At 40.9% G+C, this 144,179-nt stretch overlaps 2 protein-coding genes, 1 long non-coding RNA gene and 2 pseudogenes across 10 annotated transcripts in view; 2 read left to right on the top strand and 3 right to left on the bottom strand.

Moving 5' to 3' along the window:
* The window catches only part of LOC111538963, a 699-nt pseudogene extending 106 nt beyond the window's left edge, over positions 1-593 (bottom strand).
* The window catches only part of BST1 (bone marrow stromal cell antigen 1), a 62,608-nt gene extending 61,484 nt beyond the window's left edge, over positions 1-1,124 (top strand). For all 5 annotated transcript variants that reach the window (XM_023206943.2, XM_023206941.1, XM_023206940.1 and 2 more), the window contains one exon: positions 692-1,124. In XM_023206943.2, the coding sequence (XP_023062711.1) occupies positions 692-797 (106 nt within the window). In that variant the 3' untranslated portion in view covers positions 798-1,124. The remainder of the gene's footprint in view (positions 1-691) is intronic.
* A 23,319-nt stretch (positions 1,125-24,443) lies between these two features.
* Positions 24,444-106,752, top strand: CD38 (CD38 molecule). 4 transcript variants are annotated; one of them, XM_023206946.1, is made up of 8 exons: positions 24,444-24,608; positions 83,317-83,446; positions 91,378-91,513; positions 97,617-97,702; positions 100,243-100,316; positions 102,190-102,282; positions 102,606-102,692; positions 105,684-106,752. In XM_023206946.1, exons 3-8 carry the CDS (start codon positions 91,438-91,440, stop codon positions 105,745-105,747), a joined length of 480 nt encoding a protein of 159 aa, XP_023062714.1. In that variant the 5' UTR covers positions 24,444-24,608; positions 83,317-83,446; positions 91,378-91,437; the 3' UTR covers positions 105,748-106,752. The 4 variants fall into 4 exon arrangements, with proteins under 4 accessions (XP_023062714.1, XP_023062712.1, XP_023062715.1 ...); XM_023206944.3 differs by lacking the exon at positions 24,444-24,608 and adding an exon at positions 43,223-44,649; XM_023206947.1 differs by lacking the exon at positions 24,444-24,608 and adding an exon at positions 51,241-51,347.
* LOC111539168 lies at positions 29,628-36,617 on the bottom strand. The gene is made up of 3 exons (XR_002730597.1): positions 36,455-36,617; positions 35,515-35,659; positions 29,628-30,049 (listed from the first exon to the last, which is right to left on the bottom strand). It is a non-coding gene; the product is annotated as an uncharacterized LOC111539168 (long non-coding RNA).
* On the bottom strand, positions 70,372-71,066 carry LOC111539167 (annotated as a pseudogene).
* Positions 106,753-144,179: the final 37,427 nt, after the last annotated feature.

The raw sequence follows: 144,179 nt of genomic DNA, 5'->3' as shown, positions 1-144,179 counted from the left end.
ATGTTACACACAAGCTCATTGTCTGTCCTTTTCACGTGGCCAACAGCCACAGCCAGACATAACACCTTCTTCATTTGGAACTTGATTGTGGACTTCATCTCATACACTTTGGCCACCATGTTTTTGTTGTGTGTGAGCAGGGAGGGGAAATTTCCTGCCTTATTTAGGCCTGGGCCGAGAATTCGTGGGATGTGCTTGATCAGAGACTCTGAGGCCAAAAATGCATCATACTCTTGGCCAGCTTCTTGACCAGTTTTCTATTCTTGTTGAGTTTTCTCAGTACCTTGTTTTCCATGTGGGGGATATCCACAGCCTTCGCCTTGTCACAGTGCTGCTGGTTTCTCAGGACGATTATAGGTGTGAACCACCTATAATCGTTCGCCCACACGGAGAACTTGGGGCGGGGAGTGGACTTAATCCTGACGGTGCCCGAGAATCGCTTGTCCTTCTGGGGAGTCATAGTTCTTCAAGCTGATCTGCAACTCCACCGTCTCCAGAAACTTCCGTTCCTTGCTCTGGTTCCGGTTCAGGACTTCCCGCACCGCCTCCTACAGGGTGTCACGGGAGACTGCTGCTCCTGGCTTCTCGCTCCACGTTAACCAGAAAAGAGACTAATACTGCAGATATATTTTTGAGTGTAGATTCCATACACCAATATTGACACTTTCTCTATTTCCTTGTTAATTTGCAGGGCAGCAGCCACTACTCAAAGAAAAGCCCCATGTCTTTATGCAGAACAAAGTGCAGTTCTTATCATTCCCCTCCTTCTGGTGCTGGCTTCCGGGACTCAACTGTAACTGGGAACTGTGTTGCTCTAACCCTCCTCCAGCCCTGCAGCCTCCCCTTGCAATCATCATTCCTGTTCTGTGTATACCAAATGATTCTGTTGTCTAAAGAAGCTCTTTGCTGGGAAAACGATGTCCTGAAATGGTATTTCAATGAGACATATGCGCAGGATTTCAGAAACAAGAAATTAGTTCTATTTAGCAGGTTACAAAATGCTGCATTAGAATTAAAGCACGTTATTTTCTTATTTTTATAATGACACAAAGCACTGGGAGTCAGACTGCTTGTATATTATCAAACATTTTTAGAGAATTCTAATAAAGCTGTATTTTACATCATCTGTATTTTCCTGTATCTCCAGCAGCACGCACACTGCATGCTTGTTGATCACTTAAGACAAACGTATACTATATAAATGTATGCATATATATTTTGTCTGTAAAGATTTCATTTATTTGGTATAAAGATGTTCAGTTACTCTTTCCTTTTTGTTTTGAGAGACAGAGTTTCGCTCCTTTGCCCAGGCTAGAGTGAAGTGGTGAGATCTCAGCTCACTGCAACCTCCGCTTCCAGGATTCAAGCGATTTTCCTGCCTCAGCCTCCCGAGTAGCTGGGATTGCAGGTGACTGCCACCATGCCCAGCTAATTTTTGTATTTTTAGTAGAGACGGGGTTTCACCATGTTGGCCAGGCCAGTCTCAAACTCCTGATCTCAGGTGATCCACCCACCTCAGCCTCCCAAAGTGCTAGGATTACAGGCGTGAGCCACCACACCCAGCCATAATAGTTACTTATAATGAGGGAAAAACCCAAAATGTCCAGTAATATTTACATATTTACTGAAACTGTTTGGAACTTGTATTAGTTTGTTCTTGCACTGCTATAAAGAACTACCTGAGACTGGGTAATTTACAAAAAAAATAAAAAAGAGTTTTAATTGACTCACAGTTCTGTGTCCGGAATTGGTTCCTCCTGGTGGGTTCTTGGTCTCGCTGACTTCAAGAATGAAGCCGTGGACCTTCGTGGTAGTGTTACAGCTCTTAAAGATGGTGTGTCTGGAGTTTGTTCCTTCAGACATGCCTGGAGTTTCTTCCTTCTGATGGGTTCATGGTCTCGCTGACTTTAAGAATGAAGCTGTGGACCTTTGCATTGAGTGTTACAGCTCTTAAATGTGGTGTGGACCCAAAGAGTGAGCAGCAGCAGGATTTATTGTAAAGAGCAAAAGAACACAACTTCCACACTGTGGAAGGGGACCCAAGTGGGTTGCCACTGCTGGCTCTGTGGCCAGCTTTTATGCCCTTATTTGGCCCCACCCACGTCCTGCTGATTGGTCCATTTTACAGAGCGCTGATTGGTCCATTTTACAGAGTGCTGATTGGTCCATTTTACAGAGTGATGATTGGTGTATTTACAATCCTTTAGCTAGACACAGAGCGCTGATTGGTATGTTTTTACAGAGTGCTGATTGGTGCATTTACAATCCTTTAGCTAGGCAGAAAAGTTCTCCAAGTCCCCACTCGACCCAGGAAGTCCAGCTGTCTTCACCTCTCAGTTCCACAGGCTTATAGGAAGCATGGCTGGGGAGGCCTCAGGAAACTTTTGATCATTGTGGAAGGCAAAAGGGAAGCAGGCATGTCTTACATGGCCAGAGTAGGAGGAAGGGAGTGAAGTGGGAGGTGCTACATGCTTTCAAACAACCAGATCTTGTGAGAACTCTGTCATGAGACAGCACTAGGGGGATGGTGCTAAACCATCAGAAACTACCAACATGATCCAATCACCTTCCACCAGGCCTCACCTTCAACAATTCAATATGAAATTTAGGTGGGGATACAGAGCCAAACCATATCAGAACCATTTACATGGGTTTTAATATATTTGTAGAATGGAGTATCATTCAACAAGTAAAAGCCAAGTTTACCAATTCAAATGTCCTTCAAATGGTGAATGAATAAGCTAACTGGTAAATCTATACCATGGAATACTACTCAGCAATAAAAGTAACTACCTTGATATACGCAGCAATATGGATGAAACTAAAATGTGAGAGCTGCCGCACCAAAAGGCTACCAACTGTATGATTCTATTTATATGAGATCCTCGAAAAGGCAGAACTGTAGGAGCGGAGGGCAGACCAGTGATTGTGGGGGTTGAGGATGGTTAGGACTAGAGGGAGGTGCTGACTGCAAAGTGACACCGTGAGAAAAATTTGGGGAGCGATGGAACTGCTCTGTGTCTTGATTGTGGTGGTGACTGCATGAATCCATGTGTTTGTCAACACTCATGGACCTGTATATGAAAAAGAGTAAATTTTATTTTATGTAAGCTAAAAAAATGTTTTCAAAGAACATTTAATCACATAGGAAAATGTGTAAGAGATAAAATATAAAACTTTATTGTATGATGCAAATGTCTAAAGTATGATACAAATTCAATATATTATGAATGTGTGTGCAGATGATATACATATATTATAAATGAACGACACAAAAGAAAATAAACCAAAAGGCAAAGCAGTTTTCTCCAGAGACGGTGGTCTTATTTTATTTCTGACTTTTGATATTTCTGTGTTTTCCAAATTTTCTCCAATGAGTGTGTGTTGCTTTTATTATCAGAAAAAGAGAAACGCAAACACACACACACACAGACAAACACATCATATGTGTAGTAATTTGTCCTGACATACAACATTTCCAGAAGGGAAAAACAAAACCAAAAGCTCATCACAGACACTTCTGTGATCTCTTTACTGCTTGTTTGACCTAACGCAAGTGTGGGTCGTGAGGCATGAAAGCTGATGATTCTAATTCTGATGCCCCAGGACCAGCAAGAGGCAGGGGAGCTCCTTACCTTCCTGTAGGGTGCTACAGATCTCTGTAGAGAAAATGACCATGCAGCCCCTGGTGACCCCAAGCAGCAGCAGGACATCTCTCCAGCCCCACAGCTCTGAATGCCAAGCTCTCTCTTCCTTACCCTGCCACCCCCATCTCTGGTGAGATCCTCCTGGCAGTGTCATTACTCAACTTCTGTGGACACTTGACCAAATATTCACTATAAAACTAGGAAAACACACAGCTTTATGGTTATTGCATGTATATAGATATATATTAGGTTGGTGCAAAAATAATTGTGGTTTTTGCCATTAAAAGTAGGGGCAAAAACTTGAGGTCAGGAGTTTGAGACCAGCCTGGACAATATAGCGAAACCCTGTCTCTACCAAAAATACAAAAATTAGCTGGGTGTGTTGGTGTGCGCCTGCCCAGCTACTTGGGAGGCTAAGGCAGGAAAATTGCTTGAACCTGGGAGACGGAGGTTGCAGTGAGCCGAGATCGTGCCAGAGCACTCCAGCTTGGATGACAGAGTGAGAATCTCTCTCTCAAAAAAATAAAACAAAACAAAACAAAACAAAACAAAAAAAACCCCTGCTATTTGAAAAACAAAAAAGCCTGATATTACTTTTAATGGCAAAAACTGCAATTATTTGCACCAACCTACTAGAGAAAACACAGTGTATTTAAAACTCAACCTTGTGAATATCTAGAGATCCTCTCAGGCATTGCTTTGGGCCAACTTCAGTCTCTTTCGTTTGAAATCACACAATGGCTTTTTAACTTGTTTCCTGTGCCTTCTGCCTCTTTCTCTTCCAACTTTTCATCTCCCATCATTACCCCCACTTTGTGGGGTCTACACACAGGTCTGCCCTGCCCCATGGTGCTCAATCCAGGGGTTGTCCCTGCATTGCAGGAGGGGCCAGGCTACTTGACCGTCACCATCGGTTACCTTCGTCATGACCACAGCAAGCATTCACTGACTTATACTTGTCATGCCTTCCAGTTTCCATGACTAGCATACTCCAAAGCACCTGGCAGAACAGTGGATTCCTTCCTCCGTGGGATGCTATAGGGCCAGGTTTTGGTAGCATTACCGAAACACCAGGGTTTTCTCTAGGTCTTGCTGCTCACTGCACCGAAAGCAAGTCACTGAGATGAGCATTGCCCGAGAAGAAGGCTTTTTCGGGTGCTGCAGCCAAGAAGAAGGGAAGATCAGTCTCAAAATTGTCTCCTCGACCAGTCGACTAAACTTAGGGGTTTATATAGCAGGAAGGAAATGTAAATATATATGAGAAAATAGGAATGAGGGAGGGGTAAGGAAGAGAAGCTGCTAAATAGGAATCATGATTGATGAAGGGTCTGGCATCTAATTGTGTGGATGTGGTGGTCTGGTGAGTTTTGGTTCCTTGATACTAACTGGGTGGCCTAAGGGTCAGTTTCCTGAGGAAGGAATTCAGATAAGGCAAATGTTAAGTTTCAACCTTTAAGATGAGAGGGTCAATTTTCATGTTTATCCAAGAAACAGTAGACATCGCTTCTCTGGGACAGCTGGGCTGGTTTCAGTCAGACACTGCCACAGGGAGCAGGCAGGAGCGGGAACCAGGCCACACTCAGAAGGGTTAAGGAAAGAGACTATGGGAAGGGAGACTGCAGAGAAATGAAATCCATGAAAATCTGGCATGTGGTAGAATGTTCATTTGGTGTAGCCACTGGTGTGTATTGTAAAAGTGGTATCAGCTTCTTACAGAAGGTGTGCTCAGCTGGGCTCCTCTAACCAAGTTGCTTGGTGCTCTACCCAGACGTGCTCTCTACTCTCTCCCTCCTCAGGGTCTTTGAATATGCTGGTCTCTCTGTGTTGATTTTCCTTCCTGCCCTGTCTCCCATCTGGCAGACACTAAGACATACCTTAAACATCACCTCCTCCCTGGATCCTTCTGTTGACCTCTCTCTTTGCAAAAGAGCAAATAATTCCCTAACAGGGCCCATCTCCATGGTGTCAGCATTATTTGGGTCCTTGCCTGACTTCACCCTGGGACTGTGGCTTCTTTGTAGACTCACCCATCTTTGCAGCCCTAGCCTAGCCCTGCCTGGATGAAGTAGACCTTCCACGTGTGAATAAACTAAGTTTAATAGAGGAAAACACAGGGTGGGGGATTATTTAGCTTTCTTTTGTTGGAGGAGGCCAGGGAGGGTACAAGGGAAGATTAATAGCATGGTGTGCCATGCTTTCCTGTATTTATGTCATACTTCCATAAAATACTTGAAGTGTGTGATATTGCTAGGGTGCGTGAGGGGAGCAGTGAGGGAAGATGACAAGCAGCATAAGACTTTTGGGTACTAAGAGAAAGAGAAAAAGACCCAACCAACCAACTTCCAATTCATAATTCATGGTTTGTCTCAGGACTGTCTGGCTCCTCAGGCCAATCCCATGGGAGCCCCAGCCAAGGGGTGTCTCTTAGGCCAAGCTTGGAGAACACAGTGTCTGCTGCCTTCATGTTGCCTGGGTTACCAGAGGACTTAGCCACTCACAGCACAGTGAACTGCGACTCAATTAGAGAAATGCCATTTTGCGTTCCATAGGAAAAAATAAGGCTTTATTTTTAAAAACTAAACATAACTTCACTTTTTTCCTGAATATAAGAGTAATAATGGTTGCTTACTTGAAAAAATCTACACAATACCGAAAAATTAGGAAGAAGGCAATAAATTTCATCTGTCATACCACATGCAGAGTATCAGACATTTTTCTATGCTCATATTTATATTTTTAGACCTAAGAGGCTATGTGGGACATTAGGAGTGCAGCCCAGAGCAGAACCATTCAACTGCCAGTTCTAGCCTTTGTACAAGGTAAATCACAAGTTTCAAATATATCATTGCCTCCTGACTGGTCTCTCTGCTTCTGCTTGGTTTCTCCTTCAGCCTAACTTCCACAATGCTGCCAGAGCAATGTCCTACGTTAAGGTCCTGAGTGCGTTGCCCTCTTGCTCAAAATCGGCAATGGTTTCCTACCCTTGGCAAGATAAATTTCAAATTTTAAAATCTGCTATTCAAGAAGCCAGGCACAGTGGCTCATGCCTATAATTCCAGCACTTTGGGAGGCCAAGGTGGGTGGGTCACTTGAGGTCAGGAGCCCTGGACAACATGGTGAAACCCTGTCTTTACTAAAAATACAAAAATTAGCCGGGCGTGGTGGCACGTGCATGTAATCCCAGGTACTCCAAAGGTTGAGGCAGAAGAATCGCTTGAACCCGGGAAGCGGAGGTTGCAGTGAGCCGAGATTGCTCGACTGCACTCCAGCCTGGATGATAGAGTGAGACTCTGTCTCCAAAAAATAAATAAAATAAAATAAATCTGCTATTCAAGATCTTTCCATTTGCCCCTAGACTGCTTTACTAGGTCTGTGTCCCAGGAGACCCCACTGCACTCTCCATGAACTCTCAGAATACTCTCAGTTCCCTATTCGCAACATAAGCCTTTGGATCTGGTACCTTTGCTCACCTCCTCCTTGAAGCCTTACTTAGTTCTAGATCCATTTGTTTTCATATCTTTCTTGAGGACAGCAACTTTACCTCTTTGTCTTTGTGTCCGTCATAACGCTTTACCCTGACGAGCCATGACCTCATCGGCATTTGATCAGATTGAGTGAGATCCTTGGGATTGGGGAATCAAGACAAGGGAAATGTGGAGGCAGCCTAACATTGTGGCCAAGAGCATGGACTCGGGCACCTAACAGGCTGGCCCACATCCTGCCTTCAGCACTTGCTCGCTGTGTGGCCTTGGGCAAGTCACTTACCTGATCTGAGCTGCATCACTTTGTGTGTAAGTAGCGATTATAAGTACTCATAATTCAATGAGTGAATGTGCATAAAGAACCCAGAACAGTGCCAGGTGTATAGTAGATCAACCCAGTGTAAGTGTTATTTGCTAGTGTTATTGTTATTACTACTAGAGTTGTTCGATAGCTGTCTAAACACCATCTGCAATACAGCACTCTCTGCAGATCAGAAGTTACTGTGCACTGGGCATTCTGTGAAGTATTTTCATACATGGCCCCTTTAAATCCTCACTGGAGCCCATGGAATCAGTTCTCTTATTATCCTATTTTACAGATGAGAAAACGTAGACATAGAAAGCTTTTCTTACGTGGCCAAGGTCACCTCTCTTGGCCTCGGTTCCTCCCTGGTCTGGGCAGCAAGGGTGGGTGGCAGGGAGCCTTGGCAAAAACAGCTAAGAAAACCAGCCTCGTGTGTCTTCAACAAACGGGTCCCAGCACCAGCTCCATGCCTGGCACACTTAATGGGTACTTAATGTTTTTCTATCAAGTGAATGAACAATGCTAAGCATTTGACCAAAAGTGAAATGCACATGGAAGACCCCTGAGCACAAGGACTATGTGGGCACATGAAGAACTGAGGTCTACTCTTTCCTCTCCTGCCCTAGGTACCAGGTACTTTACACTTGGCTGTATTCCCTCTAGCATGATAGACTTGGTAACAAGGGACTTTCTGAACCTGAAGAGGAAACTGTGGGAACCATGATGGGAAAGATACTGACTGCCAGAGAGTCCAAAGATGTAAATGCCTTCCACTCCCACAGTGAAGAAGCCAAAATCTCCAGAGGCTCTGGCAAGAGTTCAGTCAATTGCATGCCTGCCTAGTCCAGCTCGGTCCATATCAATGCTCTCCATAAGCTTCAGAGGCAACAGGATAAAATGGATGCCCGAATGTTTAGGGTGGTGAAAATACTCTGCATGATACTAGAATGGTGGAGACAGGTCATTACACATGTGTCCAAACCTACAGAAGGTACAACACCAAGGGTGAACCCTAATGTAAACTATGGAGGCTGGGTGACCACGGTGTTTCAATGTCGGTTCATCAGTTGTGATAAATGCACCAGCCTGGTGGGGAAGCCTCCAGTGGGGGAGGCTATGCATGTATGGGGACAGAGCATATGTGGAAATCTCTGTACTTTCTGCTCAAATTTGCTGTAAACCTAAAACTGCTCTAAACAGTAAAGCCTATTTAAAAAAAATGAAGGCCCAATTTGAAAAGGAATTTCAGACACTAGGGAAAAAGAATAATGATGACTATAAGTCATTCCTTGATAAGAGATTTGATCTGTCTGGTGCGTCTAGTAAGCTAGCAGAGGGATATTCACAAAGACAGGAGAATACAAAGGTGTTAAACAGGGTGAGGAGTCTATGACGTTGGTCAATATAAAAGGAGAAAAAGATCCTAAAAGCATTCCTAAATATTGGTTGTTTTAAAAATATATGTTGGAAGGCACAAGAGTTTGATAAAAATAAAATTAACTAAAAAATCCTTGATGACCTTGATGGGAAGTAGGAATGGCCACACCTTGGCCAGCTGGTGGCTTACCTGTTTGAAGTTCACCTCCAACACAATTGTTACAGACTGAACTGTGTTCCCTCAAATTCATAGTTCGTTATGGCACCCTAGTAAGCTAACATGACAATGAACATTTCCAAAGTAAAGGCTAGAAGCAGGCATGTGCCAAGTGAACACTAGCTTTTTAACATTTCTTCAGCTGTGAAAATTAAGGTTTGCCAAAAGGTGCCAAATGAACATGGCTGATTGAGAAGTAATCCCGGTTCCACTAACCTGAGAGACAGCCCAGGCAAGCTGACCTGGCTCCTAATGCTCATTTCCATTTAGTCAGTCTTTCTGAAGTTTCCCAGGGTGAGAAAGTGGAACTCAGGACAATGAATCGTCATTGGAGACTCTGCAGTTGCTGGAACTTAATTCACAGGCATTTGAAACCCAGAACTCAGCCTTACTCTTCTCAGGAGACTTTTGGCACCAAAGAGAAGGGCAAATTGAAAGCCCATGCTGGAGAACAGGGCACAGCTGTTGCTGAGACTGGGTGCTTGTTTTTAAAGACCTAGTGAGGGTTTCAAACACCCACATGCATAACCAATGAAGCAGGTTGGAAAATCTGAGCTATGCTTATTTCACCATAATTACTCATTACTTGAAGTGTTACGTATTCGTGTTTTCTTGGTAGTCTCTTTAAAACATATTTCAATATGAGACGCATATGTGTTAAATCACTCCACTTAGCATTTGAGGAATATAGTTTTGTTTTTCCCCTAAAAGATGTATAACGCAGCAAGTTCTCTAAAGCACACGTATTCATTGTTATGTGATTTGAGCCTTTGAAAGTTCTTTTATCATGTAGCTATTAAAGGGTAGCTGTCAGAATTACCCAAACTCTTCACTGAAGTGACATACTTATTTGAGAAAAATGCATGTTAAAAAGCCAAACCGTGTGTGTGTGTGTGTGTGTGTGTGTGTGTGTGTGTTTCTCCCTTGCACAAAAGTAGAAGGGTTTTCATTTGGCTTGTGCCAGCTGTACCTTCATGACTTTGCTCTAGGACATGTGACATAGTTACTCTAAGACGGTGCTTGTACAATTTTTAAATAGTTAACATACAGTGACAAGCTCTCAGGGGAACACATTAAACTTGATTGAATTTTGTAGGGTACAATGATCTGTACAGAATTATAATCAGAGTGAAGTCATTGTTCACCATTGCTGCTATTAATAAAATTTGGTGGTAGGAGGGGGAAGGAGAAAGGGAGGGAGGGAAGTGGGTGAGAGAGAGAAAGGAGAGGGAGAGAGAGACAGAGACAGAGAAAGAGAGGGAGGAAGGGAGAGAGATAGAGAGACAGAGAGAGAGGGAGAGAGTGTCTCTCCTGACCCTCACTGGCTGATAACTAAATTAGTTGGGGGAGGGGGGTTCTGAGTCTCGTTCTGTCACACAGGCTGGAGTGCAGCGGCACCATCTCGTCTCACTGCAACCTCCGCCTCCCAGGTTCAAGTGATTCTCATGCCTCGGCCTCCCTAGTAGCTGGGACTACAAGGGAGGCGCCACTATGCCTGGCAAATTTTTTGTATTCTTTTTACTAGAAACGGGGTTTTGCCATGTTGGCCAGGCTGGTCTCAAACTCCTAACCACAGTGATCTGCACACCTTGGCTTCCCAAAGTGCTAGGATTATAGGCATAAACCACCATGTCGGGCCTAAATTAGTAGTTATTATCTACTTTCATTTGTGTGATGAAGATGAAACAGAGTCCTTTGGGATTGTGCACTAGGGGAAACCTTACATAGTCTAGCATCAGGAGAGTAGGCTTTCCAGAAAAAGTGTTCCTTTAGTTGAGCCTGGAAAGATGAGGGCTATTAGCCAGATGAGAGGTGAGGATGTGAGGCAGTGGACTGGAAGTATTTTCAGGTAGGCAGACTCATCTACACAAAGGTTTATGTTCCCAACTACTGAGTTTGTCTTCAGCATTTGCACTTTATTTATTTAACAGATTTATTAATTTGTTAAATTATAACAAATATTTGGCAGCAGAGCTGAGGATATTAAAATAAAATGTAATTTTATTTCTTATATCATATGTTGGTGAAGAAGGAGCAGCAACAGAGCCTGGAGCATTATTTACAAACCAGATTATTTGTCTGGAGATTCCCAGGGCAGCAAATGGGACAGGGGCTCCTGAATCCCTCAGACTTTAGGCCATAAGCCAATGAACATTTTCTGTAAAAGGTGAAATAATACTTTCAGCTTTGCTGGCCATGCAACCTCTGTCACAACTACTCATCTCCACGGTTCATGAGGGGTCCACAGGGTTCATGATCCCTTATGAATGGCAGAGTTGAGTAGCTGCAACAGAGGTTGCATATATTTACTCTGCCAGTATTTACTGATGATATTGATTAGGAGTCTTGGGAAGAGCAGTGACAGTGTTTGGCATTATATCCAGGGACAAAAGATTGGATTTGGCCCTGTTACTTACTTCTCCTCCAACAAAGTTGTCAAACGGGGTTGCTACAGAGAATTCGAATCAGATTGGAGATCAGCTCTCGTTGTGCAACAGCTGGATTGTCAGGCTTCCCTCTAGGGGCCATCCCTGTCTACAGCTGGGGCGGACAGGCCAGGGAGGACACCATACTTGGAGTAGAGTAACCTTGTCCAGGAGTAAAACATGGCCCAAGAATTCTGTGCTCCTAGCAATCTATTATTATAGCAGTGCTTCCTGATGAGGGAGGAAAGGTAGGAAGAGGAAAGCTGAGGCAGATAGATGGGGAAAGTACTGAAACATTCTGTTCACGTCCTCAATAATCTTCATGAAAAATCAGTCATAGGTGCTCCAAACCTCCAAGGGGCTTCCAACATTGTGCGCAGGGAAAGCTGTAATTCACAGCCTTATTGAGAGCACGTGTCAATGGCCAGTAGCAGGGGCGCATTCTGGCTTTTGTACAACCCCAAAGACACACATGGGTTTTCCATTTTTAAATGGTTGAAAAAAATCAAAAGAAGAACATTATTTCATGGCATCTGAAAACTACATGAAGCTCAAATTTTAGTGTATAAAGTTTTACTGGAACTCAGCCATGCTCATTCGTTTAGGCTTATCTACTCTGCTTTCGAGCTACTGCAGAGTTGAGTATTATCTCACCTTTTAGAGCAAATGTTCATTGGCTTACGGCCTAAAGTCTGAAGGATTCAGGAGCCCCTGTCCCGGTTGCTGCCCTGGAAATCTCTAGATGCATAATATGGTTGGTGCATAATGCCCGGGTCTCTGTTGCTGCTGCCTCCTTCACCGACACACAGTATAAACAAATAAAACTCCATTTTATTTTAACATGCTCAGCTCTGCTGCCAAAGCTGTGACAAGCTCAGAAGCAGTTTTCCAGGGTTTGGGATGGAGAAGAAGGTGGTCTCTTCTCTTGACCATCAAGGGATTCTCTTTATTATTTAAGCCAGATTAAGTTTGATATGGTTTGAATGTTTGTCCCTCCAAACCTCATGCTGAGATTTGATCTTCAATGTGGCCATGTTCAGAGGTGGGGTCTAGTGGGAGGTGTTTGGGTCATGGGGGTCGATCCTCATGAATTCATTGCTGCTCTCCCTTGGGGGTGGGTGAGTGAGTTCTCACTCTCTCAGTTCCTATGAGAGCTGACTGTTAAAAAGAGCCTGGCACCTGTCTCCCTCCCTCCTTGGCTTCCCCTCCCACCATGTGATCTCTTTGCACACTCTGGCTCCCCTTCCACTTCCACCATGAGTCAAAGCAGCCTGAGGCCTTCACCAGATGCAGATGCCCAATCTTGAACTTTCCAGCCACCAGAATTTTGAGCCAAATAAACCTCCTTTCTTTATAAACTGCTCAGGCTCAGGTATTCTGTTATAGCAACACTAAACAGGCTAAGACAACGTTGTTGACTGACTTCGAATTTCTTTAGAAAGCAGACCCTGTGACAGAGAATAAGTCCAGGGAGCTTATTTGGGAGGTGATAAACTATCTGAAGATACAGGAAACACTGACGAAGAAGTGGGAATTGAGTTAGGGATGGCAGAAAGCCAATACAGTATTCTCAGGCTGTTACCACTGAAGGAAACTGGGGTTGAAGCCTGCTGGGGAACTAAGGTGTACAGTGCAGAATGTACCTCAGACTGATTGTACCTGAGACAGGAGGAGGTTGAGATATTTATCCATTTGTCAGTCACGGGTTCAGGACTGCTCCCAAGAGGACGTGGGCCTGCCCTTAGATGGCAACTGGCACCAGCTGCAGCAGAGATGGGATGGACAGAAAACAAATTAATATGAAGTTTCAGATGAACCACTTATTTACAAGGAGGACAGTTTTGAAATTAATTTTTCCTTATAATTTAAGGTACATAAAGGATGCATAAACAGACCTTTTGAAGTATGTGCAAATCATGAACCCACTTTCAGTTTGTTGCACCAACTTCCACAAGTTACAATGTCAGAGGAAACATCAAAATTCCCTTGCATAATTTTACATTTAAAATAAAATTCAGATACCAAGATGGTGACCCCCATGGATCTTCACAGAGCTTCAAGCCAAAGTTTTTGACACTGAACAGAAGATGAAGCTTACAGACATATTGACTAAACAGCTAAACAGAACAAAAAAGCATGCACATCTTACAGATGCAGAGATCACGACTTCACTGGATGAGACTAACCTGTATGAAGGCATAGGATATATGTATGAAGACGAAGAATGTTTATTCTTCAATCCAAGGAGGCAGTTCACAATAAGCTGTTAGAAAGTCAGAAAATAGAAGAAGAAGAAGAAAAGAAAATTAAAGAACCAAAACAGAAAAAATCCTACCTAGAGCAGAATGTTAAGGAAACTGAGGGCAACATCTGGGAGATGCTGATGGCACAAAAGGCCCAGTTGGGAGCCTCTGGGGGAAGCTCTTCCTCTTGCCCCTCCTATCCCTGGCAAGGGCAGAGAGGTCTGTGCAGGGAAACAGTCTCTCTTCTGCCCTGATGGATGTTTTACCTAGATGGCCTAGCAATATCACATGTTCTACATAATCCTGAGCCCCTCTTGTATCCCAATCCTGAGATTTTTACCCTGGCTTTGCCTCCCCTGCTCAGAACACTCTTTTCTGTTGGTGTGAGTCATGAGCTCCCAGGAAAGGGAAGATGGGAGCCAGGACTGATAGGAGGCTCTGTCTGAGGCTTCCATTAGGGACGCTGGTCAGATCAATAAACGGCATCTGTCCCACTCTGCTACATCTGCTTTTCTTGAGCTGAGGGACGGGAATGGAGGGTGAGAGATGCAGTGGCTATCTCCATCACAGCTCCTGCTCCCTCTGCTTTAGAGTCTTTCTTTCCTTGGGGTATGGGATCTTGTCCTCTTATCTTTTTCCTTTTCTGGACCTTGGACTGACCCCTTCACCTTCTGGGCCTCTGTGTAGTATACAGATGAGGAAGAAGGAAGACTTATACCCACAGCTGAATTTAAGTGAAAAGAATAGTGGTTCCTTTATGGCAATCTGCCTACAGATTCCTTTCCCTGCTTTCTTCCATACCTTCTGTATTAGTCAATTCTCACACTGCTATACAGAGCCGCTCAAGACTGGGTAATTTCTAAAGGAAAGAGGTTTAATTGACTCAGAGACCTGCAAGGTTGGGGAGGCCTCAGGAAACTTACAAATCATGGTGAAAGGCCAAGGGGAAGCAAGACACCTTCTTCACAAGGTGGCAGGAAAGGGAATGACACAGGAGGAACTACCAAACACTTATAAAACCATTAGATCTTGTGAGAACTCACTCACCATCAGGAGAACAGCATGGGGGAAACTGCCCCCAGGATCCAATCACTTCCACCTGGAGTCTCTCCCTTGACACACGGGATTCTGGGGATTACAATTTAAGATGAGATTTTGGATGGGAACACAGACAAATCATATCACATTCCAAAAGAAAGTTCAACAATAAGCAGCACTTCCAAGATGCTCTCCCTCTGGCCAATATCATAAGATGGACACTGTAATCATGAGGCTTAGGGGCAGAGGAATGCTGGAGCTGGCTTATACCCACTCACGAGGGCTGGTTGTTCAATTTTCATGAATTTTGTTGCAAGCCACTTGTTAAACACAGCCATTACAAAAATTGTGTAAATTTGAAAATCGTGTTAAAAACAAGTATAATGAACATTCAAAGCTCAAAACAAAACTCAGACTTACATAGAACTGATTTGTATGAAGAGTTAAACTTTTTGGAAAAAATTTTCTGTAAGTCATTGCTTCTAGATGTACTAAAATTTATACAACGAATATTTTTTCAGATTTATTCCAACGCTATAAAACATGTTTAGCATTTCAGTAACAGTTGTATTAGCAGAAAATTCTTCCAAAATTTAAAATTATTAAAATTATCTGCAACTTTGCAGGTTATAAAAGTGTTTGATATAACTTTCAATTATACTGATCAATAATGAAGTTGCAAAAAGCATAATTATTGATATCTAATAAATTTACAGAAGAATGAATTAGAGAAATCTCATAATAAATCAAGGTGTCACATTAAGAAAGTATTATTGTTTACTATATCATATAAGATTATATATTATACATTGAATTATATGCAAATATAAAATTATGACACCAATATTTTCTTGCAATTTGTAGGTTTATGTTATTATTCATGACCACTATTACTCTCAATACATTTTGTCAGTAATATAATATTTTTAAAGGAAAATGTATTGTTTTAGCATATTTAGCTTAGCTGTACTTTTTTTCTGCTTTTTGAACAAAGTGTTTCACATTTTCATTTTGCATTGCCCCCAAAATTATGTTGTTGGCCCTGCCTTTAAAATCATGGCTTCTTCTAAGTAATATGGCTGAAATGTCAAGATCCAGGTTCTGGGCTGTCTACAGAGCCCTCTCTTGTTCTTGAGGTCGTTCAAAATCAAGAGCCTTCTGAATTACACGGTTAACAGATCAGAACCATATTCCCAAATGTGGCTTGTGCTGTCTTCAAAATCCAGAGAAACCTTCCATGGGCTGTACTTCTTTCATAGTGGTAGGAAGATGAAATAACATATCTTTTATTTTGTAGGGGATACTCTGGAATGTCCCCAGACCACTGGCTCACTATAATCTCAGTCCCAAATCTTTGTAGGGTTTATCTCCCACCCTTTGGCCTGCATGTGTTTTAACAGGGCATCTTGAAGACTTGCCACCTTATGATTACTAATTTTACTTAACATGGTATTATCAATATAAGTGGCTGACGTTACATAGAATGTTTAGACAAAGATTAAGGTTCTTTTAGACTACACAGGGATGGAGGAGAGTAGAGGTAACATAGCCCTTGGGCAAGATGGTGAGTTACCTGCATAGTCAAGGTGAATGAACTGCATCTTATTCTTCTTCCCAAAGGAGACTGAAAATCAGGTATTTGCAGTATACCAAGAGTCAAAGGCTGTGATAATTTGCTGTCATAAAATACCACCATCTGGTACTGCAACTGCAAGCTGGGGCTACCACTTGGCTAAATTATCTGACATAGTCCATTTAGTGTTTGGTTTTTTTCCCAGGGGTTAGACTGATGAATTAAAGGAGGATATGAGGAAATCACCACACTGTTCTTTCTTTTTGGGTCTCTAAGGGTGGTTCCAAGCCCTTGCATTACTCTTGTGTCTTAGTTTATTTCCTACTGCTATAACAGAACACCGTAGACTGGGTAATTTGTAAAGACAAGAAACATTTCTCACAGTTCTGGAGACTGGGAAGTTTAAGAACGTGGCACTAGCAACTGGTGGGGCCATTCCATGGCAGAAGGCATAGCAAAGTGAAGAAACATGTGCATGAGGCAGGGAGAGAAGTGTGCCAAACTCATAATTTTTACCAGGATTCCTGCAATAACCAGCCCACTCCTGTGATAACACCATTAATCCCTTCATGAGGGCTCTGCCTCTTAAAGGCCCCACCCCTTAATACGGTTACTGTGACAATTGAATCTCATCATAAGTTTGGAGGGAACATTCAAGCCATAGAAACCTAGGATGTGATATTGCTCTGGAACGGTGGTCACCTTCAGGGTGTTTACTACATCTTTCCTGCTATAATGGCTCTTACTCCACAGGTCAAAGAACAAATGTGAGAGGGGGCCAGGGAAATTATCACAGGATGGGTCCTGTCAAACTTAGTCCTGGAGTCCATTTGTCATCTAGCCCCAGTAAGTCCTTATTTAACTGAGAGGGCCCATGACTGTGTTTTGGGTCTTGTAGCAGTGACAGCTCGGACTCTGTGATCAAGTCATTAGAAGATCTGAGTATTTCCGTTCCTCCAAATATGCAGGAACTCCAATAAATGGGTATGGGTCCCTTTGGGGAAGGGTTGGGAGAATCACTATGTTATATGCTTGCTGTGGCTTACAGGACTCTTCCTCTGTAAGTGATTAAATCTGGGCCTGAGGAAGTCTGGGAACTGGGTATCAGACTGTGATCGTCCATTGTGGTAGCTGACATCATCAACATTTGGCTCTCTTGCTCTTGATCACTTTTGATTGTAAAGGTCAAGCAATATCCTTATGAACTGCACATCTGAGAGCTCTTGGGAACCATGGGATATATTAACCACAGTTTCAGATTCCTGTCTGTCAGGCCCCTGTTTGCCATGTTGCTTTTGTGCCATTGTAGTAGTCATGGCTGCCTTGCTACCACCAAGCCTCCACTATTCTGGAATCCTATTTTGCTTTTGATACTAGGAATCCCAGTCCCATAATGATATCGCTATCATCAATCCTGCCCTTCAGAATATAAACCACTTTGGAGCTTTTCCGTGAAGCCAGTACCCGCATCACTATCACATTCTTTTTTTTTTTTTTTTTTTTTTTTTGAGATGGAGTCTCGCGGTGTCGCCCAGGCTGGAGTGCAGTGGCGCGATCTCAGCTCACTGCAAGCTCCGCCTCCTGGGTTCACGCCATTCTCCTGCCTCAGCTTCCCGAGTAGCTGGGACTACAGGTGCCCGCCATCGCGCCCGGCTATTTTTTTGTATTTTTAGTAGAGACGGGGTTTCACCGTATTCTTGATCTCCTGACCTCGTGATCCACCCGCCTTGGCCTCCCAAAGTGCTGGGATTGCAGGCGTGGGCCACCGCGCCAGGCCACTGTCACATTCTTTATTGTTTTAATGAAGAGCATCTTCTTGGACTCTCCTGGAAACATTGTCAGCTGACTATGTCATTCTATATCATTCTGACTATGTCATTCTATGTCATTCTTTGGAGTAAGCTTATCTCCCTGAGCCAAAGCACAGTAGTAAATAAGTCTTATCTAGTTTTAAAAAACATTTAGTTATTTATTCATTAGAGACAAGTTCTCACCATCTCCCAGTCTGGAGCACAGTGGTCCCATCATGGCTCACTGCAGCCTCCAATTCCTAGGCTCATGTGATCTTCCTTCCTCAGTCTCCTGAGTAGCTAGGACTACAGGCACAAGTCACCATGCCCAGCTAATATTTTAAATTCTTATTTTTTGTAGAGATGGGGTCTTGTCATGTTGCCAAGGCTGGTTTCAAATTCCTGGCCTCAAGCAATCCTTCTTCCTTGGCCTCCCAAAGTGTTGGGATTACAGGCATGAGCCACCATGTCCGGCCAATCTTTTCTCATTTATTTCAGGCTTTCTTTTCTCCAGATTTCAATGCGCCATTCCTACAGTTTTGTTAGGGCCAGCTCTAAGTGCCTTGCCAGGTCACTAAATTTTGAGTCATGAGAGAGTACCCTTTTATCAATTCATTCTTTCTTATCCAGCCTTGTATACTCCGTACCACCATTACCAGTCCAACACTATACTCATGCATGTTTTTCCAATTCCTGACATGTATTTAGGCAAATCCTACAATTCTTTTGGTTAACAATCCCTTTTCTCCAAAATAAGGGACAGTATTTCCCAGGAGCATGATGCCAATACTAGAGCTTAGTTATTGGTCTAGAAGCAGTGAAGGGAGACCGGTTCTGAAGAGGGCAAGCGTCCTTTTGCAATGCAAGGCTGTGCACAGTTTCCAGGCAAAGGGAGCTGCTATCCTTCAGTAAGACGGGGAGAAAGCGACTCCTGCCAACTTATTGGGGGGTCATGGGAATCTGGGGGTTCAAGGTTAGCCATTACATAGGCAAAGATGTCGCCATCCCATCTCAGAGTCTTACTGCTTCCCCACCAAGGCCTTAACTTTAACGAAGGACATCTGCCAGGGCTGGGAATAGGGACCAAGGTTTCTTGATTATTCTGCCGTGATCACAGTGAACATGCTGTGCTTGTAGGATTTTCAGTCTACCCTCTGGCTGCAGGCGGTGAGGGGCTCCTTCAGTGCTGAGGGCCATTGGGGTCTTCTGACTTCACACTACACCCGAGTTGATAGTTGGTAGTCGATCTGATCCTGTTGTTTTCTTCCCTCAGCACATGATGGTAGTGGAAAGCAACAGCTAATTCCACATTCCTTATCATTACCATTTTATGACATCTCTCAGTTGCTATAAATAGCATGTGAGTCAGTGCATCTCTTCCTCTTTCTTCCGTCATAGTTCACTTCATGCAAGAGTCACAGTAATTGAAATGCCACAGCACACCAGAGGAAGGGAGGATTGAGACAAGGGAGGGAAGCAGCCCATAAAGGATACATTACCAAGCAAGTTGTCACTGAGGGCAACTGGAGCTTAATCCTGTGGGGACCTTTGGCTGGCAGTGTAGCACATTTCTCAGAGTTAATTAATCAAAGGCATGGGGAAGCTGAGGCCTCTATCCTGCATTCCTGCCAGTCATTGGTTGAGGGCGCTCCCAGGGAGGATATTAATTCCTGACACTTCCAGGCTGCCCTGTGTGGGGGCAGAACAGATGTTGGAAGTCAGAGAAGGCTCTCAGGCAGTCACAGGTGCTTCCCATTGGAAGTTGGGAGGATGTGTCCAGAAATGGTCATTGCCAAGATGGGTAAGCACGAGACACCAGCACTTTCTGCTACGAGTGGGTTTTCTGTCACTTGATCCAAATGCTTCCCAGTTGAGAGTCTGGATTTTATTGTTGTTGTTGTTGTTGTTATTTTACTTTATTCAGGGGATCTTTTCTGGGATCCTTTCAATTTTGCCTCTACCTCACAATTCATTATTGCTACAGATCTGCCTTCATTAATGAAAGAGTTACTACTCTATCACTCTCCTGGTCATTTTTTTATTTTTTCAAAGCAAAGAATACCTCTGGAAATAACTTCTTCAATTAGGACTAAAGAGCTTCCCTGTTTAGCAGCCTAACAAACCTGAAAGGTAGCAGATGTGGCATTCATGAGCAAATGATAGTAAAGAGTATTTTTCATTATTTGAAATTTCTTTTTTGTGGGTACATAGTAGCATATATTTATGAGGTACACGAGATGTTTTGAAACAGGCATGCAATGTGAAATAAGCACATCATGAAGAATGGGGTATTCACCCCCCCCCCAAGCATTTATCCTTTGAGCTACAAACAATCCAATTACACTTTGTAAGCTATTTTAAAATATACAATTAAGTTATTATTGACTATAGTCACCCTATTGTGTTATCAAATAGTAAGTCTTATTCATTCTTTTTTTTGTATCCATTAACCATCCCCACCTACCTCTCATCCCCTCACTACCCTTCCCAATCTCTGGTAACTATCCTTCTACTTTCTATGTCCATGAGTTCAAGTGGTTTGATTTTTATTTTATTTTATTTTTGGAGACAGAGTTTTGCTCTTGCTGCTCCAACCTCCGCCTCTCAGGTTCAAGCGATTCTCCTGCCTCAGCCTCCTGAGTGGCTGGGATTACAGGTGCCCACCACTATGCCCGGCTAATTTTTGTATTTTTAGTAGAGACGGAGTTTCACTCTGTTGTCCAGACTGGTCTCAAACTCCTGGCCTCAGGTGATCCACCAGCCTCAGTCTCCCAAAGTGCTGGGATTACAGGAGTGAGCCACTGTGCCCACCCTGGTTTGAATTTTAGATCTCACAAATAAGTGTGAACATATGATGTTTGTTTTTCTGTGCCTGGCTTATTTCACTCAACATAAGCAAAGAGTATTTGACAATCCATTCCCATCCTTTCAGGTAGAAGACTCTTAATATGTCTCTGCTTAGAACTAGAGAGATGTTTATTAATTATCTGTGAAAGAGAGCTGGGTGAATAAGACAGATGTTGCTCTCAAGGAACTACTATCCAGAGTTATGCTGTCCAGTATGGTAGCCACGAAACACTTGCAGCTACTGAGCATTTGAGATATGGCTAGTGCCAGCTAAGATGGGCTGTAAGTGTACAATGAACACCGTATTTCAAAGACTTAGTACAAAGATAAAAGAATATAAAATATCACATTAATAATTGTTATATTGATTACGTGTAGAAATGATCATGCTTCTTTTGGATATGTTAGGTTAATTAAAATATATTTTAACATTAATTGTAACTGGGTATTTTTGTTCCTTAATAATATAGTTACTTATAAAAATGTAAAATTTTATACATGGCTCACATTATATTTCTATTGGTCAGTGCTGATCAAGAAAAAATTATCAGGTGGTCCACCATGAATTATAATATCAGTCAAAACTCATTATAGTAGGTTCTGGAAATACAAAGGTGAATCCACATGATTTTCTATCCTCTAGTAGCTCTCAGCCTAGTGTTTGGAGAATACAAACAGTAACATTTAATTGAGAAGACAGGCCTACCAGAGGTGTGAATCAGGTGTAACAGAGTTCATGTTCTAAAGAGACTTACACTAGGGTGGGGGTGGTACATGGAGTGGATAGGCAGGTGGGTGAGCAGGTTAGAGAAGATTTTAAAGAGGAGGGGATATATGAATTAATTTGTCGCAAGAGTGGGGTTTTACAAGATAGAAAAGTGTGTAGTGTGTGCGGTGTTAAGCCTGTGAGTTGAAATAACTTCCCCTTATAATCCCCTTTAATTGAAAAAAATCTCAGGGAACATTCTGATTGGCAGGGCTGGAGTCACATGACCACCATGGGCCAATGACTATAGCTAGCTGGGTTGACTATTATAATTGACTAGCTGTGACCAGGAAGGTGGTACCATGAAAGAAGACAGGTTTTTTATTCAGAAGAGAAAAAGACGAAATTCCTCAAAAGAAAGGTAGCACTGGTCCATAAAAGGAGGCTGCTGGGAAGATTCAATACTCTTGCTACATAGTGGAGATCTAGATATATACATTATAGTCACTACTATGTATACAGTATATATACACACTATATCCATGTATATAAATCTATGTGCATACACTATATATATCTATAGATCTATATTTAATTACTATATGTTTATCTTATAGATATACATAGATATAATGTATACATCCACATATAGTATGTATACATCTATGTATAGATGTACTGTGTATAGTGCATATAAATATACACTGTAGTCACTATTTTCTTCATCTTAATATGCTTATGTCTTAGTCTCTTTTCTCATCACAGCACACAAAATCCAGCACTTCTTCTCCTTTTTGTATTATGACAATTTATTTCTTGCAACGACTCATGACAGTGGGGAATGTGGCTTGCCTAAGACTAGAAAATGAATTACTGCCATTTTATAAACATGTTAAGGAGATTTAGTTTTGTCCTGAAAGCAATGGAAAACCATAAAAGATTTAAACACTTTGACAAGAGAGATGTATGATCAGATTTGTGCTTTGATCATTAATTCATTAAACAGATATCATTGTTTATGAGTTCCAGGTGTTCTTCTAAGTGCTAAGATCTACTCAGTAAATGGGCAATTGTGCATATGTTCTTGTAGCGCACATACTAGTGGGTGGAGATAATAAATAGCTTGTATAAGGAATAAATTGTATTTTCAAAGGTGATGCATGCTCCAGGAAATAATACAACATGGAAACTAGGCTGGGGACTATGGTTTTAAATGAGAAGTCTGGATAGGCCTCATCAAGAAGATAATGTTTAAACAAAGATTTGAAGGAGTGAAGGAATCAAGCCATTTTTTTTTTTTTTTTTTTTTGAGGCAGAGTTTCACTCTTGTTGCCCATAATAGACTGCAATGGCACAATCTCGGCTCACTGCAACCCCCGCCTCCCGGGTTCAAGTGATTCTCCTGTCTCAGCCTCCTGAGTAGCTGGGATTATGGGCGTGCACCATCATGCCCAGCTAATTTTGTATTTTTAGTAGAGACAGGGTTTCTCCATGTTGGTCAGGCTGGTCTCGAACTCCTGACCTCAGGTCATCCACCCAACTCGGCCTCCCAAGCCATTCTTATATCTGTAGAATGAACATTTCAAGCAGAGGGAGCAGAAGCAAAGGCCCCGTGGTAGCCATGTGTCTGAACTATTTGAGGAATGGCAAGGAGGTCAGGATGGCAGGATCAAGGTGAGGGAAGAAAATAGGCCAGATCAGGTCAGGCCTTGCAGGCTATTTCACTGGCTTTTGTTGGAATGAGATGGAAAGCCAGTAAAGGCCCATTGGAGACAGGCTTCTGGCCACTGCACATTGATGCTGGTTGACAATGTAAATAGTAAATATAAATCACTAAGAAGATATAAATCACTAAGGGATATTTAAATATAAATCACTAAGAAGATAAAGTGGCTGTCCTCTTAGCATTTCATCTGGCAATATATCACCCTCCATCTTCATCTCTCTGATATAAATGTCATATCCAAAATACACCACACTGCATTCTTCTTCTAAAATTTCAGATTAGATTGTTCCGGCCTTTGTCTAAGCTGTCTCTATCTCTGGGGCTCAGATACCTCAGGGCTGATAGCATGGGGCTTTCAGAAGTCCATTTGTGGGAGGGATTATTTTCAGATAAAGGCGGTCTGGAAAAGGGAGAAGAATTAGAAGGTATCCATCGTATCTGTAGCAGATATTTGTTATGTTTGTGTGTGCTCCTGTGTATATATGTAGAAACCAAACATCCTGAATGGCTCATGATCGCGCCAGTGGGTGTCCTCTGTCCTTGCATAATTGTTAGTAGCATCCCTTTCCATTAGGTGAGGAGGAGATGGAGTAGGGTCTTTAAGAATGTTACGAGACACAGAGCCACAAACAGCATTGGGATAGGACCCGGCTCTCAAAGTGTGGCCCAGCCATGGCACAGCTGGAGGTTCACAGAGATGGTGCCCACCAAAGGCAATGATGGGACATACATAAACTGTCTTGCAGGCAGGGAGAATCCAGTTCGGTCAGGCCCTATCCAGACACACGAAAGGCACACTCAAATCAGGAAAATTGGAGGAGGTTTAATAGGGACTATCTGCAAAGCACTGATGTGTGCAGAGATGCACCAATGCCTCATGGAGTGAGGCATCAGGCAGGTCGTGGGAATCTGGAAGGAGAGAGTCCCACTGAGAGGTTACCTCGAGAAGAGCAGTGGCCTCTGTCAAGGAACCCAGTGGCCTGAGGCAACCCTGCAGGGAGGAAGCCAGCCGAGGGAGTGGATAACCGGACCTCAGCCACCTTCCTTCCTCTGGGAGAGCCTGCTGGGGCTGGATCCAGGGCAGAGAGCCAAAGGGAGAGGCTGGAGGATCTGGAAGGCCAAGCGGGGGGTGTGAGGTCACAGCTTCTTCGTGTGTATCACCAGTGGGGATTGAGAGGAGAGGAAAACCACGATGGAGGCCATGGGACTGTGGGCAGCTTTTTGGAGCACAGGTGAGATAATCCCCACGATGACCCCCGGAAATATGGACAGGGAGGCTCTTTGAAAGGGGATGGTATTCTGCAGAACAATAGAGGCGTCATGAGCCACTAAAATAGAGGTTGTTGGGATTAGTGTGACCCCATTGTGAACCCTGGCCTAAAGGGACCCAAGGAAACAGGGGTATGTTTAGTTTAGGAACATTGCTGAATTTCCAGATGTTCTTCTCTGAAGCATGCACATATCTATGATTGTCTCCTCTCTAAGGGTTGTGTGCACTTTCTTACCTTCTGTGAACTGGCTGTGAACTCAGTGCCCCTGGGTGGTGGCAGAAGCATGAATGCTAAGAGGAAGGATGTTGCTGTCAGCACTGTGTGGTTTTGAATGAGATAAAGAATCAGCGACGGATGTAGCTGCACACATACTTTATTTTGTTGATTTTCCAATTGATGAAGTATTTGATAAGCATGCCTGATAAGATGGATAAAACGGGCTCTTTCCCAATGGTCCATTTTTGTAATTTAAGTACATAGATTTGTTTCAGATTACGTTTAGTGATTTTTATGTTGTTTCTGAAAAAGGTAATATAGACACATGGCTTAAAAATAAAACACTATGAAAAAATCTCATTCCCACTCCTGTCCCCTGTTCTGTTCCCACACGTCTTATTCTGATGACCATTTGTTTAAAGATTCATGTAGATCCGTCTAGGGTTTCTTTGCAAAAATGCAGGCACATAAACACATGTTATTACTCCCTACCTTTTCTTACACAGAAGGAAGCATTCAATACAAAATACTTTGTACCCCTTAATAGTACATCCTGGAGATTATTCTGTATCAATACATACAGAGATTCCTCACTTTATTTTTTATAGCTGCATAATATTCCATGGGAGAGATGTTTTGTAATTTATTTAACCCACCCCGTTAGGAACATCATTCAGGTTGTTTGCAATCAGTTTCTCTCTTTTTAAAAAAAATTTTTTGAGATGGAGTCTTGCTCTGTTGCCCAGGCTGGAGTGCAGTGGTGCAATCTTGGCTCACTGCAACCTCCGCCTCTCAGTTACAAGCAATTCTCCTGCTTCGCCTCTTGAGTAGCTGGGATTACAGGTGTGTGCCACCATGCCTGGCTAATTTTTGTATTTTTAATAAAGATGGGATTTCACCATGTTGGTCAGGCTGGTCTCGAACTCCCAACCTCTCGATCCGCCCGCCTCGGCCTCCCAAAGTTCTGGGATTACAGGCGTGAGTCACCGTGCCCAGTGCCAGTTTCTCTTATAAACAATGCTGCAATGACTAATCTGGTGTATTTATTATCTTTCATGTGGGCAGAGATATTTGTAGGTTGAATTTCTAGAAATGGGGTCAGTGAGTCAAAGAGTAAATGCATTTGCAATATTAATGTATTCAGTTTTCACTGAATCTCTGTAGTTTAGCAATGAATTGAACAACTGCATATTATTTATGGGTGAAAATCCCCAAAGAAAAAAGAAATGCTGTGTCCAGATGTAACCTTCAGTCAATGTAGAGTGATAGTAACCACCAGTGATGAATGTCTCAGAGTGTTTATGCATCTGTGAGTGTGTGAGTGTGTGCTCATTTGTGTACTCTGAAACCGTATTTGAAAAAAAACAAACAAACAAACTTAACCATCGGGTTATTAGACAGATAATCACTTCACTCCACTTTTAAATCAATGAGTTTCTTATTCCAGCTTATATTCCAATAGTCCAAAGTTTCCAGGGAATAAAGGTAAAACAATCTGAGAGCTCTGAAGTTCTCCGCAGGGCAAGTACCATGTAAACTGATAGATGATGTTAAGGTTCTCAAGGTGGAGACTAAACAGTTCTTCCATTCTCTGCAACATAAACATAAACTTAACAATTACATGGTACGCTAGATCTTCATTTTGAAAATAATCATGGAATTTGAAAAAATAAAACTAAAACAAAACACACCACCATGAACAAAAAAAACCACAACAAAACAAGGGGAAAAAACCGACTTTCTGTTGTTTTTGCTAAAAGACAGCAGGGTGGATTGGGGGAAGCTCTTCTCATAAAAGAAAAGTACTAGACAATCTGGCCTTTTAAAGGGTCTTGAAAACAGATTATGCAGTAAAACTGAGCTGTCAAAGACCCTCAGAGATGGTCTCACCTGACTAGTTCTATGAAGCGCCCAGCAAGAGGGAAGTTTTTCTTTCTCATTTTCACTAATGTAGTTTGTGGTTAAAGAGGTGCTTGCCAACGGCAGGTCTGAGATGTGAGATGTGTTTGAAAAATTGTTGAATTTACATTTCGCAATACCAGCCAGACTCAGGAAATGACACGCAACTGCATTTTCTTGACCTGAGTGGAGATTAGTTGAGAATATGTTTGATAGGTTAACAAATGTCGAGAAACATTTTGACATAGGACGCATTACATGTAACTAGTCTTGTGAAGAAGATGCCCTTAATGGGTGTATTTTCTCTGAATGACTCAGGCCTTCATCGTGGGCTTGGGTTATTGTAACATCCAGCAGGTATGTTGGGCTGTGGAGAGCTGTTTTTCCCGCTAGTGGCCTTGGAGGGTGAGGTTTGGAGTGCTATTCATTTTTCCGTGCACAGCACAGCTGTGCAGTGGCCAGCCATATCTTTCGAAGACACTCATTTGTTGGGGTTCAGGATGCACCACCTCAAAACATACTGTGGGAGATAAGATGTGCCACCCCAAAATACACTTCTTGGCATATTTCAAGCTGGTTATTCAGATAAACTGCAGACGCAGGAGTATCTCTGAAAAGCTGCCCTTTGTAAAAGAAATTTATGCCTATTGTAAATGGAAAGTTATGTTTCTTGTAAAAGAAATCTACATTAGTAAAACTAGCTTTATCAGGAAGAGGGCTGTTTCTAGACAAGTTTTATTACCTGAGATACTTCATTTGCATAACAAGACAAACTTTTACTCACCTTATATTTCCTCCCTCCCCTTCTCATAGCTTGTCTCTACCACCCCTGGAAGCCCCAATCTCCTCCTATTCCTTTCTGTAGCTCAGGCTGCTATATAAGCTTCAATCATCTGGTCTTTCTTCAACTCTCATATTTTCATGGGACCCCTGTGCCAATGTATGTAGTTAGACATAGTTTTTTTCTTGCTAATCTGTTATATGCCGATTTAATTCATAGTCCTGTCGAAGAACCAAGGAGAGTGGAGGAAGACCATTTGGTTCTCCCTGCACGAACTGCAGTGTATTTTTGTGGGCCCAAGGTCAAATACCAGCTCCACTGTCCTAGAACTGTGACCTTGGCTGAACAGAATAATAATCCTTCTGTCTATAAAGAGGACAAAAGCACATGCCTCCTAGACTGTTCTGAATAGTGGTCCCCTGTTAAAGAAAACTTCTTCTCAACCTCACTCCCTCTTCACCACTTCTTTCCGCTAATATTACAGAGAATCCTTTACAGGGAATTTCTTTTTTAAAAAAATTATTTATTTATTTTGAGACAGAGTTTCACTCTTGTTGCCCAGGCTGGAGTGCAATGGTGCGATCTCGGCTCTCTGCAACCTCCATCTCCCCGGTTTGAGCGATTTTCCTGCCTCAACCTCCCAAGTAGCTTGGACTACAGGCATGGGCCACCACTCCCGGTTAATTTTTGTATTTTTAGTAGAGACAGGGTTTCTCCATGTTGGCCAGGCTGGTCTCGAACTCCTGGCCTCAGGTGATCCGCCCTCCTCGACCTCCCAAAGTGCTGGGATCACAGGCATGAGCCACCACACCCGGTGGGAATTTCTTAAACATTAAATGTTTAATGTTTTAAAAACCCAATAACATCAGCATTTTTAATAACAATTTTTATTGTAAATTGATAATTTATAATTGTGTATATTTCTGGGGCACAAAGTGATGTTATAATTTATAAATACAATGTAGGAAAATTAAATTAAGCTGGTTAACATATCCATCATCTCAAATATTTAGCATTTTTTTTTCAACTTTTATTTTAGTTTCGGGGGTACATGGGCAGGTTTGTTACACAGGCAAATTGTGTGTCACTGGGGTTTGGTATGCTACTGATCTTATCACCCAGGTAGTGAGCATAGTACCTGATAGCTGGTTTTTCAACCCTCCCTCCCCTTCCACCCTCTCTCCTCTAGTAGTCCCCAGAGTCTATTTTTTTCCATCTTTATGTCCATGTGTACGCAATGTTTAGCTTTCACTTAAACGTGAGAACACGGGGCATTTGATTTTCTGTTCCTGCATCAATACACTTAGGACAATGGCCTCTATTATCCTAAGCTGCATCTTTTGCAGCTGTATCCATGTTGCTGCAAAAGATGTGGAATACTATGCAGCCATAAAAAAGAATGAAATCATATCCTTAGCCTTTTTTGTCATGAGAACATTTGACATTTACTCTTAGCAATTTTGAAATGTACAATACTGTTTATTAACTATATTTACCACACTATGCAATAGATCTCAAAAAAACTTTCATATTCCTCCTGAGATTTTCATACCTTATTCATCATCTCCCTAATACCCTTAACCTCCAGCCTCTGTAACCACCCATCTATTCTCTGTTTCTATGAGTTTGTTTTAGATTCTTCATTTAAGTGAGAATATGCAGTCTTATTTAAGATCAATTAGTTAAGTTTCAGTGTGTATAAAGTATTTGGTGTCAATGCCTATAGATTTCTACAGAATGAAATAGGACAAAACGTTTCCCACCTGGGCCACAATCTGAATGCTGGTGTTGTCTTCACTGCGGGTGGGCCATGGAGCTACAGCCTACACACCTCACTGCCTTTTGTAGGGAATCATGGCTAAGAGTCAATGCTTGGAATCAGGTGGACAGGGATCAAGTCCTATTTCCACCACATATATGTGTGGGTCCTCAGTTAAGTTACCTGACCTCTGTCTGCTGCAGGCAAAATTCCTAGTTACGTATATCAAAACCATCTCCTGGTGCATATTACAGAGTATTAGGAAGCTCAAGCATCTCAGGGATGGGGAAGGACTAAGGAAATAGCCAAGAATAACATCCAGATTACACTACTGGTCCGCTATGGAGCCCACTACCCAGATTTCTGGGTGAAAGAACATGATGTGCCGCTCAAGGTCTGACTGGTAGAACTCCCAGCAGCGGTACCTCTGAAAATGCTATGTGCACCACACTCAAGTTTTCAAATCTGTAAAACAGGTATAGTAATATTTACCTCATGGGGTTATTTTGAAGATTGAATAACACTGTGTACAGAGAGACCCCAGTATGGTGTTTGGCACTTAGTCAATGCTCAGTTAATGTTTCCTCTTCATTTCCTCCTTCATTTTCTTCTACCTAAACTTCTCCTCCATTTTCTTTTTTCTTCTTTTCTTTTTCTTTCTCTACCTTCTTCCTCCTCCTCCTGTTTTTCTCATTTCTTCACTTCTCTTCCATGCCCTTTCTTCTTCCTCATTCCTTCTTTCTCTTCCTAAGAGTTGGTAAGAGGCAGCGTATGACTATTCTGCCAATGGAAACAATTTTCCCTGTTTCTGTGGCAGGGGATGTCATGGGGTACAGCGCCAAAGAGCTACTATTTAGTTGGATAGTACCATAAATTAATAAATGCTCAATACACTGCTTTCTCCTTTTCTTTCCCCCCTCCACTCCCAGTATTTACCCAGTGGCATCAAATCTGGAATGGGCTATCTTCATATCAGAACCAGGAAAAATGGTAGGGAGTTGCACCAGAAACTATAAACCCTATGCGAGGAGGGATTTTGTTTAACATCTTTTTTTTGAGATTGAATTTACAAACATAAAATTTGCCCTGAAAGTATATGATTCAGTAGTTTTTAGTATATTCAGTTTTGTGACTATCACACACGTTTACAACATTCCTCTCAACCCCAAGAAAATCCCATTCCTGTTGGGCTGTCACTCCTCTTCTACCGCCATCCAGTCCTAGGGAGCTTCTAATCTACTTTCTGTCCCTATGGATTTGCCTATTCTGGATATCTCATGTAAATGGGATTATACAATATGTTACTTCTTGTGACTAGCTTCTTACACTTAGCATGTTTTCGAGGTACGTCCATGTTGTGGTATGTGTTAGCACTTCATTTTTTTTTTTTTTTGGCTCAATAATATTTCACTGTGTGGGCAAATCACATTTTGCTTATCCATTCATCAGTTAAGGGCAAAAGGGTTGTTTCTGTTTTTCAATTATTATAATGCCTTTATGAACCTTCATGTACATTTGTGTGAACATATGTTTTCATATCTCTTGGGTAGATATCCAGGGGTGGAATTTCCAGGTCATGTTCACTCTGCTTAACATTTTGAGGAATTGCCAGATTATTTTCCAAAGCAGCTGAGGACAGGGATTTTTCTCTGATTTGTTCACGGCTGATCAAGTGCTGACATATGGTAAACTTGAAACTATTTATTAAATAAATTGAATAAATGAATTAATAGTTGTCTGCTAAAGATATTATTTTTCTTTATATATGTAAGCATGCATAAACAAATATATACATATATAAATATAAATGTAATAAATATAAATACATATAAATATATATGTATATATTTATTTATTTATTTTTCCACATAAGATCTCCCTCTTTTACCCTGGCTGAAGTGCAGTGGTGTGACCTTGGCTCACTGCAGTCTCTGCCTCCTGGGCTCAGGTGATCCTCCTCCTTCAGCCTCCTGAGTAGCTGGGACTACAGGTGTGCATCACCACGCCTACCTTTTTTTTTTTTGGTATTTTTAGTAGAGATGGGGTCTCACCATGTTGCCCAGGCTGGTTTCAAATTCCTAAGTAAACTGCCTGCTGCAGCCTTTCAAAGTGCTGGGATTACAGATGTGAGCCCCTGCACCCAGCCAACATATTTTTGTTTAAACATTACATATGGCATATCGTTTTTTTGTTTTGTTTTCTTTTTGAGACGGAGTTTCACTCTTGTTGTCCAGGCTGGGGTGCTGTGGCGTGACCTCGGCTCACGTCAACCTCCGCCTCCTGGGTTCAAGCGATTCTTGTGCCTCAGCCTCCTGAGTAGCTGGGATTACAGGCATGTGCCACCAGGCCTGGCTAATTTTCTGTATTTTTAGTAGAGACGGGGTTTCTCCATGGGCATATAGGTTTTTAAAGTGGAAATTGCTGTTTGTTAAAAATGGAGTTTTAAAATTCTACTGTAGCTGTGGAGTTCTAGGAAAGAGGTTTTTTTTGGCATGTTGTCCTGTGTGCCACCTTCTCACTTGGAATGGAAAAGAAATTAACTGAGCATGAAACTTAAGTGAGATAAAATTGTATGTGGCAATACATGTATACAATAAAACAGGGAACGTATTGAAGTGCTAAAAAACAAGAAAGTAGTTTCTTTATTGTTATCTTCCAGTATATTGCTAGCTTGGTAGCTAGAAAACCAAGCTTTAGGACATAAAATATGAGAAAATAATTTATGAATGAGAATCTGGATGAAGTTGTAATTTTAGTGAATTCACCATTCTCTCACGTTTGCCACCACATTTCTGTGCTTGGGCTTGCATGATGGTGTGCACAGTGATAAATTATTTTTATGTGATAGAAATTCCTTCTCCTGGATGGAATATAGACATGCACAGAACAGATACCTTGTCTTGAAGGTCTTTATATTCCTGGAACCCAGCCCACAGCCAGGTAAATAGCAGAGGCTCAACACAGGTTTTGAGTGTATAAATGAATGAATGAGTGAGCTTTTGTTACATGATTTTCATGTTTATGTGCTATTTTCTTTTTTTGTAGATGGTTTTAAGAACTTAATTTGGCCGGGTGCGGTGGCTCACGCCTGTAATCCCGGCACTTTAGGAGGCTGAGACAGGCCGAGGCAGGCAGATCAGGAGCCTGGCCAATATGGTGAACCTCTGTCTCTACTAAAAATACAAAAATTATCCAGGCATGGTGGCATGTGCCTGTAGTCTTACCTACTGGGGAGGCTGAGGCAGAAGAATCGCTTGAACCCAGGAGGCAGAGGTTGCAGTGAGCTGAGATTGCGCCACTGCTCTCCAGCCTGGGCAACAGAGTAAGACTCCATCTCAAAAAAAAAAAAAAAAAGAACTTAATTCAAAACTGTGCATACATATGTGTGTGTATGTATGTCTACGACTTTCCTTTTATACACACACACCCATATATACATATACACACACACACACATAAGTAGAAGGATAAGCAAAAACATAATTTTCTCTAGGTACTATGATTATGGGTGGTTTTTATAATCTTATTTGTAACTGCTTATATTTTATTATATTATTATATTTAAAGTTTATTTCATTTAAAAATATTTAATTAAAAATAAAGATTGAATATACTCAAAGCATACAAGCTTACAACAATCAAATGAACACATCCATCACCACCTATGTTGTATATTAGATTCTCTGAACTTAGAACTGAAAGTTTCTACTTTTTGACCATTTCTCCATTTCTGCCAACCCCAACCTCCTGACAACCAACATTCTACTCTCTGCTATGAGTTTGGTTTTCTTAGAGTCCACATCTCAGTGCAATCATACAGTATTTATCTTTCTGTGTCAGGCTTATTTCACTTAGCATAATGTACTCCAGGTTCATCCAAATTATCACAAATGGCAGGATTTACTTCTTTTTTATGGCTGAGTAATATTCTATTGTATATATGTACCACAATTTTTTTATGTATTCATCCATTGATGAATATGATGGATACTTAGGTTGATTTCAAACCTTGGCTATTGTGAATAATGCTATAATGAACACGAGGTTATTTTCCTATTACTTTTCAAAAAACCATGCATTATACTATTGATCTGGAAATGTATAATAAATACACTTTTGAAAAGAAAAAAATGATTTCCAGGTACTTGATGATGTTTTTGACAATCTAATTTAAAGAGCTGAGTTACTTTTTTCTACATGACTTTTAAAGATTATAGTTTTAGAATATGTTTTTAAGTAAAATAAATAAAAATGCTATTTCAGAAGAATATTTGTCCGTGTATGTACAGAGGAGGAAAAATAATCAAAAAGAAAGAATATTTAAAGATAAGCTAAAATATGTATCATATAATGTGGAGTTAAAATCTTAGGATATAAATTCCAGGAAATATATATATATGTAATACACCAAAATATTAATATTAATGCTATTGATTTCTGATTCTTGAAGTTACAAGTAGTTGTATTTTTCTTTGTACTCTTATTTTTCAAAATTATATATAAGCACACAATTGCTATTACAACCTGAAAAATTATTTGTAGAGCTTATTACTTTTTAAGAAGGAATGTCTTTCTGAAATATACATTTGAACTTTGCTTTGATTACTAATTATTTAGTAAAATATTAATAAGAAGAATTTTACAATTTATTAGAGTAAGAAAAATTTACTGTCAGGGAACAAAACAGAATAACCAAGACATTCTTCAGTTGGTAAGTAGATAAACTGTGATACCTCCAGACAAATGATATTATTCAGTGCTAAAAAGAAATGAGCTATTAAGCCATGAAAAGACACGGAGGAACCTTAAATGCATGTTGCTAAGTGAATGAAGCCAATCCGAAAAGGTTACACGGTGTGTGATTCCAGCTGTATAACATTCTGGAAAAGGCAAAACTGCAGTGACAGTAAACAAACAAATAAACAACAATGGTTGTCTGAGGTTGAAGAGAGGAAGTGATGAATGAGCAGTTTAACAATTCTGTATGATACTATAATGGTGTGTGGAAGTCACTCTACCTTTCTTAAAACCTCTAGAATGTACAACATCAAGAGGGAGTGCCAATGTAAACTATGGGCTTTGGGTGATAATGACATGTCAATGTTGGCTCACGGATATTAACAAATGTGCCCCTCTGGGTGGGATGTTGATAGTGGGGGAGACTGCATGTGTAGGGAGAAGGAAGAATAGGAGAACTTTCTGTATTTTTTGTTGGATTTTGCTGTAAACCTAAAGCTGCTCTAAAAAAATAAAATACAATAAAATAAAAACACAGTGAATGATATTCAGTATCCCTATTTTCAATGAATTATATTTGGGGCTTTCTTTTGGAATTTTTGTTTGCTTTTGTTTTTAACTTGCTCTGAAAAATGCTGCATTGAGAAAGCATTGCACAGTTGCTTCTTAAATATTCAAGAATGTGTTCCTCCCCTCAGCTGAGATATTTGACCTTCAGCCTCTTTGTGTTAGAATATAAGAATGGAAAGTGTAATTGTCCCAGGGAATCAAGTAAACATCTTATTAGAAAATCTTTTGAGAAAATTTTGGCACAAGTTGGTGTTCTGGGTGTGTTTGAAATGCATATAAAGAATGGATCATATATAAACTTTGTCCACGTGCTATGATGAGCTAAATTTGATATCAGAATGGGTTTTAAGAAATAGATATATTCAGCATCTATTCACCCTATTTCTGGTGACGACACCCTGATTTTCCTCTGGAGAGCTGCTCATTACTTTACTCTCAGCTGATGTGAGGCTCCACCCCCAAGATCAGGCCCACATAAAGTGACTCAGACCCAATCTAATTAGAGCACTCCAGTCCCTTGCCACGGTGACTGGCTCATAAATGGGCTCAATGAATGCTCATGGCAAGAAATTTATTAAGTGACTAGAATGAGGTGGTGTGTGTGTGTTTGTGTGTGTGTGTGTTTTGCAAAGTGTAGAAGAGCATGAATTCCGGAGCCCTATTGCTTACGTTTGAATCCCAGTTCCCCACTTCCACCACCAACCAACTAGGTAAACTTGGAAAAGTCACTCTTCCTCTATGGGCTTCAGGCCTCAGTCTCTTTCCTGTAAGATGGGGTCAAAAATACTACTTATCTCATGGGGTTCTTCTGAGGATTGAACAAGTTAACTTTTGTGGAGCGCGGCATGGTGTTTTTCTCAACATTTTCACTTGGATATGTAACAGGCATCTTAAACCCAACATACCTCAAATGAATTCGCCTTTCATGGTCTTTCTCCAGTCAGTAAATGACAACTCCATCCTTTCAGTTGCTCAAGCCAAAAATCTTGGAGTTGCGTTTGACCACTCTCATTGTCTCTTTACTCCATCGGCAAATCCTGTCTGTTGTACCTTTAAAATATATTCAGAATTTAATTGCACCTGCTGATGCCAACCCAGTTCGAGGTACCATCATCTCTTGTCTGGATTATGGCACCATGGCTTCCAAAATGGCCTTGTTGCTTCTGTCTCTGCCCCACTTCCGTTTCTGCTCAACAAACAGCCAGAGTGAGCCTGACAAAACACGTCAGGACATGTCACTCTTTTGCACCAGTGCCTGTCTATCTCCAGGTCCCAAACACACAATTACATCTCTATCCTTATCTCCCACATATTTCCTCCTTGTTCTTCCTGTGCCATGCACCTGTTACTTGACCTCTGCTGTTCTCTGAACACACCAGGCTTGCTTCTGCTTTAGGGCCTTTGCAATTGCTCTTCTCTGTCTGGAGCCCTGTTCCCCCAGATTTCACCTCACCTTCTTCAGATTCTTACCCAAGTGCCACCTTCTGAGTGAGACCTTCCTTGGTCCTTTACCCAAAATTGCAACCTTCCCCCCAGTCTTTATCCTGTTCCCTGCTGCGTTGGTTTCTTAGCCCTCACCATCACCTCACATGTGCTATGGTTTACTTCTCTTGTCTATTATATGTCTATTTCCCTTTAAAACATAAGCTTCTGGCGACTGAATTTGTTTAACTGCTATAAACCCAGTACTAAAATAGTTCATGGTGCTCAGTAAATATTTAATGCACAAATGACTGAATAAGGGGATGGAAGTAAAAAGAATTACATTCCAGTGTGATACTCATCAACATATAGTTGTGCAGTGCCCTCTAAGCACCAGGGACTTGCTAGCCACTAAGGACGTACCTGAGACAAAGATTGTTTGGCATCCTTCTGCAATCTAGTTGGGGATGGTGGTGGGGTGGCAAAAAATCAGGAAGTGTAGGATGCATATGTTTATCCGTGATACGAGCTTATAATCCAGACATGAAGGGCTGTAAAAGATGTCTCAGATTTGGAGTGTCTAAACTGTCACCTGAAAGTTAAGGAATAGCAACTGGGTGAAGGAGGTGGGGCAGTGGGAGAGCTGAAAAGTCACCAGATCTGTTAAGCTGTGGTCAGACCTAAGGGAGGATGTGGCTGAGAAGTTGACTTCTGATGAACTCCTATCTTTACTCTGATGAAATAAACAGGGAAGCCTAGAATGAATGGCAGGCAGCCCAAATGAATTAAAAGCATTTTGAGGCATCTTGCCAAGTTCTATTTACTCTTATTTCATTAAAAATACAGAAAGAGTAGTAAATACAAGGTTCAGCCTTGCTCAGTTTCAGGATGTGGGAGGAGAAATCATACAGCTGTCTTACATGAATCTGCTAGAAAGAAGCAGGTCACAGGTGCTCTGTGTGGCATCAACGAGCATGCTTTTCTGCTGTTTTTGATATTCAGCATTTATCTATTCGTCTTTTCGTGATTGTATCCTGCCTTGAGGAGGCACAAAACATATTGAGGAGACAAAGACCTCCCTAAAAAAAACAGGTTAACCCTGAGCTTCCTGGTGACACTCAAAGTCTTCTGACCAGGAGAAGTGTGAAGAAAAGGCAAGAAAAATCCCTGGACCAACCAAAGCCCACACGCTGCCGCATCCCGCGCCCAGTGCCCACGTCCCACTGCCGCTGCCAGCATGCCCGAGAGAATGGCGGAAGGGGATGCTATAGGAGATAAGACCGAGGTGAAGGATGAACCACATAGTAGATCTGCAAGTTGTCTGCTACACCTTCCCCTCCAAAGAATATTCACAAACCAAGTAACGTAGCAGAAGTAAAGGGCTATAGGGTTCCTTTATGTTTTATTTCCTCAAGTGTTTATTACATTTCACAGAAAGAGAAACATCTGAAGTTGCCCCCAAATCCCTGATGATTAATAATCAGAAATGAAGACAAAACAAACTTGAAACTGTAACTGTGTGAGGGTTGAAAAACTGACATTCTCAGGCACCGTCAGTGAGAGAGCCAACTAGTACCACCCCTTTGGCTGGCAATGTCTTTCAAAATTTTAAGTGCTTGTGTCTTTTGACCCAGGGAGTCCACTTTTAGGAATGTATGTACTTGGATACCTAAAAATTATGCCACCACAAGAATATTTGTTGTAGTATTCTGTGCTCATTTATATAGTTAAGTAAACTCTAGCATACTATATGATAGAATTCTAGGGGTCAACTAAAAGAATTGGGTAAGCAACACGTGCTGGTATTTAATGTCTTCAACACACATTACTATGTGAGGAAAGCCAGGTACACAACAGGATATGTCTTACGCTATAATTGTAATGAAACGATGAAGATCTTTCTCTCTCTGTTTCTCTGTGTGTGTATGCTGCTTGTTCATTAAAATGGGAAGAGGGGAGTTTAGGGAAGAAGAATCATTTTCTGAATCTAGCACTTCGATCTATTTGACATTTACTCCATGCGTGTTTATCATATTTATTGTCAGAAATAAATAGCCCTTTCAAAGGGGTGTGTTTTGTGGCAGGTATTAGATGTTTCGTTTCACAAGCTGGAAAGCTATAATTTCCAACGGTTCAGTTTCATAAAGAGCAGGTGGCAAACCTTCTTGCATGGTAACTGATTTTGAACCTTGCACTATAGGGATCATGAAAGAAAGCACATGCCCAAGAACAAGAGAGTAGAAGAAGGCAGTGAACACAGTAAGGTCAGAAATTACAGAAATGAATCCAGAGGCAAAACCCACATTTCTGTCATTCACTAACTAGTTTGTTCAACCAGCATTTATAGACATCAACTTGATCCCAGGATACTTAGAGAATAAATTTCAATTGCTGACAACCTAGCCTTGTGTAAACTCCTGGTTTCCTGAGGAGGGGACACCTTGAAGAAATTCTCAGAGTGTGTATTCCTGGGCTGAGTGGTACAGACCAGAGCCTCTGAGATGGGTATTGTCTCATGAGATCTGCTGGCATCTATGTTATTCAGCGAGAAGAGTGTACAACAATTTGCAGATCGAACTTATCTTGGGAGCTAAGTGGGGTTAGAAAAGGCTTCCTGAGGATGTCTCATTGAAGCTGAGACATGAAGGGTCAGTAGGAGTCAGCAGGTGAAGGCATGGCATCTGTGAAGGCCCAGAGGCAGAGGAGAGCTTGGGCTCGTTGGGGGCACAGAGAAGGCCAGCAGGAGTGGAGAAGCATAGGAGCTGTTGGGGACAGAGGTGCCCATGGAGGCTGGAGAAGGAGATGTGGGCTGACTGACAAGCTGCTTGCCATGTCCAGAGCAAGAGGGGAGGGAATCAGAATTATGTTGTAAAAGTTATATCTTTAAAAGGAGTGACTTGGAAAAAAAAAACCTCACCAGCCTATACCAGTGGTGTAGATAATACATGGAGGAAGGTGGAAAGAGTGGAATCAGGAGAATGGTGGGGAAGCTCTTCCCGGGTAAGAAAGGAGGTGAACTTTTTCTTGGACTAAGTCGTAGTGGAGATGAAGAAATGGATATTTAATGAATAATTTGCAGGCAGTAGAACTGTCGTCCATGTGGATACGCGGAATGAGGGAGAGTGAAGGGTCAAAGACTGGGAAACTTCTAGCTTGAGTAACTGCAGGAGATGTTGGTTCTTTTCACTGAAATGCAAAGGACCAGAAGACGAGCTGGTTTGACAGAGAAAGATTAACAGTTTAGTTTTGGACAGAGTGAGTCTGCATTGCCTATGAAAGCACTCAAATGCAAATGTTGTCTTTTCTAACAACTCTTTGGTCCCTTCAGGACCTCCCAGCCATGAGCTCTCTCATCTTTTCGTGATCTCTCACCCTTCTTTTGCCCCTGCTTCAGTTTCTGTGGGACTTAGATGCCACGGATCATTATTAAAATCCCATCCTTGAGGCGAGTGGATGGCTTGAATCCAGGAGTTTGAAAACAGCCTGGGCAACATGGCACAACCCCATCTCTGCAAAAAAATACTATAAGTTAGCCAGGTGTGGTGGTGCACACCTGTAGCCCCAGCTACTTGGGAGACTGAGGCAGGAGGATCGCTTGAGCCCAGGAGGTTAAGGCGGCAGTGAGCCATGGTCTCAGCACTGCATTCCAGAGCCTGGGTTACAGAGCAAGACCCTGTCTCAAAAAAATAAAACAAAACAAAAACAAACAAACAAACCAAAAAACCAAAAAACAAAAAAGAACAAAAAACAAAAACAAAACAACTCACAAAAACCAAAACCAAAACCAAAAACAAAACCCATTCTTGCTTAAAGTTTCTGCTCCCTTGACCTTTTATTCCCCATTATACTTACCAGTGTTAGGGGTCGAATGGTGTACCCCGCAAATTCATATATTGAAATCCTAACCCTCAGTGCCTTAGAATGTGACTGTATTTGAAGATAGGGTAATAGCTTTAAAGAGGTAATTAAGTTAAAATGGGTCATTAAAGTGAGCCCAAATTCAGTATGACTGGTGTTCTTATAAAAACAGGAAAACTGGACACAGAGGAGTTCACAGGGAAGACCATGTGAAGACAGAGTGAGAAGACAGCCACTTACAAGCCAACGGGAGAGGCCTCAGAAGAAATCAGCCTGGTGACGGCTTGATCTCGTACTTCTAGCCTCCAGACCTGTGAGTCAATACATTTCTGTTGCTTAAGCCACCCAGTTGTGGCACTTTGTTATGGCAACCTTGGAACACAAATACATGCAGCAAATCCCAACCCTGTCAAATCCAACTCTGTTCACTTTCACCCTTTCGTTTAAACAGTGGTGAGTGGCTGGGCAAAAGAACACAACCTACTAACTGACCTTTTAAAAAATTCCTGACCACTTGATGATACCCTGAGAACCCACAGTCCATTTGCTCTCCTGGTCCCCTTCCAGGTCTACCAGCACCCCAGCAACTCTCAGAAGATAACTTTTTTTTTTCTCATTTCACTGAGAAGCAGCAGCAAAGTACATCCACGTCATCATCGTCAAATCCATGAACCTCCCAACCCTGAAAGCTGTGTTTTCCAAATTTCTTCTGTGAGGTGGTGGAGCTCCTACCCACACTCTCATCTGTGCTTTGGATACCTATCACCAATATATGAGTCCAGGAGTTCAAGACCAGCCTGGGCAACATGGTGAAACCCTGTCTCTACATAAATAAATAAATACATACATACATACAAAAAATTAGCCAGGCCCATGGTGGTGCGTTCCTGTAGTCCCAGCTACTTGGGAGACTGAGGCAGGAGGATCGCTTGAGCTCAGCAGGTTGAGGGAAATTACTGGAGCAATTGTCAGTTGTCGCCTGCCTACTGAGTCACCCCAGCATCCTACAAACATACTGTGATAATCTCATCTTAGAACAAAATATTCTCTCCTGACTTGACTGCCCAGCATCCTCTAGCCATGGCTTTATTTCTTGATTCCATTTTACAGAAAAGCTCTCCACACACACACGAACTCCAGCTAACTTACTGATACCACTTACCTTCTCACATACTCTCCTAAACCTACTGTGGGTGGGCTTTGTCCTCATCATTCCTCTAAAATGATTTATCTTGTCGGTATCATCAATAACTTTCAGGGTACCCTTCCTCTTGTCTCAGGGATCATCCTTCCCAGTTCTCCTTGCTAAAGCTCTCTCATTTTTCTGACCTCTGCCACAGGAGTAGCCCATGGCTGAGCCTCTGGAACTCTTCTGTTTCTGCACACACTCTTCACATGATGTTATATATACTCTTGGCTTTAAAAACTGTCGATAGCTAAGACCTCCCTTATTAGTATCTCCATCATTAATCCCTTGCTCAAACTCCAGAAGCTTATACCCAAGTGGCTCCTTGATGCCTCTTGTTGGGTGTCTAATAGACGTCTCAAACTTAGCACATCAAAAACCAAATTCTTGATTCATGCCTCTTCCCAAGACCAAATCTACTTCACCTCCCATTTTCTCATCACTGGAGATTGCAGTGCTTTCCTTCCTTTGGTCAGTTACACAAATAAAATATCTTGGCATCATCTTTGACTCATCTCTTTCTTGCAAATGCTACATCCAATTAATCAGCAAATCCTGCTACTGCTACCTTCAAACTCTATTCAGAATCCATCTTTCTTTTTCTTTGCCACCTTCATTACTGGTATTACAGCCATTGTAACTGTTGTCCATCCTTATCCTCCTACAATTTATTCTCAATACCAAGCCAGATTGAGCCTTTAAAATAGTATGCCAGATCAAGTCATTTGGTGACCTTGTATGGGTTAGAAATAAAATGCACATGAATGGGTTAAAAATAAAATACAAAAACACACAGACCAATGAAACAGAATAGAGATCTCAGAAATAAGACTTCACATCTACAACCATCTGATCTTTGACAAACCTGACAAAAACAAGCAATGGGGAAAGGATTCCCTATTTAATAAATGGTGCTGGGAAAACTGGCTAACTATATGCAGAAAATTAAGACTGTACCCCTTCCTTACATGTTTTTCAAAAATTAATTCAAGATGGATTAAAGATTTAAAATATAAAACCCAAAACTATAAAAGCCCTAGAAGAAAATCTAGGCAATACCATTCAGGACACAGGCAGTGGCAAAGATTTCATAATGAAAATGTCAAAAGCAATTGCAACAAAAGCAAAAATGACAAATGGGATCTAATTAAACTCAGGAACTTCTGCACATCAAAACAAACTATCATCAGAGTGAACAGACAATCTACAGCATAGGAGAACATTTTCACAATCCATCTGACAAAGGTCTAATATCTAGAATCTATAAGGAACTTAAACTAATTTACAAGAAATAAACAACCCCATTAAAAAGTGGGCAAAGGACATGAACAGATATTTCTCAAAAGAAGACATTTACACGGCCAACAAACATATGAAAAAAAGCTCAACATCATTGATCATTAGAGAAATGCAAACCAAAACCACAATGAGATACCATCTCATGCCAGTCAGAATGGTGATTATTAAAAAGTCAATAAATAACAGATGCTGGTGAGGCTGTGGAGAAATAGGGACACTTACACTATTGGTGGGAGTGTAAATTAGTTAAACCATTGTGGAAGACAGTATGGGGAATTCCTTAAAGATCTAGAACCAGAAATACCATTTGACCCAGCAATCCCATTACTGGGTATATACCCAAAGGAATATAAATCATCCTATTATAAAGATACATGCATGCATATGCTCATTGTAGCACTATTCACAATAGCAATGACATGGAATCAACCCAAATGCCCATCAATGACAGACTGGATAAAGAAAATGTGGTACATATACACCAGGGAATACTGTGCAGCCACAAAAAGGAACAAGATTATGTCCTTTGCAGGGACATGGATGAAGCTGGAAGCCATGATCCTCAGCAAACTAACACAGGAACAGAAAACCAAGCACTGCATATTCTCACTCATAAGTGGGAGCTGAACAATGAGAACACATGAACACAGGGTGGGGAACAACACACACTGGGGCCTGTTGGGGAGAGTGGAGGGAGGGAGAGCATCAGAAAGAATAGCTAAAACGTGGGGCTTAATACCTAGGTGATGGATTGATAGGTGCAGCAAACCACCATGGCACATATTTACCTAAGTAACAAACCTGCACGTCTTGCACATGTATCCCAGAACTTAAAACAAAATATAATAAAATAAAAAAGATAAAATATAAATAAAACACACAGTCCAAAAAAGTCATCCTGTCCTACAGGGCCATGGGTGATCTGGCCTCCTGCTACTTTCCGAACTTCTGTTCTGTTTTCCTCAATGCTCTAGCCTAACTACAACTGGCCTCCTTGCTGCTCCCCAACAGGCCAAGGGCTTTTCTGCCTTAGAGTCTTTGCACCTGCCATTTCCTCTGCTTGGGAAATGTTTGTCCCAAGGGAGTTGGGTAACTTGCTAGCTCACATTACTTAGGTCTGTGCTTGAATGTCACAGATGTTGTCTTAACAAAGAAGAGGCAAGAAAAGCCACTTTATTATTTATTAAACTCCCACAGAGTGCAGTATTACTGTGTGCCAGACCCTGCTTCAAACACATTTCACGGACTATAAAACTGCATCTCTGAGCAACTCCATGGAACTGGTAGGAAAAACTTACACTTAATGGGTGATTACCATGTGCCAGGTATAAGGGATACATGTGCAGGACGTGCAGGTTTGTTACTTAGTGCTAAACACGTTGTAGATATTAACTCACTTAATTCTCGTAACAATCCCATGAAGTAGGTACTGCTACTATCCCGGCTTTACATCTGAAGTGCGGAGTTGGGTAACTTGCCCCATGTCATCCCAGATGAACTAAATTTGAACCTGGAGCTTAGCCACTGATGCCAGTTGAGAGAAGGAGTCAGACTTAAGTTGAGTCTTCAGTCTTTAAAGGTGGTTGACCAGGCATTTGTCAGAGTTAAGAAGAAGACGTAGGACACCCTTTTCCAGGCAGAGGGCATTGTGTGCACACAGGTATAGAAGCGGGCAGCCCGCCCTCATGCGTTCCAGGAAGCAAATGTGGCTCAGGTGTAAAGTGCCCGGTTGATGAAGGGAGTTAGGGGAGGGAGTATAAGGATGTACTGTCTGCCCCATTAGGACAACTGCAGAGGATTAAGGTGGCTATTTCTCCCTTGAGGTGGAGTGGGTGGATCACTGCACAAGAGCCTTGGTCTTTTAAACTCTTATTGGTGTAACCAGCCACTGAACTCTGAGGCAACGGGTTGGGGGTGGGAAGGGAAACATAGAAAAGGCAAGTGAAAGAGAAGGGGAGGTGCAGTTTCAGAGCCCAGCCAGCCTTTCTCCAGCCTCACGCGGGCCTCATCTTCGCCCAACCGACCCCACCTGGAGCCCTATGGCCAACTGCGAGTTCAGTCCGGTGTCCGGGGACAAACCCTGCTGCCGGCTCTCTAGGAGAGCCCAACTCTGTCTTGGCGTCTGTCTCCTGGTCCTCCTGATCCTCGGCGTGGTGGTCGCGGTGGTCGTCCTGAGGAGGCGCCAGCAGTGGAGCGGGTCCGGCACAACCAGCCGCTTTCCTGAGACCGTCCTGGCACGATGCGTCAAGTACACTGAAGTCCATCCTGAGATGAGGTGGGTTGGCGACTAATGCGCACCGGTGGGCACTGCGGGGACAGCAGGGCCTGGCGCGCGGGGGAGCCGCCCAGATCGCCCGGAACCGGGCATGGTCCGTGGCGGGTCAGCCGAGAGTCCGCCGGGTGGTGCTGAGTAGGGAGTCCCGGGCTCGGGCTCCGCGGGCCGCTTGCAAGACCAGCTGGCCTTGGCATCGAGCGTGCCCACGGTGGGGGAGGGGCTCGCTGCTCGGTGGCTCTGCTGCGTAGCCGGTGAACACCTGGCACCGATGCCTGCCTTCTGGGCAAGATGCCCTGAGCCCAGCCCCTCGCCGGGCTGCAGCCCACCCTCGGCACGCTCAGCCCCGCTTCACCGCTTTAGGGACAGAAAATAACACGCAGACGCAGGAGGTCGCTGACATCTTCAACTTTTTCTGCGGTGTCCGCCCGCTGTCTCTGACCCGAAAGGGCCCGGACGGTTGCAAAGGACACTTGATTGTGGCTTGCAAAGCCTGTGGTGGGAGAGGAGGGTGTAGAAGGGCTAAACCACGGAGGTTAGTTTTATTCATTTACATAAAACAACATACCGATTCTTGTTGCGCGGGCTGAAATACATGTGACCAGAGAAGTAATTAACAAAACAATGTCAGCTTCTAAAAACTGAGACATTACTTATATGATAAGGCGCAGCAACTCGGTGAATCTGTACAAACCTTGGAAAAAAACCACCACATGGGACCTTCCAGTTTTCTCATGCTTCTTCCCAGATACTAACCTCTCCTAAAGGGAACTGCTTTTTAGATTTGATTCCCAGGGCTTGCTTTCACAGGCAGGACTCATTTTCGTTTCTTGTAAAACAGAACAAGCCGGGAAGGCAGGCAGAGGGAGCTGCTACTTTACGCTGTGTGCTTGTGATAGCAAAATCCCGCATTTAAGCAATCCCAGGAAATGAGCGAAAAGACCTCCTTCACCTCCCCGAGCACACGCAACGGTTCCGGTTGCAAAATGTTCGCCTTCTGGGATTCCCAGCCTCCCGTTAGTTGTTCTATTTACACATCATTAGATACTTAACGGAGAGAGAAACTAGAAGTTGAGGCGTTCCTCCAGGCTGCATTGTAAAGTATGAAGTGAAATCCAAAATGAAATGTTAATGTCAGAAAGCAACCTCATGCCAAAAAAATGCAAAAAAAAAAAAAAAGGAAACTAACACTGGACACTGGTCTTGAAGATCTTTCAATGTGAATACATATAGATTTATCTCATTTCTTTTAACAGCCCATAGTATTTCATAAACTAGATGTAACCATTTCCTATTGACAGGAAATTAGCTTGTCTCCAATTTTTCAATCCCACTCATCCAACAAGTACCTGTTGAGCACACACTCTGTTCCAGGCAGTGATCTAGCTACTGATGACACGAGTGAATGACAAAGTTCTCGCTCACTAAATTTTCACCTTAGTTGGGAGAAACACGATGTAATGAAAATCTTCATACATATATTGTGTGTACATACGGGAGTATTTCTGTAGGATAGATTTCTAGTGATGAAATTGCTGAGTAAAAGGGAGAATTAGGCTTATTTTAAGTTTTGATTTTTCCAAATTCCAGGTATTCCAAATATCCTCCAAAATAGTTGTGCCATTTTACTCTCCCATCATCAGTCTATCAGAGGGGATGCTTTCCCACAATCTCAATGCTGAATATTTTCAACTTTTTTACTTAAGAGAAAAAAAAGCATCTAATTGGTCCCTCAGTATCAGTGAGTCTAAGCATCTTGTATATGTTTATTTGCCATTTATATTTTTTTCTATGATTTTCCTGTCCAGATACTTGATACTTTCTATTGAGCTGCTTATTTATTTCTTCTTGTCGGAGCTTTTTATATATTTTAGATAATATTCTCACACACACACACACACACACACACACACACACACACACAGTCTTAGAGCCACATCCCTGAAATCTTGACCTTGTGAACATGTTTTACTGGCAGCACTCTAGACTCGATCATTGCCTTGAGACTATTTCTTATTGTGATATTCTTTGGAAAGACTAGGAACGACAGTACGACAGTACGACAGTTTTATTTTCAAACCCAACAAATCCTCACATGGAAATGTTTGCTTTTGATTCTGCTTTAAAAAAATATAGAATTATTTTCTCTCTTTCTGTACCTTATCAGACACAGCTAAAAGAAGTGAGTTGGGCCAGGCACTGTGGCTTATGCCTGTAATCCCAGCACTTTGGGAGGCTGAGGCAGGTGGATCACTTAAGGTGTACAACAGTACACCTTAAGAGTACACCAGGAGTACAAGACCAGCTGGGCCAACATGCTGAAACCCCATCTCTACTAAAAATACAAAATTAGCCAGGTGTTGTGCATGCCTGTAATCCCAGCTACTCTGGAGGCTGAGGTGGGAGGATCGCTTGAACGCAGGAGGAAGAGGTAGCAGCAGCAGCGAGCCGCGATTGCACCACTGCTCTCCAGCCTGGGTGAGAAAGCGAGACTCCATCTCAAAAAACAAAACAAAACAAATTCAAAAAAGAAGTGAGTTGGTACTTTCAACATTCTGCCTGGAAATCTCTTTACCATACCTGTAAGATCATTAGGTATATTTTCTGCTCTCTGTGTTGTGACACGTGACAGTGTTAGCAAACTTTCTATCAAGGCATAATACAGGCTGCCTTTCTTCTACTTGCTAACAACAATTTTCCCCAAGTCCATCTTGCCTGCGTTAACAGTCTCCTTTAGACCTCTCCTCTCCTGCCTGTCACACAGTCCTAGTACTAATGCCACATTATAGTAGTAAAGATCTCCAGAGAAACAAAATTTATATAACATAATATAAATATATTAATAAAAAGAGATTTTAAGAAATTGGCTTATATCATTGTGAAGTCTGGCAAGCCCCAAATCTGCTAGACAGGCCAGGAGCCTGGAGACACAGAAGAGTTGATGTTGCAGCTGGTGACCAAAGGCAGTCTCTGGTAGATTCCCTTTTACTCCTGGGACCTCAGTCTTTCTCTTAAGGCCTTCAACTGCTTAGGTGAGGCCCACCACATCATGAAGGATAATGTGCTTCACACCTGAGTCTCCTGACTTAAAATCTAAAAAATACCTTCACATCACAACCAGATGTGTTGACCAAATATCTGGATACCATGGCTGAGGCGAATTGCCACTTAAAATTAATCATCACATACATGTTTTAAGGTTTTGTTACACAGGACCTCACTTCCAAGTATCACTTTCTGTTTTGGTCATCAGTTGCTGCATAATAAACAACCACCCTAAAATTTAGTGACTTAAAACAATCATTTATTGCCTGTCATGGTTCTGTAGTTTGACTGGGATCAGGTGAGTGGTCTGTTTCACTTGGTGTCAGCTGGGGTGTAGGCATCTGCAAAATTGTCTTGGCAGGAACATCCAAGATGTCCCACCTACACACACGATCGCTCCTGGGCTGGCCAGGCCTCCCTTCCTTTCTGTGTTGCTATAGGGACTCTCTGTATCCATGCGGCCTCTCCATATGGTCTCTCCCTGGTGTAGCTGAATTTCTTCAAGGTTTCTAAACTCTCAAAAGTGGAGCCTGGCAGGCCCTCTCAAAGCTTCAGATCCACAACTGGTACAGCTTCCCTTACACAGATTCTATAGGTTAAAACAACCTCCAGACCAGCCCAGATTCAAAAGAAGGAGAAACAAACTCCACCCCTCCATGGAGGAAGTAACAAAAATAATGTAGACAGCTTTTACCCTTAACATCTGGATTCGTTAGCTTTTCTGTTTTCATTTTATTCTGGTCTTTCTTTTGTCCGTTACTGCTCCATTTTATTACCTTTTATCAGTTAGCTTTGAAGATTACAAAAATCTAATACATGCTTCCTGGAATGCCTTCTTGAACCTAGGGACTTTTGTTTAGTGATATATCTTGAGGGCTATAATAGTGCCTGAAATATAATAGGCATTAAATATTTAGCTGAATTAAATGAATGGTATATATGCCAGGGTATTAAAAGTAACAAAGTCATAATAAATATACCTCCCCAGTGAACTATTTAATACCATTACTCCCCAAACCCTCAACTTCTGTCTTGAGCACAGAAACTATTAATTTTTCCTTTGTATAATAGCTCCTTAGTATTTCTTTAGAGGTTGTAGCACTTTATCTTTCTCACGGTTCCTTTTCTTTGGTTGTCCTTTTCCAAAAATCTCTCACCCTCACAAAACTCACTTTCTGCCAGTTTTTTAGAGTGGGTAGATAAGTATTGAAGCTTGTTCTTGGCGTTACCAGGTCGGTTCTTTGAGTTGAACCGGGGGCATTACATGCAGAATATTCCTGAACAGATCACCCCTGGTTCTGCTGTCTCAAGAACAAGAGCTACCTTCTGACCAAGATGGCTCTGGGTACATGAGACCTGGAAGACATGGCCAAGATTCAACAAAGCGTTTGCTGAGTGTCAGCGCTGACAGCATCTCGGTATTGTGGGAGGGAGCCCAGTGTCTGGGTGATAGTCAGGACCCAGGTGATGTCAGGGGTGGGGTGGGGCATGCAGGAGGGAATGGAGAGCCACCACCTAGGGGAAGCTGGGCCTTTAGGAAGATATTCAGAGAGTGTTACTTTAGTTCCACTAATCTCCTCACCTGGGTGAAAACCAGCCCTCTCCATGGATGATGGTGAGGGTTGATGATACCTGCAGACTGCTGGTGGTCTAGGCAAGCATTCAGGGATGGGAGCAGGCATTTCTGAGAGCTCCCCTTACACCTGCCCCAAGACGAGGTGGGGGCCCCATGGGGAGGGACTATTTTATTCACTTCTGCATCTCCAGTTGTCTAACACATTGCTTGTCACCTTATAGTCTCTTAATAGAAGCTTGTTAAATTGAGCTGCCTTGAGTCCACCTCATGCTGGTTGAACATAATTAGAAACTGTGGGAGACTTAATCAGAGAAAATCTTTCATCTGTCTTACCTTATCTTCTAATAATCACTTCTATGCCCACAAGGATTATCTTTTCTGATTTCATGTTCATGTCGATTTCTTTTTTATTTAACTTCCTCTTCAAAATTTCTGGCAGGATTTCTTAGGAGCCAGTTCTCCATTTTTACTTTCCCATGCCTCCCAATTTAACGACTGTGGGATTTTCTTAGCGTCTACTCAGCAAAACTTGATAGTACAAAATGTGCAAAATAGCAAATTTACGCAAACACTTAGCAAATACTTAGCTGTCTGCCTAGTGCTAGGGTTAGGCATGGGAGATTCGCAAATGAAGAAACACAAGCATTGATCTCCAGGATCATGCAGTGGGAGGTATGGGGAGGACCAACCTGGGAACACAGCAATGCAGCACCAAGTGATCTGTAATGACAAAGAGGCCTGTACACAGCCAAGAGGTCACTGAGGAAGGAGCCATAGCTTGTGTGCAGTTAGCACTGTGCTACATTCTGCAGGGATATAAGAGATGTACCCCTATGAAACAAGAAAGACTATGTGAATTGCTGAAAATGTGAGCGGAGTGTCAGCACGACGCCATGGAGATGCAGACGTGCCCCAAGTGGTGGGGCCGAGTCAGGAACCACTTTATGAAAGAACTAGCATTTCAGGTCTTCCTTTAAAGGTAGAATTTCAACAAGAGGGTGCTCTGAAGAGTGTGTGCTACCCTGTTGAGAGAATCCTGGGGGTCAGGTAAGATGCTACTGCTGGGGAAGATCGACCAATTGACTGACCAAACGACCCAACCCTTAAAGGTTTTGGAATCTTGGGGAGGATTCTGCTGGTGAGAGAGTGTGAACTTCATCTTGGCCTGTCCACACCTGGACCTTCTCAGCACATAAGAGAGTACGAGGGTGACCATTTTGCACAGGACAGAATTCCAGCATGTTTGCCCCCTGGAGTGATGGAATGGCCATGTGCTCAACATCAGTGTCCCCACTGAGACCGTGAGATTCATTAGAGCAACGGAAAGCATCATGCTCGCCTGTGCTTCTCAAGGCTTAGTGTTATGATTGAAGGCTTCCTTCAGTCCTACCTTTTGTTCTGGGGTTCTAAGAATCTCAGGTGCAGGCCAGGCACGGGGACTCACATCTGTAATCTCAGCACTTTGGGAGGCCGAGGCGGGCGGATCACGAGGTCAGGAGATGGAGACCATCCTGGCAAACATGGTGAAACCCAGTCTCTACTAAAAATACAAAAATTAGCCAGCCATGGGTTGTGTGCACCTGTAGTCCCACCTACTCAGGAGGCTGAGGCAGGAGAATCGCTTGAACCTGGGAGGTGGAGGTTGCAGTGAGCCAAGATCATGCCACTGCACTCCAGCCTGGGTGACAGAGCAAGACTCTATCTTAAAAAAAAAAAAAAAAAAGAATAAGTGCACCTGGGACAGATTGAATGGGGAAGGGGAAGGCCTTCCAGGTGTCGGGCCTGAGTGCTGCTGTGGTTACAAACGGGGAAGTGAGACCATAACCCTCACCTGTGGAAGGAAAGGTGGAGTACTTATGCAAATTAGCTGATTCTAGGGGCTTAGGGTGCTACCACCAGAATATCAGGGAGAATACAGTCAGGGAATAGAATCTTCTATAAGCAAAAGCTATCTGGAAGCCCCCAAAGTGGATGAAAAAGCTGAGTGGGAAACAACAGAGATTTCAGGAGAGGGAGAAGAAGATACCTACTTCTGTGCCTTTTGGCCTCGTGTTTTGCTTCAGACATTGTTCCCAGGAAGGTCAGTGGAACCCACTGCTCAAGACACACACTTGCTCCTTGTTCTGGTGTCATAATAGCTGCAAGAAGTGGTGGTGTTTAGCCCGGAGAACTTTTTTTTTTTTTTTTTTTTTAATCATCACAATGAACACTCATGGCTTCTCTGCTTCCTCCTTTCCTCTTCATCTTACGACTCTTGAAAAACAGCTGCCACATGTCAGTTTAGATATTTTGGAGGGAAAAAAGTTGAGAATCAATGTTTACGGTTGCCTGCAATGTACTGAAACGACATAGTTGGTTCTTTTCAAACTTTCTCCTAATCCTGTCAGGAAAGTCCCAGGAACCACATTTTAGGGTTGGGGAAATAGACCCTGACTTGGTGATATGCTGTAGTCCGGCTGGCTATGCAATATTTGGAACCTAGTGCAGAATGAAAATGTGGGACTCATTTTTCAAAAAGCAGGAAACAGCTTTTCCTTTCTTCCAGGGTCTTTTCCTCCAATTGCCATGGTGGTGTTTGGTTGCTATTTAATGTTGAGCCCCTTTGAGCACAGTGTGTCCGGAATTGGTGGGTTCTTGGTCTCAGTGACTTAAAAAATGAAGTCAAGTACCCTCGCAGTGAGTGTTACAGTTCTTACACATGGTGTGTCCGGAATTTGTTCCTTCAGACGTTCAGATGTGTCTGGAACTTCTTCCTTCTGGTGGGTTCGTGGTCTCGCTGTCAGGAGTGAAACTGCAGACTGTCAGGGTGAGTGTTACAGTCCTTAAAAGGCAGTGTGTCTGGAGTTGTTCGTTATTCCCGCTGGGTTCGTGGTCTCGCTGGCTTCAAGAGTGAAGTTGCAGACCCTCACGGTGAGTGCCACAGCTCATAAAGGCAGCGTGGACCCAAAGAGTGAGCAGCAGCAAGATTTATTGCAAAGAGCAAAACAACAAAACTTCCAAAGATTGGATGGGGACTCAAGCAGGTTGCCCTGGGCTGGTGGGGGCAGCCTGCTTTTATTCCCACATCCTGCTGATTGGTCCATTTTACAGAGAGCTGATTGGTCTATTTTACAGAGAGCTGATTGGTCCATTTTGACAGAGTGCTGATTGGTGCATTTACAATCCTTGAGCTAGACACAGAGTCACAGAGTGCTACTTAGCTAGATACAGAATTAGCTAGATACAGAGTAGCAATTGGTGTATTTACAAACCCTGAGCTAGACACAGAGTGCTGATTGGTGCACATACAATCCTCCGGCTAGATATAAAAGTTCTCCAAGTCCCCATCTGGTTCAGGAGCCCAGCTGGCTTCACCTAGTGGATCCTCCACTAGGGCTGCAGGCGGAGCTGCCGCCAGTCCCGAGTTGCGCCTGCTCTCCTCAGCCCTTGGGCTGTCAATGGGACCCCCAGCCACTGAGCAGCAGGCAGCGACCGCCGGAAGCTCAGGCCTCGGTGGGGAGCCCACCACAGGGGGAGGAGGTCAGCCATAGCTGGCTGCAGTTCCAGAGCCCTGCCTCGCCGGGAGGCAGCTAAGGCCCTGCGACAATTTGAGTGCGGCGCCGGCAGACCGGCACTGCTGGGGGACCCGGCGCAACCTCCGCAGCTGCTGACCCGGGTGCTAAGCCCCTCACTGTCCTGGGCTGGCCCGGCCGCTCCGTGTGCGGGGTCCGCGGAGCCTGCCCCCGCACCAGCGCCCGCCGGAACTCGCGCTGACCCACGAGTGCCGTGCGCAGCCCTGGTTCCCACCTGCGCCTCTCCCTCCACACTTCCCCACAAGCAGAGGGAGGCAGCTTCGGCCTCAGCCAGCCCAGAGAGGGGCGCCCACGCGTGGCAGGCTGAAGGGCTCAAGCGCCGCCAGAGTGGACGCGGAGGCCGAGGAGGCGCTGAGAGGGAGGGCTGCTAGCACTTTGTCTCCTCTCAACAGGGATACTTGCAGGGACAGGGTGTCTGCTCCTTGTTCTGTAGACCTCAAAGGTGAGTCCTGAGGCTTCAGGGTCACTGGCCTCCTTTTAGGGAGCCACAACGCCTTGTCTTTGTACTTCAGGAATGTTTACGAATCTCTGAATGCCATGTCCTCTCCTAGTTGCCAGGACGTGTTCCTTGTGGTATGATTGCCGGGTCTGCCTGCAGACCCCGACTGAGTGACAGATGAAAGGAATACTCAGACATAGATATGCAGTGAAAGAGCGGCTAGGGGACTGCTGAAAAATCAGCAGTCTTGATAAACTGGAGCTGCTCGCTTTTATTCAGTACAGACATAATGCCGAAAGCCTGGAGCCAACCCAGTCTGTGGGTAATTAACATAGTTGTTCCCCCTTGCAGGGAGCAGTCTCGCCCGACGGTGACCATAGGTCGGTTTCTGGAAGTAAACAAGCTTATGTAGACAAACTCCCCTACATTCCCTTGTACCTACTCCTCGCCCTCTGCCTCAGGGTAAGAGAACAGCTGCCTTCAGCTTATTCTCCCCAGAAGCTTTGCAGAGCCTTCTGACCTTTCAAAAGGTCTGCTTCTTTCCCATAGCTTCTCCCACCACTCTGAATCTATCTCCTATATTTGATCCCACGTGTTTAACAATCACTTCTTGGAGCTGGGTCGGGAAGTATGCAGCATGCACCTGGCACTCCTAATACTGTGCCCATGATGGGCATTGCTGATTTTTCAGAGCATGTTGGATGAGCCTGAGTCAGCCTCAGAATCTTCACCCAGCGCACCATGGAGATGCTACCAGTTGGTTGGCGTTGCTCTGAGAGGTGACATTTCTTTGTGATTCTGTGTTAGAATCATGTTTGTCATCCGAGACAGGGAAACCTAACACATTATTCGCCCCCAGGAAGATCCCATCATCATTCCATGCACCGTCAGTCCTGGGAGCTTACTTTTAAAAAAGTTACGGACACATGAACGCAGGTCCCCAAACAGAGGGGCGGCAGGATGAGGAGCCAGATGAAGAGAGTCAGGGGCCTGGGGCTGCTTGGTTTGGTGAATCTTTAAGGAATAAATTCATTTTTAAAATAAATTATCCAGCTTCAGGTATTCTGCTGTAAGCAACAGACAGAGACTAAGACAGAAGGCTTTACTAGAAGGTGGCATTTTAGCAAAGACCTAAAGAAGGAGAGCAAAACATAGAAATATCTGTGGAGAACATCCTAGGTAAAAGGAACAGCATGTGCAAAGGCCCTGAAAAGCAGCAAGCCAGCCATGTGTTTGGAGCGTTCTCTTATGGAAAATTTCAAAGATATGTAAAACTGGGGCTAATAATACAATTAACCCCTACTTACCCATTACCCAACTTCAACAACTATCAACATTCTGCTGTTCTTATTTCACCTATTTACCCAATTTTTAAAAAGTGTACTTTAAAGCAAATTCCAGGGTTTATATAATTTTGTCTGTAAATCTTTCAGTCTCTAAAAAGAACATTAAAAAACACAACTATCATACCATCCTCCTACCTGACACAACTGAGTAATTTTTCATATCAGACAATATTGATCATGTTTAATTTTCCATGATTTTCTTTAAAATGTAGTTTTATAACTGATTTGTTCTAATCAAGATTTGCACATTGCATTAAAAATATATGTATCTTACATTTCCTTTAATTTACAACCACTTCCCTCCCCCATTTAAGAATGCATATTAATTTATTAAACAGAGTGAGCAATTCATCTTGTAGAATTTCCCACCTTCTGGGTTTGGCCAATTACATCCATGTGGTGTTATTTAAAATCCTCCTCTATTCCCTTTATTATCTGTTGACTGAGAGCTTGGCCAACCAGAATCACTTGAACGAACTGATTACACCCCCTCTTTCTGAAATGTTTTCTTCCCTTGAGTCTATACACACTGTTGACTTCCAAATTTATATCTCTAGCCCAGACCTCTCTCCAGTACTTCTGCTTGCTACTGTGTTTTTCATAACTTTGATTTTTTTTAGTATCCAATGCTAGAAAATATGTCCATTTTGAGAAAGAGACAAAAAATTATGAGCTCATATTGATAATTTCATTTCAAAGTAAAGAGCACAGAGTTTTTATTTAACATTTTAATTTTATGCTTGTTTCTCTTTTACACTGAAAATCTTAGTTCCCAATGACGTTAATGTAATTATGTATTTACTTCCCATATATATGTTGTATCTAATTGTTTTATATATACATATGTGTATATATACTGTTGCTAATGAAATGTCTACTGAATGGTGTAAGTTTTCTCTATGGTTCTTTTGGTCCTTGGGATACAGGACTTATCCCAGTAGTGATGTGTAGTCTAAATACTATGTAACAGTGTCTGGTACCTTAATTAAAGGATCTCTCTGTCTGCTGCATTGAGAACAGATGGTAGCAGGACAAGGACATCAGCCTGGAAGCCATTTGGAAGCTCTTTAGTGATTCAGATAAGAGATGATTTTGGCTTGGATGGTGATGGATGATGTTGAGAAGTGGGTGGATTCTGGATACGTTTGGAAAGTAGATCCCATGTGATTTGCCATGGGTTAATGTATGGAATGTGAGAGAAAAAGAAGAAACAACAATGCTTCCAAGATTTTGGGACAGAGGTGCTGAAAAAAATGAATTTCCATTTATCAGAAAGAGAAAGACTGTGGTAAAGCAAGTTGGGAAGGAAGCAGCAGCTTGGTTTTCCACATTCAGTAACCCTCCCTTATCTAGGGTTTCACTTTCTGCAGTTTCAGTTATCCATGGCCAGCCACGGTGTGAAAATATTAAATGGAATATTCCAGAAATAAGTCACAAGTTTTAAATTGAGCTCTCTTCTGAGTTAGCGTGATGAAATCTCATGATGTCCCACTCTCTTCTGCCCTGGATGTGAATCATCCCTTTGTCCAGCATATCCATGCTGCATATTTTACCTGCCTGTTACTTGCTTAGTATCCATCTCAGTTATCAGATTGAAAAAGCAGTACATACACACAGGGTTTATATGTACTATCTGCAGTTTCAGGCATCACTGAGGGGCTCGGAACATAACCCTGGCAGATAAGGGAGACTACTGTTTTAGTGGAGATGTTGATCAGAAGACTGGTTCATATGAGTATGGGGGTCCTGGAGAGAGGTCTGGGCTGGAGATATAAATCTGGAAGTCAACAGTGTATGCAGACACAAGGAAAGAAAACATTTCAGAAAGAGGAGGTATAATCGGCTCATTCAAGTGATTCTGATTGGCCGAGTAAGATGAAGATTGGAAATTGACCAATGGATTGGTGACTTGACAAGGTCAGTTTGGGAGGAGTGGTAGTGATGAAAGCCTATGTGGAACAAATTCAAGAAAAAAACAAATGAGAAGAGAGAGGAATTAGAGACTGTTGCGCATAGACAACTCTTGCAAGAGGTTTTGCTGGCCAGGAGAACAGCAATACAAGTGAAGTAGTGGCTGGATGTTTTCCAAAACATGCAACTTAGTTTTCATAGAAAAGAAATGGTTTTTCTTTTTCTACTTATTCAGTTTTGTGCACAATTTAATTAAATTATATAAGTAAAAACCACAAGCATCAACATGTTTATAAACAGGTAAATAACAAAGTAGATAGAAACAAAAATTCTCAGGTGTGCAAAAGAGTAGTTTATTAACTGTGTAGAAGATAGAAAACTTGCTTTTATAGAGGGAATGAATAGTGTTGATTAGTGTAGTGACTCAGTTAAAGAAGTATCAGTTGACTTTTTTGAGGTAATAAGTACATTTAGAATTGGCTAGGTGTTATTCTTGCCATTAAAGGAAACTCTTAAAAATAGATCAGGTCAGAAAACCACAAAGACAGTTTTCTTAAATAAGGGGGTGGTGGAAAAAAATGGATGGAAGATGCTGAGAAAAAAACAGGAAACTCAACAATAGGTGAAATCAAGAGTTAGTTTCGTGTGTGTGTGTGTGTGTGTGTGTGTGTGTGTATGTGTATTTTACAGAAAGGGGCTGAAAGGGGAGGAATGGTTATATTCACAGATTTTTGTAGCTGATCTTAGTAGGGAATAGGAGATTGTCTTTTTTCAGCAAAATATTACCAGCAAATATCTATTCTGGAAAAAGAGGATAAGAATCTTGTATTTAAAGACCAAAAAGGTGAAAACTGAGGTCAGAAATTTAGAGTAAATGTAGCAAGATGCTAACATTCTTGTTCCATCTAGTAACTCTTCTTTTTAAAAAATTATAAAAGCAAAACATGCCCATTGAAGAACATTTGGATGAATACAAAAGTATAGAAAAGAATGTAAAATCTCGGCTGGGCGCGGTGGCTCAAGCCTGTAAACCCAGCACTTTGGGAGGCCCAGACGGGCGGATCATGAGGTCAGGAGATCGAGACCATCCTGGCTAACAAGGTGAAACCCCATCTCTACTTAAAAAATACAAAAAACTAGCCGGGCGAGGTGGTGGGCGCCTGTAGTCCCAGCTACTCGGGAGGCTGAGGCAGGAGAATGGCGTAAACCCGGGAGGCGGAGCTTGCAGTGAGCTGAGATCCAGCCGCTGAACTCCAGCCTGGGCGACAGAGCGAGACTCTGTCTCAAAAAAAAAAAAAAAAAAAAAAAAAAAAAGAAAGAATGTAAAATCTCTTAAGCCTCAAAGTAGAATTCTAAATAGCAGAGAAACCCACAATTTAAAAAAATAAATAAGGAGATCCGCAAAAGGAAGATATATGCCTGCTTAAATGGATGGCCTCAGCATAAGTAGTCTTATAGATACAATTAATTTTTTTCTATTATGTGATATTTTTAAAAACTGCTAAGCTCAGTTGTCTACTCCCTGTTGGAATATATCAAACATGGTGTATCCACATTGTAGACAGTTTTTCTACATTTTTGGTCTTTGGATGTTTTGAAGCAATTAGCAGTATTTGATTTGAAGAGACATAAATTTCCCAGGGCATATTTTCCCTGGTCATGATCCATATTTGCCTTGATATTGTCCAAATGTTCATTTTCTTTTATGACTGTCAAGCAAATATTTTAAAGTTATTTGTGAATTTGGCACTTGATAGATGAAATATTGTGAAATTATGAATAAAACTACTTCATTGATTATCTTGGTTCCTAAGAGAGATAGTTTATGAGTTAAATTATCTCTAGCAGTGTCTAAGTTGGGAGTGATTAAATCTCCATGGGAATTCTTCAAAGGCAAAGAAGGACTGAAAACACCTTGTTGAAACTGAGAGAGATTTAAAACCACAGAAAAATAATCTAAGATTTAGTTCATTGTTCACGTTTTGGGGACTTGCTTTTATGTGTTAATATTTCCAGATAAAATTTTTTCAAAGGTACTTTTGAACCCTAGGATCTGAACATATTAATTTATTTATCTCTGAAAACTGTACACTTTATATTTCCCAGGTCTGGCTTTCTTCATTTTTCCTACTTGAGGGAACTCCTTTTCCTCCTTCAATATCTTCGTATCCTCCTTCAATGTTTCTCAGTAAATATCTCCTCTCAATTTTTCCTTTTTAAAATTAAAAATGTTAAATTATTAACATTTTAAATACACTGAAATGTTCATGGAATAGTAGTACAAATACCCATTTACCCACCACACAGAGTTAATAGACAATAAAAATTTGCCATATTTGTTTTACATCTTTTTTCTAGTTTTTAAAGAAATAACATGTTACAAATAAAATCAAATACTCCTTCCCCCAATTTCCTTGTCTCCTTTCCACACATAGTATCTCTTCCATGTCTTACTTTTTTTCATTCTACAATGTATCTTGATGATCAGAGTAGCTTTGTTTCATTCTAATAATTATATAGATTCCACTTTACAAATTTACTATACTTTGGACTTGTATCTATGAACATTTAGATTGTTTTAAGCCTTTGGCAACTTTACCGACAATGCTGCAATGAAATCCTTCTGTATGTATACATACGTGGATCTGTGTATAAGATAGAATTCTGAAAGTAGAATTGCTAAGTTAAAGCATATGCTGCTTACAATTTTGAAAAAATTGTCAAACTTCTCTTTACAAGGCAATTATCTTCTTCAGGTAATGAGAACTCCTATTTCCCCGTACCCATGCTACACAGAGTATCTTCAAATGTTCTGATTTTTGCCGGTCTGATAAGGGAATGTTACCTCAGTTTAATCTTTATTTGCATTTACTATGTGTTCTTGCCTTGTAGAGTGAACTTTACTTTTCCAGCTAACAATATATTTTTGGGATTTTAATGACATCACTTTTGAGATTTACCCCTGCTAACATATAAACTGTAGTTCATCAATTTTAAGTGCTATATGGTATCCTATTGAATGACCATACTACTCACTTAGTTATTATTATCTATTTATTAATTAGTCTTTTATCTTTTTTGTCAGTTTTTGCAGGCATGAACAATGCTAAAGCATACACATCTACTTGTGCATATGATTTTTTCCCAGTGTGTTTAATAGAATGACTAAGGTAGAATGACTAAGGTTGTGACGTGTGCCATCTTCACCTTTACTGGGTACGCTAGTGTGCTGCAGCTACCGTGATAAAGTACTGCAAGCTGGGTGGCTTCAACAATAGCAGTGTACTGTCTCACAGTTCTGGAGGCTGGAAGTCTAAAATCAAGGTGTCAGGAGGGTTGGTGCCTTCTGAAGGCTGTGAGAGAGAATCTGCGTCATGCCCTCTTCCAAGATTCTAGTAACCTCAGGCATACCTTGTCTTGTTTATGGTGTTGTCCCAGTGTCTTCATATTGTCTTCTCTCTGTTTGTGTTTGTCTCAACGCCCAAATTTCCCCTTTTTATAAGGACCCAGTCATATAGGATTAGGGTTCACCCTAATGATCTCCTCTTAACTTGATCATCTGTAAAACCTTACTTCCAAATAAGGTCATATTCTGAGGTACTGGGTGTTAGGATTTCAGCATCCTTTGGAGGGGGGTAAAATTCAATGAATAACAACAGGTGTGCCAATTAAGATGCTTTTGGCTGCAACTAACAGAACACTCAACTGAAAAGGTTTAAAACATATTTTAAATTTTAAACAAATGTTTTATAGAGATGAGGTCTGACTATGTTGCCCAGGCTGGTCTCAAACCCCTGGCCTCAAGCAATCCTCCCACCTTGGCCTCCCAAAGTGCTGGGATTACAGGCATGAGCCAGAGAGCCTGGCCACTTGAAAATGTTGTTGACACACATAACAAGACATCCAGAAGTGGGGTGGTCATAGGGTCGGTTCAGCAGCACAGTGATGGCCGAGGCTGTTGCCTTACACTCTTCCATCTCCCTTGAGTGGCTTTCAGCTTCTTGTCACAAGATTGCTGCATTATGCCCTCATATACCTGGAACAGAGGGCAGGGAGGGGGGCAAAAGCACACCCCCATTTCAAGTCTCTTTTCATCCCAAAATAACATATTTCCCAGCAGCCCTCTTTCAACCCTCTCTAGGCTTCTCCTTAAATTTCACTGGCCAGAATCGAGCCACACGGTTACCCAAAGCTATAAAAGAGGCTTAAGAAGTGAGAATTTGATATTTTGAATCATAATAGGAGACATGCTTTGCCAATAGGAAAGAAGGGTAAAAGAAATCTGGAGTGTAGGGAATCAGCTGCATCTGCCACATTGCATATGGCCAAATGGTCACCAAATTTGTTATAGCACTTTATTTTCACAAAAGCGGTGTAAAGTCCTCATTGCTATTCATCCTCGAAAAAAAAGCCCATTTCCTTGTTGTTTTATCTTTTACATTCCCTGATCATTAACACAAGTAATTATCTTTTTATGTGTTTATTTGTCATTCAGGTCATTCTGTGAAAAGCCTGTTTCTGTCTTTTGCTTGTTCTTATGTTGAATTGGCTCTTTACACGTTCAGGATTCTAATCTTCTGTCAGTTATGTGGATTGCAAATATAGTCTCCCAGTCTATGGCTTAACTCTTGACTCTATATTTATCATGTCCCTTATTTACTAAAGATTTAAATATGATCAAATTTATGTTTTCTTTTATGGTTGTGCCTTTTGTATCTTATTTAAGAACTGATTAATGTGAGATCACAAAAGGGTTATATATATTCTAAAAATGTTAAACGTTTGCTTTCATACTTAGATCTTTGATCCACTTGGAATTTTTCTTTGTATGTGGTGAAATTAGGAAGCCCATTTCATTTTCCCCCAGATGGATAGTCAGTTGTGTGAGTGCTGTTAATCAAATAATCCATCCTTTATCGAGGGCTTTCTGATGCCACTTCCACTGCATCTTGTGTTTCTTTATGTATGTCAGTTTATTTCTGGACTCTCCAATCTGTTTTATGGTTTGTTGCTATACCACTGCCACATTGTTTAAATTACTAATGCTTTGATATCCAGTAGAACATGTCTGCTTTCTGTTACTGGAGATAAATTTACATTTTTAAGAAGTTTATATAAATAGAATACATATCATGTACTCTTTTGTGTCTGAGTTGTATGTCTTTGTCATGATGTTTTTGTGATTCATCTATGTTGTATGTATTAATAGCTTGTTCCTTTTTACTATTGGGTCTGTTGTGTGTATATATCACAATTTGTTTATCTGTTTACCTGTTGATAGACATTTGGCTTGTATTCACTTTTTGGATACAATGAATATAGGTTCAATGAACATTAGTGTACAAGTTATTGTATGGACACACTGACAGAGCAGGAGCACTCTCATCTTGGACAAACACTGCCACTCTAAGTTCCAGCTCCATTTTTAGCCTCATGCATCTCAAGGAAATCACTTCTCTTCTAACTACAAGTAGCCAGAAAGAACAAACAGTAAAACACAGATAAAACAGCTCAGGCACAGAGGGAGGTGGGAGAAAAATCTCTTGGGTAACTGCCAAACTTCACCCTCATACAGTGGGCCCCAGTAAGACAGTGGGGGTAATAAACACATTCTTTTCCCTTCAGGTGCGCTAAAATAGGGAAGCGAAAAGCAGACTCGGGGTATGCCTGCAGCTACAGAAAATGTATAAAAACAGACACACAACTCTCCCTCCCAGATAAACACAACAAAAAACACAAAAGCAGTCCAAGCTTCTAATAAACTCTCCCATCCTAAATCCTTAAAAAACTCTTAGTCTGTAAGAGAGTGTGCCTCCGACCTGGCTCGGCCAAAAGTTCCTCACGGGTTTGTTTTCTCTAAAATAAACCTGTCTTAACTGGCAAGCCACCTTTTGTGTTTCTTTCCTCTGTCTTTAATTCTTACACATACGGTTTTATTTCTCTTGAGTGAACACCCAAAAACAGAATAGCTGAGCCATATGGTAGATAAGTTGATTAACTTTTTGAGAAACCATCAAACCGTTTTATAAGGCAATTGTATAGTTTTACATGTGTAGGATCAGTGTGTGGGTATTCTGGTTGTTCTATGTCCTTGTTAACATTTGGTATTGTCAGACTTTTACATCTTAGGCATCTAAAAATCTTTAATGTTATTTTATGGTGGTTGTAGTTTGCATTTCCCCCATGACTAATGATGCTGAGGATCATCTCATAGGCTTTTTGAAGTATGTGTCAAATCTTTTGCCCATCTTTAAAAATTAGGGGTTTTTTTGGTACAAATACTTGGAAATTAAGCAACATACTCCAGAATGACCAATGGGTCAATGAAGAAATTAAGAAAAATAAAAAAACTTACTGAAAATGATGAAAACATGCCTAACAAATAAAAATGGATACACAACATACCAAAATCTATGGAATACAGTAAAAGTAATACTAGGAGGAAAGTTTATAGTAATGATTGCCTACATCAAAAAAGTAGAAAGATTTAAAACAAACGACAGTGAACCTCAGGAAACTACAAAAGCAAAACAACAACAACAACAACACCCCCAAACTCCAAATTAGTAGAAGGAAGTAAATAATAAAGATCAGAACAGAAATAAATGAAATAGGTTGGAAAAGTAATACAAAAGATCAACAAAATGAAAAGTTGTTTTTCCTTTTTTTTTTTTTTTTTTTTGAGACAGAGTCTCACTCTGTCGCCCAGGCTGGAGTGCAGTGGCCGGATCTTAGCTCACTGCAAGCTCCGCCTCCTGGGTTTACGCCATTCTCCTGCCTCAGCCTCCCGAGTAGCTGGGACTACAGGCGCCCGCCACCTCGCCCGGCTAGTTTTTTTTGTATTTTTTAGTAGAGATGGGGTTTCACTGTGTTAGCCAGGATGGTCTCGATCTCCTGACCTCATGATCCGCCCGTCTGGGCCTCCCAAAGTGCTGGGATTACAGGCTTGAGCCACCGCGTCCGGCTGAAAAGTTGTTTTTCAAAACAAAATTGACTAAGCATTACCTAGACTAAGAGAAAAGAGGGAAAACCAAATAAATGAAAAAGGAGATGTTACAATTGATACCACAAAAATATAAAATAGCATAAGAGACTATTATGAACACCAATAAATTGGAAAACCCAGAGGAGATGGATAAATTTCTGGGCACCTACAATCTACCAAGATTGAACCAGGAAGAAATACGAAATCCAAACAGAGCAATAACAAGGAAGAACTTCAATAATAATATTTATTAAACAACAATAAAAAGTTTCCCAATTGAAAAAAAAAAAAACAAACTCAGGACTGGATGGCTTTACTGCTGGATTGTACCAAAATTTAAAAAATAACTACCAATTCTTCTCAAACTATTCCAGAAAATTGAAGGGAAGAGAATTCTTCCAAACTCATTCTATAAGGCCAGAATTAACCTGATACAAAACCAGACAAGGATACAACAACAACAAAATAATATTGCAGGCCAGTATCCCTTATGAACATAAATGGAAAGTTCCTCCACAAAATACTAGCAAACTGAATCCAACAGCACATTCATAAGATTATTTACTAAAACCAGGTGGGATTTATTCCAGGGATGTAAGACTGGTTCAACATATGCAAATCAATAAACAATACATCCCATCAGCAGAATAAAGGACAAAAATCATGATCACCACAATAGATGCAGAAAAACAGTTGATAAAATTCAACATCCCTCCATGATAAAAACTCTCAAACAATTAGGTTTAGAAGAAGGAACACACTTCATCTTAATAAAGGCCATATATGACAAATCCACAACTAACATTGTACCGAACAGGGAAATGTTGGAAGTTTTTTCTCTAAAACTGGAAGAAGAAAAGAATGCTTACCCTCACTACTCTTATTCCATGTAGTACTGGAAGTTCTAGCAGGAGCAGTTAGGCAACAGAAAGAAATAAAGACATCCAAATTTGGAAGGAAGTCAAATTGACCATGTTTGCGGATGACATTCTCTTATATATAGAAAAATGTAAAGACTCCACCCAAAAACTCTTAGAATTGATATACAAATTCAGTAAAGTTGTGAGATACAAAATCAACCTACAAAAATCAGTAGCATTTCTATACACCAATAATAAACTATCTGTAAAAGGAACCCCACTTATAATAGCTACCCCCCCAAAAAAAAACCTACCTAGGAGTAAATTTAACCAAAGAGGTGAAAGATCTCTAGACTACAGAACACTAATAAAAGAAATTGAAGAGGACATAAAAATTGGATAGATAGACTACAGAACACTAATAAAAGAAATTAAAGAGGACACAAAAATTGGATAGATATCCCATGTTCATGGCTTGGAAAAATCAATACTGTTAAGATTCCATACTACCCGAAGCAATCTACAGATTCAATGCAATCCCTATCAAATTTTCAATGGTATTTTTCACAGAAATGGAAAAAAAAAAAAAACTCTTGAATTTGTTAGGAACCATAAAAGACCCCAAATAGCCAATGCAATTGTTTGTTTTATTTTATTTTATTTCATTTTATTTTTCAGACAGAGTGTCCCTCTGTCACCCAGGTTGGAGCGCAGTTGCATGATCTCATCTCACTGCAATCTCTGCCTCCTGGGTTCAAGCAATTCTCCTGCTTCAGCCACCTCAGTAGCTAGAATTACAGGCATGCACTACCATGCCCTATTTTTAGTAGAGATAGGGTTTCACCGTGTTGGCCAGGCTGGTCTCAAACTCCTGACCTCAAGTGATCCACCTGCCTCAGCCTCCCAAAGTGCTGGTATTACAGGCATGAGTCACTGCTCCTGGCCAAGCCAAAGCAATTCTGAGCAAAAAGAACTGGAGGGATCACACTATTTTACTTTAAAATATACTATAATGCTATAGTAAAACAGCATTGTGTTGGCATTAAACCAGACACGTAAACCAATGAATAGAATGGAGAACCCAGAAATAAATTCACATGTTCATGGCCTACTGATTTTCTATAACAGCACTAAGAGCATAAACTGAAGGAAGGACACCCTTTTCAATAAATGTTGCTGGGGAAACTGGATATTCATATGCAGAAGAATGAAACTAGAGCCCCATCTATCATAATATACAAAAAGTAACTGAAAACGAATGAAATCAAAGACTTAAATGTAAGACCCCAAATGAAACTACTAAGAGAAAATGTAAGGGAAATGTTCTGAGTAAAGATTTTATGGATAAGACCTCCAAAACACAGTCAACAAAGGCAAAAATAGACTAATGGGATTACATCAAACTAAACATTTCTGTGCAGCAAAGGAAACAACCTTTGTCTTTCCAAAGGAAACAACAAACTACAGAATGGGATATAATATTTGCAAATGATTTCTCTGACAAGGAATTAATATCTAGAATATACAAGGAACTTAAACAGCAAAAAGCCAAATAATCTGATTTTTAAAATTGGCCATTGATCTGAACAGATGCTTCTCAAAAGAAGACATAAAATGGCCACTAAGTATTTGAAACAGTGCTCTGTGTGACTAATGATTAGGGAAATGCAAATCAAAATCAGTGAGAGATTATCTCACGCCAGCTAGAGTGGCTATTATCAAAAAGAGGAAAAAATAACAAAGCTAGCAAGAATGCAGATAAAATGAAACTTTTAAAAAATTCGGCTTTTACTTTAGATTCAGAGGGTACATGTGCAGGTCTGTTACAAGGGTATGTTGCATGATGATGAGGTTTCAGAGTATGACTGAACCCCTCTCCCAGGTAGTGAGCATAGTACCCAATATGTGATTTTGCAACCCTTCCTTCCTCCTTCTCTCCCTCCTCTTATACTCCCCAGTGCCTAGCATTCCCATTTTTATGCCCATGTGTACCCAATGTTTAGCTCCCACTTACAAGTGAGAAACTGTAGTATTTGGTTTTCTGTTTCTGTGTTAACTTGCTTAGAATAATGGCTTCCAGCTGCATTCTTGTTGCTGCAAAAGACATGATTTCATTCTTCTTTCTATGACTGCGTGGTATTCCATGGTACATACACACCACCACATTTTCTTTATCCAATCAGCCATTGATGGGCATCTAGGTCGATTCCATGTCTTTGCTATTGTGAATAGTGCTGTAATGAACGTATAAGTGCATGTCTTTTTTTTTGGTAGAACAATTTATTTTCCTTTGGGCATATACCCAGTAGTGGGATTGCTGGGTTGAATGGTAGTTCAGATTTTATTAACAGTTCTTTAAGAAATCTCCAAAGTGATTTTCACAGTGGCTGAACTAATTTACATTCACACCAACATTGTATAAGCGACAAAGAAAATTCTCACACGGGAAGGAATGTAAATTAGTACAGCTATTATGGAAAGCAGTATGGAAGTTCCTTAACAGGCTAAAAATAGAACTACCATATGATCCAGTAATCTCACTACTGGACCTATATCCAAAGAAAATAAAATCATATGTCGAAGAGATACCTGCACTCTCATCTTTACTGCAGTTTCATTTATAATAATGAAGATATGGAATCCACCTAAGTGTCTATCAACAGATGAAGAGATAAAGAAAATGTGGTATATATAGACAATAATATGCAGCCATAGAAGAGAATAAAATCCTATCATTGGTGGCAACATGGATGAGCCTGGAGGACATTATGTTAAATGATATAAGCCAGGTACAGAAAGACAAGTTTCATATATTCTCACTTACATGTGGGAGCTAAAAAAGCTGATCTCAGAGAAATAGAGAGTAGAACAGTGGTTACTAGAAGCTGAGAAGGGTAGGGAGATAGAGGTTGATCAATGAATACAAAATTATATATAGATAGGAGAAATACGTTTTAGTTTTCTATAGCATTGTAGGGTGACTATAGTGAACAATAATTTATTGTATGTTTTCTTTTTTTTTTTAAAGAAGTACCCCTATTTTATGCATTCTATGAAGGTAACAATTATGATAGCACAAATTTAGTGACAACTTGCAGGACAAAAGGAGAAAAAGTACTACTACATTAAATGTACACCCATGTTAAGAAGTATCCTGATTACAATATGAAAATGTGAGAAAAATACACCTCAGAATGAAGGAAATACTACAATTGTTCTTTCAAACCACAATCCTTTTCTTCCCCCTTAGAATACACTCCCCTTGTGGCATGAAGTCCAGCTTGAAGAACATTGCTTTAACAAACTGTAAGACCGATTTCTAAGATGTTCAGTAAAACACTTACAAATAGCAATAATACATTAACATTGTATTAAATGCTGTAAATTTGGACACAAACTAAGCTTGTAAGGAGTTTTCTATAACCCTTTCCAGCGTCTAAATCATACTCCCTGGAGAATATCACTCACCTTCTAAGTCACGACTATAAACAAGTTTGTGAAGTCAAACAGAAAACAAGATTTAAATGGAAAACCTAAGCTGCATGCATTTGCTACCTAAGTTCTTCTGACACGCAGAAATCAATTTGAAAATATTTAAGAAAACATTAGCTTCAATCAATCCCCTTGTCATCCTTGTTCTTCTGATACATGGATAATTCATTGACACAACTGTATGACCTGCTTTATTTCACTTACTCATTTCTAAAATAATACACCCATCCAATGACTATTTCTAGAGCCATATCATGTCAAGCATTGCTTTAGGACAAAGATATAGCAATATTTAAGGACCTATATGCCCCTGACTACACTAAGGATACATATGTCTCTGCTTTCCAGGGTATCACATGATCCAGGTATCTCTCCCTAGTATGGTCAACAAGGAATAAATAAGATGCATTTCTTGGTTAGAACTGTTAAAGCTTACATCTGCCTCTTCCTAATCCCTTCTCAACTAACTCAGCTTAATTCTAGCACAGTATGCAAATCATGCCAAACATGACTCCATGCAGAGAACTATCAAAATGACACCACAATGTATCACCCTTAACTGATTTTAAGGGTTCTTTGTTTCTAAGATTCTCAAGCAGATCAGTATAATGTCTTAAAGGTAAATAAACCTTTCTTGCTACCTAAAGAAAATGTATCCCAATTCAGATTCACAGCACACAATCTGTATTCTGATAGAAGTAGTATGAGATAACCACCTAGGTGTAGTGGTTCCCAAACTTGGCTACATTTTAGAAAGCCTGGAAAACTTAAAAATCACATTGTTCAAGCGCACTCCAGTAAGCAGCCAAGTTTGAGAACCACTGATGCAGAAAACTTGGGAAAGGAGCTGCTTTCCAATGATCTGTGGATTAAAGGTACACTAACATTTCCTTCCACCATGAGCAGTGAGCTTCCTGAACACTGCTTCACTAAGAATTATTATGGACCTACTTGGTATTTAAGGGAAGTGTCAAATGTAGGGGAGAAAGCACAAACCTGAACATATAGAGGGCCAAATATTATCTCAAATTAAATGCCAGAAAGTAAAATAAAAATAATAAAGCTTTAAAATTTTATCTCAAAGTTTGTTAGAAATTGATGTTATCAAGAGTCAAGTTCTCACGCCTCAGTATCTGAAAAGTAAGAGACGGAGGGAAAATAGCAACCCTCAGGCTGGCTTGTGAAGGGTTTTTGTTTAATACATCTGAAAAGAATGCATATACAAAGAATTGAGACATGAGAAAGCATTGGTTCAACACTAATGAATCTACAAGAATTAGGATTGGGAAGGTGGGAAAGATTACCTCAACATTTTTAAAAATTGGAAACTGCAACCAAAATAAGCTGATAAAATCCATATTAACACTTACTAAGAGTCTACATTAAGACTCTTTCCATGATTTTTATTAAACTAGAGAGCCTCACCTGGCTGCTCTAGTGTTCCTCATATGCAAAACAGAAATAAGGGGATTCCCCTGACTGGTCCCCATGTTGTTAAGTGTTCTCCCCACCCCCACCCTATCCCCAGCTTCTTAATGAAGCAGGCCTCCAGCCTCCTAACTTGAGAGAATGTGAATCATTCCACAGATATCTGTCTTCTAGCACCACCCCTCATATTTCCTCTGCATACCAGGTCTTCAGCTGCATTCTAGGAACACCATATACTGCTGAGCTGCAAAGCATATAAGACAATGACTGAGAGGGAAAAATTTTTTTTAAATTACAAACTCAATTCATTTGGTGCATTTCAAAGGTGCAATACTTTTCTTCATTTATCAGTGAAACAAGTTAGAAATCAACTTCCCCCAAAAAACAGTGAATGGCAAACAAATGTCCTTGAAAGTCACAGTCCCATATAGTGCGTCCTAGAAAAGAGGAGGGGCAAGACAGGCTCCACCCACTTTCATGAGTTTCATCAAATACTGGATCTACTCACGGGTGGAGAGAAAAGGCAACTTTCAAAAAGGAGTATGTTATTAAGTGAGGCATTTACTATACTCCTTCCTAAGAGCACCAGATGAGGAACATGTTTTCTAAACTAGATCTAGGAAGTGGAATGTGGAATCAATCCATCCTCCTCCCCTTAAGGGCTATCCACTGGTTAATGAATTAAAAGCAAGACTGAAAAACAAACCCCACACACTCGCCCCCAAAAAAAGAGGAGAAAAAAAAAAAAACACTAAATGTCCCAAATGTCTCCAGAGTGGAACCAGGGAGCAGGTTCAACAATTCCAATTACTCTGTTACAGTCATCCACAAGCATGCCTTGCTTTTAAACCAAAAAAAAAAAAAAACCTTTTTTTTTTTGAAACAACAAAACAGTAACTAGTACTAATCACTTTTCTGACAACACACAATTACTCAAAATTAACTAGTACTGGAAGGGGAAAGGGGGGCCATCATACCTATGGGCCTTGCATGTGGGTAGGTGCAGGGCATTTGTCATTATTGCAAAAACAAATTTTAATTTTTAATCTTTAGTTTGATTTAAACATTGCTTTTAGTGTGATGCCGACACCAGCTGTGCAGAAAGGACTCTGGAGAGATGTTCATAGCAGCACACACCTGCGGCTCTTCTTCGGTTCTGGAGGCTCCAGGGCAGCCAATATTGCTTCATCAAATACATTCTTTAGGCCTTTCAGTGTAAGTGCAGAACACTCCACATACTTGACAGCCTTCAGGTCACGGGCCAGCTTTTCAGCAGTCTCTGGAGTGATCGGCTTCTGTTTGTTCTTGGCAAGTTTCTCAGTAGTAGAGGGGTCATCTCTGAGATCAATTTGAGTCCCAACAAGCAAGAAAGGAGTCTTTGGACAGTGGTGTAACTATCTCAGGCACCCACTTTTCTTTCACATTTTCAAATGAAGATGGAGAGACCACTGAAAAACAGACTAGAAATAACATCTGTTTGTGGATAACTCAGTGGTCATAATCTGTCATAATCCTCTGGCCCTGTAGTATCAAAAAGCCCAAGAGTATATGGTTCTCCACCAGTCATAACTGTGACTGCATAGTTGTCAAAAACAGTTGGCACATATTCCGATGGAAATTTGTTTGTTGTGTAGGATATCAGGAGACATGTCTTACCAACAGCACCATCGCCCACAACAACACACTTAATTGTCTGCATTGCTGAAATAGTTTTGTATCCACTTTAAATATTTTAAATCTGATGTTGACCTCAGCTTCTCCACCGGGGCGTATTGTATGTTTTCAAGTACTGAGAGGAGAAAATTTTGTACATTACCAGCACAAAGAAATGATAAACCTTTGAGATAATGGATATGCCAGTTACCCAAATACGATCATTATGCATTGCATGCGCGTATTGAAATGTCACTCTTCACCCCATAAATATGTGCAATTACATGTCTTTAAAAGTGATAAGAAAAATTAGTTTTTTTGATGTTATTATTGACTTGTAGGAAGCTTATGTATTCTGAAAACAGGTCCTTTTTCAGATGTGTACTAAAAATATTTTCTTTCATTTTGTGACTTAGCTTTCCATTTTCTTTAATGGAAACTTTTTAAAACTCTTAAAAAGCAAAGTTTAAAAAAAAATCTAGTTAAGGTCCAATTTGTTAATTTTTTTCTTATATGGCTTGTGATGCTTATTCTGCCTAGAATGTTCCTGGGATGTTTGTGGAGCTAAGTCCCTCGCTTCCTTCAATTCTTTACTCAAATATGTCCCCCCTATTTAATGTCAACTGTCCACCGTATTTAATGCCACCCTATTTAATACCACTGATACCTCCTCCCCCATCACTCTTGACAGTCATTCTAGTCTATTTTATCTTTTTCCAATAGAACTTATAAATTTCTAACATGCTTTATAACTTACATATTAATTATGTTTGTTGTTTATTGTCAGTCTTTGTTCCAGTAAAATGTAAACTCCTATAAGGACAGAGACCTGTGTTTTGTTCACTGATATACCCTAAGTTCTCATAAGTGTTTCTAGCACCTAGTATGTGCTCAATAAATATTTGCTGGGTTGATGACTTCTAAGCTAATTAATGATTTCTAAGCTTTCCTTCAGCCTGAAGAGTTTGCTGATTTTAAGATTCTACTTAGATAATCCTAATTGTCTCAGTGACTCTCACCAATCACTCACTTCTCCCACAAGGTGGCAGTCTTTACCTTAAACACAGGTTCTGATAGCCTTAAATTTGCAAATTAATAGCTTTTAACCTGCTTGTTTTCTTTGAGCCCAGACAGCCTGCTCTATGGGAATTGACAGCTGTAAAATTCAAAGGACGAATGTAATTACCCTGCAAGATCTGAGTACTTTTAGGCAAGAGGATTTAGGGTGTGAGAGTTTTCCTGGAGAGGGACACATTATGAAGGTGATGTTTTTTAATTGACAGGGATTTGGAAACATAGTTGCTCTGTGAGAATGGTACAGGTTTAGAGAGAGGTGCCAGCACAGCACTGTGACACCTGAAGTAGGCTGACAACAGACAAACTGGATGTAACCGCCAAATAGATCTGTGTTTTCACCACTTCCTGCCCTGTGCCCTCTTGCCTGACTCACTTTACCCCAGCACTGGGGAATAACTCTGCCCTATTCTGGTCTTGAACCTTTTGTACCATCTAGGGGAACGAGAACTCTTGGAGTCTCAGATCCTCATTTCTGTTAGAACCAATCCTATTCTGTGGGTAGGGCCATGATTGTAAATTTCCTGTGGGAGGCAGCATTGCTTTGCAAAAAGAACAAAGTTTGGCATGTAAGGCAGCTCTGCCACTTGGACAAGGTAATAAACTTCTCTAGCTTTAGTCTCTTTATTTCGAAAACAGGGGTGGTGCTGATACCCCGCCCATGGACTAGTGTGAGATTTCAATGTGAAGCACTTGGCACAGTGGCAGGTGGTGAATGCTCCTTGGTGATCATGACTTTCCCTTTCTCCTGGTAGTGCTGCCTCCTCCCTCTGAGCACCTGGAGTCAATCCGCCTTGGGTAGGTCGGAGAAGGTAGAAGGAAGCGGTAGGAGGTGAACTCGAGGGAATGATGCACGGGGGGATAGGGTGAGTGAGAGGTCCAGGATCCGTTGGCAGGAGCAGAATGGTAGGAAAGGGGAGAACATGGCATTGACCTTGAGTCTTGACATTTGTGCCCAGCCTATGCTGTGTTGAGCCTCAGGTCACCGTTTGAGGAGGTGAGCAGAAAACTGCTAACAGATGAAGACTTCTCCAGTCTTCCAGGATAACTTTCATCAGTGGGTTAGTTGTCTTGTTCAGAAGGTGATCACGGAGCTTTGGCCAAGCATAAACACTGATTATGGCAGTCTGATTGTCATAATCCTTTTGATTCTTAAATATCCCATTCAAGATTGTGATTGTCAATGCCTCCGCAACCTAAGACCACCAGGAACACACTGTAATTGAAAAAGATGGGTTTGTTGCTGTCTGCAAGAAGGGAGGACACTCAGCATAGGGACCCATGAGGGTGGGACAGGTTTTATCTGATGACGTTAGAAAGGACTTACTGAGGATTTGGGCTTGTTTTAGGAGATTTGAGGGAAAGGTTCAAGGAGGCTGGCTTTTCCTGGATGCTGCCAGGAAGTAGGGGGATGGTGGTAAGTCTGCGGTAGGATGTTTAAATAAATTTCCTCTACTGGGCTGCAAGAATGAGAAGGCTGAAGCTGTAGTAAGTAAAGAAGCGGCAGTCACTCCTATCAGCTGTGATAAAAGGATGTTTGGCTGTTACTTTGTGGTTTGGATGCCGTTTTTGCTTGTGTTCACCTGATGGTCTATCATGGTGACAGACCACGTACACAGTGGCCTTGTCTGATGCTAGTGTCCCACGGAGTTGATTATGCTCAGGTGGAGAACACTAACGCCCAGCCGTGGGGACCAGGCCAGCTCCTGAGTGTCGGGGGGCTGCACTGCTTTGTCATTACCAACATCTCCACATACAATACAACCCATGCATGTGAGGTCCCAGAAGGAAGGAGCTAAAGCAGCTAGACTGGGATCACTTTACTCAATTTGAGGAGAGAGAGAGAACTCGAGGGAAGCAGAGGAAGGCAGGTGAGCTGGCCTAATCTCCTTTTCTATTCTATTTCTATATTATTCTATTTCAGTCTGTCTAGGCAGATAGACTGAAAATATTTGCTAAAACAAAGAGATCCATCTATCCATCTCTAGAATACCCTTAGCAGGGTGTCCTTGATTAAAGGATTATTTCTGAAAACTAAATTCAGAATCCATGAGGCATGATTCCCTGGAAGATCACGTAAACTGTACAATTCTCTCTGAAATAAATTGGAGACTTCATCCCTTAGATGCCTTTGACTGTGTGAGGAACCCCATGAAACCTCACTTAGTGGCCGTATTCATTCTTCTGGGCCTGAAAGCATGTGTCCCATGCAGGAAGGAAGGCAGGACCAGCGGGGCTTTGCAGGTCGTGCCATTCTCTCATTCTCTCCTTGCTTTGTTTAAGCCTCTTTATTACCTGTCTCCCTGACATGATTCGTACTGTGATTCTGGGTATGTTCTGTGATTCTTGTGTGATTTGGTATCCAATTTTGCTTAAGGATGCAAGGAAGTGTTTGGGGAGAAAGCTCTATTGGAAGAGGTCTGTAGTCCTAGCCTCCCACTCCACTCCACGTTTCTCATCATTAGACTTCAGCACATGCATCTGGGGCACCAACATTGTCTTACCTGGTTACACAGTGTGGTCTTTATCTGGATGAGGGATGAGAAAGGATACAACGTGGCCGAGAAAGCTGGGAGAGGCACAGAAATAACAGGTGACCACCAAGGGTGCTTGGACCTGAGATGTTCCCATTTCCTAAGACCCTCCAAGATTCTTCAACATTTGGTATAGTTGTCCAGGCAATTTAACAAGAAAATCAAAGTTTTTTCATGATCCCTATTGTAATATATGCTTATCACAGAAAAATTGAGAATGTAAGAAGGAGAATAGAAGGTCACAAAACAACTCTATACTACTGTCCGGGTATAGCTATTCTTAAAACATGGATTGATCAGTGTGGGGTGATCTCTCCAAGTTTTTTTTTTTTTTTTGGACAGAAAATCATTGAAGATGCCCTGGTTTTAAGGTACTAGGATGAAGGAATTATAGTTGAACAGTTCAAAATGATGTTATGAATTACTTTCAGATTTGTTTGCTTGATTGCATTAGCCTTGTCTGGGCTCTCAGGTAACTGTTTGGTTCCATCATGGTTGCTGAGTCAGGTGGTTCTGGAAAAATAGCTATTTAAAAAAGCTTTTCTTTCTCTAAAAATATTGTAGAGGGCTCCTCTCTGTTCTTGGAAGCAATGTTTGGGATGGCCTCTTGGGAGGCTGTCTGATGAAGTGTCTAAGGGTATGTGGTCTGGACTTGGACAGTACAAGATGCAAATTCTGGCTGGGATATTCTAGTTGTGGAGTGTTGGGCAAGTTATTTGGTCTTCTGAGTTTATAGGTAAACTGGAGATAATAGGTTTGTGTGAATGAGGACCCAATGAGATGCCTGTAAGACGCTTAGCCAGATGGCTATGTGAAGAAAGCACTTGGTAAATGTTAATTGTTGTGGTTGTTATAATTGCTACAATGATTAGTCATTGCTGATTGTTGGCTAACTGGTTGTAAGAAATGGAAGTAAAGTAAGGCAGTAGCAGCGGAGGGAGGTGGTGGAGGGAATCAGGAGACACTTGGGGGTTCTGGTTCTGCCTAAGTGCTGGGGAAAACTCAGTTGAATAACTGGTTGTCTAACATTTAACAGCTGTGTGACCTCGGGCTAGTCACATTTCCTGTAAACTTCCTTTTCCTCATTTGCGAAATGAAAGGGTTTCATTAGGTTACTTGCCATCACCCCTAGTTGACCATTAGAATCATCTGGGAGACCTTTTTAGAAATTCTTAGTTCTGGGGTCTTCCACTTTCCCCATTCTGACTTGGTGGGCACTGCATCTTTTCCAAAGCTCTTCAGGTGAACTTGAAGTGTGGCCAGGGCTGAGAACCTCTGACTTTCAACAGCACTTCTGGTTTAGGAAGGAGTGAATTACAGGCACAGAATGAGCTCTCAGGAATGGCTGCTGAGCTAACAATTGCCACGACACTGTCTCCCCATCCCAACTGCAGGCACTCCTAGACCTCTCCTGATGAAGGCTTCCAATTTTGGAACAGAAGAATCTTTGAAGAAAAATATTATTGAACTTCCAGAAATGACTCAGTCCTTCTCTGCTGCTGCTTTAGTCGAAAAGATCTGCCCCCATCCCTGTCTACTGCAGTCCCAATCCCTTTTTATTTCAACATATACATCTAAACCAACAACAAAAAAATTGACTTGCACAACCAAGGTGAGGTGTTTGGCTTTAAGGATAAAAGAGATAGCTTCATAAAACCTGCCCCCGGATTTCTTATTGCTTCTCCTCATTTTCTCTTATTTGTAGGGCACACTGAAAGCTCGGATTCATAAGATGTAGAAAGGGCAAAGAGTTAAGTTACAAACTCTTCCGAGGTCTGTTTCAACTCTAATGCTCTATAGCTCTGCTCCATCTAAACAAGGAATTCTGTTAAATTTGTAACTGGACTTTTCTTGAATGCTGAGGTAATGTTTCTTGAAGTAGGGTATATATACCCATGAAGAATAAAAATAATTTTGGAGGTTTTTTAATTCTCTGTGGGACTCAATACAAGTTTTGGTGATTATATATGAACACACTTTTGAAAGCATCTGGTACATGTAGGTGCTCAGTGCATATGAATTTCTCTTTCCAGCCAGATCTTTTATAGCGGAAAATTATCTTATTCTTCCATCTTTGTCTGCAAAGATGCTGCTAAGGAAAGACGTAGAAGAGTTTTATGAGGGAGTTGGAGTATGGGAACAGGAAGTTCCCGAGAAGGCCACTGCATTAATTAATGGAATCAAAACAAGATCCCCTAAAGCAAAATCAATGCCAAATCTCTTTTCTCTAAACTATCCACAATGGTGCCCCATAAATTTTGATTGACATTGAAATACAAAATGCAATAAGCTTTTTTTTCCTTAAATATATAATATACGGAGAAAACCAGGTTAATAATGGTTTCCTGGCAGGGCTTTCAAAGGCAAGTATGGATAAAGTAGAAATATGGTGCTCAGATATTGGAAAGAAACCACTGTTGAACTCTTCACATTTTCGTGTATAACCCAATGATTCTTAAACCTAAACTTGCATCAGAATTGCCTGGAGGGCTTATTAAAACATGATTATTGGATGCCACCCTTGCATTAATTAATTACACCTGCAACTGTTCTATTTTTAAACGGTCACATTTTAAGGTACTTGACTGAGGACTTCATCATGTGAATTTCAAATGGGACATAATTCAACCCCTAACCCAATCCTAGTGAGTGGGTAAGTGGTATCTCTCGGTTTTGATTTCTACTTCCCTAGTGACTAATGATGTTGAGCATTTTTATATGTGTTTATTAGCCATTTTTATATCTCTTATAAAAAAGTGTATAAAATTATTGGCCTATTTGTTAATTGGGTTATCCATTTATTATTGAATTATAAGAGCCCTTTATTCTGTATGCAAGTCCTGAAACAAATAATATTTGCAAATATTTTAATCCATTCTGTGAATTTTATTTTCACTGTCTTGATGGTGTCCTTTGAAGAACATAGGATTTTAATTTTGATAAAGTGTAATGTATATATTTTTTCTTTTGTTGCTGTGCTTTTGGTATCATATTTAAGAAATAATTGCCTAATCTAAGGTTATGACAATTTTTTTAATTCTATGTTTGCCTCTAAGAATTTTTTAATTTTACCTCTTACACTTAGGTCTTTCATTCATTTTGAGACAATTTGTGTATGTGGCGTAAAATAGGGGTCCTAATTCATTCTTTTGCATGTGGATATCTCGTTGTCCCTGCACTATTTGTTGAAAAGTGATTTTTTTTTTTCTCCATTGAATGGCCTTGGCACTCTTGTCTAAAATTAATTGATGATAACTCTAAGACTTTATTTCTGGACTCTTTATTCCATTGATCTATATTTCTGTCGTCGTTACTGAACAATGTGCTTTCTGCCTGACAGATAGAGAAGCCAATATTATGGAACTGGTTTTTGAGAAAAGCAAAACCTTTATCGTGAGGTTGACTTGCAAGGAATTAGGAGGCAAAGTTCAAATCTGTCTCCCCATCTGGGATCTGGGACAAGTTTTATGGGTTAGGGAGGGTAAGCTAGTATGCAGAAGCACTGGTGGGGCAGGTTTCGATTGGAAGGACTTTAAACAAGACCATTTATGGTAAGGTTTGGTAAGGGGTCTTAACACTGGACATGCCTGGGCTCAGGTTTCTTGCTTTTAAAAATGTTTGGGCCCTCAGGTTCCAGTCATGTCTTGACCATTTGCTTCTGTGGTGGTGCAGGAGAGGAATTTTTCTTCTGGGTGTTATTCAAGGTTGACATCTTCTTTTCTGCATTCTTGGGCTGCGTGACTTACAACTTTTTGGCTTTGTGCCTGTAAAATAACTTGACATACTATTATCAACAGAGTAGGGGCAGTTAGAACTGGTCCTGTGATTACATCATTATGCCAGTACCAATTGTCTTGATTATTAGTAGCATTGTAGTAAGTTTTGAAATCAGGAAGTATGTGTCTCTTCAACTTTGGTCTTCTTTTTCAGGATTTTTGGCTCTTCTGTGTTCCTTACATTTCCATATGAATTTTGGGATAAACTGTCACTATCTGCAAAAGAGGGAACTGGGATTTTTATAGCAATTGCATCGAAGCTGTAAATCAGCTTAGAGAATACTGTCATCTTAACAATATTAAGTCTTCTGGCCGGGCACAGTGGCTCACGCCTGTAATCCCAGCACTTTAGTGGGGCTGAGGTGGGTGGATCACGAGGTTAGGAGCTCGAGACCAGCCTGGCTAACATGGTAAAACCCCGTTTCTACTAAAAAATAAAAAATAAAAAACTGGGCATGGTGGTGTGTGCCTATAATCCCAGCTACTCAGGAGGCTGAGGCAGGAGAATCCTTTGAACCCAGGAGGCGGAGGTTGCAGTGAGCCAAGATTGCGCCATTGCACTCCAGCCTGGGCAACAGGGTGAGATTCCGTCTCAAAAACAAAAACCAAAAAACAAACAAAAAAATACTAAGTCTTAAGTCTTCTGATCCATGAATGTAGAATGTTTTTCCATTCTTTCAGGTCTTCTTTACTTTTTAACAGTGTTCTGGATTTTTCAGCATTCCCGTCCTGTAATTCTTTGTTGTATTTACTCCTAAGAATATTAGTTGTTTTGCTGCTATTATGAATGGAATTTTTTAAATTTCAATTTTATGGGGGGAGGGGGGAGGGATTGCATTGGGGAGTTATACCTGATATAAATGATGAATTGATGGGTGCTGACGAGTTGATGGGTGCAGCACACCAACATGGCACATGTATACATATGTAACCTGCACGTTATGCACATGTACCCTAGAACTTAAAGTATAATAAAAAAAAAGACATAAAAAAATAAAAATAAAAAAAATAAAAAAAATAAAAAAAAGATATATAAAACAAAAAAAAATAAATTTCAATTTTATGTTTTTCATTGATAGTATATAGAAATGCAATTGATTTTTTTGTTTTTGTTTTTGTTTTGTTTTTTTTTGAGATGGAGTCTCGCTCTGTCATGGAGGCTGGAGTGCTGTGGCCGGATCTCAGCTCACTGCAAGCTCCGCCTCCCGGGTTTACGCCATTCTCCTGCCTCAGCCTCCCGAGCAGCTGGGACTACAGGCGCCCACCACCACGCCCGGCTAGTTTTTTTTTGCATTTTTTAGTAGAGACGGGGTTTCACCGTGTTAGCCAGGATGGTCTCGATCTCCTGACCTCGTGATCCGCCCGTCTCGGCCTCCCAAAGTGCTGGGATGACAGGCTTGAGCCACCGCGCCCGGCCTGCAATTGATTTTTGTATACTGATTTTGTAACCTGAAACTTTGCTGAACATGTTCATTCGTTCTAACAGTTTCCTTTTTGTGGATTTCTTAGAATTTTCTATATACAGTATCATGTCATCCATTAAGGGTATAGGTTTACTTCTTCCTTTCTAATCTGGATGAGTTTAGTTTCTTTTTCTCACCTAAATTCCTTGGCTAGAACTCCAATACAATGTTGAATATAAGGAATGAAATCAGACATCTTTGGACTGTACTTGATCTTAAGAGGAGCATCCAATCTTTTACCATTATGTATAATGTTAGCTGTGGAGTTTAATAGATGAATTTTATCAGGTTGAGGAAATTTCATTTTATTTGTAATTTTCTCACTGTTTCTTTTTCATCAGAAGAGTCTTGGATTTTGTCTAATATTTTTGTATGTGTCTTTTGAGATGCTCATATGGTTTTTGTCATTTATTCTACAAAATACAGTATATTAAATTGATTGATTTTTACATGTTATCTTTTTTTAAAGTTTACTTTAAGTTGTGGGATACATGTGCAGAATGTGCAGGTTTGTTACATAGGTATACATGTGCCATGGTGATTTGCTGCACCTATCAACCCATCATCTAGGTTTTAAGCCCCATATGCATTAGGTATTTGTCCTAATACTCTCCTTCCCATTGCCCCCGACCCCTGAATAGGCCCCAGTGTGTGTTGTTCCCCTTCCTGTGTCCATGTGTTCTCACTGTTCAACTCCAACTTATGAATGAGAATATGTGGTGTTTGGTTTTCTGTTCCTGTGTTTTTTAGCTGAGAATGATGGCTTCCAGTTTCATCCGTGTCCCTGCAAAGGACATAAACTCATTGTTTTTTATATATTCCATGGTGTATATGTGCCACATTTTCTTTATTCAGTCTATCATTTATGGGCATTTGGGTTGGCTCTAAGTCTTGTAAATAGTGCTCCAATAAACATATGTGTGGTTGTGTCTTTATAGTAGAATGATTTATACTCCTTTGGGTATATACCCAGTAATGGGATTGCTGGGTCAAATGGTGTTTCTGGTTCTAGATCCTCGAGGAATCACCACATTGTCTTCCACAGTGGTTGAACTAATTCACACTCCCACCAAGAGTGTAAAAGCATTCCTATTTCTCCACAGCCTCGTCAGCATCTGTTGTTTCCTGACTTTTTAATGATTGTCATTGTAACTGGCATGAGATGGTATCCATTGTGGTTTTGGTTTGCATTTCTCTAACGACCAGTGATGATAAGGTTTTTTTCATATGTTTGTTGGCTGCATAAATGTCTTCTTTTGGGAAGCATCTGTTAACAGCCTTCGCCCACTTTTTGATGGGGTTGTTTTTTTCTTGTTAATTTGTTTAAGTTCCTTGTAGATTCTGGATATTAGACCTTTGTCAGATGGATAGATTGCAAAATTTCTCTCCCATTCTGTAGGTTGTTTGTTCACTCTGATGATAGTTTCTTTTGTTGTGCAGAAGCTCTTTAGTTTAATTACATCCCATTTGTCAATTTTGGCTTTTGTTGCAATTGCTTTTGGTGTTTTAGTCATGAAGTCTTTGCCCATGCCTATGTCCTGAATGGTATGCCTAGGTTTTCTTCTAGGGCTTTTATGGTTTTAGATTTTACATTTAAGTCTTTAATCCATCTTGAGTTAATTTTTGTATGAGGTGTAAGGAAGGGGACCAGTTTTTGCTTTTTGTTTGTGGCTAGCCAGTTTTCCTGGTACCATTAATTAAATAGGGAATCCTTTCTCCATTGCTTGTTTTTGTCAGGTTCACTGACGATCAGATGGTTATAGATGTATGGTATTATTTCTGAGGTCTCTGTTCTGTTTTTTTTTTTTTTTTTTGCTCTGAGACGAGATCTTGCTGTGTCACTCTGGCTGGAGTGTGGTGGCACGATCTTGGCTCACTGCAACCTCCGCCTCCCTGGTTCAAGCAATTCTCCTGCCTCAGCTTCCTGAGTAGCTGGGATTACTGGCATGCACCACCACGCCTGGCTAATTTTTGTATTTTTAGTAGAGATGGGTTTTTGCCATGTTGGTCAGGCTGGTCTTGAACTCCTTACCTGTGATCCGCCTGCCTCAGCCTCCGAAAGTGCTGGGATTACAAGCATGAGCCACTGTGCCTGGCCAAGGTCTCCGTTCTGTTCCATTGGTCTATATATCTGTTTTGGTACTGGTACCATGCTGTTTTGGTTACCGTAGTCTTATAATATACTTTGTAGTCAGGTAATGTGATGCCTCCAGCTTTGTTCTTTTTGCTTAGGATTGTCTTGGCTATATAGATTCTTTTTTGGTTCCATAGGAAATTTAAAGTAGTTTTTTTCTAATTCTATGAAGAAAGTCAATGGTAGCTTGATGGGAATGGCATTGAATCTATAAATTACTTTGGGCAGTATGGCCATTTTCAAGATATTTATTCTTTCTATCCATGAGCATGGATTTTTTTTTCTATTTGTTTGTTTCCTTTCTTATTTCCTTAAGAGGTTTGTAGTTCTCCTTGAAGAGGTCCTTTATGTCTCTTATAAGTTGTATTCCTAGGTATTTTATTCTCTTTGTAGCAATTCTGAATGGGTGTTCACTCATAATTTGGCTCTCTGCTTGTCTATTATTGGTGTATAGGAATGCTTGTGATTTTTGCACACTGATTTTATATCCTGACACTTTGCTGAAGTTGCTTCTCAGCTTAAGGAGGTTTTGTGCTGAGATGATGGGGTTTCCTAAATATACGCTCATGTTGTCTGCAGACAGAGACAATTTGACGTTCCCTCTTCCTATATGAGTACCCTTTATTTATTTCTTTTGTCTGATTGCTCTGGCCAGAACTTCAATATTATGTTGAATAGGAGTGGTGAGAGAGGGCATCCTTGTCTTATGCCACTTTTCGATGGGAATGCTTCTAGCTTTTGCCCATTTAGTATGATATGGGCTATGGGTTTGTCAGAAATAGCTCTTATTATTTTGAGATATATTCCATCGATACCTAGTTTATGGAGAGTTTTTAGCCTGAAGGGATGTTGAATTTTATTGAAGGACTTTTCTGCATCTGTTGAGATAATCATGTGGTTTTTGTCATTGGTTCTGTTTATGTGATGGATTATGTTTATTGATTCGTGTATGTTGAACCAGCCTTGCATCCCAGAGATGAAGCCAACTTGATCATGGTAGATAAGCTTTTTGATGTGCTGCTGGATTCAGTTTGTCAGTATTTTAGTGAGGATTTTTGCATCAATGTTCATCAGGGATATTGGACTGAAATTTTCTTTTTTTGTTGTGTGTCTGCCAGGTTTCAGTATCAGGATGATACTGGCCTCATAAAATGACTTCCGGAGGAGTCCCTGTTTTTCTGTTGTTTGGAATAGTGTCAGAAGGAATGGTATCACCTTCTCTTTGTACCCCTGGTAGACCACATGTGAGACGAGATGATATGTATGGACTACCTGGCATATGATAGATGCTTCCTAAATGAGATTCTAAAAAATAATTATGCTCCAAAAATATTTTTTAAATAGAATAATTTATGTTTTATTTTCTGTGTTTTCTCTCACAGACATGTAGACTGCCAAAGTGTATGGGATGCATTCAAGGGTGCATTTATTTCAAAATATCCTTGCAACATTACAGAAGAAGACTATCAGCCACTACTGAAGTTGGGAACTCAGACCGTACCTTGCAACAAGGTAATTGAGGGTATGCCATTGATTTTAAAACTGAGGATAAAAGCCAGTGGTAAAAATTCATAGGTCCACATTTTGATTAGAATGAAGGAAGAGGGAAAATCCATATATTACAGTGTGAGTATGGTTGGTAGGAATGGAATTTGCAGGCCATTGAGGGGCCATGATATAATCAAGATTTAGGACATATGGAGAAGGGAGATAAGAGAGAGAAATGGGGATACAGAAATAGGAAAGGGGCTTTGGCCAAAAACTAGGCAGAAAAAACCTAACACCAAACCCAACTCAAACAAACAAATTAACACAACCTATATAATAACAAAACTTTCCCCTGACCTATGATAGTAGTAGTAGTAATAATAACAATGCCAAATTACACAAATTACAGAGGTTTTTTTTTTTTTCTTTTTCTTGCTTACAAAAGACTCTCCTAATCTTTATCTTCTTAGACCTTCATAGCCATTCTGTGGAATGGGCAGGTCAGGTGTCAGCATCCCCATTTCATCAGTGAGAAAACTGAGGCTTGGTGTGTTTAGGTGAACAGTGTTGCCCAAGTTTGGCAGGCTTGAAAGTGACCAGTTTAAATGTAAGTGGTATGAGACTTGGAGCCACAGAGGCCTGGATTCTAATACATTGGTTATATTGGAAAAAGTCTATCAGAGTGCACCTTTTCTATAGTCGATGTTTAAGGCAAAATTCCGCATGCCTAAAATTTTCTTTGTGAAGTCCTTAAAACCACCCAGAAATTTCAGCCTCTCATTCCATTGTTAGTGAGCTGGAGTCATTGTGAAAATTCTCCATTCACCAGGCACGATGCCCTATGCAGAGAAGGTGTTTGGCAAATAATAACCCAGGCTGACATTTGTCAAATAAGTGACTATGTGATGGATAGTATGCTAAGCAATTTACTTGCATTTATCTCAGTTAATTTCCCTAGCACTGCATTAGTTTATTTCAGTCATTATCATTACCATTTTACAGGTGTAGAAAGTGGGGCTTAGTGATGTTTTGGTTGCTCAAGGTGAAACACGTGATAAGTGATGATGATGCTAGGTTTCAATGAGGACTGCGGTTTTAGGTCCCATGCTTTAAACCAGTATCCTTCACTGACTTCCATTAAGAATGAATAGGGGGAGGAGCCAAGATGGCTGAATAGGAACAGCCCCAGTCTGCAGCTCCCAGTGAGACCGATGCAGAAGGTGGGTGATTTCTGCATTTCCATCTGAGATCAGGAGGTTTCCTCATGTATCTACACCACCAGGGCCCTGGATTTCAAGCACAAAACTGAGCTGCTGTTTGGGCAGACACCAAGCTAGATGCAGGAGTGTTTTTCATACCCCAGTGGTGCCTGGAACCCCAGTGGTGCCTGGAATCCCAGTGAGACAGAACTGTTTACTCCCCTGGAAAGGGGGCTGAAGCCAGGGATCCAAGTGATCTCGCTCAGCGGGTCTCACTCCCACAGAGCCCAGCAAGCTAAGAACCACTGGCTTGAAATTCTTGCTGCCTGCACAGCAGTCTGAAGTTGATCTGGGATGACGGAGCTGGGTGGGGGAGCGGCATCCGCCCTTACTGAGGCTTTAATAGGTGGTTTTCCCCTGATAGTGCTAAGGAGCCTGGGAAGTCTGGACTGGGTGTGGCAACGTGACTGTGGCCAGACTGCTTCTCTAGATTCCTCCTCACTGGGCAGGGCATCACTGAAGGAAAGGTAACAACCCCAGTCAGGGGCTTACAGACAAAACCTCTATCTCCCTGGGACAGAGCACCTGGCAGAAGGGGTGGCTGTAGGCGCAGCTTCAGTGGATTTAATCATTCCTGCCTGCCGGCTTTGAAGACAGCAGCTGATCCTGACAAAAGGGATTCTCCTAGCACAGCACACCAACTCTGCTAAAGGACACATTGCCTCCTCAAGTCGATCCCTGTCTCCTGTGTCTCCTGACTGGGGGAGACTGCCCAACAGGGGTTGACAGACACATCATACAGGAGATCTCTGGCTGGCATCAGGCTGGTACCCCTCTGGAATGAAGCTTTTAGAAGAAGGAGCAGGCTGTCATCTTTGCTGTTCTGTAGCCTCCACTGGTGATACCTTCAGGTGTGGGAGGAACCCAGGTGAATAGGGTCTGGAGTGGAACCCCTGCACACTGCAGCAGCCCTATGGAAGAAAGGGTCTGACCGCTAAGAGAAAAAACAGAAAGCAACAACATCAATGAAAAAGACCCCACAAAAACCCACCCAAAGATCAGTAGCCTCAATGATCAAAGGTAGATAAATACATGAAGATGAGAAAGAATCAGCACAAAAATGCTGAAAACTCAAAAAACCAGTGTGCCTCTTCTCCTCCAGATGATCTTAACACATCTCCAACAAGGGCATAGAACTCGGCTGAGACCCATAAAAAAGAATGAGTTCATGTCCTTTGCAGGGACATGGATGAAGCTGGAAACCATCATTCTCAGCAAACTATCACAAGATCAGAAAACCAAAGACCACATGTTCTCACTCATAAGTGGGAGTTGAACAATGAGAACACATGGATATAGGGAGGGGAACATCACACAACAGGGCATGTTGGAGAGGGGAGCTAGGGGAGGGATAACATTAGGGAGAAATACCTAATGTAGATGATGGGTTGATGGGTGCAGCAAACCACCATGACATATGTATACCTATGTAACAAAGCTGCACATTCTGCACATATAACCCAGAACTTAAAGTATAAAAAACTAAAGATACTAGCTACATTTACCCAATGTTAAAAAAAAAAAAAAAAAAAAAAAAAAGACCTGGGCTGAGGCTGAGATGGATGAATTGACAGAAGTAGACTTCAGAAGATGCGTAATAATGAAATTCACTGAGCTAAAGGCGTATGTTCATACCCATTGCAAAGAAGCTAAGAACCGTGATAAAACGTAGGAGCTGTTAAAGAGAATAACTAGTTTAGAGAGGAACATAAATGACCCGATGGAGCTGAAAAACACAACATGAGAACTTCACGATACAAACACAAGTGTCAATAACTGAATAGACCAAACGGAAGAAAGGATATCAGAGCTTGAAGACTATTTTGCTGAAATAAGACAGGCAGACAAGATTAGACAAAAAAGAATGAAAAGGAATGAACAAAACCTCTGAGAACTATGGGATTATGTAAAAAGAACCTATGACTGATTAGGGGTGTCTGAAAGAGATAGGAAGAATGAAACCAAATTGGAAAATACACTTCAGGATATCATTCAGGAGAACTTCTTCAACCTAGCAAGACAGGCCAACATTCAAATTCAGGAAATCCAGAGGACCCCAGTAAGATACTCCATGAGAAGATCACCCCAAGACACATAATCATCAGATTCTCCAGGTCACCTATATAGGGAAGCCCATTAGACAAACAGCAGACCTCTCAGCAGAAACCCTACAAACCAGAAGAGACTGGGGGCCAATATTCAACATTCTTAAAGAAAATAATTTCCAACCTTGAATTTCATATCTAGCCAAACTAAGCTTCATAAATGAAGGAGAAATAAAATCTTTTTCAGACAAGCAAAAGGTAAGGGAATTCATCACCACCAGAGCTGCCTTGCAAGAGCTCCTGAAGGAAGCACTAAATATGGAAAGGAAAAACCATTATCAGCCACTACAGAAACACACTGAAGTACACAGACCAATGACACTATGAAGCAACTACATAAACAAGTCTTCAAAATAACCAGCTAGCATCATGATAACTGGATCAAATTCACACATAACAAAATTAGCCTTAAGTGTAAATGGGCTAAATGTCCCAATTAAAAGACATAGAATGGCAAGCCGGATAGTCAAGATCAATTGGTGTGCTGTATACAAGAGACTCATCTCACATGCAAAGACACACATAGACTCAAAATAAAGGGATGGAGGAATATTTACCAAGCAAATGGAAAACGGAAAAAAAGCAGGGGTTGCAATCCTAGTTTATGACAAAACAGACTTTAAACCAACAAAAATCAAAAAAGAAAAAGAAGGGTATTACATAATGATAAAGGGGTGAATTCAACAAGGAGAGAGAACTATCCTAAACATATATGCACCCAATATAGGAACACCGAGATTCATAAAACAAGTTCTTAGAGACCTACAAAGAGACTTACATACCCACACAATAATAGTGGTAGAATTTAACACCCCACTGCCAATATTAGACAGATCGAGACAGAAAATTAACAAAGATATTCATGACCAGAACTCAGCTCAGGATCAAGTGGACCTGACAGATAATCTACCAAACTCTCCATGACAAAGCAACAGAATATACATTACTCTTGGTGCCACATGGCATCTACTCTAAAATTGATCACACAATTGGAAGTAAATTACTTCTCAGCAAATGCAGAAGAACTAAAATCATAACAGTCTCACAGACCACAGCACAATCAAATTAGAACTCAAGATTAAGAAACTCACTGAAAACCAATTACATGGAAATTGAACAACCTGCTCCTGAATGACTCCTGGGTAAATAATAAAATTAAGCCAGAAATTAACAAGTTCTTTGAAATTAATAGGAAAAAGACAATGTATCAGAATCTCTGGGATGCAATAAAAGCAGTGTTAAGAGAGAAATTTATAGCACTAAATGCCCACATCAAAAAGCTAGGAAGATATCAAATCGACATCCTAACGTCACAACTAAAAGAACTAGAGAACCAAGAGAAAACAAATCCCAAAGCTGGCAGAAGACAAGAAATAACCAAGCTCAGAGCAGAACTGAAGGAGATAGAGACACAAAAACCCTTCAAAAAATTAATGAATGCAGGAGGTGTTTTTTTGAAAAAAAAAATCAATAAAATGGATAGATGACTAGCTAGACTAATAAAAAAGAAAATAGAGAAGAATCAGATGGATACAATAAAATGGTAAAGGGGATATCACCACTGATCCCACAGAAATACAAACAACCATCAGATAATACTATAAATACCTCTATGCAAATAAACTAGAAGATCTAGAAGAAATGAATAGATTTCTGGATACATACATCCTCCCAAGACTGAACCAGGAAGAAGTTGAGTCCCTGAATAGACCAATAACAAGTTCTACAGTTGAGGCAGTAATAAATACCAACCAGAAAAAAAAAAGCTGAGAACCAGACAGATTTACACCTGAATTCTACCAGAGTTACAAAGAGAAGTTAATACCCTTTCTTCTGAAACTATTCCAAAAAATTGAAAAGGAAGGACCCCTCCCTAACTCGTTTTATGAGACTGGCATCATCCTGATACCAAAACCTGGCAGAGATAAAACAAGAAAAGAATATTTCAGGCCAATATCCTGAAGAACATCGATGCAAAAATTCTCAATAAAATACTGCAAACTCATGATCCTATAACTAGAAAACATGTCATCTGCAAACAAAGACAATTTTATTTCCTTTCTTCCTATTTGAATAGACTTTATTTCTTTCTCTTGCCTGATTGCCCCAGTCAGAACATCCAATACTATGTTGAATAGGAGTGGTGAGAGAAGGCATCCTTGTCTCGTGCCGGTTTTCAGCCCCAAAGCTTCTTAAGCTGATGAGCAACTTCAGCAAAGTCTCAGGATACAAAATCAATGTGCAAAAATCACAAGCATTCTTATACACCAACAACACGCAGGCAGAGAGCCAAATCGTGAATGAACTCCCATTCACAAAGGGAATAAAATACCTAGGAATACAGCTAACAAGGGAAGTGAAGGACCTCTTCATGGACAACTACAATCCACTGCTCAAGGAAATCAGATAGGACACAAACAAATGGAAAAACATTCCATCCTCATGGATAGGAAGCATCAATATTGTGAAAATGGCCATACTGCCCAAAGTAATTTATAGATTCAATGATATTCCCTTTAAACTACAATTGACATTCTTCACAGAATTAGAAGAAACTAATTTAAAATTTATATGGAACCAAAGAAAGCTCATATAGCCAAGACGATCCTAAGCAAAAGGAATAAAGCTGGAGGCATTGTACTACCCAACATCAAACTGTACTACAAGGCTACAGACACCAAAATAGCATGGTACTGGTACAAAAATAAACACATAGACTAATAGAACAGAGTAGAGACTCAGAAATAAAACTGCACATCTACAGCTGTCTGATCTTTGACAAACCTGATGAAAGCAAGCAGTGGGGAAAGGATTCCCTATTTAATAACTGGTGCTTGAGAACTATTTAGCCATATGCAGACAATTGAGACTGGACCCCTTCCTTGCAACTTATAAAAAAATTAAGATGAATTAGAGACTTAAATGTATAACCCAAAACTGTAAAAACCTTAGAAGAAAATCTACGCAATACTATTCAGGACATAGGCACAGGCAAAGATTTCATCATGAAATTGCGAAACGCAATTGTAACAAAAGCAAAAATTGACAAATGGGATCTAATTAAACTAAAGTGCTTCTGCACAGCAAAATAAACTATCATCAGAGTGAAAAGAAAACCTACAGAATGGGAGAAGAGTTTTGCAATCTATCCATCTGACAAAGGTCTAACATCCATAATTTACAAAGAACTTAAACAAATTTACAAGAAAAAAATAAACAGCACCATCAAAAAGCAGGCAAAGGACATGAACAAACTCAAAAGAAGACATTCATGTGGCCAACAACATATGAAAAAAAGCTCAATATCACTGGTCATTAGAGAAATACAAATCAAAACCACGATATCATGCCAGTCAGAATGGCATTATTGAAAAGTCAAGAAACAACAGATGCTGGTGAGATTGTGGAGAGATAGAAATGCTTTTATATTGTTGGTGGGAATGTAAATTAGTTCAACCATTGTGGAAGACAGTGTGGCAATTCCTCAAAGATCTAGAACCAGAAATACCGTTTGACCCAGTAATCCCATTACTGGGTATATACCCAAAGGAATAGAAATCATTCTATTATAAAGATACATGCATGCATTATGTTCAATGCAATGTCATTCACAATAGCAAAGACATGGAATCAACCCAAATGCCCATCAATGATAGGCTGGATAAAGAAAATGTGGTACATATACACCATGGAATATTTTGCAGCCATAAAAAGGAATAAAATCATGTCTTTTGTAGGGACATGGATGGAGCCAGAAGCCATATCTTCAGCAAACTAACACAGGAACATGCAAGCACCACATGTTCTCACTTATAAGTGGGAGCTGAACAATGAGAACACATGGACACCGGGAGGGGAAAAACACACACTGCAGCTTGTTGGGGTTGGGGTGAGGGGAGTGAGAACATTAGGAAAAATAACATGCATACTGGGCTTCATACCTAGGTGATGGGTTAATACGTGCAGCAAACCCATGGCACATATTTACCTATGTAACAAACCTGCATCTCCTGCATGTGTACCCTGGAATGTATAAAAATAAAAATAAATAGATTCATAAAACAGAATATAATTATAAACTTTGACTCTCTGTACTTTTAAGAGGAACCCTTAAATACAAAAAATCTATTGTATTTTTTTTGGTAGGGATAGGGAATATTTAGGGAATTTGGAAGGGGTTATATAGTTCTTTAAGAATCAAAGAGCACATCTTCCTGAAAACAGCATGTAGACAAAGTTTTTTTGGAGGTAAGCTTAGGAATATTGTAACTCTCTAATACCACCTCCAGATGTAATCCCATGTTGATTATAAGATTTTGATCAGTGACTTTCAGACTTTTTTGACTGCAACCTAGAATAAAAATAAACATTTACATTATGACCTAGAACACACGCACACACACACATACACACACCCACACACTCTCTCTCTCCCCTACACTCTCCTGCACTCAGAAATCATCATTTCTTATTCATACTATGGGTGATTTACTTTGATATGCTGTTTTTTTTCATTTACAAAACCATGGATTTATTTTGTTTTGGCATGCTAAGTTGATCTCAGTAATAGATTGTATTTATTCTTCCTTAGACTCTTCTTTGGAGCAGAATAAAAGATCTGGCCCATCAGTTCACACAGGTCCAGCGGGACATGTACACCCTGGAGGACACGCTGCTAGGCTACGTTGCTGATGACCTCACATGGTGTGGAGAATTCAACACTTCTGGTGAGGTTCTGGACCCTGTGGGAGTGCCCAGGGATGTCTAGGGTGAACAGAGTGAGTTCTGCTGGGGGCCCTGAACGGTCAGTGTGGAGGACAGAGCCACAGGTACCCACGCTGATGCCATCTATACTTATCTTAGTCCATTTGTGTTGCTATAAAGGAATACCTGAGGCTGGGTAATTTATAAAGAAAAGAGGTTTATTTGGCTCGCAGTTACACAGGCTGTACAAGAAACAGGGCACCAGCGTCTGCTTCTGGTGAGGGCCTGAGGCTGTTTCCATCATGGAGAAGGGGAAGGGGAGCTGGCCTGTACAGAGATCACATGGTGAGGGAGGAAAGCAAAGAGAGGTCAGGGGAGATGCCAGGCTCTTTATAATGACCAGCTCTCCTGGGAACTAATCGAGTAAGAACTCACTCATTACTACAAAGACAGCACCATGCCATTCATGTGGGATCATCCCTATGACCCAAACACCTCCTACTAGTCCCCAGCTCCAACACTGAGGATCAAATTTCAACGTAAGGTTTGGAGAGTTAAATATCCAAACCATAGCACTGCTCTTAATGGCATCTCAGGCTGATATAAAGTAGCATTCCCTATTTTCTTGAAAAATTGACTTCAGAGTTTGGGATTGCCCATGCTCCCTAATTCCCTTCTTTTGCGTGCTCACATAGCCTGCTTCTGAATTCTTGGTATTTTGCTCTCTATAAGGTCATCATTCAGGTCCAAAGAATTCTAGAACAGGATGAGGTCTCAGTGGGACCTAGACCAAGGTTCTTGTTCTTCAGAATCATCACAGTAGCCATGGACTGGACTCTTCCATCTCAGGCACTGGCTTTGCCATCATTTTTCAGTTGTAGCCTTATCCTGCCCAGAAAGACTCAATACCTCACCATGGGAAGGGATGTCCTACAACCAAAACCCTATTGCAGTTTTCACTTCTTTTTTTTGTCTCTTTTTGTTTGTACGGTGGATATTTTTACTTTATATAGTTTTATTCTTATTTTTAGTACTTTTCATTGTTTGTTTTTAAAAGCTTATCTTATTATAGCTTCTTTGTCCCAGGTTTGCATTATTTTCAATTACAAAAATAAACCATGATTATTTGAAAAAAAGAATACTTGCACATTACAGAAATGCATAAAAGGAAAAAGCAGATGTTGCTCTGAATTTTCCCTTCCCCCCCACCTCCACATCACTTCTCAAAGGGTAACTATTGTCAGCAATTTGACATAGATCCTTCCAGACTTTTCCCTATGCTAATGTAAGCATGTATGTTTAAAATGTACACATACTGTTGTACAACTTGCTTTATTCACTTAAAATTAGTAGGTATAAAGATAGCTGTACTTTTTTAAAAGGCTTCATCATTAAGAATCCTATTAATGGATATTAAGTTGCTTTAGCTTTTGTTGCTATTGTATCACTGTTGTAAGACACACTTTTGTGTATACACACACAGCTACTTGAATGATACATTTTTATAAATGAAACTTCAATGTTAAAGGGTAAATTGTAATAGAAACTGATAACGTGTCATTTAAAAGATGGTAACTATACCCTCATCAAGAGTATATATGAGGCCAGGTACAGTGGCTCATACCTGCAATCTCAGTACTTTGGGAGGTGGAGGAGGGAGGATCACTTGAGCCCAGGAGTTTAAGACTGGCTTGGGCAACATAGTAAGACCCCATCTCTATTTTATACTAAAAAAAGAAAAATAAATAATGTGTATGAGACAGTTTATTTACCTATATGCCCACTAACACCAGATGTTGTTACTTTAAATTTTTTTGGCTCATTTGAGAGAAAAATAATACCTCAATTTAGTTTGAACTTCTTTGATGGTGAGGCTACTATATATACATAAATGGTAGATTTTCTGTTTCTTCTGTGAGCTGGCAGTTCATATATTTTTCACTGCCTCATGATTCAGTCTTGGTAGGTTTTATGTGTCTAGAAGCTTATCCATTTCCTCTGTGCTATTTAACTTGTTGGCATATATTAATAATTGTTCATAGTGTCTCTTACAACCCTTTGTATTTCTGTGATATCCATTGTAATGTCTTCGTTTTACATTCCTGATGTTATTTATTTGAATCTTCTCATTCTTCTTAGTTAAGCTAGCTAAATATTTTCAGTTTTGTGCATCTCTTCAAAAAAAAATTCTAAATTTTGTTAATCTTTTGTGTTGTTTTCCTAGTCTCTATTTTATTTATTTCTGTTCTAATCTTTATTATTTCCTTCCATAATGTTGTGTATTTTTTGAGATTTTTCTTCTTTCTTAATGTAGGTATTTATTACTATAGCTTTTCTCTTAGAACTGTTTTTGCTCCATCCCATATGTTTTGGTATATGGTATTTACATTTTCATGTCTCAATGTATTTTTTAATTTTCCTTTTAATTTTTTTATAGACCCATTGGTTTTTCAAGAACATGCTGTTTAATTTCCATATATTTGTGAATTTTCCAACATTTCTTATTTTATTGATTTCTAGTTTTCTACCATTGTGGTCAGAAAAGATACTTGATATGACTTTAACCTTCTTAAATTTGCTGAGGCTTGTTTTTGTGTCCTAATATGTGCCCTAATCTAGAAAATATTCTATGTGTGCTTGAGAGGAATGTGTATTACATTGCTGTTGGATAGTGTCGATGCTGACGTATAAGGTCTGTTAGGTTCATTTTGTCTAAAGTATTGTTCATGTTTGTTGTCTCATTAATTTTCTGTTTAAATGATCTGTCTGTTGTTGAAAGTGGATATTGAGGTTCCCTACTATTTTTGCCTTACATGTATCTCTCCTTTCAGATCCTTAAATATGTGTTGTATTGAAGTTCACTACTATTTTTGCCTTACATTATATTTTTCCTTTCAGAACCTTAAATGTTTGTTGTTTTTATTTAGGTGCTCCAATGTTGGGTGCATGTATATTTACAATTGTTATATTTTCTTGATGACTTGACCCCTTTATCATTATACAGTGTTCTTTGTCTCTTTTTACAGTTTTTGACTTAAAGTCTATTTTGTCTGATGTAAGTGTAGCTACTCCTGATCTCTTTTAGTTTCCATTCACATAGAATATGTTTTTCCATTCCTTCACTTTCAGTTTATATGTGTTCTTAAAAGTGAGGTGAGTTTCTTGTTGGCAGCATATAGTTGGATCTTTAAAAAAAAAACCATTCCCTCTTTTTGTTGAAGAATTAATCCTTTTACATTCAACATAATTATTGATAGGTAAAGAATTGCTACTGCCACTTTATTAACTGTTTTCTGCTTTTTTAGATACTTTGTGTTTCTTTCTTATTCTCTTATTGTCTTCCTTGTGGTTTCATTGTTTTATAGCTGCTGGCTGGGTACTGTGATGGCTTCTAGTCACGTCATTCATAGGTTGTATTTCCTGGCCAGACAATTATGATATTTAGTATCTTAAGTTCAGCAGCACTTCAGGCTGGGCTCCAAGGTTAGGTAGACAGGCAAGATCAGAGGCTATGCTCCTTAGAAATGTGCAACTGAGGATCACCTTCCTGAGAATGGAGCCATGCGGTTGGCTTTGGCTGAAGTGAGCAGCTGTTTGACCTTCCAGGTCAACTGGGACTAACTCTGATGCTTCTCCAAAATGCACTGAGGTAAAAGTTTCCCTGCCTGGGTAGGTCATTGGCAGGCATTTTGGCTGAGTGGAGCCACTGCTTGACTTCCTGTATCAATTAAATCTAGCCTTTATGTTTCTTTAGGATGGGCAAAGGCAGTCATCTACCTGCCTGGGTTGGGTCACTGGGTTGGTTTCTGAGGCTAGGCATGGAATCTAGCTATCTAGGAACTTAAGCTAGACTGAACTTCCCCAAGTGGTTCTGAAGGAGACCAGCTCAGCTTGTTTGGGGCCATGAAGTTGGCTGCTGTTTCCCATAGGATGCCACAGCTGGCAGAAACACAGAGATATCATCAAGATCCACGTGCTGAGCACTGTGACTTCTGCGTCCTTTCTTTTTTCTACCTAAGCTGGTGCAGTCTAGTTGTCCTGGTATCCTCAGTGTTCCCTGTGAGAGGAGACTGGAGTGAGCTTTCCTGGGAAGCATCTTGAAATTCTAGGGAAGATGGATGACTGCATCTGGTTCTCTTTCCCCTTATAGAAACCATGGCCCAGGAAAATTTTCTCCATCTGGCTTTGTGTCCTCTTTTGAGGGAGGGGAAGGGGTGGCATAGTCAAAGTGAGATCATTCTTCTTACCCATCCAATTTGGTTTTCATTCAGTTCTGTGGACCATGTAGGTGTCTCAAGTTTGTTTACAAGTATTGGAGCCTTTAAAAAGACATCCTAGTCTGTGGATAATTGCTAGTTGAACTTTAGTGGGAGTAGAGTCTGAGACTTTCTACCCTGCCATCTTGCTGATGTCACTCCTCTAGGCTTTAAGTATTCAGTTCTGGAGGCTAAGAAGGCCATGATCAAGGCACTGGCAAAGTCAACGTCTAGTGAAGACTTGCTTTCTGCTTGTAGCTACGTCTTCACATGGCAGAAGGCAGAAGAGTAAAAAGACCTGGTTTTTATATTTTAATTTTTTAATATTTTGGCTTGCTTTTTTCTCAACATTTTAACCAGATTTAGTTTTGCCTTATTATTTATTTATGTATTTGTTACCATTTTTTCATTGTTTCTTTTATCTCTTTCTCTCCTTCCTTTTCTTTTCTTTTCTCTTTTCTTTTCTTCCTGTCTTTTCTTTCTTTCTTGTCTCTCTCTCTCTCACCCAGGCTGCAGTGCAGTGGCACAATCTCAGCTCACTGCAGTCTCAACCTCCTGTTCTCAAGCAATCCTTCTGCCTCAGCCTCTTGAGTAGCTGGGACTACAGGTATGCACCACCACCATACCCAGCTAATTTAAGTATTTTTTGTACAGACAGAGTTTACCATGTTGCCCAGGTTAGTCTTGAACTCCTGGGCTCAAGCAATTCAACTGCCTTGGCCTCCCAAAGTGGGAATACAGGTGTAAGCCACTGCATCCAGCCTATTTGTTTTACTATGAAGTTCTTAATTTATTCCATAACCTTCTAATCTCCTTTTTTTCTCTTGCCTTTTTTATATTCTTGATTTTGTTTCTGTTCCTTGTCAAATTTTCTTCTTTTTGTTTTTATTCCTAACTTTAAATTTTTATTTAATGGTATGTTTTTATAATGGCAGACAGCAATGGGGAAGAATCCTATTGGGAGAGGAAAGATGACAAACTGAGAGAATTCTCTCCAGATGTGGTTGTGAAGATAAAAGAGGTTTATATTCATGAAAACACATATAATTAAACCACATTACAAAATGTATGTCCATTTCACCATCAACATCTTTACCTCTGTTGGGAAGATAATTCCTTTTGACTCCACAATAATTATTTATATCTATACATGGGAATGTTTCTTTTTTATTTGTGTGGTTTTGGTTTTAAACATTTAATCATAATAAGACTCCTAAAATTACTATATCATGTGCTCTCTGAAGGCAAAATTCCCATCTAATTTATCTTTCTATTTTATCTTTCTAACTCTAAGAACTAAAACTCAATAAACGTGCATTAAGGCAGATATCCTTGGGAGAAGTGACACAGAAACTATGTATTCATGTTCTATGTCTATTGTACTTTGCTCAGGGATGAGACTGCTTTGCTGAGGGCAAGTGTAGGAAGATTCTGAGGCCATCTGAGAGTAAGTGGTGAAGACTTAAGAAGGTGGGGCAGGAAACTCAGCAAGAGAGAGTTGTCAGGAAGCAGAAAAGCAGTTGGCAAAAGCAACCACTGAAGGACTGGTTTTACCTCTTAATTCTTCTTGTACTGGGAATAATGTAGAGGGCTTGTCTCTGTCAGATGAACTTTTGCTAGCATTTCCCAGAATCATGACTCAAAACTTGCCATTGTGTTCCCATCTGGGATTTGGAAGATTAGGTAAGAACTTGGAAGGAATTCAGGGGACACTTAGTTAAATTGGGTCAAAATGTGTCCATTCTCCAGCCTCCGTCTTGGCAGTGACACATTGGAAAATGGTTTCACTATGATTGAACAGCCAGGGAAGAGTAGAGCTTATTTATACTCTCTCTTTTCCACTTTATTTTCTACAAACTGTGTCTTTTAGAAATAAACTATCAATCTTGCCCAGACTGGAGAAAGGACTGCAGCAACAACCCTGTTTCGGTATTCTGGAAAACGGTTTCCCGCAGGGTAAGTACCAAGCAGTGAAATTCTAGAGCTTTGGAGACCACAGAACTTAAGATGTCATCCAGTCAGTGCTTGGTTTTAACACTTTTGGATTACAGATACTTTTAGAAATAAAAATATAGGATTCATTCCTGAGAAAAAGGTACAGAAGCACGTGCCAGAAAATTTACACATCCAATCTTAGAACATTCTTAGAGGGTCCATGGGCTCCAGTTGCAGAATCTTTGCACTTACACATGGTGTCTGACTTTGGCACCAGCAACCTGGGGCTTGGTTTAATCCTCTGATTCGGGTATTAGTCAATCTTAGATTCCTGGGACCGTAGTAACATTCTACATGTATAGACCCCTTACTGTGTGGCAGGCACAGTCCTCAGATATTTACATGAACTAAGAACTCGCATCTTCACCAGAACCCTGTGAAGCAGGTGCCGTGAGTATTGTGCCCATTTAACACATAACAACGTGAAGGTACAAGTAAATAAGGAATCTACTAAATGTACAGAATTAGTAAGAGGCATATGTGGGAGTTTATCCCAAGCTGTCTGACTCCAGATTCAGAATCTAGGCTGGGAAATACTCACCACTCCACCCTCTACCTATTTTTTAAAAAAACTGATACATAATAATTTTACATATTTATGGGGTATGTAGTGATGTGGTGATACATATAAGGTATAGTGATGAGATCAGGGTAATTAACATAGCTGTCATCTATGGTGCCTTCTTGCTGTGTCCTCACATGGCAGAGGCAGAGGGACTAAAGGAACCTAGCTAGTTCCCTGGAGCCCTTTCATAAGGGTGTTAATCCCATTCAGGAGGACAGAGCCCTTAGGGCCTAATTATCTCCTAAAGGACTCACCACTTATTAGCATCACATTGGTCTTAGGTTTCAACATAAGAAACACATACATTCAAATCCTAGCAGCATATCTGTGACAAGCCTTGAAGTGCGTTCCTCTGTCATTCTCATTGAGTCATCCTCATAGGTAGTGTGACAAATCCCCACATTAAAGGTGAAGAAACTAAGACTCAGAAGTTAAGGGACTCATCCAAGTTCCCTGGGCTAATAAGTTACAGACCCAAGAGCCTAACCTAGGTCTTCTTGATTCCAAAGCCATGCTCTTCAATTTTGTTCTTTGAATCTGCTTATTGGTTCTCTCTTTTAAAGGACAGGTTTGATCTTAACTCTAGGTTGGTACCTAGCTAAACCTCTGTCTTAGGGGGATTCATGTAAACCCTGGTATGATGGAAACAGAAAAACAGCCTGGAAGTTGTAAGGTTTAGACTTGGGCAGATTCCTTTACTCATTCTGATCTTCTGATTTCTCATTTATCAAATGGAAATCAAAATTTGCCTGTTCCATAGGGTTACTGCAATGTTTAAATGAGATACCACTATCCTATAATGTCACTCAAAATCCACCCACTTCAAAAATAATTTATTGAGTACTTACTACGGACAGTGGACAATCATGGGTACTTTATAGTTTTTGTTTGTTTGGTTTTTCTGAGAATAGTTTCCATTTCACTACTCTATGGTATGTTTTAGGACAGTGCTGGTGCTAAAATCTTTTAAAGCCAAGTCACATTTTATGTGTATCAAGAACTTCCTTGTGTTCCCCACTCAGTCCCTGGCACTAGGAATGCAGAGTTGCATGTGATTGAAGGCGTCCTGCCCTTGTGAGCTACCAGCACCTTTATTTTGCCAATCACTCATGGACATATGTGGATGGCCTTCTTTTTTCAGACTTATCCCTTTCTTTTTCTGATAACAGAAGCAGGGTTTTTTTTTTTTTGTTAATTTTTAATTTTTGTGGGTAGGTTAAACTCATCATTATAATACAATACAGTTGGATAATGTGGAGGGAATGTAGGATGCTGTCAGAGTCAGAGAAGGGGACCTGAGCTAGTCCCAGGGGTTGGGGAGGCCTCCTGGAGGGAGCATATAGAACACTTTATTTTGTTGATTTCATTTGTTCCAAAGTCTAACAAAGATTCCTGCTGAATGTTTCTTGCATGAAGAAATAAGACTCTTTGCTCAAGCATATTTATTCATTCATTTATTCAGCCCTCCTTTCTCTCCATGCTTTTCCAGGCCTGAGGGTCCCCTGTTCTCTCCTCAGTTTCCCTTTTTGTGGTGTTCCCATTCCCTTATCCCTGAATCATCCACCTGCTCCCACTAAATAAAGCATAGTGTCTGCAGTGCATGACACTGAGGAAACACTTTCATCTTCCCCCTCTAGACATTCTTCTTATTCATTTGGACTTCTGACTTCTGAACCACTGAACCACCAGCTCTATGAACTATCACACTGAACATTGTTCACTTACAGATTGGAGCAACTGCTTCAAGAACTCTGATATGAAGCATAATCTGTCCAGTGGCTTGGAATGAAAATTGTGTAGACCTGACATTCCTGTGCTAAAACCATATAGAATATCCTTCCTTAACCAGCTATTGCTAAGTATTGTTTTGAATGAAACTGCTGGAGGTTTGTGATTAAGTTTGCATGATGAATGGTGAGCTTTTTTTTTTTTTAAGTTTGCAGAAACTGCCTGTGGTGTGGTCTATGTGATGCTCAATGGATCCCGCAGTAAAATCTTTGACAAAAACAGGTAACACATTTATTTTGCATCTTGTTTGCAAGTATCCTGTTGCAAATATCACAGTGGATATTTTATCTCTAGAAAGAATATGCTTTCCATGTTTTAGGTCAGTTCTGAAGATTTGGGCCAAAAAAGGTAAAAATTTTGAATTCTGTGGAGAGAGTTGTCTTCTAAGTCAATGTGTTTGTCTGATTTCTCCTTTGCCAAAAATCACCTACCAGGTTCTAATGACCACTGCACTATATCTAGCCCCTGCTCTTAACTTTTCCAGTCCTGGTGTAATTTTCTCAGCTTTCTCTGCTGTTACACTCCACCCTACCTGTTGCTCACCATTGTTCACACAGTTCCCCCATATGACCTACCTCCCCTGCTCCCTTCTGTCTAAATCCTCGCCATCCATGAAGACCTGCCTTGACTCTCCTCTCCTCCAGGAAAATTGTGTTCCCCAGTAAAACTACTACTGGGAAATCGGGAACTGTGCTGGGCTCTTGGCCTTCACTATCTTTTTGCAGACATTGTCAGCAATGTACTGTAGTGGTTAAAAGCAAGTACTGGAGTTCATTACATATTATCTATGTGACCTTAGGCAGGGCAGTCAACCTCTGCGAGCCCCTGTATATGTACCTGAAGAGTTGATGGGAAGATTAACTGAGACAACAGATGAAAAATGCTGAGCTCTGTGCCTGACAACAGAGAAAGTGCTCAATGAGAATCAGCTATTATTCTCATTTGAAAATGATCCTCGCCACTGAATCTGGCCACACCTGTGCCTTTCTTGTCTGATCTCCTTCTATACTTAACAGTTTTTACTACACTGATTGCCTTTTTGGCCTTTGTTCTCTAATCCCGCCTAAGGCTGACTGAAAAGGAGGAAGCATATATTAATTTGCCTTGTAAACTCTAGGTGCCCCAAATTAATTTTTCTTCTCTCCTGTTTTAATATTTAATTCTACAAGGAAGCATTTGTCCTTTTGTCTTCTGATCCCAAATTTTTGGGGTAAAAGCATTAACATTGCAGAATTTTATAATCTGATGTTATGGTTCAAGTACTTGCAACAGGAGTGTCAGTTGTCAGAGACTAACAGGGAAGAGTTTAGGAATGGGATTAGGGCAGGCCACAATAGTCTTTCAAAGCATTGCCTCTCAAACGTCACTGAGCATATGAATCATGTGGGGATTGTTTAACTGCAGATCATTTCAGCAGGTGGTGGTGGCTGAAATTCTACATTTCTTTCCTTCTTTTTTTTTTTTTTGAGACAGAGTCTCTCTCTGTCGCCCAGGCTGGAGTGCAGTGGTGTGACCTCGGCTCACTACAAGCTCCACCTCCTGGGTTCATGCCATTCTCCTGCCTCAGCCTCCCGAGTAGCTGGGATTACAGGCACCCACCACCACGCCCAGCTAATTTTTTGTATTTTTGGTAGAGACGGGGTTTCACCCTGTGTTAGCCAGGATGATCTCAATCTCCTGACCTCATGATCTGCCTGCCTTGGCCTCCCAAATTGCTGGGATTACAGGTGTGAGCCACCGCGCCCAGCTGAAATTCTACATTTCTAATGAGATCTCAGGTGATGTTCATTAGGTCGGTCTAAGGATAGCAGATATTTAAATAGCAGATATTTAAATAGCAGATATTTAAATATCTGCTTCGAATAGCAGATATTTAAAGAATCAACATTAATGCACAACTTAAGAATTTTATTTTGAGAATCTTGTTAACCAAGGGTCATGCTGAATACGAAAAGGTTATTGATTTGCAATTTGATGCATCAACTCCAAAGGATAGGTCCTAGCCAGTGCCTTTCTGCCTGCTGGTTTTTAAGTGGGGGCGTGGATGCTTTTGTTTGGGATTGACGTTTGTGGTTCTTTGTTTCTTCTGTTTTAGCACTTTTGGGAGTGTGGAAGTCCATAATTTGCAACCAGAGAAGGTTCAGACGCTAGAGGCCTGGGTGATACATGGTGGAAGAGAAGATTCCAGGTATATTTTACTACTTTGTACTCAAGGGTTATTTTATGAATCAGTCCACAAAAGAATCCACAGTCACAAGAATGCAATGGGAACAAACTGACTCAGGAAATGAATGTACATGAATCTCAACAGCCTCTTGACTTTATCTCCACAAAGGATATTTAACTGCTTGACATTTCAGCTCCCCTGCAGACCCAGGAGCTCTTAGAGGCTGGGCCTCTACTTTGCCTCTTTATCCAAGGGCCTTGTCCGGGGCCTGCTACAGAAACAGAGAGACTCCAGAAATGTTTGTGAGATCTTGTAATTTTAATTCTTTCTTCTTTCTTCCCCAGAGACTTATGCCAGGATCCCACCATAAAAGAGCTGGAATCGATTATAAGCAAAAGGAATATTAGATTTTTCTGCAAGAATATCTACAGGTAATTCATTTCTTCTTGAATAAAAAAATGTCTTGTCAACTGTAGAATTTCCTTTATTCCTCAGCCTCCTCTGAGCTTGGAGGGCTGTGTGAATCTTTCTTGGGCCTTGATGGTGATCACAGATGGCAACCTCTGGTGATCTCTGTCCCTCCTTCCAAGCCTAGACCAGAAGGTATCCTAGCTAGTGGCCTTCACTTGGCCGCCTTTCCTCATCCATCTCTACTGGTCCCAAGTAGGACTTGCCTCTAAGGCTGACACCACCTTTGATGGCATATTTTCTGATTCCCAGTGTGAGTGGCCCAGCCCAGGGTTCACTGGCCTACTAGGTTTCAGGGGAGAAAGGGAATGTTTTGCTAAGCCCTTTCTTCCAAGTTGTAAAATGCTTGTGATTTGACATCATTTTGCTTGTGACGCTTCCTTAGTTGGATCTGAGCACAGATGCCTAACACCTGATACGGTGTCACATGGCAGTCTACCAAGATCTATCTTTTTTAAATTAAAAAAAAAATTTTAAATTGTTTCTAATAATTTGTGTTTATTAGAAAACAGTTTAAAATTACAGATAGATATATATTTTTAAAAGTCACCTATAATTCTAGTTTCAAAACTGAGACCCCCTCACTCACTTTTAAGCAGTTGTGAACAATGGTATAGGTAGGGACTCATTGGTAGAAGCATCTTTGGAGATTTTGCCACATGTAATAGCTTGGAACAAGATGGATGCAGAGAGGAAAAGCTGTTCAAAGGAGGTAGAAGCTGAGATGCTAGAATACTGTTCCTCTCTCCAGGTCACTACCTTCTCCCACTAACCATATCAGAAAGCAGAAGGATAGATTCTGGGGACTCTACTGATGGCTTTTGTTTCCCAAATGACCGGAATTCCCCATCAGTCAGCTTGCTTCTGTCTGGAAACTGCCAGAAAAGGCCATGAGCATTCTACAGCAGTTAGACAGGAAAACAGAAAGAATGAATGAAGGAGCAACTGTAAAAGAAATCTTGCAGATATCTGACCAGTCTAAGCTGTTCAAAGATATGTTGCATGGAGAAAATAGAATAGTAGAAACCTAGACAAAGGCTGGAAAATAAAGATGGTCTTATCCCCAATACTCTTTTATCTTTTTTGTCTTATTAAACATTAATCTTTTTCTCATCAATGACCAGAAGACTTTTATATTATAATTCATCAACTCCCCTCTTTTGTGTCTGCTATAGGCTCCAAGTGAGCTCACTCATTCTCCATCTGGAAGGAAAATATGGGCATGGCTTCCATTTGGACTTGTACAGACCAGTGGCCCATATGGGAACCAGGTCATTTATAAGCCAACACTTGTTATTCAGAGCATCAGATCACGTGACTTTAAACTTGGGGATCATCTTTGAAATCACTGCTCCTTTTCTCTGACCGTGAAGTTGCAATATATTCAGTATGACTGTTTGAATGACTGGACTGGCAGGACCCCGTGTGGTGTCTAACTGCCGTGTGGCTTTGAAGAACAGTTGTTTGTCTCTAGGGGAGCCCAGGGTGAATGTCATGGATACAGACATAGACTGTAGTTTAAATCTCTGCATCCCAAACACACCTTCTAATTTTAGCAAACTTCTGTCTAGCTGTTTTGGTGTGATTATGTAATAATTAAACAGAAGCATAATTAAATATATATATGTATATACATGTTACATATATATATAAAGACCTATACAGGTTAGACTTCCTAATGACTCTAATATTGATCCCTTAATAAATTTCATCACTCAGAGACAAACACTATTAACATGTATATTTCCAAGACTTTTTTAAAAAATATACACACTCATGGTCCTGATACTATGTATATGGAATTTCTTAACACATGTTTATATGTTTTAACCAGTGGAATGAACAGAAGGTAACAGTACTTTTTTTTGGATATCGTAAAATTAGCAAATGGTCAGCGTGCTTTATTCGGCTAGTGCCCTCTAGTGGCGCTTAAAAAAAAACCCTAGAGGGTGCATTAATTCTTTTATGTTGCTTCAAAACACAAGGCGCGTCCATTTTATGGGGATATTGGATATGAATACTTACATGTTCATGGAGAGAGATCATCTTAACAGCATAATTGCTATTTCTTTTCCAAAACTGAATTCCCAATTACAAACTAGAATTAATAAACATACTCACATTCTCCTCATTTAATATAAAGCAAAGGTAGCTTCAAAATTCCTAAATAGTCTTAGAAAGATTTCTTTTCTATAGCAGCATTTCCTTAATAAAGAGGATACTTTGTTTTCCTAGGATGTCTTCATGTGGGGATCCCAGGTTACCGTATTGGTGAGGATGGAGTGAGTCTATACTTAGAGCTGCTGTGCCCAGCTGGTCATGACAGTTAACTAGGGATGGGCCTGAGGTGATCCATCACAAGGGCAGGTTCTGACACCTCTTCCTTCCAGAAGCCCAGGGGTGCTGGCAGCTGCTTCTGAGGATCTCTCTCTTCCTTGGCTCATATTTAGCAAAATCAAATTTAAAGAACCCCATTCCTCACTATCCACCATCCCCCTATTCATGTGCCAGCCACTCCCATTGGCTCCTGTTGCTTTAGCTAATTTTTATGAAAATAAGAGTCATTCGCCCGTTAGGTACTTATCTAAGGTTTGTTTCAAAGCAAGTTTGGTCCCCTTGCTGAGGGTCTCCAGCTTTTTCCCAGATGGTCTATAACCTCTGCCTCTGACCCTGGGTTCAACACTCCCTTAGGAAGTTTCTGAAGAGAGGAAAGCAAATTAGCCGCAGAAGCTGTGGGGGTCCCTGGCCTTGGTTGCTGCTCCTGCTGTTATTTGACCACCAGCTGACATGGCTAGCTCCCCTCCTGACATGTCACTGCAGGAGAGGAATTTGTATGGATGCTAAGTGGTCTGTGCATCTTGTCGTCGCTAAAAAAGGGGCTTCCTCCATTAGCGAATTGGACCACAGATGTATCCTATGGCCTCTTGATTTCCTTTTTTGCTTTCTTGTCACAGACCTGACAAGTTTCTTCAGTGTGCGAAAAATCCTGAGGATTCTTCTTGCCTATCTGAGATCTGAGCCAGTTGCCATGGTGGTTTTAGCTCCTTGACTCCTTGTGGTTTATGTCAACATACATGACTCGGCCTACTTGCTGGTGCAGAGCTGAAGATTTTGGAGGGTCCTCCACGATAAGGTCAACACCAGAGATGGAAGCCTTTTTCCCCAGAGTCTTAAAATAACTTGTATCATCAGCATAGCTTTTATTGTGATCTCTCAATCATCAAGACAAATTATTGCATAAGACTAGAATGAAAATTGTATATTAAGTTACTTCATTTAATTCTCATGTGATCCTTTTATGTTGTTTATATGTTGGTAACATCCTTTCTACTGAAAAATGACAACATCAAACCTCTTTTACTACAACAATCAAGTGAAGAAAAATGAATGCTCAAGTTTTTCAGAAAGCATTACATTTCCAAATGAATGACCTTGTTGCATGATATATTTTTGTACCCTTCCTACAGATAGTCAAACCATAAACTTCATGGCCATGGGTGATGTTGGTGAAAATTACTCTGTAGGATATAAGCTACCCACATACTTGGTGCTTTACCTCTAACCCTTCCAACAGTGCTGTGAGGTTGGTATTATTTCATTTTTTAGATGAGAAAATGGGAGCTCAGAGAGGTTATATATTTAAGTTGGTGCAAAAGTAATTGCAAGTTTTGCCTTGGAAGGAATGGCAAAACCACAATTACTTTTGCACCAACCTAATAATTTGCCATAAGTCCTACATTTAGTATCAAGCTAGAGACTGAATCTGAACTCAACTCTGTCCAACTCCAAAATTCATGTGCTTTTTCCTTCTAGGTCTTTCATACCAAACTAATAGTAGTTTCTATTCTCTTCCAACAAATGCATGTTGGATTAAATTGACTAGAATGGAATCTGGAATGTAGTTCTTCTGGATGGCTCCAAAACACGTTTTTCTTCCCCTGTCTTCCTCCTCCTCTTCATGCTCAGTGTTTTATATATGTAGCATACAGTTAACATATACTTGTTCCTGATAGTGGTAGCTTATGTTTTCTCTCTTTTTTCATGGATTAACCTTGCTTGAGGGCTTTAACAATTGTATTACTTTTTCAAAGAACCAAGCTTTAGCTTCATTGATTTTTTTCTATTTAATTGGGTTTTGCTCTTCCCTTTATCACTGGAAACATAGAAATGCTTTCTAATTTCTTTGGGAAGATTTATTTATTCAGCTTCTTGAGATGGAAGTTTAGATCACTGATCCTTCAGCTTGTTTTCTTTTTGCCTACATAGATTTTAGGACGATACATTTTCCTTTGAGCTCTGCTTTAGCTGCAGCTTTTGTGTTTTGATATGCCTCTCTTTATTATCCTTCAGTTAAAAATATCTTTCAGTGCATTGTTATATAGAAATATGTGCTTAGTTTTTAACATCTGGAGATTTTCTAGTTTTGAAAAAAACAAGCCAGGCATGGTGGCTCACATGTGTATCCCCAGCACTTTGGGAGGCCAAGGTGGGAAGATCGCCTGAGCTCAGGAGTTTTTATACCAGCCTGAGCAAAACAGTAAGACATTATTTCTTTAAAAAATTACCTGGCTATGGTGTTGTGCACCTGAGGTGGGAGCATTGCTTGAGCTTGGGAGGTTGAGGCTGCAGTGAGCTGTGATCACACCACTGCACTCTGGCCTGGGTGACAGAGTGAGACCCTGTCTCAAAAAAAACAAAAATAAATAAACCATATGTGTGGAATAAAGAATTAATAAGTTAATTTGAGACTCCTTCGGGGAATGACCACAATTTATTGAACATAGCCTAAGTGTTGGAGTCAGGCATTTCTGGATTCATATTTTGACATCATGCTGTCATCTTGACCAAAATACCTAAACTTTCTGAACTTCAGCTTCCTTGCCACTCAAGTAAAGGATTACAAAACTTTCCCCTGTTAAAATGTGGTAAGTACTGAAGATGACAGCAAAAATGGAGTCCAGCACAGAGCTTCCTAAATAAGCAGGGACTCAACAGTGCTGCTTCCTTTCTACCTCCCCTGCTTGACAATCCAGTTTCCCACAGGAGCCTTTGTAGCTGTAGCCACCGTGGTCGGTCCAGGGATTCTTCAGTAGCCCCTTCTCCCCTTGCAGACATCCTCGTGTGAGTTTAGTCTTGGCTCGAGGTGAGGATGGGAGTTTGGGACCAGTTCTGAGTGAGATTCAGACTTGCCCAAAGTTGCCATTAGCTCCCCGTGCAGAATGTCTTCAGAAATGGGGCCTGGTCAGTCTGCCGGGTGACCTGGCAGTTTTCCTCTTAAGACCCTTTCCACTTTGGTTGCTGCTTTCTGGACTCATCGTGTCCTTGCTCAACAGGATACCCCTTGAAGTGGCTGCCTGGGTCACATCCCCTTCCAAACAAGAAATGGAAATATTAGAAATCAATTTTTGAAATTTCCCCTAAGAAGACTCATTTGAGTGTTCAAGTTCAGAGCCAGTGGAGACCTTAGGGGAGGCTGGTCACAAGGTTTTTGCACCGTGCTGTAGAGGGCCCCGGGGAGCCACAGAGGTGGTGAGGGGCTGGGTGCTCTTTTCTCCGTGCAGGACCTTGTATGTCTGTCTTCATTATCACGATACCTCATCTCTACCTCCTTTCCCCCTGTAGTTCCAACGTGGGTATCTTTGCCATCTCTGACCTGAAGGACTTTCTGACCTACATGTATAAATACCCCCTCACAACATATATTACTTTTCTTACAAGTGACTTCTCTACTGGGTTACTGGTTGCTCATACGCCTCATATTTTACTCATAAATCTACGACTCCCTGTCTCCCTACTCCGTTCTCATTTGCTGTAGAAAATTCTGTTACCATCCTAACTTTCACCCACTATCATGCTTACCCAAAGGCTGTGGGAGTGACCTGGGCCCTAATGCCCCTTTTCTAACTTCTTAAGGCTTACCATTTTCCTATTGTAATGGTTCTTGACCTTATCATGTTTGAGGCATATTTTCAAATATAGTCCTTTGATTTCAGATGGAATACTTGAAAAGACACACACACACACACACACATATGTAAGTGCATATGACTGTATACACACACACATGCACACACGTACCTGTGTACAGCCATATGATATATACACAAACACACACACACACATACCTGTATACATCTTATGTGACTTAACAATGGGAATATGTTCTGAGAAATGCATCATTAGATGATTTTGTCATTATGTGAACATCATAAGAGTGTACTTACACAAACTTACATGGTATAGCCTACTACACACCCAGGCTACACGGTGTCACCTATTGCTCCTAGGTTACAAACCTGTACAGCATGTGACTGTACTAAATACTGTGGGCAATTTTAACCCAGTGGTAAATGTTTGTGTATCTAAACATAGAAAAGGTACAGTAAACATGCAGTATTATAATCTTAAGAGACCATCACCATATATGTGGTCCATCATTTGGTCCATCATTGGCTGAAAAGTGGTTATGCGGCACATGACTGTATATGTACTTTCCTGTTACAAAAACAGTGTCTCTCAATCCACAGTAATTGCAGTATTCAGTAGGTCTTTAGCCCTGAGTCATCGTTTGTGTCAACGTGTTTAGTGCCATGTCCAGGTCTCTCATGTAACTGGAAGAGCTATCAAATATTTTGGCAAAACACATTGTTTCTTTGGCTTTGTCTTGGCAACTTTCTGTGCCTTTTGTAGCTCTTGTTTGGAAGAAGCTCAACCCTTGTCCTGCACACTGTGATACAAAGGGGACAGCATCGACTTACTTCTTGGTGCCTTAGTCCTCCTTAGAACAATTCCTAAATCTGTAACTTAAGTTTCTCAGGAAGATTCCATACTGCACAGAAAAACTGCTTTTGTGGGTTTTTAAAAGGCAAGTCGTTATATGTGCTAGATAAGTTTTGTGTATGACCGATAAAAATTGTATAAAGTAAAATATTAAAGTACACCTAGAATACTATGTAACTTCGGGTCATTTCATCAACACATTGCTAATCCAGATATTTTCCCACAGTTTTTCTTAGAATAACAAAGCAATTAATTTACTTATACTATGAAGAGTCATCATTTTAATATATATTTTAAGCAATCCACCAAGAACTCAGTAGGCAGGTGAGAGGTTCTGCCCAGAGAGGTGGTGCTGAGCTTGGCCTTAGTCACACACACAAAGCACAGCAGGCTTTGAATTATCCCCTAACAGGGCATTTACTCTTGAACTTCATTCAGAGAGGCACACACTACCATTCTCTAATCAGAATGCAAGTAGCACAAGGCAGTGGAAACTATGGAATTGAGAGGCAGGTGATGCATTGGGCAAGTTTATTACATCTGGGACTCTTTAGTTTGAAATATATTTGTAACAGACAAAAATGAATTATACAAACAAGAAAAGTATAATAAAGAACCGTGTTGAATAATTCTTTTAAAAGGAGTTGTCTCTGGGCTTGAAAGAATTAAGGGACATATTCAGTGGGTGGCACACTGCTGAAGACAACAGGACTTCCCACCTACCACACCGCACGATTGAGTGAGTTAGGTAGCTGGGGAAAGGATGGGTCACTGTCCTGGTGTGTCCCACTGGTGGAATAAGTGGAAATAGATGCCAACAAGAGGCCAGTGCTGCTGTCTACAAAGACCTGAAAGTCCTTACTCACACCTCTTTATTCTTCAACACATTGAAGAAGAATGTTGTTTGCTTTTCAGTGGGAGTCTCACCTTCGAGAATCACGTGACACATCTTTTATTCTCTATGAAAGAGACTCACCTTGAGACCTCGCAGGATTTAACATAATGACAACAAAATGTGGATTCTTTTTTTTAAAACTTTTATTTTAAGTTCGGGCATATAGGTGCAGGCTTGTTACATAGGTAAACTTGTGTCATGGGGGTCTGTCGTACAGATTATTTCATCACCCAGGTATTAAGCCTAGTACCCATTAGTTATTTTTCCTGATCCTCCCCCTCCTCACACCCTCCATCCTCAGATAAGCCCCAGTGCTTGTTGTTCCTCGCGGTGTGTCCAAGTGTTCTCATCATTTAGCGCCCACATGTAAGTGAGAACATGAGGTATCTGGTTTTCTGTTCCTGTGTTAGTTTGCTAAGGATAACGGCCTTCAGCCCCATCCGTGTCCCTGCAAAGGACACGATCTTGTGAGTGATTCTTAATAAGTGACATAAACATGAAACAACACTTAAAAGACTTGATGCAAATGACCTGACTTTTGCCAGGGTGACTTGTGCCTGTCATCCCAACATTTTGGGAGATCGAGAAGGGAGGATTGCTTGAGCCCGGGAGTTCGAGACCAGCCCGGGCAACCTGGTGAGATCTCATCTCTGAAAAAAACTAAACAAAAATTAACCAGGCATGGTGGCATGTTCTTGTATTCCCAACTACCTGCGAGGCTGAGGTGAGAGGATTGCCTGAGCCCAGGAGGTCAAGGCTGCAGTGAGCTGACATTGTATGACTGCACTCCAGCCTGGACAATAGATATTTAGATTCTGTCTCAAAACAAACGAACAAAACAAAAACAAAACAAAAATACTTGATGCAAAATGCCGACCTGCAGAAAAGAGAAAACCAATGTTTATTGTAAAAGGTACTTCACACATTATCAGCCAGTGATCTCAGCTGCAACAACAGAACATCACTCTGGCTGTGTATTAGGGTTCTCTAGAGGGACAGAGCTAAAGATAGATGTATATATGAAAGGGAGTTTATTAAGGTGTATTGACTCACATGATCACAAGGTGAAGTCCCACAACAGGCTGTCTGCAAGCTGAGGAGCAAGGAAACCAAGTCCCAAAATCTCAAAAGTAGGGAAGCCAACAGTGCAGCCTTCAGTCTGTGGCCAAAGGCCTGAGAGTCCCTGGCAATCCACTGGTGTAAGTCCATGAGTCCAAAAGCTGAAGAATTTGGAGTCCAATGTTCGGGGGCAGGAAGCATCCAGCATGGGAGAAAGATGGAAGCCAGAAGACTCAGCCAGTCTAGTCCTCCCACGTTCTTCTGCCTGCTTTTATCCTAGCTGCACTGATAGCTGATTAGATGGTGCTCACCTAGATTGACGGTGGGTCTGCCTCTCCCAGTCCACTGACTCAAATGTTAATCTCCTTGGGCAATACCCTCACAGATGCACCCAGGAACAATACTTTGCATCCTTCAGTCCAATCAAGTTGACACTCAATATTAACCATCACAGATGGAAAGTGAATTTTCTAAAATATATCAAGAGCTTATAGATTGTCTAGGAGGGCGAGAAAATAGTTTATAAGCCACTTAGTCAAGAACAACACTCCAAATTACTCCACTGGCTTGTCAGGTAGAAAAGTTGCCACTTGCCCTGCGGACACTTGGCTGTCACTCTATCACGGCCAGAACACAGACGTGGCTATTTCTGGGAACAGAAGTAACCAAAGAGAATGGTGATGGTGCGTGGTGCCTCCTTCCTCACCAGCCCCAGATTCATGGTTGCACAGATAAGTTCAATGTGTAGGGCCTGATACAGGTAAAATGCTTAGGACAGAGCTCAGTTTCTCTGTCTGTAAAAGGGGAGTGATAAGACTGTCTATCATTTTGGGTTGTTTTGAGCATTGAGTAAGGTGATATGTGCAAAATTCTTAGGATAATGCTTAATACGCATGAAGAACTGTATCAATGTTAGGTTTTTTATTTATTTTTTTTTAATTTTTATTTTTTATTTTTTGAGCCTGTTTTTATTCTGGAGGAAATTCCTTGACAAGCCTACCTAGTTTAGATGCCGAGACTGTGAGACCTTGGGGACAATGGAGAAGAGGGTAGAGAATGGCTCTCTTGCCAACCAACAGGATCAGCTGTAGTCTGTCACAAGCTTTGAATCATCCTAGATGATTAGAACTTTCCCACCTAAGAGAGAAATGGGCCAGATACCTTTCACTAAGAGCCGGCCCATCCCAAGCTGGAGGCTGACAAAATGCAGCAATAGACTCCACTGCTCCCAAATCTAAGAAGTTCACATGTATAAATTTCATCCTTCAAGCTGATCAAGAGTTCAACAGCCTCCTTTAGCATTGCCAGTTCAAGCCCCTGCTCTCCTGACCAGGTACTTACTGCTCTGATGATGGTAAAGGCATGCAGCCTTCCTTGGTGCAAAGAAGCCAGAAGACAAGATGTGCTGAGAGTAGAAATTTTCTCCCTGTGGAATCAGTGAACTGAAAGGACCTTGAGAAAGCGGGAGAGCTAAGAAGAAATGGGACAGGTAACTCTGACCTTCTGCACAAGAACAAATCTCCCGTTGTGAATAATATTTAATAATTGGTTCAGTTTTCCCAGTCTTGCCTTCCAGGGAATTTTCCTGCACTGGTAGAATAATCAGATACAAGCTGGAGGGAAAGACACCATGTGGGAGCTGCTGCTAAGTCCCAGATTCTTCTTAGACACTCAGAATTTGATGACTTTGGCGCTGGGCCACGGAAGTCATGAGCTTCTCCAGGCACAGCTTGTTTGGCCTGGTGATGTGAGAGGAAGGAAGCAAGGTGGATCTCATCAGGTGTCCTTCCTGCTGTCAGCCTTTTAGAACACGGGTGACTCTGTGCTATCAGATTGGATTGTTTTTAAAATGTGTGTTTTTTTGTTGCTTTTTTGTTTTGTTTTATTTTGTTTTGTTTTGAGATGGAGTCTCGCGCTGTAGCCAGGCTAGAGTGCGATGACATGATCTCGGCTCACTGCAACCTCTGCCTCCCAAGTTCCGGCAATTCTCCTGCCTCAGCCTGCTGAGTAGCTGGGACTACAGGCATGTACCACCACGTCCAGCTAATTTCTGTATTTTTAGTAGAGACAAGGTTTCACCACGTTGGCCAGGATGGTCTCTATCTCCTGACGTTATGATCCACCCACCTTGGCCTTCCAAAGTGCTGGGATTACAGGCGTGTGCCACCATGCCTGGCCTCTTGTTTTTCAAGTGTCACTCATGACCATTAACATGTCAAATACTTCCACAGTAAAAGTAACAAAATAGACATTTCTGTAATAATTTATTACAGAATCATGAAAGAATCGTGGAACATGATAGTGGCAGATCAGTGGCTCATCTACTTTACTTGACAAGTGAAGATACTAAGTCCTTCTTCTGGGGTTGTGGAGGGTGTGTGTTGAGTTGTGAGCAGTAGTTTAGGAGTCAAGGTTTTCTCCTTCCATGTCTTTCTTTCCTATCAAAAAGCCTAAGAATTCACAAACAGGTGTGGTGGAGATTGCTAACTGTTGCATAGTATCTGTTCTTCTTTTTTTAAAAAAAACAAACAAACAGTATTTCCCCATCTGCCATTTTTAATCAGGGCATGACTTCACAGCTAGAGAACAGATCCCAGCTCTGCAGCTGGCTCTGACCAATAGGGTGTGAAAGGATGTGATTAATTCAATTGCCTAGTCATCTTGAAAACATTCACTTGCTCTAAATTTTTATTTTATTTTTGTCATACTTTAAGTTGTAGGATATATGTGCATAACATGCAGGTTTGTTACATATGTACACATGTGCCATGTTGGTGTGCTGCACCCATTAACTCGTCATTTACATTAGGTGTATCTCCTAATGCTATCCCTCCCCACCGCCCCTACCCTACGACAGGCCCTGGTGTGTGGTATTCCCCATCCTGTGTCCAAGTGTTCTCTTTGTTCAATTCCCATCTATGAGTGAGAACATGCAGTGTTCAGTTTTCTTTCCTTGTGATAGTTTGCTGAGAATGATGGTTTCCAGCTTCATCCATGTCCCTACAAAGGACATGAACTCATCCTTTTTTTTTTAATGGCTGCAAAGTATTACATGGTGTATATGTGCCACATTTTCTTAATCCAGTCTATCATTGATGGACTAAATTTTCATTTTTATCTCCTTTCCTTTGCTGAAAAACAATGAAATTTCAGCAGCAGCCTTGGACTTAGAAAATGGAAACCATAAGCAGAGGGTACCAAACTCTAGAGAAAGACACTTCTCTCTTCCTCTCTTCATCTGATCTAGTTTCACCCAGAATCCCATTTCCATGATGGCTAGACCTGGTCTTTTTGTTCCTTGCTTTATCCGCAGTCCCAGACACAAAGTAGAAATTCAGTCAGTATTTGCTCTCAGAGCTCTTGTCTCCATAATGCCCTCTTTGATCCTCATCTCTTAGCTCAGTTTCTTCGTCTAGACTTGGCTTTGCTGGCCACTTTAGCCTCACTATTAAATAATTGACCTACTGATTTTTTGATCACCAGTATTAGTTGATCCTTTTCTAGGTGCAAGGTGCTGATGATAGAGTATTGACAGAAACAGACATGGGCTATGCCATGGAGCAGATGGCCCACTTCCTGTGTATTCAAGGGGGAATCTCTACTTCAGCCTGAACTTGGTTAAAGTCACTTCCCCCATACCCCTTCCCGGTTGCTGCCTACTATGTTGTCTGGAAAACTCTGGTCTTTTAGGAGGACTGAGGATGAGATGGTTAGGACTGTCAACGACACAAACATTCCCCATGAGCACAAAGTACAATTTGGGGTGATGTGAGAGGGATAATGAAAGCTTCCCCAAACAGGGGAGATTGAGAGTTTTCCTTTAAAATGTTTTTATTTCTGACCAAGTTACCATTTCTTTGATGTAAGCAATACAGATAATAAAAAATAAAGATAAAATCATTGAAATGTATCAGTGCTACCCTTCCTACTCATTGATAATCTTACCACCCAGGGGTAACCACTGATAACATCTTATGTATATATTGTACACTTTTTATATAAATCATATTTTTCATAGAAAAACAATCCTAAAATTCACATGGAACAAAAAAAAAAAAAAGAAAAAAAAAAAAGAAAGAAATAGTCAAAGCAATCCTGAGCAAAAAGAACAAAGCTGGAGGCATCACATTACCTCACTTCAAAATGTATTACAAGGCTATAGTAACCAAAACAACATGGTGGTATGGCTCATGCCTGTAAACCCATCACTTTGTGAGGCCGAGGTAGGTAGCACACACTGCTTTCTGACTGGCACACTCTTGTCTGGCAGTAACATTTAGTGGTTGAATGAGGCTCCGGGCTGAATTACTGAGCTTGAATTCTGTTGTGACTCTTGTGAGTTCTGGGACCTAGGCCAACACGCTTAACATCTCCAGTCCTCAGCTTTCTTAAGCATAAAATACTTAAGGCCTAGCTGGCCTTAAGGATTCAGTAAATAGCTGCTATTAGTATTACTACTTTCTAAAGCTTGTACTGCCTTGTAGAGTTCCAATTTGAGAGAGACAATGAGTAAGAATGAGAACAGGGCCTTCAAGGAGCTCCTGTTCTGGACTAGACTGTGAAGATTCCAGCTCTTTCTCCCTTTGGCTGTAAGCTTTTTTGTGCTTCAGTTTTCTCATCTGTAAAATGGGGATAATAGCAGTAACTAACTTCCTTTGTTGGGTTGCTGTGAGGGCTGAATAAGAATTAGTAAAAACTAGGCTTATCGCCAAGGGGCAGGAAATCTGTAATCACAGTGAGTTAAATCTGAGAGATGTTTACATCTCTTTCGTGGAAAAGCCCAGAGGCCAGTTGTCTGGGACCTGTAGGACAGCTCTGTTCTGTAAGATCCTCAGAATACTGGCTGTCTTCCTTATCACTAAAAATCATCCTTTAATTTTCATGGTCCAAGATGGCTTTCCAGTCATCAAACCAATGCTCCAAGTAATGGAATGGAGGAAAAAGCATGACAAAGAACCAAAGAGTAACTAACTTTGCACTGTCATTTAAGGAATTTTCCAGAAAGCTGCCATAGGACACCTGTAGTAATAGCTCATTGACTAGAAATTAGTCATGTGACTTTACCAGTCAGCGAAGAGGTAAGAAAATGAAAGTTTTATTCTGTCCAGCCATGAGCCACCTAAAAATGCTATTCCTTTAGATGAAAGTAAGAATGGAGAGACAGTTCGTGTGCTGAGACACATGTTTACCATTTTATCCTTGGCACATAGCAAGTGTACAACCAATGTCCATTATCATCATCATCCGTCTACACACACTTGCTCGTATTAAGACCATGTGGCTTCCTCAGAAGAAAGTCTCCCAGCTCTGAGGTTCTGGGATTTCACTGTTTGGGTTCACAATTATTGTGTTTGAAAGGCTAGGTGTGGTCTTGACGACATCCCTCCTAAGGCTTCTCCCAGGTGTTTAAAAATTATCTGAAGGAGATAGATAAAATTGTGTTATTTCTATAAATTAAGACATACACTCTTTAAAATGTTTTGGGATGAAAATGTTTGTGGTCTTTTTGGTTTAAAATATAGTCTAGTCTCCTAATTGAATCAAAAGATCAGTATATAGTTTAAAAAAATACCTGATGGGAAGATATTTTATCTGAATAAATTATGTATGAAAGAAAAAATATTGGTAGAGTGAAATGGAAAGCTGCATAAATAATAGAGTGTTGGAAAATGGGGTTTTCCTCTTAATTCAACTCAAGTAAGACATTCTCTTCACGAACTATCACCAAATTGGGAGTACGCATGTATGTTTTGAATCAGAAACTTCAAAGGGAATATGAAACTTCAGAGCCAGGTAAAGGGTATTTTCCAAGTCCCTTCTATTCAGCAGGTTCACGACTGTGGTAAGCAAGAGGGGCTTCGGGAGCACAAAATCGAAGGAAACGTCTTTCTCAGGGTTGTACAAGTACCCTAAGCATCTCATTCATCTCACCCTAATCTTGTCCCTGCCATTCAGCGTGTACCTTATCAACAGATGGTGTTTTAAAAGGTTATTTCTTGTTTCATTTTTAAAAAGGCAGTCTTGGCCGAGCGCGGTGGCTCATGCCTTAATCATAGCACTTTGGGAGGCCAAGGTGGGCGGGTCACCTGAGGTCAGGAGTTCGAGACCCGCCTAACCAATATGGAGAAACCCCGTCTCTACTAAAAGTACAAAATTAGCCAGGCGTGATGGTGCATGCCTGTAATCCCAGCTACTCGGGAGGCTGGGGCAGGAGAATCATTTGAACCCAGGAGGCAGAGGTTGTGGTGAGCCAAGATCACAGCACTGCACTCCAGCCTAGGCAACAAAAGCTAAACTCCGTCTCAAAAAAAAAAAAAAAAAAAAAAAAAAAAAAAAAAAAAAAAAAAAACCCAAAAAACAAAAAACAAAACACAGGCAGTCTTTAAGGATTTTTTATTGAAGAATTCTAAATGTGTAAAAGTTTTTTAAACACACTAACGTATATTTAAAGAAACGATAGAAAGAGACCAACCCATCAGAAATAATCTCAACAAATGAGAAAATTCAGTTAATACTATTGAAACACTGCTAAGATGATTCCAGGAAATGTGGTTTATGCAATACAATAAAACGTCTTATATGCTGTAGGATAAGAAAACTGACTGCTTTTTGGTTTTTAAAGTGGTGTAATAATTAACTGTATTTAATTGCTTCTGTTCATAAATTTATGACTAAATAAATATTAATATACCAAATAATAAACAAATATATCTTCTCTTTCAATGTTTCTTAAAGAGATTTTTATTTGTTTTGTTTTTTTCTGAGACGTTTTTTATTTACAAGTGGAACAACAACCTATCCAAAGGGAACTGATGATCTATTAGTTCTTAGTGCTAACAATGAGTTTAGGATGGCAGCAACTGTTATGTCTAAAACATGCAACAGATAAAATTCTCAGAAGATCCATGCAAAAAGCTTTACTATGCAGATGACCACAGAAATGTAACATTTGACACTTTTACTGGCAATGTCAATGAGACTCCAGATGTTCCCAAACTCTGCTACTGAACTTGACCCTCATTTTTGTCTTTGTATTTTGCTTTTCCAATTTTGCTAATGACACAAACGTGATTCAAATCCTTAAAGTATTAATTATAGTCAAGGACATATCCTATAACAAATGGGTCTGGAACTTCACATCCATCTCCGTCTGGTCTGTACCCAACAGTTCTGGTGCAGATCCATCTGTCAATGTTGATCATCATTGGATTTTTCTGCTTGGTCAAGGGAAGCCAGGTTTGCACTGTTTTGTCAGGGGCAATTGTATCTTTTTCAGTCTAGACATTCTTCTCATTCCCATAGAGATTGAGGATAGTGAAAATAAAGTAATTAAAAAAAAAACAGACATTCTTTCCAGTTCAAGTTATAAAATCATCTTCCTAAATTACTTTTCTGTCCTGAATTGACTGGCCATTGCAGTAACTGTTTGGTCTGATAAAATCTGCAGTCATAGGATGGATATGTCCTTATTTCTGCTAAGTGCTTTGCTGTTCATCAAATCGGCAGATAATTTATGGTCTCGGCATATGCAGAGGGCTGCAATCTGATTGTCTCCTACCTCCTTCACAGAATTTCAAGAACAAGCCATTTTGTCCCATCTGTGATTAATCCATGAGGAATAAATATCTTTTCTAAATCCTCAACATAATGATTAGATATAGAAAACCAGCCAGGCGTGGTGGCTCACACCTGTAATCCTAGCACTTTGGGAGGCTGAGATGGGAGGATCACCCAAGGTCAGGAGTTCAAGACCAGCCTGGCCAACATGGTGAAACCTTGTCTCTACTAAAAATACAAAAATTAGCTGGGCATGTTGGTAGGCACCTGTAATCCCAGCTACTCAGGAGGTTGAGGCAGGAGAATTGCTTGAACCCAGGAGGCGGAGGTTGCAATGAGCTGAGATCGTGCCACTGCACTCCGGCCTGGGCGATAGAGTGAGACCTGTCTTATAAAAAAAAAAAAGAAAACCAGTCTCGGTCATAACCATGATGTGGAGCTGTGGGCCGCCATGATACAACCAGCTAAAAGGAGGCGCATGAAAGTGTACTTTTAACTAGGTGTTTGAAATTCCCAGGTTTTATACACTGGTTGGATGACCAGACCACCTCACAGCAGCCCATGTAACCCCCTTAACTAGAGTTGTCTGGTAGAAGGAGCACAGGCCTTGAATAGACAATGGCCTACTTGTCCCAGTTTGCACCCCCAGAACTGTCCCGGTTTTAGCACTGAAAGTCTGACATCTGGGAAACCCTCACAGTTTCAGGTAAGTGGGATGACTTGTCATCCTTACTTGGAGTCAGAACCATAACCTAGTTGTGGGACTTTGAGCACATCACTTCATTTCTCAGAGTTTGTTTCCTCATGCATAAAATAGAAAAAGTGGCACCTCTGTCCCAGGCCTATTGTGGAGATCTCATGTGCAAATGGTGCCTGGGACTCCGGAGGAGCTCAAGATCTCATGGTTTATTATTGACTTCTAGTATCAAGGCATTTATCCCTCCCAGTGACTATAATGGCCTGCCACTCAGCGAAATGGGATCCTCCACCCCTCAGATATTTGTAACTCAAGGATGCCTTTCCCTTCATTAACAAAAGAAAATTCTGAGCCTTAGTAGATTAAGCTACGACCCAAGCTGAGGCCTGATACCTGATTATGCTAGTAAATGTATCTTGTGTTTGGTTTCAAGGCTGTAGTATATCTTTGAGTTTTTGAAGTATTCAATGTCATATCAGGGGGATTTATGAGACAAACCATTAATGTTTAATTTCATTTGCAGAAAACCATGTTTTTGAGTTGTAACATGGGTGTCACCTGATTTCCTTGAAAATCAGAAGAAGCAAGGCCAAGCTTCAACTTGAAAAAGGGGTCTAGGCTTTTCCGTTTTCTGTGTCATTAAGAGCACTGACCTGGGCTCATTAAAGACAGATAACTTGGAAACTCGTTACTAGATGTCCTGCAAATATTACAGATTGATATGGAAGGGCAATTGGTCAGTTTTTCTGCATGGTGTTTCAGAGTTTCATTTCTTTGCTGAAGACTAATGATTATTTTTCAGCAAAAGCCAGATAGGAGGAGGCAGCAAGTATTGCTGAGCAAGTGAGCCAAGTGAATGGGGTTTGTGTATAGGAGCATTCTGGAAAGTTAGAAATGCCACACAAAGGCAAGCTCTTACCTGATTTCTTCAAATCCAAGAAGCCCGTTCATTTTACATGATCCCATTTCAAAAATTGGGAGTGTCTTAAAATTGATGCGATTATTTTCTGTTTTTTTTTTTTTTCTTCTGAAAAACTTTTATTGATGACACATCTAGCAATGAAAGGTCACTTACAGTAGAGGAACTACGTTATTCTAAATTCTGATATCCTACTCCTTCCCATGTCTATCCAAGCCAAGATAAGCTCAGTGGTTCTTTAAATCCATAATATCCACATGCAAGAAAGATACAACTTACAAAGCTTGGCGAAAGAAAAAAATATATAGCAGATAGTCATTAGCTTTATGGGAGATGAATGTCAAGGCCAAGAATCTGCACCAGGCTTAGAGGTCACAAGAACACCATGATTTCGTGACCACAAGTGTCTCTTTAACTCATCTGCCTGAAGAAAACTCACCCAGACCTGTAAACTCTCTAAACGAGATGTTTCTTTACAGCCTCCATCCCCACCAAAAAAAGACTTCTTTGGATGACTTAGAAATGTCCTCAATGACAAATGAAAATGTTAACTTTGAAAACTTAGCAATTAAGATAGATTTTAAAAAGTAAATTTAAAAAAGAAAACATAGAATTAGTGTGAGATTTTCCTGTTCAGTTACTCTGAGTTAAAACCACCTGGCACAGACATCTCCCAGAGTGGGTGCTCAAAACACATTAGCGCCGGGCGCGGTGGCTCAAGCCTGTAATCCAGCACTTTGGGAGGCCGAGACGGGCGGATCACGAGGTCAGGAGATCGAGACCATCCTGGCTAACACGCTGAAACCCCGTCTCTACTAAAAATACAAAAAACTAGCCGGGCGTGGTGGCGGGCGCCTGTAGTCCCAGCTACTCCGGAGGCTGAGGCAGGAGAATGGCGTAAACCCGGGAGGCGGAGCTTGCAGTGAGCTGAGATCCGGCCACTGCACTCCAGCTCGGGCGACAGAGCAAGACTCCGTCTCAAAAAAAAAAAAAAACAAAAAAACATTAGCTCCATTCCCTTCTCCCTCCCAATTCAGCAGCTTCTGTCTACTTCATATTATGAAACCGCCAGAGGGAATGTGTCTTTTCATAGAGTCCCACTCAGGGCCTTGATGAATAACAAAACAATGATAATAATTGCAACAAGGACAGATATTTGTTCAACACTAGGTGGTGTGTGCTGACAACTTTTGACATACTCATTTTCTCCCTTAATCTTCATCGCACTCCTAAGAGGTGGCTGCTATTACAATTCCCTTTAAAAAGGGAACAGAAGAGGAACAAGGCTTACAGAGATTCAGTAAAGTGCCCAGGGTCATGAATGTGAACTTGTGGAGCTTGGATTTGCATCTGGAGAGTCTGATTCCAGAGCCTAATTCTTAATCACGGTAGAGTCAACACGTAAGAGTCAATAAGTGTGTATAGAGCACTGCACAGTTGCCGGTAGGCTTTTACGTGCATGACGTCATTAGGTTCCCAGAAGAACTCTGTGACTAGAATTAATGTTCCTATTTTGTTTTGTTTGTTTATTTATTTATTTTTTAGAGACAAGGTCTTCCTCCATCACCCAGGCTGGAGTGATGACATGATAATAGCTTGCTCTAACCTTGAGCTTCTGGCTGGAGTGATCCTCCCATCTCAGACTCCTGAGTAGCTGGGACTACAGGCCCACGCCATCATGCCCGGCTGTTTTAATTTTAATTTTTGTAGAAACAAAACCTGGTCTAGAACTCCTTGCCTCAAGCAATCCTCCTGCCTCTGGCTAAATATGTTGGCCAGACTGGTCTAGAACTCCTTGCTTCAAGTGATCCTCCTGCCTCGGACTCCCAAATTGCTGGGATTACAAGTGTGAGGCACTGTGCCGGCGGAGTGTTCCCATTTTATGGATGAGAAACTAGAGTCCCAGAGATTTAGAGCCACCTGTCCAGTGTCACACAGATAGTAAATAAATCTGGATTTTAAATGTGAGTCTTCTGATGCTTAGTTAAGGGAGATTTTCCAGCCAGCAATTAGGTGAGCTTTATTTTCCTCACCTGTAAAGTGAAGACAGTACCTACCTACTCAGTAACTCGACACAATAACACATCTCAGAGCACAGGGTAGACCCAAAACCAAAGGGTCCTAGGAGTCAATACAAGCTTGCAAAAGATCACCTTCAATTGGTATTAGAAGTTGTCTATTTGGAAGGAGAAAGTGCAGCAGCTTTCTGAGAGAGACGTGCCCCCAGCCACACCGTCTAGGAGTCAGGGTGGTGATAGGCTCAGATGTCCAGATAGGAAGAGAAAGCCACAGTCTGGGGTGCTGAGAAAACATTGTGAGGACTGTAGACCTAGCTTCAAATCCCAGCTTTGGTGTTGATGTAATAGGTCAGGAACCACAGGCAAGTTTTATATCCTGTCTACATCTCCGAGAGCTTACATGTAAAATATAATTAATAATGACACTTACTTCATAGAGATGTTGTGGATATTAAATTTCCTGGTATACTCATTGCAATTACTGCAATACCTGATGTGGGGGAAGGACACAATAAATAGTCATTATTATTAGGAGAAATTAGAAAAACACTACGTAAGACATAGAGAAATGTTATGGTGGTCTCTAGTTTTGTTGCTATATTGTCCAAGGTTCCTGGTCATACAGGGCATATTTTTCCAGTGACAAGAGGCTTGGATTCATGGGAAAACATTCTGGCTGAGTCCTAGAGCAGGCAAGTTGCATCATGTTTCTGAGCCTCAGTTTTCTCTTGTATGAAATGGGAATAATGCCTTACTGACCTCACAGAGGAGGTGACATCTAATCAGATAAAGCATGGGAAAATTTGGGGGAAAATGTAGGACAAAGGTGGATTATGAGTGTAATGATGAAGATAATGATATGACTTTTCAAGTATCTTTTTTGAACATAGGCCAAAAATGGAATTAAAAAAAAAAAACTTTTATTTTAGGTTCAGGGGTACATGTGCAGGTTTGCTATACAGGTAAACTAATGTGGTGGGGGTTTGTTGTACAGATTATTTCATCATCCAGGTACTAAGCCTAGTACCCAATAGTTATATTTTCTGCTTCTTTCCCTCCTCCTACCCTCCACCCTCAGATAGACCCCAGTGTCTTCTGTTCCCCTCTTTGTGTCCACAAGTTCTCATCATTTAGCTCCACTTATAAGTGAGAACGTGGTATTTGAAAAACAGAATTTTTATAAATCTGTATAAAATGCCCTTATAAAAACTGAATATTTACAGGAAAGCTAGGACAAATATTTGAGGTAAGTACAATACCAGAATACTTAGAAAATAGCAGCAAAGCATACCAGAGCGAGCAGAGGAGGCAGCCCCCTTGGTATGACCCTTCCCCCAACTCAGAAAGGACCTAAGCAGCCCATTGCCCATGGACGGCAGAGCAGCAGAGCATCCGTGGGCTTAGCTTTGCCCTTGCTCGGCACACTTTTAGAATCCAATGGATCAAATATGAACACTAATAATGGGATGGCCATCTCAGACCCCACATTTCAACTGCTCTTCCTTACTCATTCCTGCCCTGGGGTCTGCCCCACTGTCTGCCTTCTCCAGTCCCCTCCCAGAAGGTCTTCATGCCTTCATAGCATCCAGTACTTCTCCTCTGTTATGCTGCTCAACCCCTCTCAACCCCATGCCCAACCCAACAGAAAGGTCAGCTGGCTCAACCTTCAAACTATACCTAGAACCTGCCTGTGAATCACCACGCTGGTAGAGCCCCCAATTTCCGCACCCAGACTCTTGCAAAAGTGTCCTTGATCAGTTTCCTGTTTCCACTTCCTCATGGTGCTTCTCCCTTGAGCAGCTGGAGTGGCCTTTTGGAATACAAAGCAGACCCCGCCACTCTCCACCAACACTCTCCAAGAGCTCTCAGTGCACTTGCAGCAAAAGCCAATTTCATGGATTACACAGCCCTCCGAGGAGCTCCTCTCCCATCCATTCTACACCCCTCTGACTTTATCCTCCCTTCTCTCCTTGGCCCAGCCTCTCCAGCCTCACTGGCCTCCTCACTAATCCCTTTTCCCCATTTGGGGTCTTCCACAGCCTCTTCCCTCCATCTGGAATGCTTCCCAGATAGCTGCATGACAGTCTCCCTTCCCATGTCTTGACTTAAATGTCTTCCTCTCCATGAAGTCTTCCTTGACCACCCTACATACATGGTACCCCTCCATGCTCCTTAAAGCCTCTGCCCTTTATCTGCATTATTTTTCTCCATATTTAACTTAAAGCTTTCATGGTGCTTCTATGTGCTAGGTACAATTCTAATATATCTCACTCAATTCTCACAAAAATCCCCATGAGGTAGGCCTTACTGTTATTTGCATTTTACAGACAACTAAAATAAAGCACAGAAAAGTTGTGTATATTGATCCAAGTTCCAGAACTAGTGTTGGGTGGAGCCTGGCTTCAAACCCAAGAGGTCTGGCTATGAACTTCCTGCTCCGAACTCTACACGGGCTGCCTCTCATTGCATGTAGGATCACGTGACATATTATTTAGGCGCCTCCGTGTTTATTTTCTATCTCCTTTCATTAGAGTGTAAGCTCTAAGAGGGCAGGGACTTTTGCCTTTTTTATCCATTGCCATATTCCTGGTACCTAGAAAAATGATAGCACACATTAGGTGTTCGGTAAACATTTGTTGGATGAATTAATAAGCTTATCCTAAGTAAACTACATAGTGAACACTGCATAAGGTCCATGAGGGAGGCAGTATCTGTGTTGCTTGGTGCTAAAACACCAGGATTTATCAGTAAATGCACTAGGTGGCAAGCCTGCATTGCTTTAATTTGTGCTTACTTTCATATAACAAGCATTCGGGGAGAGAATAACTGATGACATAAGATGGAGGCAGTCATAATCCCCTTCTGCACAGCTGTGTGGACTCTGCTGTGGATTGGAAGGAATGAAAGCAGAGGACGGCGTGGACCTCAGAGATCCAAGTGGGAGGCAGGGAAGGCAGAGGCTGTGAGAGGCAGTGCAGGAGTACCAGTGAGTTCTAGGTACAGGGCATTGGCAGTGCTTTGAACTGGGGTGACAGAGTGAGGAAAAGATACCTTCTTGGAGGGGTGGAGGGAGAAATTGGTGCTGGGTGTGCTGGGGAGGCCCAGTAGGGAGGTGGGAAATTAAAATCAGACCTGAGAGAAGAGCTTTGAAGAAGTAAGAGTAGATGAGATTATTGGAGAACAACTTGAAGAAAGAAAATGGAGGCAGACACCATAATCTTGAGGGACTGGCCAGTTTTAGGGAATGGTAGAAAGATCATAGGAAAGATAGCAGGTGAATTAGAGTATAAAATGCTGAGGAAACCAGTTGTGAAGATGTTTCTTTCCACAAAGAGAGAGGGAGGCACAGCATCAAAGTCTGCCAGGAGATCAAGACAAACACGCTCTGAAAAGGTAAGCCATTGATGAGCCTCAGCTGGAGACAGTTGTGCTGGTGGGTGCCGGAGTGCAAGAATGAAGGAGAGGGAAAGCAGCTGATGGAGGCTTTCTTTGCTATTTTCTAGCTGTGACTTTGGGCAGGTTACATATTCCATGGACTTCAGGGTTTGGTTGTTTTGAGACAGAGTCTCGATTGGTCACCCAGGCTGGAGTCCAGTGGCAAGATCATAGTTCGCTGTAGCCTCAAACTCCTGGGTTCAAGCAATCCTCCCACCTCAGCCTCCCTAATAGCTCGGCCTGGTTAGTTTTTTTAAAAACTTTTTCTTGGAGTTGGAGTCCTGCTAAGTTGCCCAGGCTGATCTAGAACAGGCTGATGACTTCTATAATTTTTTTTGTTCTAAAATTTTATGATCCCCAAACAATGGAGTCAACAAACCATCTACCAGCAAATACACACGGAAGGGAATGCTGCTTTAGGGAGATTAGCAGTAGCCTGGGGATCTGACAGACTCTATAAGAGAGAAAATTAGGTAGATGCACATTAGAATCAAGGAAGGGGACCTCTTGATGTACAGAATCAAGAGACCAAAGTGTCCTGGGCCTCCTCTTTCTCACCACATGCCATTCGATACCACACCCTGTTAGCCTCTAGCAGTTTATAGCAATGATAACCACCTCCCCCACCCCTGTCAGGGTGGCTTAACTCAAGCAATTCTCTAATGAAGACCTATGATATCCTTGAAATTGGTGAATCCTGCCAATTCCTGGAAGTCCTTGCTATATTTTTGTTTGTCCCAAGACTAAGTCTGGAACACTGTTTAAAGGGTTAACGCTGTTTGAAGAGTTAATGCTGTCAACTCTCCTGACTTCTCGCTTCTGATCTCCTTAGTTACACCACGTTCAATTATATTATGCAGCGCCACCATGGGTGTGACTTGGCCTGGGATGGCCATCATTGCCAGACTCATAGTTTGGAGTCAATTTATCCTTACATCTCACTCTTTATCTTGGCTTGGCAGGAATGTCTAAGCAAGTGGGGGAAGTTCCCTAAAAGTGTCCACATTTCAATTAACCTTCAGGTTGACCTTGTTTGAATTCAGTCAAAAGTGTTTTTTTTGCCAGAGAGATGTAATAAAATATACTCATTTGGGCCAACAGAAACAAAAATCAAAGCAAATATATTTTGGGTAAAGGAATAAAACCCTAAAATACTTTGCCCACATTAGAATGACAGTGTACCAAATTTTCTTTCTGAATTGAAGGCCAATATAGTCAGTGAAGAAAGATATTCTAAAGAAACTTGTGGCAAAGAAAAGCAAATGAATATAATCTTTGGGTAACAGATTCCAGGTTGGGCTGATAAAGAAGGTCAGGATGTGTGGAAGTTGGTCCCAAACTCTGAAGTCAAGCTCTGTGTTCTTGGTGTCTGTGGTGTCCTTATCAAAGACCACACTGGGAAACTTTTAAGTTCCTTCTGTCAGGTAATCTGAGGTCAGCGGGAAGTTCCCAAGAATCCCCTTTCGTCAGCTTAGAAATGCAAATGATTCATAAAAAACTCAGGTTATTTACTGTCAGTACCAGATAATTAATGTCAACTCTACATATCCCAACTCCTGAAACATTCAAAATGTGCTCTTCCACTTCTGTTGAAATGACATGTCTTATTTTTGTAGGTCTTGGGCTTTTCATAGAATAGAGAGAATAATTTGGGAATTCATGTCACATAAAATTACAGAAAATGTTTATTAAAATGTTTGTTGTAATGAATGGGTAAGGTTGATTTAGAAAAATTTTTTATAACTTTGTATGTAATTACAAAACAAAATTTGGGAAATATTTGGAAAAGAGAAAGAAAAATGTGAACATGATTTCTAACTCTACCACCCAGAGTTAATCACCATTTTCATAGTTTTAGTGTAATGCCTAGCCTGAAGCCTGGCAAAGAGTAGGAACTCAAAAAGTATTAGTGTATCGACTATGTCCTCAGGCTTTCTTATTATACGGAGGGTTGGTGCAGTGAGGATGCAGTGTGCTGAGATTGCACCACTGCACTCCAGCCTGGTGACAAAGTTAGACTCTTGCCTCAAAAACAAATGTTGAAAACAGTTCTCATGTACTGAGTCTGCCTCTGGGTGGGGCCATAGGACCGACTGAGTCATGAATCCTGGGTCTGGATGGACTCCGTTGGTGCCCACAGTGCAAAAGTCTGACAAACATCTCAAAAGACCAATCTTAAGTTCTACAATAGTGATGTTATCTAAAGAAGCAATTGCGGAAGTCACAAATCTTGTGCCCTCTGGCTTTATGACTCCTGAGCAGCAAGAGATTAAAAAAGGTAAGACAGGGAACAATGTCTGGTTATCATTTAGCTACATCTACATTTTGGGAAGATCCATGTCCCTCTTATAATCCTAATCTTGTGGATCCTCCTCTTACTTTTGGGAACACCCTACTCTGTCTATGGAGTAGCTGTTCTTTCACCACTTTATCTTCTTAATAAATTTGCTTTTGCTTTGCACTGTAGACTCGCCCTGAATTCTTTCCTGTGCAAGATCCAAGGACCCTCTCTTGGTGTCTGGATCAGGACCTCTTTCCTGTAACAGTTTGGTAACCATTAAGAGAATGACTGAGAAGGTAGAGGCCTGCTTTAGGTTGAAAGTCCTCTCCTTTAGCCCTGATCCAAACGGAGGCTTCTTCTCTTTGTTGTCTTTTTAAAATGAGATCAAAGTGCTCATCTTCAAATGGTAAGATGCATACATTCACCAATTAGACAACACCAGACTCACAAACAAGACATGATTTCCGGAAGCCTGGGGGAAATTCCAGTTCCTCTTGGAGTATGCCCGGGAAACTACCCAGGTATCCCCTAAACAAATATTTATGAAACTTACTAATCAATCACTTTAGCAAGAGTTTCCATTTTCCATTCCTGGTTGTCCCCATGCTAAATATTGTGAGTTGTCACTTAGCAACAGAAACATAACCACCCTTTGATAACATTAATGGGAATAATTGACATTTTCTTAATGACTCTCTGGATGTTTAGGATGATAAAAGATCCCAAAGGCTGTGTCACACCTCAGTAACTGAGTCCAAGTTCACATTTGGACAGTTCTCACAGCGCAAAGCAGAGTGTGTATTTGGTAAGTTTCCAGTTAATTTGATTAATTAACCAGCCAACACAGCAATCTGACTTTTAAGCAAGTCCTCCAACCAAGTGTTTACCAATTTTAAAGGTGATATTGTATTCTCCACCTGCTTTACTTCTTTGTCTATTTCTCAACCAGAGTGCTTTTTCTTGGTCTCCTAAAGTCCTTAAAACATCCTCATTAGAAGACGTTGGGGAACTTCAGAAAAGCCCAAAAAAGAAATAGCATCCATACTTTCACCACCCAAGTACCATTGTTTGGTATGTTTCTTTCTGATCATTTTTCTTTTTAGAATAAAGCAAAACAAACAAAACAAGTAAACTTTTTTCTTTTGTATAAACTACTTGCTTACCACAAAATACTGTGAAAAATCTAGAAATACATAATAATGAAAATAAAACTCACCTGTAAACTTACCCTTGTGGATCCTTAGTACTTTTTCTATGAATTTTATTAGTCTTAAGTAATTGAGTACATATCATACACATAAATTTTGGGGCTTCATTTTTTTCCCCTCAGTTTTTATTTTTATCAGATTTAATAGATGTACATAGAATTAAATTGTTTTTAAAGACTTTGAAAAAATCAATCTCTTTATCTCACCAACCCAGCCTCCCTCCTCATCAGAAACAATCTTCAACCCTTTTTCTGTGTCTTACAATAGATAATATTTCTGATTTGATGAATTGAGGTATTTGTCAAGAAACATACTCTTGACTAGACGCTTACTGTAGTGTCTTTTTTTTTTTTTTTTAAACTTAGAAATACTACCATAGGTCCAATAGATAAATGGTGATATAGGAGTTAAAGAGAAATTACTTAGGCAGATAGTAAGGGTACAGAAGTCCTTGGCAAGATTTTCCTTTTAATAAAAGCAGTCCCAAGTAACTTTCTTTTCTAACAAAGAGCAGTCTGTAAAATTGAGCTGCAGACATTGATGCCAGCACTTGTGCCAGTCATGTTCAAAATGGTGGTTCCATCTTCCCTTCTGTTTGTCAGCCATGTGTACAGTAAGGAGCAGACAGGATGGTGCTAGTCAAGTGGAAAGCTCATTTGCATAATAAGATTAGGATTGGGTGGCCATCCTTCCCCCCATGCTATGTAAACATCACACCTGCAATCTGTGGTCTACACTAAATCAGACACTGCCTCTTCAAGCTTGCTTGTAAAATCCATAAAATCCGGCACATCTGCTGCTGGCTGGTCTTTTCCTTTAGGAAGCACCTCTCTCTCACTAGATAGATGGCTGTTCTCCTTTCTCTTTCTTCTGCCTATTAAACCTGCACTCCTAAACTCCTTGTATGTGTCCGTGTCCTAAATTTTATTGGCACAAGACAACAAGCTCTGGGTATTTACCTCAGATGAGGAAGCCGTGTCAATAGAACATGATAGCCTTCTGTTAGAAGGTTCACTTATACAGTCATAAAAATTAGCTTTTTTGGAAAGCTAATTTTTATAGCTTTCCAATAATTGGAATAATTGGAATAATTATTTGGAATAATAATTTGGAAAAATTATTGGAATAATTTGGAAAAAATATTAGGTCAGTCCTTCCTTTCTGTCTCTTTCTTTTCCTTCTCTTCCTTCTTTCCTTCCTTCATCTTCCTTCCTCCCTCCCTCCCTTCCTTCCTTCCTTCTTTCCTTCGTTCCTTCCTTCCTTCCTTTCTTTCTTTCCTTCTTCTTTCTTCTTCTTTTCTTTCTTTTCTTTCTTTCTCTTTCTTTTCTTGTTTATTTCAGCAGTCAGCACTCTTGCTTTTGCTGATTAGAACAAAGCAAAGCAAATAAGTAATCATTTTTCTTCTGTATAAACTAGCTGCTTACCGCAAAAATATTTTTTTCACCTACTTTTGCTGACTTCCAAAACAACACAAAAATGAGAATAATCAAGACATATGTAGAAAGATATGAACCCTTCAGGATACAGACTCTATGAGAAGAGTTAATGGAGCTACATTTTGGCTAGTGGAAGGTGCTGGTTGAGTGGACTTAAATCCAGAAAGCTAAATTAAGGCTAGCACTGAGAAGACCAAAATAGCCTGGTTTTATGTTACTTGTTATGAGATGAATAGCATTTTCCCAAAATTTATACGTTGCTGTCCTAACCCCAGTACCTCAGAATGTGACTGTATTTATCCTAACTCCAGTACCTCAGAATGTGACTATAAAGACGTAATTAAAGGCCTGGCGCGGTGGCTCAAGCCTGTAATCCCAGCACTTTGGGAGGCCGAGACGGGCGGATCACGAGGTCAGGATCTCGAGACCATCCTGGCTAACACAGTGAAACCCCATCTCTACTAAAAATACAAAAAAAAATTAGCCGGGCGAGGTGGCGGGCGCCTGTAGTCTCAGCTACTCAGGAGGCTGAGGCGGGAGAATGGCGAGAACCCGTGAGGCGGAGCTTGCAGTGAGCTGAGATCCGGCCACTGCACTCCAGCCTGGGCGACAGAGCAAGACTCCGTCTCAAAAAAAAAAAAAAAAAGACGTAATTAAATTAAAATGAGATCATTAAGGTGGGCCCTAATTCAATTTGACTGGTGTGCTTAGAAGAAGAGGAGATTAGGACAGACTCCCACAGAGGAAAGACCATGTGAACACACAGGGAAAAGTCACCATCTACAAGCTAAGGAGAGAAGCCTCAGAATGAAGCCAACTCTATGGACATCTTGATCTTATACATCCAGCCTCCAGAATTGTAAGCAAACGAATTTCTGTTGTTTTAGCCACCCAGTCTGTGGTACTTTGATATGACAGCCCTAGCAAACCAGCACACTGCAATCCCTCAAAAGGAGTTGATGAAAACAAATACCTCTGGAAGGAAAAGGAGAGTGGTGTGTTAGACCAGAGGACTCCTTAAAGGTCTGATTAAGAATCCATTGACGGGGTGGATCACAAGGTCAGGAGATCGAGACCATCCTGGCTAACCTGGTGAAACCCCGTCTCTACTAAAAAATACAAAAAACTAGCCGGGCGAGGTGGCAGGCGCCTGTAGTCCCAGCTACTCGGGAGGCTGAGGCAGGAGAATGGCATGAACCCGAAAGGCGGAGCTTGCAGTGAGCTGAGATCTGGCCACTGCACTCCAGTTTGGGCGACAGAGCGAGACTCCGTCTCAAAAAAAAAAAAAGAAAGAATCCATTGACGTTCCCACTGATTCTTCACCCCAGAGATTGTTGAGGTTTATTTCCTTATGAGGATAATGTAGAAAGAATCTGTCGACCAGGGCAACAGTCAGGTGAGACAATAAGCTACAAGACCAAAAAAACCAAAGGATCAAGTAAAGTTTACATTCTGAAAGCTGAGACATTGCTCCCAGCCTTCTTTCTTCACTCAGCCTCCAGGATATTGAAGCATGGATTTCAGAATATTGAAACCTTCAGGAGAGATTTGACGAATTGTCTCTAGTGAATTGAACCAGCCCAAGACATCAGAGGTTTCTTCGATGAAACTGTCCAGTCAGATCACCCTATAAGGAAGCCCACATTCAATAAGCCCCCTCATTTTCACCCCTTGTGCCGACTTCCAATTGATGTTTCAATGCCTCATTGTATAATATGAGCAGATGTGGCAGACTATGGTATTATTCATGAATATTCTGTGTCCCTCCCTAAGAAAGGAGTATAATCCCCCCCCCCCACCAGGGGACTCAGACACAGCCATTTGACCTGCTCTGGCTAATTTAGGTGTGAAGGGAAGTCTTGTATGTCACTTCAGGAAAGAAACTTTAAAAGCCAGGGCACCCTCTCCTTTCCCCGCCTCTTTGCGCAAACATACATGAGAGAGTATGAAATCGACAGGAGCTTGAGGCTTGAGTGAAGGTGATGAGACCAGTTCTCTGGCCAATCCATGAAGGACACATACCATGACCAAAAAAAGAACATGGTTATTTTACACTATTGAAATTTCTACTCTCTTTGTGACTGCAACATGATCTAATTATTCTGATGGATAAAAAGGTAACTAAGGATGACCAGACATCTAAATAAAATACTCTAATATAAAAACTAGATACTCAAATGACAGGGAAGAAATCTGGAGGAAAATTTAAAATGGAACAAGAAAACTTTAAAAACAAGAAGCTGTAATAAATGTAGGCAGAGATACGAGAATCGAAAAATAACAGATGCTATTTTTTAGAAAGAAAAAAGGAGTATTTAGAGAAAAAGCAGCTTTTGGAACTTAAAAATATTATAGAACAAATGAAAATTTTACTGGAAGGATTGGAAGATAATGTTGAAGAGAGCTACCAAAAACTTGGATAGAAAGAAAAAGGGTTGGAAAATAAGACAGAGAAGAAAACAAGAGAACCAGACCAGAAGGTCAGCATCCTATAATAAGAATTCCAGAAAGAAAGAACAGAGAGAAATAGTGAGGGAAGAAGTCATTGCTAAAAATATCCAGAACATTTTTCTGAACTGCAGGACTGAATTTCAAAATAGGAAGAGGCCATCAAGTACCCAAAACAGAGATGAAAATAGAATTTTGCCAGGGCATGGCATTGTGAAATTTTAGAGTTCAGGGAACAATTTGACAAAAGACAAAAAAATTTTTTTTTCAGTTAGATCACGTAAAAGGAATCAAGAATTAGAATGGGGCTGGGTATGATGGCTCATGTCTGTAATCCCGGCACTTTGGGAGGTCGAGGAGGGCGGATCGTTTAAGCTCAGGAATTCAAGACCAGCCTGGGCAACATGGCGAAACTCTGTCTCTACAAAATACAAAAATTAGCTGGGTATGATGGTTTACACCTGTAGTGCCAGCTACTCAGGAAGCTGAGGTGAGAGGATGGTTTGAACCCAGGAGGCAAAGGTTATGGTGAGCCAAGTTTGCACCACTGCACTCCAGATTGGACAACAGAGCCAAAACATGTCAAAAAAAAAAAAAAAAAAAAAAGAGTGGAATGGAATTAGCTTTCTAAAAGGAATAGAGCAAAGCAAATAATACAAAATAATACAGGAGGAGGGAAATAACCTTCTTACTTTTTTGTCTAAGGACATCCAAGGTTTCAAATCTTACCTCTTTTTTAACTGAGAGAGAATTGTGCTTTCATTTTGTTAATCATTGCAGACGTCCAAGGCCCAGGCAGCCACTTCACCCAAATACAGGAGAGAATAATAGGAACAGAGGCAGGCTCCTCCTCTACCTCCAGGGCTCTTTTTCTTGTCAATATTTTCATTTGCTTTGTTTATGTTCCGGGAATACCTTTTACACTAAGAAACCACTCTACCCTGCAATGGAAGTTATGCAGAACATTTTAAAAGTTATCATTCATTGATATGGTTTGGATCAGTGTCCACACCTAAATCTCATGTTGAAGTAATCCCCAATGCTGGTGGTGGGGTGGTGGGACTGGTAGGAGGTGATTGGGTCATGGGGGCAGTTTCTCATGGTTTAACACCATCCCTCCTTGGTGCTGTCATCACGAGTGAGTACTCGTGAAATATGGTTGTTAAAAAGTGTGTGGCACCTCCCCTCTCTCTTCTTCCTGCTCTGGCCATGTGATGTGCCGCTTCTCCTTTGCCTTCCGCCATGTTTGTAAGCTTCCTGAGGTCTCCCCAGAAGCAGAAGTTATAAAGTTTTCTGTACAGCCTGTGGAACCATGAACCAATTAAACCTTTTTTCTTTATAAATTTCCCAGTCTCAGGTATTTCTTTAGAGCAGTGTGAGAATGGATTAATACCTTCATTTTACATAATCGTAACTGTCTGAGGTAGAAAAAAGGCCAGGCTACCATGGATTAACATGGCTGAACTCAGTCTTCTAATTTAAGGAGATGCTTTAGTGCTTTTTGCTTTTTCTGGTTAGGTACATGTTATTCAGATATTTTTAGGCCAATAAACATTAAGTATCATCTGATTTAAACATGTTTTATGAATTTCGGAACTGAGGCCCAAAGAGAATAAAGAACATACCCAAGGCCTTATAGTTTCTCAGTACAAAGTGCAACCTCTACAAACTCAGTACGTTTGCTTCAAACCTAATTCATTATCTTCTCTAGGCAAATGCAATGTTCCTGATCCTGAATTCCCAATCCCTGGAGAATAGAACCCAGTGGGGCTCTATGCCCCTGCAGAGTCTCGTTTCCCTGGCTTTCTGTGTTCGCTGGCTGGTGCTGTGCACTTTCCTCTATCCCTCTTGCCCTGAGAAGCACTGTGATCTGTTGCCCCAATTTAAGGAATGGATTTGATCCTGTTACTTAGTTTTGCCAGTTAATACCTGAAAAATATTCATAGCTGGCTTGGCCAGTGGCTCCTGCCGGTAATCCTAGCACTTTGGGAGGCCACAGCAGAAGGATCCCTTGAACCCAGGAGTTCAAGACGAGCCTGGGCAACAGAGCAAGGCTCCATCTCTATTTTTAATGGAAAGAAAGGAATATATGTGTTGCTGTAACAGCTATTTTGAACAAGCATGGCCTGTAGGAAGTGGTTGCAAAGCAACTTGATGCTGGCTTGTCACTGCCCCTTCACTTGTGTGCACAGGGCTGTTGTTTTCTTGCCCCTGGATGAGAATTCAGGCAAGGCCCTTGACATTTTTTTTTTTTTTTTTTTTTTTTTGAGATGGAGTCTTGCTTTGTTGCCCAGGCTGGAGTACAATGGTGTGATCTCAGCTCACTGGAACCTCTGCCTCCTGGGCCCAAGCAATTCTCATGCCTCAGCCTCCCAAGTAGCTGAGACTACAGGTGTGCACCACCATGCCTGGTGAATTTTTGTATTTTTTGTAGAGACCAAGTTTCACTATGTTACCCAGGCTGGCCTCAAACTCCAGAGCTCAAGCAATCTGCCTACCTCTACCTCCCAAAGTGCTGGGATTACAGATGTGAGCCACCATGCCCAGCTCTGCTTAGCCCTTCTTAACTCCTGGGAAATTGGAGCTTCAGATGTTCTACGACATTGCCTTTGGCTTCCGTAAAGACCTTTTTGGATGGGGCCTAGGAAGTCTCACGCTGGTTTGCTCTGATTTCACTCGTCTTTGGCGCATGTGACACACCCAGGCATCCTTTGCTTCAGTGAACACCGGAACACCAGCAGGTTCCCTCACAGACACTTCTCCTCTAGCCTCAGCTGCCAGCAACTGTTCCACTGACCTTTCAACCTTTAGATTTCTCATGAAGTAATCAGATGGGATATTTTATCCCCCTGCATACCAGGGAAAGTCTGAGCTTTCTGAGTGGCTTTGTGAAAACTCCCCTCCCTTGACTTGAAGTGAGGTTGGGAGAATGCCTTCCTTCCTTCCCTCTTGGGGCTCACAGTATAGCTCTCTCAAAGGAGATTCCCTTCACAGATCCTCCCTTCAATCCCAGCTCTCAGCCCCTGTATGCCCTCTGTATGAGGGCATGTGTCTACAGAAAACAGAGGCACACTCAGAAGGGTAATTGAAGAGAGCTTAAAGAGGAGTCATTTATCAAATGTGTGGGAGGGTTAATGAGACCAGCCAGGGATGGTGAAACACACAGAAGTAGCAACATTGGGGAGCTGTTACCACCCCCAGGTATGAGTGCACCTGAAACCTGTTGATAGCTGTGGATATTGGAGAGCAGCCACCTGCCAAGTGGCCCTAGGTGAGGAAAGCAGCCACCCCAGCCTGGAAGAAAGGAACTAAAATGATAAAAAGGCTTATTCTGGCTAAGATTAGAACCCCCACCTGATCTCACCATACTGGCACCATGATTGTGTTTCAAAGGACTCACATAAGCACTCTCTCTTTTCTCCTACTGCACCCCTAGCTTCTGCTAATGCTTCCTATTGTCTGAACCCAACCAAAACCCAAAGGGCATTGAAGCCTGGGGCACACAGGCTGTATGTAGAGTTCAATCTTCAAGGGGTGCAAAAAGTTTACAGTAATTCTTTGTTTCCTGATCTTTTGCACATTCTTAGGATTGTGATATTTGACTCGCAATTCCCTTTGGTCTCTTAAATCTATTCTATCTAAAACTAAAGAGTTCCACTTTACCCTGTTGTGTTATTTGCCATGTCAGTTATATCATCATGATTTAATCAGAAAACAGAAAATAAAGTAGAAAGATTTCAAATAAACAATCTAATGATGCATCTTAAGAAGCTGGAACCAAACCTCAAATTAGCAGAAAGAAAAGAAATAGTAAACATTAGAGCAGAATTAAATGAAACAGAGACTAAAAAATACAAAAGATCAATAGAACTAAAAGTTGATTATTTAAAAAGATAAGCAAAATTGATAAACTACTCGATAAATGTACCAAAAAAAAAAAAAAAAAGAAGAGGGAAGACCCATAGAAACAAAATCAGAAAAGAAACAGGAGGCGTTACAACCGATACCACAGAAATATAAAAGGTCATCAGAAACTATTATGAACAACTATATGCTAACAAAATGGAGAGCATAGAGGAAATTGATACACTGCTACAAACATATAACCTACCAGGATTGAATAAAAACCAAATAGAAAACATGAATAGACCAACAGTAAATAGCAATATTGAATCAGTAATAAAAACTTTACCAACAAAGTAAAGTCCAGGACCAGATGGATTCACTGCCAAGTTCCACCAAACTCAGAAAGAAAAACGAATACCAGTCCTCTTCAAACTATTCCAAAAAATTGAAAAGCAGAGAATACTCCCTAACTCATTCTATTAGGCCAACATTACCCTGACACCAAAATCAGATAAGAACACAACAATAAAAGAAAACTACAGGCCACAATTCCTGTTAAATGCAAAATCCTCAACAAAATACTAGCAAACTGAATTCAACAGCACATCCAAAAGATGATACTCCATGATAAAGTGGGATTTATCCCAGAGATGCAAAGATGGTTTAACGCACACAAATCAGTAAGCATTATCTATCACATCAACAGAATGAAGGAAAAAAAAAAAAAAAAAAAAAAAAAATCTCTTAAAAAACTAGGCATAGAAGAAAGATCTCAAAATGAAAATGCCATATATGAAAAACCTACAAGTAATATACTGAATGGGGAAAAGTTGAAAGACTTTCCTCTAAGAACTAGAGCAAGATGAAGATGCCTACATTCACCACTCCTATTCAGTATAAAACTGGAAGTCCTAGTCAGAATAGTGGGCAAGATAAAGAAACAAAAGACATCCAAATTGGAAAACAGGAAGTTAAACTGTCCCTCTTTGCAGATGATGTCATCTTATATTTAGAAAAACCAAAAGACTCCACCAAAAATCTCTTAGAACTAACAAGCAAATTTAGTAAAGTTGCAGGATACAAAATACTACAAAAGCAGCATACAAAAATTAGTAGCATTATTAGTACTCTAATAATGAGATATCCAAAAAGAAAATCAAGAAGGCAATCCCATTTACAATAGCGATCAAAAAAAGAAATATATAGGAATAAATTTAACCAAGAAGATAAAATATCTCTGCAAGGAAAACTACAAAACACTGATGAAAAAAACTGAAGATAGCTAAAATAAATGGAAAGACATCCTATGCTCATGGATCAGAAGAATTAGTATCATTAAAATAATGAATGAAAATTTTCACAGAAATTAAAAAAAAATTCAAAAATTTGTATGGAACACAGAAACAGCCTAAATAGCTAAAGCATTCCTGAACAAAAAGAACAAAGCTGGAGACATCACACTACCTCACTTTAAAATATATTACAAGGTTATAGTAACCAAAACAGCATGGTATTGGTCCAAAAATAGACATAAAGACCAATGGGACAGAATAGAGCACCCAGAAATAAATCTACATGTTTACAGCCAACTGATTTTTGACAAAGGTGCCAAGAACACACATTGGAGAAAGGACATCCTCTTCAATAAATGGTTCTGGGGAAATTGGACATCCATATGCAGAAGAATGAAAGTAGACTCCTATTTCTCACCATACATAAAAATCAACTCAAGATAGGTCAAAGACTTAAACATAAGACCTGAAACTATAAAAAAGAAAACCTAGGGAAAATACTTTACGACAGTGGTCTAGGCAAATATTTTATGGCTAAGATCTCAAAAGCACAGACAGCTAAAACAGAGATAGACAAATAGGACTATATTAGACTACAAAGCTTCTGCACAGTAAAGGGAACAATCAACAGAGTGGGGAGACAACCTGTTGAATGGGAGAAAACATTTGCAAACTATTCATCTGACAAGGGACTCATGTCCAGAATATACAAGGAACTCCTTCCCACCTTTTTAATTTTTTGGAATAGTTTGAAGAGGATTGACTATACAAGAAATGCTTCAATCTTTGTAGTGTGGGTTTGGGAACTGATGCACTGGACTGACCTGAGCAAAGATTCTGGGTAGAGAAACCCAAAAGGCTTTAATGGTTGAAGAGAGTTCTTCTTTGTTGGCCTAGGAAATTGTGTTGGTTTCTGCCACCATCTCTATCCAGTTATTTGTGTTGCTAACAGGACTAGCATTGGCTATTCGAAGTCACTGGCTGCATCAGGGCTCAGCAGCTATGTGTAACTGGCTTACAGAAGAAGAAATTCATTCAGAACTGAATCTTAAAACCTCATACTTATTCCAGGACCCTTCCTCTTCTTCACACTCAATTGATCACCAAGTTCTGCTAATTCAATATCTATAACATTTGTATCATCTGTATCATCTGAAAGCACTGTAATGTTTAGGAGCCAGGAAAAACAATATGTTCAAAACAGAATTGCTAGCAGTCAATCCATTGAGGACACCACAGTGAAGAGTAGCTTTTTGCAAATTCGCATTTCTTCATCAAACTCTTCCCCAAACTGAGTTTTCTTTTCTTCTGAAGATCTCTGAAGAATCTCATGAGAATGACCAAGAAGCATAAAGTGAAAACTTTTGCACACAAAATTTCAGACCATTGAGACTGTATTGTAAAATTGCATAGTGCCACCCTCATTCCAACTCTACAGGTGCTCGGCATTGCAACAGAAGCTGAAAGGAGGTGGTGAAATCAAACCAAAACCTGGACAGAAAGATGTTATTGTATAATTTCTAAAATTATATTACATAATTTTAATAAAATTTTATTAAGAATTTAGACATGTCAAGTGGAATGAAAATTTTAAGACTCAGGAATAAACCCTGCTGGGAGGCAAATCCACTTGCAAAAGTTTTGTCAGATTAGAACATCAAATCATACTAGGCAGATAAATATTGAAGTTGAACTTGTCTTTATAAAACACATGGGAATTTAAATTAAAAACGCTTTAGTAAAAAACAAACAAAAAGACAAAAAAAAAAAAAAAAGCTGATTTGTGTTGCCCACAGAAAAGTTATGAGGACCTAAATATTTGTTACCCTTTGAACTATTTAATCACTATATCTGCTCTGTTCAAGGAAATGTACTGCATGGTCTGGATGCACAAAAGATTTATAGCTCTCAAAGAACATCCTAGATAGACAGGCATGAAAACCTCACTAAGAATGCACAATGCAGACATAATGTGCGATGGGAGCTCTGGAAGCAGGGACCACTGTGGCTGAGAATATCAGCTAAGCCTTCACCAAGGAGACAGAATTTGAGATGGGTCCTTGTGGCAAATACTGCTGGTTACCTACTCAATATCAGTTTATCCTTTTTCCTCTAAACATAGCACAGATTTTTGTTCAGGGCTACAATGTGATCATCTATGTTAATAAAAAACCAAAACAAGCCTGGGCACGGTGGCTCATGCCTCTAATCCCAGTGCTTTGGGAGGCCAAGGCAGGTGGAACACGTAAGCTCGGGAGTTCGATACCAGCTTGACCAACATTGAGAAACCCTGCCTCTACTAAAAATACAAAATTAGCTGGGCATACTGATGCATGCCTGTAATCCCAGCTACTCGAGGGGTTGTCAGGAGAATTGCTTGAACCCAGGAGACAGAGGTTGCTGGGAGCTGAGATTGCGTCATTGCACTCCAGCTTAGGTAACAGGAGCAAAACTGTCTCAAAAAACAAACAAACAAACAAACAGAAAACACCGAAAACAAACAAGCAAAAAAGCCATACATCCCATCACAGCCTCACTTTAAGTCTAGACTGATGCATAAACCCATCTCCATGAGAATCTTCCAGGAAAGCTCTTGACAAAGGACAGATGAGCTGGCCCAAGCCTTCGTTTGGTCCTTCGTCCTTCCCTGTCTTCCTATCTGCAACGTGGATACGAGGCTGGAGGTGGAGTAGCCAATTGAAAATCACAAAACAACAAGCATGATGATGAACACCATCACCTTATCAGTCCATGCTGTGCTGCTGTGATAAAATATGTGAGAATGGTTCATTTATAAAGAACAGAAACGTATTTCTCACATTTCTGGAGACTCGGAAATCTAAGGTCCAGGTGGTGGCAGGTTTGTTGTCTGGTGAGGGGCTGCATCTCCTCTTCCAAGATGGTGCCTTTGAGGCAGGATAGGTAGTCAAGGAAATGACTATGTTCTCAGAATGTAGCAGCCGTGGTGACAGTACAGCCAATACAATAAGCCTTAGCATTCGCATTATAATTGAGTTCACTCAAGCAAAGCTATCTTCAATAGGGACTTTCCCCTCTAGATAGCATACACACTTTGATTTTACCTGTCCTCAAACTAACCCCTTGCTCATTATAATAGTAAAAAACACACCCCTGGGTGGAGATGCTAATGAGAACGTGATATATGAACAAGCATGTACAGCTACTGCCATTGTGTACACAGAGGACTACCCAGAACATGCTTACTAGTAACACCTCTTTATACCTCCTGATGAAGAACCATGTAAGGCTCCCATAAAGAGAGTCTCCCTAGTGCCAGTCTTCGCTGTCTCACCCTTACGAGCAGCCCGCCCTGAAATCTCCCTCTGAGGGTGTACTGTCTATTCTGTATTATTTTTCTTTTGCGACATATTGCTCTATGTTGCACTCCTATGCTATGTGTCTCTTGTTTAAATTCTTTTAAACCAAGAAGACAAGATCTGAGGTATCACATCAGCCATCAACACCTGAATGCTGCATCCACCAGGGGAGACGGAAACTTCTTCATGTGACAGAAGAGCAGGAAAGCAAACCCTCTCTCATAGGCCACTTTTATAGTGAAGAGCTTTATTCCAGCATGAATCCATTCATAAGGCATTAATTCATTCAGGAGGGCAGACTAACCCTTCCCGTTAGGCACCATCTCAACATCTAAACACCTCCCGTTAGGCACCATCTCCCAATGCTGTTGCATGGGGGATTCAGCTCCCAACACATGAATTTGGAGGGAACAAAACCACTCAAACCATAACAATAAGGATAGCTGAGCAGGAAGACAAATGAAGCCAGGATCCCTAATAGTACTGAGGAGCCGATGCACCAGCCCTGGCTTTCTGCTTCTAGGTTTTCTGTCATATGAGGAGCATAAACCTGTTCACTTATGTAAGTTACTGCTTTCTTGCAGCAAAAGGTGATTCTAACTGCAAAGGTCTTTAAGGAAGGCGACTACTTTAACAGATGGAGGAGCAAAGGTGTTCTAAGTGAGGGGAAGGGTTTAAGCAAAGTTTTGGCAGCACAGATAATCAAGGTGTGGCTAACGAGGTCAATCTGGCTGAATGGAAGCATCTTGGGGCACTCTTTGGAAAATCCCTTGGGTCCCCCTGAGCCCCTGTGGCATTATTGGGTAATGATTTTTCCTTTCCAAAATGTAAATAGCGAAGAGAGACAATTGGTGATTATTCTTAAGCAAGTTGTTGCAAAGATTTATGAGTCCCTTTCCAGAAGACAGAAACAGGAAGAAAACATGTAGAGTTTGCATGTTCCCCCGCCAACAAAGTCCTTCTTGTCTAAAACTTATGATTTCTGGTTTTAAATGTTTTTATTCAAGAAGAGGAAAACTAATCTGTCCTTCAGTTTTTCAAACTGAGCCTTGTTTGGATGGCTCAATCGAGCATTCTCCAAACAAGGTAACATGTAGGTCTCCCTGGCTCCTGTTCTCAACTTCTATTCTTTGGGATGGATTCTCTATTTCTGTGTTTTTTTGGGAATGGCCGCTGAGTCACGCTGGCAGAAATGCTGCTACAGGATGTGGACACTCCCTTCTCTGAGGTGCCAGAGGAGCCAGTTATGGGTTGCTGGCTGGTTCAACGCCCTGCCAGGCAGAGGACAGGGCAGCGTGGGTGATATCCAGATAACACTTGGGGCTGCATTTAGTGGGAAATAAAAAGATCATCATTTTTTCATGTGGCTGTTTCTTTGTTTTCTAACATTTCTATTTTTTGTGTGTGATAAATGTCATTGGAGACCATAGAGGGAAGAATCTGAGTTAATTCAGGTGCTGAAATACTACTCAAAAGGATGTGGTACATATTTCTGCTTGGCTATCCCAACTGCCATTTTCAGCTCTATTCTCTCTTGCCACCTTTTACTTTAAAGTCTAGAAAAGTTTATATATATATATGTGTGTGTGTGTGTGTATATATATATATATATGTATGTTTATATATATATATAAGTTTATATATATATATGTCTCTGTGAAAGTTTTCTGGGAGCTCTGATGAAGGTTTTTTTTTTTTTTTTTTCTGGAAGAAGCAGACACATACTGCTAGTGGATGTGATGTCTGGAGGCGTAGCAGCCACGTTGAGACTATGTGGTGATAAGCATGAAGGTAAGGCCTAGAAAATATCAGAGACTTTGGCCTTGGCACATCAAGCCACTGAATTAAAGCAGGAATTACCCAGCTCTAAACATCTTGTAATGTGTTAAAAATAAATCTAGACCCTCATTTTCTGTTACTTGTGATTGAAGGCATTCTTAATGGGTACAGGTGGGTTGGTTCTGAACTGTTTGGGAAACCTCAAATTATAGACTAAAAGATTTAGATTTTTAAACTTTTCTACAACAACTACTTAAGACCCATAAGGACTTATATTAGAAACATTTCTGCTAAGTCCTCCGCTTCTGCAAAGGGAAGCCTTAGACATCACAAGATATCACATAATATACTCTTTGAAATAGCTTATGGAAACCTGACTGAAGAGGTGTGTGTTGGGATTAGGGCAGAGTATTGCTGGGCTAAGGCAATCAGATTTCTCTCTATGTGTCTATAATTTGAAAC

This window comes from Piliocolobus tephrosceles, chromosome 3 (assembly GCF_002776525.5).
Source record: "Piliocolobus tephrosceles isolate RC106 chromosome 3, ASM277652v3, whole genome shotgun sequence".
NCBI classification, from domain to species: Eukaryota; Metazoa; Chordata; class Mammalia; order Primates; family Cercopithecidae; genus Piliocolobus; species Piliocolobus tephrosceles.
The sequence above is the reverse complement of the archived record's forward strand: the minus strand, read 5'-3'. Positions and strand labels throughout refer to the sequence as shown.

Bases quoted from the DNA above. Each gene is read 5' to 3' on its own strand.
- CD38 (XM_023206944.3), top strand. From the start codon at position 44,414: ATGGCCAACTGCGAGTTCAGTCCGGTGTCCGGGGACAAACCCTGCTGC. The intron at 83,447-91,377 runs GTAATTGAGGGT...ATTCTTCCTTAG, and splicing joins AGACCGTACCTTGCAACAAG to ACTCTTCTTTGGAGCAGAAT. The intron at 91,514-97,616 runs GTGAGGTTCTGG...TGTGTCTTTTAG, and splicing joins TGGAGAATTCAACACTTCTG to AAATAAACTATCAATCTTGC.